The sequence below is a fragment of the Chionomys nivalis genome, chromosome 1 (genome assembly GCF_950005125.1).
Source record: "Chionomys nivalis chromosome 1, mChiNiv1.1, whole genome shotgun sequence".
NCBI lineage: Eukaryota > Metazoa > Chordata > Mammalia > Rodentia > Cricetidae > Chionomys > Chionomys nivalis.
Window position 1 is genome coordinate 125,912,092 of NC_080086.1, and position 143,532 is coordinate 126,055,623.

Here is a 143,532-nt window from a genome sequence, read left to right on the forward strand (position 1 = left end):
ACCTACTGCACCTACAATGGCGCCGTGCTCAGTGCAGCCCACACGAAGAGAAGGTTTCTTTGCTTTTGTTCCCCCTGTTCCCTTCACTGATTTTCCCATAACCACAGAACAAGCTAGAGGGCAATGTATCTTATAAGTTGTGAAGCTTCTGAATCATAGCTGAAGGACAAATTTTCTGGAGCGCTGATCTGCACAAGTAAAATACAGTTCTATCAATCCTTTGCCTTAAAGGATGTGACACTTTGCTTTGAGGTTTGGAAAGATATGAAGTATCTTTCCATCTGGACCCTCACACAGGGTATATTAGTTTCAGCACAGTGGATAAATTCATAAGATATGAATTAAAATTCCTAGGAAGTCACTTAGGTGGCAGAGGCAGGTGGGTCTCTATGAATTCGAGGCCAGCCTGGTCTAACTGAGTGAGTTCCAGTCAGGCGTACACAGAGAAACTCTGTCTCAAAAAACCAATAATAATAATAATAAATAAAATTCCTAGGAGCACAAAATTCACATGCTAAAAGTGAACATGCTTATTATTATTCTTGGGGAATGAGTTCAAGGTGCAAGCTTTTGTTCTCACAAACATTTATTTTCCTCCAGATTTACTGGTTTTCTGTAATGATGGGAAAAGTCTTTGTTTCCCTTTTCCAAGGGTTGAGAGGTTCATTAAGCCAAGTCTTAACCATAGACTAATCTTCATCTCTTCAGAATCTTGTATATTGATTTAGTTTCATATGTAAATATTTATATTAGTTTTCCTCAGGGATTTATACATTGATATATATATATATATATATATATACCTGCAGAGATATATACAAGCTTTTACCCTCCTCTTACCACTTGACAATACAACTGTAAATGTGTTTACACAGCTGTTCCTTGGTCAAGGTCATTTGCAAGAGCAAGTCGGTTTCTGAAGAAGTCTTGTTTGGTGGGTGAAGGATCCAGTGAGGGGCTCTCATTAGTTTTTTCCCTGTATTCTGATCCACTGGACCTAAAATCTCAGCACACAGATAAAGTACAGGTTGATTTGGTTTTAATTGTTTTCAAATATTTTATCTATCCAAATTGTTTTGCATTTGTAAAACAGTTGCCTCCTAGATCTGGAATCATTTTTACTTCCCCTGAATTTCAAAACTTAAGATATGTGAATCTAAATTTGCAGTGAACACACAGAATCTCTAATGCTTCATGAGGACAACTGTGACAACTGTATATGTCAGTGTACCATGTGAAAGCATTGTAACAGGAATAAAAACTCAAAAATACCTATTTTTGATTCAATAAAATAACTACTCCGCAGATTACCATGGACCTTACATTAAAATGGTTATCAAGGGCCCTGGTTTAATCTAGGCATCACATTACAAACTCTTGCTTCTGTTTGTTTTCATTTTTAAAGGAAAGATTTATTGAAACCAGCCACACATATTGCTACATTTAGTAGAATGCAGAAATCAGTACAGTGATCTCAACCACCACAAAGGAGCCCAAGACTAATCAAAAGTCAACTCAGTCCATTTGAGTCCCCAGTCCAGGGTGCATTCTTCCTTTCTCTTGGTTAAACCAGTTGGGCAATCCATTCCAGTTCTGTACCTTCTCCAGTCTGTTCATGTCAGAAGTCCCTAGAGGGAGGAGGCTCTCTAGAAATACCTCTCACACAACTAGCCCAGGGCCCTCTCACTGACTTTAACCTGGAGCTAGAATGTATAAAATTAGCCCACTAACCAAGACCCAGTGCCACAAGTCCTTGTGTGGGATGTATGAAAGCGAAGCTATAAAGCTCCTGTTCAAGTAAACAGTTTCTCCGTACGCTGCATCAGGCATGCTTTCCCTAAACACCACAGCAGGATAACTGGCCTCTACGCTCCTTCACTGACATTGGTACACTATCTTTGAGTCCTTGTTTGTTCAGGAGATTTTCTTGTTATTTTTGGGGGGAGGGTTGCTTTATTTTGTTCTGTTATGGTGGTACTAGGAACTGTCCCCAGGATCTTCATATGCAAGTGTTCTATTGCTATATATCCTCAGTCCAAGTCCTTGCTATTAATAATTATTCTTATCAGTTATGAGTCTAAATTTACTGAGCTTATTGGGAAGAATTCAAACATCCTTTTCTAGTATTCCAGTGAAAACACTAGACCTATAGGAAGACTAAAGATGTCTGGAAACATGATGAATGGACTAGATATTTTTAGTTCTCAGTTTGATATCAGAAAAGAAGCTGTAGCTACCCATCATGCTTTACTTCTGATTGGAAAGGAGTACTTTCCCACTGTCCCAGTGAATGTAGGAAAATTACTCTCCCTCAGCTCCTGTGCATCTGGATACTCAGGAGATAAGAAGGTATCTGGGTGGAAGGAACTTTTCTTCTCAGGGACCAGCCTACACTCCCTGTAAACAAACTCCCAGCCTCCCTAAAACTTCAGGCTTGCTTTCAGTTCTCAGAACTCCTGCCTCCTTCAGCTCAAATCATCCCTGGTTAGTGTAGTTGTAACTCAAATGTTAGTAAGATGCATCCTAGCTATTCATTCTCTCCCTATGTTCCATGATCTGGAAGCCCGAAAGCCCTTGTGTTTTAGGGCAGGAAGCAGGAGTTCAATGGCAGCAGCCTCTTCTCAATTGTTCTCCCCCATGCCAACTTCTCAATGAAGTTATTAATCTACACTTGAGACTTCACCTCACATTTTCCCTCTTACCTACATCTGATCTCTCCAAAACCCAACACGTCACACTTGGAGGTTCCCACATGCAACTGGAGTTTACCTGGAAATGGGAAAGCTTTGATGTCACCACCAGCCCCAAGGACCACAGAAATCTTCACCAGTTGCGTTCCCATTTCTGAAACAAATGCCAAAATCGCCCTGTCTAGTTTCCACAAACTCAGCTCAAATTTTTTTAACTGCTCTTCTTACAGACTGTACCTCCCCCTTGTTTCCAATACAAATGTCTGCATTCCTGAAAATTAACTACTAAGTAACTAGTGGCTAACTTACTAATTGTTTTAAAAATCCAGAATTCCACTATAGCAATGATTCAAAGCTCATTTTCACCTTTTTAAAGACAACTTCAGCTGACCTCTATAATGCTCAACATACTACAGGTTACCTGGACTCTCCCAAGGTGTGGGTGTAAGTAAGAAGGGGGAAATCTGCAGACTCTAGGAGAAAGAGATAATGTGTTTTCTTTTTATTCCCTCTTTTGGTAAAGCACAGAAATGGCTCTTGAACACCTTACGCCATCTTGGCAAGCTGCAGGGCATATCTGAACAGACCTTAGAGGGACAGTCAGGAGCTCTTTGTGGAAAGTGCAATGGCTGTCAATATGTTCTGACACACAGTCATCCAATCATTTGACAGAAAGGGGAAACAAAAGACTTGTTGCTAACCATCCTTCAAATGACAGAGAAAAAGAAAAATGCAAGTTGAGTAGGTCAGTAAGTACAACTTGGCTACAGATAAACCTGAAAAACTGGAGTTGAGGAAGGAGGTAAAATCCAGTGCCACAGATATCTCTGATGTCCAGAGCTGGTTCTCTGATGTGAAAGACTATCCTTGAAAGGGTGAGGGCACTCCCATGAAGAGGGTGGGGGGCGAGGGGGGGACACACCTGTCTTATCCATCAAATCAGTTAACCATGCATCCACAGGGTGGTGAATGGGCACTCGTATTATGTGCTATATACTATAACTTGTAGCTGGGTTACCCTTACTTTGAACCACAAGCTCCAAATGGGCAGGAGCTATTTCTTCTACAACCCGACACTCTGAAGACACTTAAAAGTAACTGACTTCAGATGACCTACTGAGAAGCAATCCCAGCCAGAGTTAGGTAACCTAAACTACTCATCCTTTCAAGCACACCCTCTTGAATTTGCAAATGGCATAGGAAATCAAATGAGATATGGTGGAGCTACAAAAAGGACAAGAGGGCCGGTGGGGATGGGGCAGGTTTGAAGGAGGTGGAGAAAATGAGTATAAAATGATCACTGATCCTTAGAATCCTGCCTTCTGTTACACGGACTGTCCCACAAAGGAGACATATACAAAACCTGTTGAGAAGACACCAAACAAAGAGGACTCACTGACATTCAAATATATGGGCCCTGCAGAAGTATTGCTGACCATGTGATGAAGAAAATAGATTTTGTTGCAATTGGTGGAGGGAGTAGGATGGCTGGAATAGAAATAATCATATAAATTATGAAGTACTAACAGGAAGAGGTAGGGTAAAGAAACCAGTTAAGATGGTATACTCTTTATCTTTCACTACCCACAAAGTTGATGCTAAAGGGTGGAAGCACCGTCTACAGACCTCGCCCTAAAACTGTCTTATAGGATCTCTTCCCCGCTGCTATACCCCAATCAAGAATACTCACTCACCCGAGTATAGTAAGTTGTGTACATAAAGATGGAAGAGCATCTGCCTCAGCTCTAACAACAGTCTGGGTTTAAGTCTCTGACAGTGTCCGTGTGTATCCTCCTAGAAGGGACAGCTTATCTTTCATCTTCCTCAATCAAGCATTGGCCTTTCTTAGCAGGTCTGTTCCCTAGCCTCTAAGAATCACATTTAAAATGTATAGTCATTTAACATGCTCAGATTTTAAGCTAGCAGTCATTATTCTGGCCAATTCTGCACAGCTCTCAGGGATCTACGACCTGGTATCTACCCAGGGCAAATGTGCCTGAGATGGAAACAATAAAAGGGTTACCCTTTTCCTCAAATATCGTGGGCACTTTGTCAGAATATTTTTTATGATGTCAACTTGACTCTGCCTTTTGAATCCTTCGGCCCTCCCAGCCTCAGAGGGAAGAGAACCCTTTCTCGGGTTTTCTGTTGCATCTGGTTCCATGCCTAGCTTCATCCCGAAGCAGCATTCTGGGTGTGTGGGGCCACCAGCCAAACAAGCCCCTATGGAACAAAAAGTGTGTCAGTGTAGACAGGACTGAACCTCCAGAGGGCTAGAGGGGAGGAAGGAAGGAAGCTCCAAATGGGACATGGGTGGCTTTCTTGGGCCTGCCCATTTGGACCTGGGAGACCAGGCTCTGGAGTATCCAATACCCAGGTTTAGCTACTTAAGGTCACTGGGCTTGCTGCCAACTGACTTCTTGACACACATAATGGCTTGACTTTTTTTCTACCTGTACCTCATCTTTTACAATAACCTAGGTTTAAGTCTTTAACAACCTCCATATAGATTTTTCTAGATGGAATAGTCCTGAGTCCAGAGTGCAATTCCTATACAATGGATGGGACCATATTATTCATAATCCTTTATGCATGCCTAGAATTCTGCACACATACAAGAATGGTGTATTTACATTTGAGTTAAAGGTACAGGCACTTCCATGCTACCCTGGGGCCTCCCTGCCCTTTCTCTCTGTAATACCATACAGGAGTGTGGTCCTTAATAGACTTTTCATGGTCTTTAGATGAAAAACCCGTAAGAAGTTACTTAAGTTGCTTCTTTAACCCTTGCCAAGTCCCCAAAGCACTCCCTAAGTACAAAGCTGTAATGGGAACCGCCTGCACGGTGTTGACTGTCCTAGACCAGGCTTCCAAGCCAGGAAGGCCTGCTAGAGGAAGAATGATCTAAGTGCTCCACCTTCACCTCCACTCAGATAACACTTTACATTTTAAATACAAAGGACAGTGCCATTATTGTTGACAGTAATATGGCATATGCAGGCCAATCCAGGGTAGAACTAAGAGAATTCACTGGCCTTTTCTCTAAGAAAAATGCCAAAAGTTGCAGGAGGACTGAAGGCAATTAACTCAGTGTAACTCTGGAGAGCCCACAGCAAGTTGTCTGCATTATACCACAGTCTGTGGGGGCAGGGAGCTATAAAAAGATTATATGGCCTTCTCTTTTGGGAACTTTTAAAATTACAGGCCCAAAACCATATTCATCTAGTTTGGGGTGACAAAAATACGTGATCGTTCAGACTGAGCTCCAATAACTGAGAGTACAGGTAAAGAAATACACATACTGGACCACGTGGCGACTTCTCAAGCAGCCTCCCACCAGTGTAGGCAGAGTCATCTGGCTCCTACTTCAGAGACCCCCCCTCATGAGTCCACCAGGTCTAGGCAGGTGCATTATTACAGTGTTCCTCCTCCTCGCTTCTGCTAGTTCTGCCCTCTGGGTACAAAAGGGCAGATCTGTCCCCTGTGCCTCATATAATGAATAGGTCATTTTGTTACATCTCTTTAATAGACAGAAATTTGTAAAGGAACCAAAGGTGGATCTATTGCTAATTGTTTCCCAACAGATACTGCTCAGTACTAGAAATGGTAGTGAGCAAAAATAGTCATTTCTTTTGGGACTCTTATGACTTAAAAAGTACCCAACAGACTCAAGCAATGTGTCCTGAGGAGTTTGGAGTTCTTCAAAGGATTTGGAGCCTAAATCCCAAGTTTAGACTGGCGAATTGTCTACTTCTTCCCACTCACGTCATTAGCAGTTATAGACCAAGAAAATGTAAATCCATAATCCTAGAGAGGGATAAATAGTTCTTAAGCCTCAATCCCTACATAAAGTGACTTGAGGGTCCATCAACAGTCACATATGCATTGGATTGCCTAGCAAAACTGGAAGGAGACTGTAGGGCTGTGGTTAACTGCGGGGAAGGAGACAGACTGTAGGGCTGTGGTTAACTGTAGAACCGCTGTTCTTCTTTCCTCTTCCTCCTCCTTCTAGTAACAACAGGCAAGGACCAACAATCAGATACCCACTATCTCAGCATCACCCTCCCATTGGAGAATTAGACAAACCATTTAAAAAAAGAAAGCCAACTGTAGGCTTTCCCCTCTTCCTCTATCACCAAGACCAGTTAAAACTCCATCTTCAAGGAGAAAGTGGTTTCCCAATAAGTCTCCAAAAGCAACAACAACACCTTCGTTTAATTTTTCTAAGAATTAAAATATGGACTTGAGATTGAAAACGACTTACAGTGATCTCTAATAAAAGGAAGTAAATAGCAAAGAGATGTCCCTAAGGTAGAGGAAGGAGGAGGCCTGAGGACCACAGAGGTAGAAACAACAGCCATCCAGTCAGGCAAGGACTGGACTGCTGAACCATGTGCTGGTCAAATGTTAAGGGTCATCTCGCTCTTCCTTACATTTATGCTGGAGCCTGGTCCTACCTCCCAAACTGCAACACGGGCTGGCCAAAATGCCTGGGAGGTAACGCTTCATTCAACAGTAGACTCGGAAAGACCAAGGAAGGAAACATCTTTTGTTCCCATTTAATATGGACACCCTGAAAGTTTTCCCTAGGGCCTGAGCCAAGTTCATCCATTCAGGCACCAACATGCATTTCTTAGAGCCAGGTTGCTGAGGTCCCTGAGGGCAGAAGTGCTGACACCCTCCTTCATCACTTCCCACACTGAACACCCATCTCCCACAGAGGGGTACCCCTCTCTCACTCCTCTCAGGACACAACTCTGGGGACAAGGAGGAAGAATATTAAAAAGTGGCAGGGGAGCTGAGTTTGCTTCTGTTCAGAAATTGGATACAAACACTGAACTTGAAACAGCTGTGTGAGACCCGGCTACTTAGTAATCGATACTGGTAAAACCTCAGACTGCTGCCAAAGGGAAATGAGTGACATTACACTGTTTTATCTAAGGGCTACTCACTTCTTTTTAAAGAGCTTGCGGAAGGAGCTGCGAAAGCCCCCTTTCTGGTCTTGCCTGGGATTTTGATCGCTGAAAGAAGTCTGCTCACTCTCTCTCTCTTCCTTGGGACAGAATCGGGTGGCATCCTCTAAGTGCATCTCCTGAAAACACAAAAGAGGCATGTTGTTTTATTCTTTTCCAAAATACATGTGCCCTGGCTGTGGGACAGTCCTTTGGCCTTGCCACCTGCCTCTCCTACTCCCGTGACTACCTGTGGATTTGCGGTCCCTACCAAAGTGTGCCTAGGGTGATGAGCCAAGCAGTGGGAAGAGGAGCGCTGCTCGGGAGCTCGGGTGCTCAGGTGCTCGGGTGTACGCCTTTCTACAAATGAATACAAATTAAGGCAAACAGTCCCTAGTCGAAGACAGCCATCAAGATAAGTACATAAAGGAAGCTAGCTAACAACAAAAGGTATAGAATGTACAGCCGACGAGATAGCTCAGCATGCAGAGGCCCTGAGTCCAACCCCTGGAGGTCACAAAAAGGTGGAAGGAGAAAGTAGACCCCCAAAAGTTGCCCTCTGTCCTCATTTGCTTCCTATTGCTGTGATCAGAAAGAAAGGGCTTATTTTATCTCATACTTCCAGATAACAGTCCAACACTGAGGGGAGTCACGGCAGGAACTCAGGGAGAGCAGCAGCCTAGAGCCAAGAACTGAAGCATAAACCATGCACATATATTCCTTTCTGGCTGACTCTCCATGGTTTGCTAAGACTGATTCAGAACACCTGTCTGGGGGCAGCACCTACACGCCACAGAGGACTGGGCCCTCCTCCATCACTATTTCTCCATTAGTAATCAGGAAAATGCCCCACAGACCTAGCTACAGTCATCTCACAGAAGCATTTTCCCAGCTGAGGTTTCTCTTCCTAAATGACTCGTTTCTGTATGTTACATGTATGATGGGCATTTCACCTGTTTGTATGTCTGTGTACCATGTGTATGCCACCTATGGAGGCCAAAAGGGGGCATTGGAACTCCCAGAACTGCAGTTACAAACAGTTGTGAGGCACCATGTGAGTGCTGGGAGTTGAATCTGGGTCCTCTGGAAGAGTAGCCAATGTTCTTAAGCTCTGAGCCATCTCTCCAGTTCATGTGCACATATATGTAAGTGCATATATAAACACATGGTGGGTATGTACATAAACTCACATCCTGCTTGAGTAACCCTAAGAAGCCAAAGCAGAAAACACAGCAAATAGCACCCTGGAAGTCCAGCTGAATGGCTGACTGCAGAGAACAACAGGCAAGAAGTCTCCCTAGGGAACTTCTAGATCTGTAGATCTGACTTTGAGAACTTCACTTGGGGTTGCGGTAGCTGACCTGCAGAGTCTGAGATGCTGCTAAGATTCTAACTAAACCATGGGGCCCAGCATCCTTGTGGCTTAGTGCAGTGTTCCTCAGAGTATGTTCCTGGCACCCTCGGACCATCTACACTTGCTTTTGCTTACATAGATTCTTAAGCGTGGAGTCTCTGCAGCAAAGTCCCTAGTGTATAAATAATTGTTGTGCATACTTAGATATGAAAATCAGGGGTTTCAGGCAAGCTTCTGTCCAATACACTTACTGTTTATAGCAAATACCTAACTGTGAATCCTAAGGAGTAGTTTCTGATTCAGCAGCTCTGGCTACAGATTCTGGATTGATAAAATTTATAAAATATAAAAGTAATGCCTCACTATTACCTCTAAGACCACATTTTGGGAGGTGCCTGTGGGGACTAACACAAGGCTATAGTGCTGGCCAAAACACCTGCTCTGATGATAGAATATTCAGACTTAGAATTTCAGAGACCACAGAAGGCAGGGGCTTGACTTCGCCTCCTGTCAACTGTGGACCCTCCATTAAAGTAGTCTTTAACTGGGATCCACAACAAATCCTCTGTTCAGGGAAACCATAAATTGTTTTTAAAAATCTGTCTGTGGAACCATGGTCTTACTATCATCTTTCATTGGTATAGCATTTCATACTGTACAAAGCGTACTGTCAAACTACCTTGTTTAGTCTGATCTTCACAACCCTGTGAGGTAATCTACTTCTTAGAAATTACGATCACATTTATCATTCAGGAGGGAGGATGGGTTCACATGTCAGAGCACACACGGAGGGCAGAGGACAACATGCAGGAACCAGCTCTCCTTCCACCAGAGAGAGTTCATATGGGTTCACATGTCAGAGCACACGTGGAGGGCAGAGGACAAGATGCAGGAACCAGCTCTCCTTCCACCAGTGAGGCTCTAGGCTGGAATGCAAGTCCTCAGACATGGCGACAAGTGCCTCTCCCTACTGAGCCATCTCACTAGCCGAAATTTTAGTGATTTTTGTTTGCCTGTACGTGAGTTCAGGCACAGTGGTACCAGGGAGCTTTTGTGGAAGCCAGAGGCAACTCCCGAGGAGTTGGTGCCCCCCTGCCATCTGTGGGATCTGGCCCAGAGTCAGGCCTTCAAGTTAGCAGCGCTACCTGCTGAGCCATCCTGTGTCTTAATTATACAAATTTATTTTGTGATTTATCTTGTTCTGGCATGAATGTCAGCCTGAGGTGATAAGAAGGGGGTGTTAGATCTCCTGGAACTGGAGTTAAAGACTGGTGTGAGCTGTCATGTGCGTGCTGGGAATTGAACCTGTGTCTCTTCACTGCTAAGTCATCTCTCCAGCTCCCTAAATACCTTATTTTCATAGAAAAGAAAACTGGAGCCAAAGGGAAGCCATGTGATTTGTCCAAAGCAGGCAACTATTTGATAGCAGAGCCTGGGTTAGAACCTAGAGTTAGTTCCTACTGCCCAGTCAGGTGCTCTTTGCACTAAAACACATTACCTTCTTTCTTGGCTCTCAGTAAAGACACTAAAACTGGTGTTGAGCCCTCTGGCCACAGGTGGGGTAGAGTACACTGAAGCCAAGTGGTTCTGCTCACCCTAGCAGCTGAAAACTGATCCCTTTAAGAATATAGTTCTACAGGGTTATCTTGTACAGCTATAGTCCCAGTCCATCCCCACATTAAATACACATACATACACACATACACACAAACATGCATGTGTTACATACACATGCATAAACATGTATATCCATACACAGCCCCTTTTCACTTGAACTCTGCATGATTTTTCCTTGGTGTCTCTTGACCTGATTCATGTTTTCCCATGTTAGGGGATGCTAGCATACTGTTATTGCTATGAGGTACGTCTGTAAACAGCCACAAATATATTACTTATGTTTGCTTCTAAGGTATAATATTTGTTATTTCTAATGAGTTTTTTCCTAGCAATTGTTCCAATTTTCAAATATTTCACACATGACTTAGGGCAAAAAATTCATGTTTATGAACATGTAAAATAAAAGCATTCTTTATAACAACAGACTATACTACTTAGAAGATTCTGGTGTAAGCTTCTGCCCATTCCAGTTTAAACTGGTACTATTATTTCCCTTCTAGTTCCCCTTTTAATAAACTGTCAAGACTACCTAGGATTGATCTTTCTCAGAAATTTTACCCAATAAAATTTTTTAAGGTTTCGAGTCCAAGAAATCAGAGCCATAAGAAAAAAAATCTCAGACTCCTGAAGAAAGTCAGCGGTTTTGCTAGACTACAGTATTGGGTGTTCTTCCTCTCTGGGGGGTTGATTCCCTGAACCCCAGGAGGGCAGTAAACTCCAGGGCTTGCCATGATCCATTCCCCTCCTGTTTCTGGTCCCTCCTCTTTCCCAGTATGCAAAAGAAAAAGCATACCCAGTTCTATGTCCAAGAGCTCTTCCCCCAAAAAGCTTCCACGAAGTGTTTAAAATTAATTCAGATATTCAATGTAGCTAGAATGCATTCTCTAACATCATCACCCCAAGAGGTTTTAGATATCCTCCTATATGTTCATGGTAATTCTGTGCTATGCCTGTGGGACATTCCAGACTTTATTTCCGAAGTTTCAGCAATCGAGATGCAGAGCCTGGTACATAGCAGGCACTGTGTGGGCTGGAAGCTTAATGAGTCTGTAATCATCAATTTAACCCACTCTCTTGATAACGAGTGAAAGGGTGGAGGCGCAAGTGAGTGCTATCATGTTAATAAGTTCAATCAATTGTTTCTGTCGCATTGAAAACCTGTGTGTCGCCTGCTTCTCGGTGGAAAACACTTTTAAATACCCCAAGGCCCGGAGACACCAAGGACAGACATCAACATGCCTCAACATTCGCTGAAGCTAAAGGAGCATTTGAGTCAATACAGCCCTTTTCTAAAAAAGCAAGCGAAACTGAATTCTCTTTGCAACAAACTTCGAAGTCGCCACTGAGACAGGGCAGCACACAGCGCTTGGTAATTTGCACATCTGGACCAGAAGATACACCGAGCAGGCGGTGCAGCCCGTTTAGAGGGAGGAAACTGGTTCACTCGCTAATTCATACTCTGTGTGTGCGTGTCTCCCTCCCTCTTGGCGCGTCTGTAAGCACGTTTATGCACCGAGGTCTCCTCTCGCTCTCCCTGCCTTCGTGCTCTTGGCGTGGTACCCGCCCTGCCACTCGCCTTCGAAGGCCACCACGGCCAGAGCCTGTCACCAGGCGCGTGAGGGCCACGTCTCCGCACCCTCCCTCCCCGCCGAGGGAAACGGGGCTGGCCCTAACATCTAGGCCCGGGGCGCCGGGACGGGCTTCGGCTCGGTTTTACTTTACCCTCCTTACTTCCAAATAGGTCTGTTTTTCGCTTTGGGACCTCTGTTGGGGGAAGAAGGTCCGCGGCGCCCCGCGGGAGGCAGCGGCGGCGGCGGCGGGGCCGTGCGGGGCGGCTGAGCGCTCGACCTTGAGCGGCGCGCGGCCGCCGCTGCTGCTGCGCGTGCTGTAGAGGCGCGGGGCCACGCCCTCGGCGGGCGGCGTGCGCGGGAACTCCTTGAGCGAGCGGCTCAGCGGCTTGGCCTTGCCGTGCGCCTGCGCCTGCGCGGCCTCCAGCTTGTAGGCGCTGCTGCTGCTCGCCGGCGACGTGGCGCTCTTAGGCAGCGGCTGCAGCGCGTGCTCGGGCCGCTCGGCCTCCATGGCGAAGCTGACGGGCCTCAGGAAGCAGATGTCCAGGCTGGACTCGGAGGAGGCGGGCGAGCAGTTGTCGAAGAGTGCCGGCGCCTGGAAGGGCTCCTCGTCGTAGGGCGCGGGCAGCGCGAAGATCTCGCCTCCGTACTCGAACTCCTCGTAGCCGGCGGGCACGAAGCCGCGCGCGTCGGGCAGGAGCTCGGTCGGGCCGCGCAGCGAGCGCTCCACATTGCCCAGCGGCTCGGCCGGGGACGGCTCGAAGTCCATCTCCGGGATGGACTGCAACGGCCCGGCGAGCGCCTTCACGTCCTGCTCGGCCGCGCAGAACTGCGCCGGGGCCAGCAGGCTCTCGGGCCGCTCGTGCTTTCTGCTCTCCATCTCCCAGTCCCCCGGCTTCCCAGGCTGCATGCTCTCCATGAGGCTCTGCTGCTGTTGGCCTTTCTTCGCCGAGGGCATCAAATGCCTTTAAAGGGGGAAACGGTACAAGAGAGACGATCAAACAGTGCTGAGCTCTCTCCAAGCGAGCAGCCCCAGGCCAGTTCCTCTCCTATCAAGCTCCACTGACTAACTACGGAGATCTCTCAAGAATGCCTAGACCCTCCTGGAAGAGTGGAAACAGCGGCCAAGAAAATTGTCTGTCTCAACTTCCAAGCTAAGTCACTGAGACATCACATGAGCGACAAAGGCTGGCGTTATCATTGGCCTGATGCAAACTCCGAGCCTCCCTGCCACCAGGCAACTCCCAAGACATCCCCTTTCAATTTCTCTCCCTTTGCTGTGGCAGAGTCACATACAGAATACTGGAAAGCGAACTTGATACCGCCTCTAGATAATTCACACATAAACAGTTGTGTTCCGAAATAATCTGTTGAACTCCAGATGGTGATACAGAGGATAAAGTCCTGGTTTTCTCCAGACAGGGAGTAGCCCTGGCTATCCTGGAACTCAGTCTGTAGACCAGGCTGTTCCTCTACCACCTGGCTAAATTTGGGACCTCTTCAAGAGCACTGAACACTTTGTTGCTGCTGTTTTGGTTGGTTGGTTTGTTTAGGATAAACTCATTTGTGTAAAATTTACATTTCTATAATAAATTTTTTAAAAGTTTCTTGGCTGTCGTCTCAAATGACCACCCACAGAATATTAATACAATATAAAACTGAATTTGTCCAATTTCTATAGAGTTTCGTTGTCTGGGAGCACACAGCAAATTACTTTTTAAAAAGTAGGATTTTTGTTGTTTTGCTTATTTAACCAAACAGATATGACTGAACTACTGTACACTGACTAAAATTTTTTATTCTATTTATACATATTTTAATTCTTTGTCTTAAATGTATATGGATGCATATGTGAATACTAACACTAATATCTTAAGAGATTGCAAGACATCGATCTTACAATGAAACTTAGGACTCACATTTACAGATATGAAAAAAAAGTGAGCTGACCTTCCACCAATACTCTTATTTTGGAAGACTGATACTTTTATTTTCCCTACACAGAGTGTAATAACGGCCATAGTTTGGCCTGGGTATAATGTAGGCCTTCCCCCTCTACTTTTTATACTTAAGGTAAACATTTCACACTGTTTCAAGAGTTGAAGTAATGCACAAAGTGGATCTCTACTTTGCCTGTCGGTGCTTTCCAAATCTACCTCTTAGTGTCTTTCTCTGGGATCCAAACATCAGATCAACTGCTCGGCTGTTGATATAGAAACGATGGGGCAAGGCGGAGTTCTGGAGAACTAATGTGGCCCATGCTGCTAACCTCTACAACTGCCTGCGACTCAAGGGCACCACGGCTGACGTTCCTTAGCAACAGATGCTTACGTGACAGCAGGGGCAGAAGTGGGAGCCGAAGGATAGGGCTGGAGCATCTCTTCTGAGTGGATCCCACTGTCACGAACAGCCTCCGGGCCTGCAGCAGGGGAAGCATCTTGGCCAGCATTGGCACATTGGGAAGCCAGCCCTTTGTACAGCTTTGCCATGGACGACCTAACAGAGCGGAAATACTAAATCTCAGACTGCACAGTGTGAGACTGGCTCTCTGGACTCAGAGATTATGCTAAGAAAAATAGATTGCCTCTCAGATGAAGCTTTCTGTGACGGGTTCTATATTCCCGGAGCCCTCTATAAGTCAGGTTGCTTACATAATACTTGAAAAGAACTTGGGGATGCAGGATGGTACTGAGACACACCTGTCAGGAAGGCACTGGGTTAGGAGATGCTGTCTTTCTAGTTGGAAACAGAGAAATGATAATGTTCTCAAGATATACAGGATGTTTAAGGAAATGTTTGTGGGTTGCTTCTATTCTCCGAGGCCCAGATGCTGCCTGACTTTGTTTCTGCATACTGTGAAATCTATTCAGACACATATACCCCCAACACTTTTACCCTCAGTGCTCATTAGCACCTAACTTATTCTTCATTGTCGGGCTGTGTGACAGAGGTCTATGACTGTTTCGTTCATGCGGTATATTCACTGGGCACAACAGTATCTAGCGCACAGCAGGGGTTCAATGAATGTTTATTAAATTGCAATTTTAAACCTGGAAAGTCAAGGGAAGCGACATAATGGGAACAACAGAGCCCAGGTGCTTTTCTTCTAAAGTTACTTTGACCAGGCCATAGGTGTCTCCCTCCTGTGGCCAGCCTAATTACCCCCCCCCCCCCGCCTTCACCTTTCTTGCCACCTCCCTTCATCCCATTCCAGACACTCAAGTGACTGGTCTGTACCCTCTTCTCAGAAACCTTCATCAGGTGCTGCACCGTCACAACCTTACTTTTTGAGCTTTTTCCGTTTCTGAATAAGCAATTCTTCATTGCACTGAAACAGCAGGGTGTAATGAGAGATAAAGACGCGGAGGCGCTGGACACACACAAGGAGCAGGTAATAGTCGGGGTGTTCCTGCTCTGTGAACTTCAGAACATTCTGGATGGAAGGGAAAAGGAATCGGTGTTGCAAAATCAGGCGGAAGAATTGTTCCATCTCTTCCTCGCCTTTGAGCTACTGGGCGTTCCAATCAAATCACTCAAACACATGGTCCATCTATCTAACCAGCAGACAGCTCAGGCTTGCTGCTCTGTCCATCACATCAAAAGAATATAAGTTAGTCTGTTCTGTGTGAGTTGAAGGTGACCTAATATAATTTCATTTTGAAAAGTTAGACCCAATAATTAGATAAATGAAGTACTAAAGATATTCTAACAACTACTATCCATAAGCAATACTTAAAGGAGTCAGACCAATGCTGAGAATGATAGGCATCGGGTGAGCTTGTGGGATGGGTTGGGTGGACAGTGGCCCCTCCTATTACATTGCCTGATGTTATGGTTTGGCTATGGCTTATCTCCCAAAGGTCCAGGTGCTGTAAGCTCAGTCTGCAGTGTAATGATTTTTTTGTAAAGATGATGGGACCTTTAAGAGGTGGGACCTAGTAAAATGTGACGATGCTGACCATGTTCATGAAAGGTATTAACGCTGGTTTTAAAGAGTAGGTTCTTATATTTTTGGTTGTGAGCCTAGCCTTTAACGGCTGAGCCATCCCTCCAGGCCAAAGAGTAGGTTCTTATGGAAAAAAAATAGTTACAGAAAAGTGAGCCTGGGCACCACCCCCTTACTTCCTCTGTCATTGTTACCTGTGCTACCACTGTGTTTACCGTGAGGGGGGTCACCAGACATCAGTACCACCACCATGCTTTTGGGCCTCTAGAATTGTGAGTCAAAATGAACCTCTTCCCTTTAAAAAATGCCCATCCTCAGGGATTTTGCTACAGTAGCACAGCATGGAACAAAAGCCCTTCTAACATTCAAGAGCTCTATTATGTATTTGTTGACTACTTCCTATTTCTAGGAGCTAACCAATTTTATCTTCGTTATCACAGCGCAGTTAGATAGATACTAAGTAGGGAAACTGAGACACTGAATTCCGTGATCTTCTTTAGCTCATGCATCTAATAAATGCTAGAAGAAGGATTTGAATGGAAAGTAGAGAGTAGCCCGAAGGCCTCTTTACCTAGTGTTTGCAAGACCTGGGCTTCTGTCCACGGTTTTTTGCCTACTACGTGTGTTAACTTGAACACAGTGCTGGGACTGCTTTGGTCCTCTATGTCCTTATGAAAAATGACAATAATGATAATACAATGATAATACCTGTTTCATGAAGCTGTTGAAAGAATCCATAAGATAATTATTGTGAGAAAAGCCATATCCGTGTGAAAAATCTCAATACTGAGTCTGGGCTACTTCTAGCTGAGGTTAATGACAAGCAATTCTGAGATGTTTTCACGGAATTCCTTAATATCAGCCAACCCCTAAACCAGAGCACATGGGTATCACGAGGATGGGGGGGTTACTAAAAAATGGTTCTTAAACTCAATTCCATATCCTCTACAGGGCTGCAGGCTCCACAGGAAAATTACCTCAAGAATTTGTTCATTCGCTCCTCACGGCCCTTCTGGGACATAAGGTATGAGTACTGTATGATAGACCCCTGAGCCAAGTCAAGCAGAGGCCATCAGGATAGGAGTTTAGGCAGAAATTAAGAGGCCAGAAGTGACATTTAGAGGTTGTACAACCAAAGAGGAGGGGACTGAATAGGAACTTAGATGTTATGAAGAGTGTTCACGAAAGATCTTGGACTCCCAGAAGTGGAGATTGCTGGGAAGTAAAGATAGAACTTCAAAGACAAGGAGCATAAATCAAAAATTTCAAGACTTTAGCTCATTCCGCAGACTATGGTATGGTGTGGTGTGGTGTAACCATAACAACCTAAGCCATATGATGACTGTTTAGAAACACTAATGAGTCCTTGAGCCATTATAGAATTGCTAATTTGGAAGCCAAAACTGATAGCTCATTGTAAAAGTCTGCTGGCTTGTGCAGCCGGGCTCACCTGGAGATGAATCAGATATTCCGGGATGCGCTGCACGATGTGAAAGAACAGGGTGTAGATGTCGGATTTGATCTCCTCATCACCCTGAGTGGAAAAAAGTGGGGTCACTCTTCAGGGTCCCCACACTGCACACAGAACCCCAGAGATCCCTCCCACCAGATAGGAAATGCTTATTTCCAAAGCATCTTCTAACTGGAGACGCCACGCGTTCAGGGTCATGCCCAAAGAGACAACTCTTCCCCAGCAGGGAACATAACATGTACTTCTTTTGAATTGATGCAAGTTTCCAAACTGTCCCTTCCTTCCCCAACCCTTCTAAAGTCAGTGCTAGATAGAAGTAGGCACTCAGTAAGCTGTGCTTGAATTAAATGAATGAATTATGGTTTTCCAGCAAGTCTTCTACTAATACTCAGTAAGTGTGAATGAGAGTCTCTCAAGTGTGGAAACAGGAAAGTGATTAGGAATTGGTGAGTAAGCCTAGAAGCAGAAAATACAACTGACTCCCCTTCTCCAGACATTCACTGAATGCTAGCATGAGACAGTCATTTTGGTTGGGAGGACTCGGGGAGGTGAAGCAGAAAGTAAGACATAGGCTTCCGTCTCCTGTGAGCTGCAGCTACTCTAACCTTTACGACTCTGGTGGTCTATTTTCTTGTTGACTTAAATAACAAAATGAATTTGCCTATCTTTTTTATTTTTAATTTCTTATTCATATATGGGTTTAGGGAGAAGCCTGGTGCTAGGGAAATCCCTAAGAACCCACAAGGATGACTCCAGCTAAGACTCGTAGCAGTAAAGGGGGGGGGGAGGCCTGAACTCGCCTTCCCCTGGAATTAGACATGCATATCAAACACCTAATAAATAAACCACTGAAGTGGCCATGCTTAAAGGAATATGATGGAGCCACTTGACAAAGGACAATTTGAGTCCAGAACCGAGACTCATATTTTCTGAGCCTGAAAACAACACATAGAGCACAAAAGCTGCATGCTGAAGACTTCTGGACTACCTACTTGCTTTGTCTGTAGTTCAGTGTAGTGGATCAGAGGGTCATTAAAACATTTCAAGGACCAGAGCACGGCTCTGATCCTTTATTGGACTCCTTTAACACAGAAGAGGGGCAGCAGTAACATGGCCAAGGCATTCCTCGGCCTGGAACACAAGCTCACATGGTACATGCTATACTGTTGAGTGACCAGCAACATGATACAGAGGATGGGTAAACAAAGGACAGCTGTGCATAGAGTTGACTTACCTCCTTCAGAACCACAACATGAACCAAGGAGATGCACTCGGGTAAATCCCTCAGGTAGGCAACATAATAATCCAAGAAATTATTCTTTAAAACAAACACAAAAATGCAGGGTAAGAACCTGAAAACAGGAATGACAACATTTTTATACTACCATGAACATAAAAAGGAGCAGAACTCAGAGAATATTTTTTATTTATTAAAATTTATTAACTGTGTTCTTTATTTGCTCTTAGAGGTTTTATTTAGCTTCTTTATAAAGATTTAGTTTTATTTTATGTGTGTTGAGTGTTTGTCTACATGTATATATGTACCCCATGTCAATGCCTAGTGCCCTCAGAAGCCAGAAAGTCTCAAATATCCTGGAATTGGGGTTAGAGATGGTTTGAGTGACCATCCAGGTTATCATAACCAACCTCAATCCTCCGCAAGAGCAGCCAGTGCTCTTAACCTCTGAGCCATCTCTCCAACCCCTTGTTAATCTTTTTTTTAAAAAAATTTGTTTCCTTTGATTGATGTGGGATTCTAAACCCCCAAAATTACTTTGCCCAACAAAAAGCAGGAAGCAGTTTGGAGAGAACTACACCCAAATTCCCTAAATGATTGTTTATAAATGTTTGTTTACATTTAAATAGGGATATGATAGAGAGATGAATACTTTGCATTGGTATGGATATTAGTTTATTGATACAAATTTAAGATCAATTTTGTTATATGTATATTTCTGCTCTTGATTAAGGCATTGTATTTGTGCAGCTCATTTAAAAATGTAATGTATAATTAAAATACAGGTTAATAAATTGTCATCTATAATAGTCAAACTTGTAGTCATGCTAGTTAGGTTTTCTATATGTACAGAGATATATTTCAGAATGATAGTTATTCCTCAAACCTTTCAAAGACTAACAGAATATGGCATTTAAAATGTTTAAGAACTTAGGACTTAGCAATGAAACACATCTGCTCCTGGCAGCACCAATTAGTTCAAGAGGAAGATGGGCATCTGCTGTGGGAGCTCTTTTGACCAATAGCCTTAAAAGTACCAGCCCACTTAGGCATGGTCTCTTATATTATAAATGCAGCTGTAAAGTGTGCACTTGCTGTCTTGCTTCCGGCTCTCATTTCCAGCTGCTAGATTTGGTTCCTGTTGCCTGTTCGTGCAGAGGACTGTGATCTGTGAGTCTACCCCTAAATAAATAACCCTTTATTATATGTGATTCTGAACTAGTGTGGGATTATTTTGTAGCGTCCACCATCAGGCATTGAAGAGGCTCTTTATGGAATTGGTTAGCCATTTTGGTAGGAAATTGCTCTTGCCTGAACTCCTTGATGGTATGCTGTGTGAACTGGGCATACAGGACCCACAGAAAAATGAGACAGTCCTTCAGGGTTCCTGCTTCATGAGAGAACTGCCAGGCATTTTTCAGGACACAGAAGAAAGACACTGATGAACTTTCCCAGTACAAGGCATCACAGATGTTCAAATTTCCTGCTTATTGGGAAAGCCTGCCAGATACTATGGGCTGTAGGCCTGTAGGCTGACAGTGGAACTGTGAACAGAAGAACTCTGGGTGACTAGCCAGGCAGCAAGATGTCTCTGTCAATTCTAGAGTTTTCGAAGTTGCCTACAATGCACTTCCTGTTTACTTAGGTAACATTATATTCTTCTGGAGTCTTTGATAGAGTTGAAGAATAGACAGGTTTTTTTTCTTTTTTATTGATTTTGTATTGAACTATACATTTTTTTCTGTTCCCCTTCTTTCCTCCCCCCTCCACTTCAACACTCTCCCATGGTCTTCATGCTCCCAATTTAATCAGGAGATCTTGTCTTTTTCTACTTCCCATTTTATAAGATCCATATATGTCTCACTTAGAGTTCTCATTGTTGTCTAGGTTCTCTGGGATTGTGAATTGTAGGGCTAGTTTTCTTTGCTTTATGTCTAAAAGCCACTTATGTGTAAGTACATATGATATTTGTCTTTCTTGGTCTGGGTTAATCACTCAATATGCCTAGATCCATCCATTTGCCTGCAAATTTCAAGATGTCATTTTTTTTCTGTTGTGTAGTACTCCATTGTGTAAATGTATCACATTTTCGTTATCCAAAACAATAGATAGTTATAATTATAGTTTTCCTTAGTTATGATAAAAGATAAAGTAGATACAAATATTATAACTGTAATTCTTGCTTGGTACCTGTTTCGTTATATGTAATTTTACTATGTTAAAATTAAAACTATCCTTTTATTTAGACAGAAAAGGGGAAACCTTACCTCATCGTTTGTCAACTTCAGGAATAAATCTCCAAGAACTCCTTGGCGTGGCCATTTCAGGACCCTCTCCTGCAGGGCATGAAGCAAATCCAAGTGCTGCTGGACAAGGTAGCGCAAGGAGCCAGGGAAAAGGCTTGAAATAGAACAAAGGAAGAATTACACAAAGGTCCCATTAGAAACAATACAGGAGGCCCCATTTTCAATCATCCAAAACACTCTCACAGGTCTGTATTAGGGTTTTGAATTTCTTTTCAGCAAAGTGTCTTTCCTCAGACAGTGAAAGGCCCCTTTACTGATGGCCCCTGATGCAAATGTGAATTGACTAAACAATAAAGAACATATCACAGGAAAGTGATGGAGGAAGGTCATTGGTTAATTAATAAAGAAATTGCTTGGCCTTCATAGGTTAGAACATAGGTGGGTGGAGTAAACAGAACAGAATGCTGGGAGGAAGAGGAAATAAGCTTAGACGCCATGCTTCTGCTCTCCAGGGCAGACGCGATGAAGCAGGCCGCCAGATCAGACCTGCTGAATCTTTCCCGGTAAGACTGGTGCTACACAGATTATTAGAGATGGGTTGATCGGGATATGAGAATTAGCCAGTAAGGGCTAGAGATAATGGGCCAAGCAGTGTTTAAAAGAATACAGTTTGTGTGTTGTTATTTCGGGGCATAAGCTAGCCAGGCGGCTGGGAGCTGGGTGACAAGAATGCATCCCGCAGCTCCTTCAACAGGAAAGTCTTGCTAAAAAACCAACCTGGGACAGTTTCATGTATGCCACACTCTATAGAAATCCTAAAGGAATCCTTTCCAGAGTTTTAGATTCCAGTACCCAAGCAATCTATTCTTAGCTACTGGCTAGAAGAATGCCACTTGGGTCAGGGATAAGGTTAGGTTAACATTGCAGCTAGAAGTTCGGGGTGTTGGGGCAATGAAGGAGCTTGCATATCTTTTTCTTTTTGCTCCAAAGAGGCACACTGGGCAAAGATGCCGTGTTGTCTGTGATTGAAAGCGTCACCCCAGTCCCTGGCATCCATCCTAAGGCCACCAATGGAGCCCTAATGGAGCAGAATGCTCCATCTCAAGTCACCTCCCCCTGGGAGTCGCCTTGGGCAGGACTCCACTTCTGGGCTCCAACTCCCCAGCCTGCGAAGCGCTGATCTCTCCCCAGGGAGGTTCAGGGCCGCTCCCACAGGCTATTTAGGCTCACACTGGAAAAAGAAACACAAGGTTTTGGGTTTTGCACGTGCTCTCTCTGTCCTCTGCCCATTCTCTCTGCCACCTGAGAGTGCTGCATTTATTAACCATGGGCATTTTAATTCAGCTAATCTGGTTTGATTGGAGTTCTTTGCACAGGTGGAGAGGCCCATTTTAAGATTTTTCCTAACAGATGGAGGTCCTCCACCGAAGGGGTCCATTTTTTTCCTGTGGGCCCAGGACCACATACTGAAAAACGCCCTTTTCACCAGGCATGATTGACTTCACATGGTGAGTTCCCCTTTTCGCTTATGCCAGTAGGGCTTGGTAGGGTTTCTGAGGTGACCCATTTGCTTTTCAGGCTTTCGCTGAAGTCGTGGGCCCACACCAAAAGCCTGACCCACGCGGCTGAGCCAATAGCTGAGGTGAATTTTGATTGACTATGGATGCCTGCCATTCAATTTTCACAGCCCATTTTCAGATCAAGAGTTGCCTCGGTGGACATGCTGTGACAGACTTGAGTCACACAGGCATGCGCTTCTAATGGGTTTCTTGCCATTCCAAGCCGATTCCTAAAATGGCTGTTTACAAAGATCCTTTTTTCGGTTGCTTTTTTGTTTGTTTGTTTGTTTTTTGTTTTTCAAGACAGGGTTTCTCTGTAGCTTTGGAGCCTGCCCTGGCCAGGTAGTGGTGGCGCATGCCTTTAATCCCAGCACTCGGGAAGTAGAGGCAGGTGGATCTTTGTGAGTTTGATCTACAAGAGCTAGTTACAAAGATCCTTTTAAATTGGGGCTATCTAAGGCTCAGTAACCCACCGTTTCTAGATGTGCGCTCCTGCTTCCCTTCCACCACCACCCCCCACTGATTCGAAGCCTGAGGTTTGTCCTGCCCCCCACTTCTGGCAGCCCAGAGGGCTCCAGCACTATGCCCAGAGGTGCGGCTGGCTCCCGTCCTTTCCAGATTCGGGGATCTAAACCTGACCACCTTTCCATCAGCTGAGGACAACGGAGGCCATCTCCGTTCCTTCTGAAGAGCGCCCCCCATCAGCTGTTTGCTATGCCTCCCTGGCTTCTGCCTCCTCCTATGATGGGATCACTCCGGGCCCTTCCCCCTCTAGCTGTTTGTCTGGGACTCTCTACAGTGGGCTCGTTTTCCCTCCTGTCCTTCCACTTTAAAACTGTATGGCTATTTCGTCCTGTGTTTCTGTTCCCTCTCACAGCGTCTGCTGGCCTGGCCCTTAATGGGATCGTCTCCGTGCTTTTCTGTCTTTTGTCACCTGCCTACGCCAAAATTTTGGGTTGGTCAGCTGGCAAAGTACTTTGTGTCTCTGTTAAAATAATGTGGCCACAGTATGTCTATGTAAGTTTATAGATGTTTCTGTGTGCATGTGTGCTTGTTTTAAGATTCTTTGACTTATTAAAATATTCCTTTTCACCTTCTTACATTTACTAGCATTGATAAACTGTAATTAATTGGATAAAATACATGTCTAAATTTAGCTTACATGCCCAGTTTAAATACCAGTTAATAGTACCTAGTTCTAAAGTACCTTTACAGATCTGAGGGTATGGCATTTATCAAAGAGCTCCTAACACAGCTGTGGAGCTCCGCAGCACCCTATAGCTCCTCCAAGAAGATGCATAGCTACAGAAGGACCTTCTGCCTCCAGGCTTGCCCTTGGCCTTGGCAAAGCCACTCACACAGCAAAAACCAGCCTTCAGCTTCATGGATGCTTCACTCAGGGAGTCGATCTCCTCATCCTGCCAAGACGGGTAGACTAAATCTCCCCCCCCACCCCACCCCAACACACACAGGAAAAATCTTTGGGCCTCTCATACTCAGCAGCTAACAGCAAGCACTGCTGGTGTTCTCCAAGGACTAAGGAGAGGATTTGGGATTGCCTGTGTTGCTAAAAAAGCTATCGCATTTCTGTTCATTTATCCCTCTCAGATCTGTCTAATGGCATTTGATAATTTAAGGTACTATTTACTTATTACTTCATCCATGACATTTAATAAAGTTTCCCGCTAAAATACAGACAGGTATGCCTCTTTAACAGGCTTCTTAGTCCAGGATTAACAGGTTTCAGGTGTTTCTTCAGAGGTTCAGAGTTCAGTTTCCTTTGTCTTCTAAAATGTTCATGCCTTTTAACCTAAAGCAATAGCTTTTTGCTATGACACCAAGATGTAAATCTGTTCCAGTTCTCTTACAGATACTACACAGGCCCCTGGAAAAGTTCTACTGCTGAATCAAAAATCAGGTCTAGTGAAAAACTAATAGTCTCCAGAGCCTACACTAACCCCAGCCAGCACATTTTACAGGTCACTCCTGCTGTCTGGGTCAAGACCAACCTACAAAGCACTCCCCAGACAATGCCAAACACCTGTACCAGCTCCTGCGACTTCACCATTGGTACCAACTCATCTGGATCAAGGACACCTGACAACTAAAATTTGTTTTCTCCTTGCCACCTGCCTTCTCATCTCCCTCAAAAAGCAGCTGCCTGAGGACTCCAGGATGACAGCAAACCAGATGCTGCCGCAGCCACACCTCTAGCTGAGTGTGAGCACACCAACTCCCAGCTCCCCTCTCTCCCACATCACCCCATGCCCGCAAGAAGTAGCCAGACTTGAGCTGATGCCCCTATATCCAAGGACTCTGGGATGTTTGATTGAAAGTGAGCCCCCAGCCCCCTGATACCCCATATCCATGGAGTCTGGGATGATTGGAGGTGACACTCCAGTCCCTGGCATCCATCCTAGGGCCACCAATGGAGCCCCAAAGGAGCAGAATGCTCCATCTCAAGTCCCCTACCCCTGGGAGTCGCCTTAGGCCAGACTCCACCTCCGGACTCCACCTCTCAGCCTGCCAAGTGCTGACTCCTCCCTCAGGACCACTCGCTCAGGCTATTTAGGCTTGAGTTGGCAAAAGGAACATGCCATTTTGGAATTTGCCTGTGCTCTCCCTCTGTCTTCCCTGCACCATGCTCCCTGTCTCCTGAGAGTGCTGCATTTTTAAATGCGGGCATTTTAATTCAGTGTAATCTGCTTTGATTGGAGTTCTTTTGCAGAGAGGCCCATCTTAAGATTTTTCCTAACAGTCTGTATTCTGCCAACAGTAGACTAGGGCTGATCAGCCCCTTCCTCGTGTTTTATGAAGCCTCTTTCCTACTTCAAATCTCTTTCCTCTACCTGCTGGTGCACTTTATTCCTTCATTCATTCATTTGTTTGGTTTGGTTTTTTCAGTCAGGGTTTCTCTGTGTAACAGCCCTGGCTGTCTTGGACCTTGCCCTGTAGACCAGGCTGGCCTCAAACTCACAGAGATCCTCCTGCCTCTGCCTCCCGAGTGCTGAGATAAAAGGCATGTGCCGCCATGCCTGGTTATGTGTCTCATTTTTAAGCCCAGAGGAAATGAAGAAGGGAGAAGTCGAAGAATGCTGGGGTGGAGAAAAGAGAGACAATGAGAATCATCTAAGCCTTTGATTCTAGGGGGAAGGGGAGCTGGGAATAGAGAAGGACAATATAAGCAGGGGTCGGCAGGAACAAGACAAGAAGCAGAAGGCAATGGAACTAGCTGCACAGCAGCAAGGATCTGAGCTCTAATTTGATGGCCCAGGGAAATTCCAAGTGGATGTCCTCATGCTTCCAACACAATGCATTAACAAAGATACCATGGCCTACTCGTCTCTGAAAGCTGAACTTCTTTAAACATTTCCCAATTGTGTCATGGATGTACCTGTGTGGAATACCAAGGTGATCTGGCCACAAGCAGACCTCTGTCATTAAACAGGACGTCGGATTCAGAGACAGGTTTGGTTTGGTTTTGTTTTTTAACCCATTTCTAAGCAAAGCAAAGACTTCCATGGAGCTGTCGCTCAGAGAAGTGACAGACACCAGAACAGGGTTCTGAGTTATCTCATGAAAAATACGGGGAGTCCTGGCTGAAACAACTGAGGACTCTCTTGAACACTTCAGTTTTCTAGAGAAAGCCCCAAACTATATTTTATAGGTCTGAAGGAGGTGGCGATGTCAGACTTGAATGTCGAGTAGTCACCGCTATCTTAAATCCAAGGTTGTTTCCAGTAGTGCAGCAAATACTGACGCCTTGTGGCTTGTGATGAGGGAAGTCATCAAATAAATTCTCATGGAAAAAATTGCCAATAGATGTACCTAAAGGGCATCAACGTCTCAGAAAAGCTTATTAAAAAGAATATAGTGAGGGGAAGAGGATATGAAGCCCTAACTGTAGGATAGGAGGAGGCGACACTGCACTTTAAGTAACAACACTCTGAGTTGAAGCTCTTGCTGCTTGACTGAGGAAAAGCAGAAAGAGGGTTACCATGACAACCAATATGGACAGCATTGTCATGTGTGGAATATGGATTACCTTACCTCTATTGGAAATTATATAATAGCCTATTTATTAGTTTTTTGAGACAGAGTTTATCTGTGGCTTTGGAGCCTGTCCTGGAACTAGCTCTTGTAGACCAGGCTGGTCTCGAACTCACAGAGATCCGCCTGCCTCTGCCTCCCGAGCGCTGGGATTAAAGGCGTGCGCCACCACTGCCCGGACATAGCCTTTTTGTTTTTAATTGCATAAGATTATAGGTCCACTCAGTCCTCAATGATAGAGAACACCACAAGTGAGCTGACTAAAAAGGACTTGACTATTCAGGGAGCGAGAAACGTATTTAGCATCAACAGAGATCTGAAGTAAGACTTGCTGGACTCTTCAAGAGAAAAGCCTAAATTCTGAAATAGGAAGAGATGCATTCAATGCATCTGGTTCTCCAAGAGCCCTAATGCATTTACTGTTGATAAGAATGGTATCCTAGAAGCCACGAGACCCTTAGAAAAACTGGAGGGCTTGGAAAGAGCTCAGGGGACAGGTCAAGTGGGTCTGCCTTTGACTTCTGGCACTAACAGGCCATGTGGCTGTGAGCATCTCCAGACCTTAGAGACATCACAGAGTTCTGACCATTCTTTTTCCTGTGTGAAGCTAGCGCCCGGGTTTCCTGAACGGTAGCTAAGTGCTCTGCCCCAGGGCTGGCAAAGAGTCATGAAGATCCAGATCAAGTGTAGAGCGCAGGACTCAGGACACTGTTCCAGGACACAGGCTTATTTCTCACCTTTATCCGAGACGCCCAGATTTATGGAAACTAGAAGGAGACACTGCTACTTAGGATCCTAGGTACAGAAGCAAACTCACACCAAAAGGTTTTTTTTTTTTTCCACCTGAATTACGGAAACTGAGCGTGTGTTTGGCAAAACAAAAAAGCTGGAGTCCAGAACCTTCCTGGAGCCCCAGAGGAGCAGGTGGGAGAGTTCGCCAGGCTGTTCTGGAGTCACTGGGTGGGAAATCAAGGGGCCAGATGCAATAGGAAGAAACAAAATCCAGGCCGCCGAGGAAAGGTGAAGCAAGCATCTAGAGTCACCATTGTAAGCAAGGGTTTGGCCATGTCAACCCTTCTGTTCTCTATGCTTTGTCTACCTCCATTCTGTACTAAAATAGTCCTCGGAATCAGTCGAGACCCTTGAGAGATGTCGGGGAACAGTTCCTCACCTCAGTCATTTAGATGGGAGTGGATGTTTGGATTTGGGTAGGAAGAGATATCTCATGGTGGTAAAGTCAAGTAAAATGGGAGGAACATAAGGAACAGAACAGTGTTCACCACCTTATGGAAGAAATGCTTACGGGAATAACGCCACATAATCCGACTTCCCGTTCATCAGGATTGTTCTTTTCCTTGCTTCACTCTGAATTAGCTCATTTTTATTACCTTAGTCCTTTCCTCTGAGCCTTACTTTTCTCTTTCCTGTTCTCTCCTAACAGAGGGAGTCGTGACATTAGGGCCAGCATGCTGGAAGCATTACTCCCCGCCCAACACACACACCTAGGCCCGCACTCCCACACAGTACCTGATGCTATGGGATTTCCGGTAGCATTGTCTAATGGCCCTCAGTACTCAATGCTCCCTTTACCTAGGACTTGGAGGGAGTCTATCACCCCTGAGGATACACAATGCCTCACTTTAAATTCCGGGCAGGCACATCACAGACTGAAAGCCCCACAGATTATATTCATTATCTACTTGCTGAGAACCTAAGCTCGGGCCTTGCCGTCACTGCCTATCCTCTTCTCAAAGGCTGTTTCTGGGACTCTCTAGGCCCCAGTATTCCCAAAGTGGAAAGGGTGAAGAACTTACCTTAAATTTTACTCAATCTGAAAAGCAAAGGCAATGAGCACACCGGTACCTTCTCTCCTTGGAATTCCTCTTTCCGTCTGAGCCCTGGAATGTTGCCTTTATCTTCAGGATCAGGGAGATGTTAATGACGTATTTCCGCTCAGATTCAAGCAGCTCCAGAGCCACAGTCTGCCTTTTTGCTTTAAAACAAACCCAAGGGGTTTTTTGTTGTTGTTGTTAATCAGCTCCCTCCCAAACACTAAGTCAGGCAGGAAATCGATAAAAACACATGGAAAAGCTCAGTTGGCAGTGTCCCCTAGGATCACATAAACCAGGCCTGGTGGCGCACACTTGCTATCCAGGAGTTGAAGGGAAGGCAGGAAGATGAGAAATCCAAGGTCATCTTCAGATATTTAACCAGCTCTTGAGACAAGGGGGGCGGGGGGGAGTGGCAGAGGTAGGAGGGGGAGAGAGAAAGGCATCAGCCTATTTGGGCAGTAGAGGCTGAGCCTGGAGACGCAGAAGCAAGTGAGGTAAACCTGCACCAATGGCATGAGCCTCCAGATTGCACTTCCAGGCCTGGTATACCCTGGCTTCACCCCATGAGAAATGGCAGAAGCAGCATTAGGGAAACCCTTGCCTGAGCTAAAGTTGTAGAAGGCAGAATCAGCATCCAATGAGGAAGAGAAACCCCTTGACCACATTCCCCTCAGGTCCCAGAGTGCCAGCAGCCTGATTTAAACACTCTTGGCAGCTTGCCCCTTGATGCACTGAACTTCCTAAGTAGGACAGGATAGCACACTAAGATATGGGCATACAGAGATCACTTACCAATATGCAACTTTGTTTGGTCGGAAGCGTCACCTCAGCTCCCTGGTACCCCTTTATAAAAAAGTCTGGAATATTTAGCTGGGGGCTTCACCCCAGCTCCCGGCATAAGCTCTCTCCTCTGGGAATGGCCTCAGTCCAGACTCCACCTCCGAGAAAGCCCACCAAATGGTGACCCCTCCCCAGGGAAGGTCAAGACCACTCCCGCAGGCTATTTAAACTGCCCCCCCAATGAACACGTGGTCTCCGGGTTTCACAAGGTATCCCCTTTTTTCTTTTTCCCTCTCCATGTTTTCCCGGGGCCACCCGGGAGTATTGTCATCTATTCCCATCTATTAAACCTGGGTATCTTTGAATTCAGTTTGATTTGGTCTGATTGGGATTATTTGTGTCGGAGCAGAGGTTTGTTGGCCAGAAGAAAATGCTTAACAAACTTTGTTACCTAATAGCTCACTATTGACACGCTTGGATAATACAAAATTCCAGGTTATTTGGGGGGCAGGGTGTTTGTTTCATTCTTTCTTCCTTCCTTCTTTTCATTTTGTTTCTTTCTTTTGGGGGATAATATTTCTTGACCACATAAGCAATTAAAGATACTGAGACATTTGAGTAAGATTATACCATGGGAGAGAGGAAACAAATACACATGTATGTGAAAATTAAATCTTACACTTAATATTCTCAAAGAGATATGCAAAATATTGTAGCCACTTAACAATTACTGGATGCTGTTTTAAAAGAGGAAACTTCTTAACATTTTTTAAAACATAGACAAATTTAAGGGTGGATCAAGTGAAAGACACCTCTCCCTCAGAGGAAGCCAAGCACAGAAGAGAAAGGCACACTGAAGAAAAATTTGACCTGTGGAAAAATGAAGTCGGGGAATCTAACACTAAATTAGAAGCACCAAAGAAAAAGAAAACTATGGCTCAGATGATATTACAAAATTAATGGGGAGGGGGGCACCCCAGGACATGTGCTACCAGAGAACCCCGTTGTACTCTGCATAAATAATAAAAAAGATCACACTTCATCATGAGAACCACCACATCCTTAGGAAGCTGCATCACTTCGGGGATAAAGGGAAGACCCTAAAAGTTACCAGATGGAGGGGCCAGCAAGAGGACAAAGGCACTTACTGCTACACCTAAGGACCTGAGTTCCACGCTCAGGACCTAAATGGTAAAAAGACAGAACTGCCTCTCAAAAGTTGTCTTCTGGCTTGCTCAAAGTAAAGTGTGTGTGTGTGTGTGTGTGTGTGTGTGTGTGTGTGTGTGTGTGTGTGATTTAGTATTTTATATAATAAATTCAATTCCTGGCATTAAAAATAATGTTACCAGACAGCAATGCTGGATCACATTCAAAGAACTGAAGATGAGAGCAAGGCTGGGCTTCCCGATAGCAACGTTAGGAGCTGAAAGACAGGAAAAACTGCTTCACACTGAGGAGAGAAAATGGTTTTCCATTAAACCAGAGTGACAGCAATGTGATGGGCCACAGTGGCAGTGAGGTGTCTGAGGTCTCTGAGCAAAATGCTTTAAAGATAAAAAGATATAAGTGATAGAGTTTTTATTACATTAAGAAAAACAAAGTCTCAGCACTGGTTGCGAGCGTCTGTGTGGGTGTTGGAAGCAAACTCAGGTCCTTTGGAAGAGCAGCCAGTGCTCTTAACCACTGAGCCATCTCTCCAGCTCTGGATTATGAATTTTTAAAAATGTGATAATGATACCAGTGTGGTTAATAAAAAAGAACTAACTACTAAATGAATTACATGTACAATGTAGATGAATCTCAAAAACACATATTGAGAAAAAAAGACACCAGGCAAAAGAGAATACACAAAGTATAAAGTATCATCCCATTGACATGAAGTTCAAGAACAGATAAACCCATACAGCAGACACAGTGGTTCTCTACATAGATGCTGACGAAAATGAAGATGAGAGAAATTCCTAGCATAAGAGAAATATGTATGTTGATCTTGATAGTGATCACAGTCAATATTCGTATGCAAATATCAAGCTGGGGGGACAAGTGGGTTCTCCTTAAAGGTACAGCTGAGCCCCATAGTCTGGAGCTTATGAGCAGCACAAAGTGGATATTTTATAAAAACAAAACAAAATGAGGACACAAAGTTTTCAGGGGGTAGAGCAGTGGGGTGAGTCTGGGAGAAGCTAGAGGATGAGGGTAAATATGACCAAAATAAACTCTCAAAGAAGCAATAAAATATTTCTTTAAAGTCATAAGCTGAGGCCCACAAGATTGCTCGGTGGTGGGCTGGAGAGATGGCTCAGTGGTTAAGAGCATTGCCTGCTCTTCCAAAGGTCCTGAGTTCAATTCCCAGCAACCACATGGTGGCTCACATCTGGAATGAGGTCTGGTGCCCTCTTCTGGCCTTCAGGCGTATACACAGACAGAATATTGTATACATAATAAATAAATAAATTTTAAAAAAAAGATTGCTCGGTGGTTAGAGCACTTACCACACAATCTCCATACTCACACAATAGCACACATCACTGTAATGCATACCTGTACATATTCACCATATATACACATACATGCTACAAATTTTAAGTTTAAATGTGGATCCATGAATTTTGGTCTATGTAAATTATTAACTTTCAACAAAGTATTGTTTACAAAATAGCATAAAATATGAATCAAGTTGTGGTGGTTTGAATGAGAATGGCCCCCATTGGCTCGTATATTTGAATACTTGGCCTACAGTTGGTAGAACTGTTTGGGAAGAATTGGAGGTGTGGAGGAAGTGTGTTACTGGGGGCAGGCTTTGATATTTCAGAGGCCTTATGTGATTCCCAGTGATCCCTCTCTCTGACTCCCGGCTGTGGGTCAGAATGTGAGCTCTCAGCCTCGCTGTTGCTCCTCCATCATGACCTCTAACCTTCTGAAACTGGAAGTCAAACTAAATGATTTCTTTGCCTTGGTCGTGGTGTTCTACGCAGCAACAGCAACAACGAAGCATTAAGACACAAGTACCAAGAGAAACTATCAAAAAGAATTCAAAGCCGGGCGGTGGTGGCGCACGCCTTTAATCCCTGCACTCGGGAGGCAGAGGCAGGCGGATCTCTGGGAGTTCGAGGCCAGCCTGGTCTACAAGAGCTAGTTCCGGGACGGGCCAAAGCTACAGAGAAACCCTGTCTCTAAAAACCAAAAAAAAAAAAAGGAATTCAAAGTGGCTGTGTTGTTTCTTGTTAATAATAATTTAAAAGCTTTTTAACTTTCACGTATTTGATTAAAATAATATTAAGAAAAATTATTCCCCCCAAAGTGGAGAATGCTATTGCTAGTACTCATTTACTATATGAAGGAAAGGAAGGAGAGAGAAGGGGGAGGAAGGAAAACAAAAGCTTGTTGCAGTGTTCGACATTTTGGCGGCAGACTGTTAATAAATGATTGGCATATGGAAAATTCAATATCGCTGACTAAATAGATATTCTCCAAGAACCTCGGCATTTTTCTCTTTTTTCCAAAGCACTACCATGCAGAGTGTCGTAAGCCTAGAGTCAAGGTGGAGGTCCCACCAGGGTATGTGACCTCTGCTGGGTCAACTCTGTAGGCACTAGGGGCTTCGTCCTGAGAAGATACAAGTTGGTGTCACGTGTTCCCTCCATCCATAATACTACCTGGGCTCCAGCCCTCTGTTCCAAGCCCTCACGCATCTTATTCTCTTGTATTCCCCCCCACATCCCCCCTCAGAACTTACCAGCTAGAGAGGTTTCACATAAGACATTTTCCAGGGAACTGTGTCTGCCCTGGCCAGCCTCTTTGAGTTTATCGGGGTGATCTTTTGTGACATACTCCTCGCCCCATTCTTTGCCATCCTTAGGCTGTCTCCACAGGCCAGGCGTGTGATGGCCCTTGGACTGGATCTCAGCTGAGAGAGAAGGCTTAAGGTTTTCATCGGCTTCTGGATTTGTTGGGGTCACCCCTAAAAAACAATGCTTGCTATAAAGAATTTGCTTTTAAAAAACTATTTTATTTATTATGTATACAGTGTTCTTCCTGCATATATGCCTACACACCAGAAGAGGGCACCAGATCTCATTATAGATGGTTGTGAGCCTCCATGTGGTTACAGGGAATTGAACTCAGGACTTCTGGAAGAGCAGCCAATGCTCTTAACCTCTAAGTCATCTCTCCAGCCCCAAGAACTTTCTTTTTTTGAAAAAGAAAGTAGCCAGGTGGTGGGGGTCACACGTCTTTAATCCCAGCACTCAGGAAGCAGAGGCAGGCAGATCTCTGTGAGTTTGTAGCTTGTCCCCCATTCCTTCCCATTATTTCCTCTGCTTCCTGGGTGCCACGAAGGAAGCAGCATCTTAAGCCATAGCCTTCCCATCATGCTATTCTGCTCATCCAAAGTCTGCAGAGACAAGGCAAGCTGACCTTGGATTGAAACCTTTGGAATCAGGAGCTCAAGAAAACGTCTCCTCCCTGAAGTGTTTTTTCTCAGGTATTTGTCACAGTCAAGAAACTGATTAACATGTCTGAGTCCTTTCCTGCAAGGCTCAGGATGGGCCAGTAGAGCAGGAAAGGTGCCTGGACCAGCTCTTGACTCTGCAGGGAAAGGACTTGCCTTGTAAGCCCAACAGCCTGAGTTCTATTCCTAGAAACCATAAAGGTGGAGGGAGAGAACGGGCTCCACAGAGTTGTCCTCTGACCTCCACGTCTGTGCAGGAGCATGCGTATATACACTTTACACATGCATATAGTAATACAAACTTAAACCAACAAGATGCACTTACCAGGGCCCATCATTCCCTTCACATTGCCATCCCCTACATGAACAGACCTGGACTCTTGGGCTGCAGAGAAAAGGAAAACTTTATTCAGCGTCCTTTCTACCAACATGGATTAAACAGGAAAAAGACTCATAGATTTTATAGTTTCATGAGTGACGCCAGCAAGGGAGCAGGGGGAGATGCAGTAGAGTGGAGCCATACTAGTTACTCAGCTCTTAAAGATGCCAACAAGTGATGCCTACTTCAAGCAACTACCGTAAGAATCCAATAGGCTAAACACTAAGTTCTTCAAGTAGTACCCAGCATACTTTAAGAGCAACTTACTGTTTAACTGTGATATGGATGGCAGTGGTGCTGATGATGGTGGTGAGAAGAGCAGAAAGATGCCCGATGCTCTTTTCTCTGCCTACCTTTCCAACAGCTTCCATTTCGGTGTAAAAGCCCAAATTGCTCTATGAGCACACAGTCCCAGGGCATTTCTCTGTACCTTCACTTGCTACTTGCTTTTGAATTGCTTCCCCTACCCCAACCCCATCCACACTGCCTGAGACCACTGGTCTTGTTATTCTTTTGAGTTTGCTAGCCATGCTCCCATAAGGATGGCAACAGGGTCACAGAGGCTGCCTCTGCTAAGAGGGCTGACTCTCCACTCGGATCCACCGGTGTCTAATGGGTGAACGGGAAGAGTGGCAGCCTGGCTTCTCTGCCTTCACGCTGCATCTGCCTGCTGTTGCCTTAAACCCAAGTCAGATTCTCATCCAGCTTTGCACACGGACATGAGATCATCTACAGAATTCATGTTTGAAATTCACTATACACGGTTGTTTAGTCCAAAATTTACCTACCTGGCTCTGCTTGTCTGCCTTTAAGGTATAGGGCACCAAGATAGAGTCGGACATTTTCTATACTTATAGGTACATCAACATCAACAGAAAATCAACCGCCAGCTTTAACAACATCCCATTCAGGACCACTGGAGTGGCCCCTAAAAGTCCCCATCACTGCTGTAAACCTGACGGGGTGTCTAGTGAGTACCCCAACTAACTCTGTTTTCTTCTCTAGCCTTTCTTTCTCTGGGTCACTTCACTTCTCAGCTTATTGAAAGTTCCAGAAACAAGAAGCCATGCAAACCATCATCTCTTTAGTTCCAGCAAGACCCTCAGAGCCAGACTACAATTTGACCAAGACTGCTTGACTACACATGATCCCCCAACCCATCCTCTTGTCTTCTTTCTCCATATTGTTCTAGAGCTATTTGCTGGTTCTAAGAAAGCAAGGCTTCGGATGATAACCCACCTTCAGGGCCACACTGAAATGAGACCCTTCCCTGCTTCATCAATATTTGCATCTGATTGGACCACTGAGGCAAGAAGTAGCTTGATGTGGATGAACTAGCAAAGAAGAGACAGAAGAACACAAGGAGAGGGATGATCTAATGTGAAGGCCCAGAGGCCACAGAGCAAGTTGGGAGCAAGGCCTAAAGACTATAGGAGTAAAGAAATTGCTTTTAGCCAGGTGATGGGACACACAACTTTAATCCCAGAACTTGGGAGGCAAAAGCAGGTGGATCTCTGTGAGTTTGAGGCCAGCCTAGTCTATAAGAGCTAGTTCCAGAACAGGCTCCAAAGCTACAAAGAAATGTTGTCTAGAAGAAAAAAAAGACTACAGGGGTAGAAATAGGGACAACCAAAGAGAAGAGAATAGAAAAGCAGAGAGAGAGAGAGAGTTAATACATGCATGGCCTTGGAAACTGTGAAGAAGTGGCGGTGCACTCTTTAATCCCAGAACTCAGGAGGCTGAGGCAGGTGGATTTTTATGAGTTCAAGGCCAGCCTGGTCTACAGAGCAAGTTCCAGACAGTCAGGGAGGGTTACACAGAGAAACTCTGTCTCAAGAACCAAAGGAAAAAAAGAAAAAAATTTAGACTTTGAATCTGATAACAGTAAGAAACCAAAAAGGTAAATTTACAAGTAGGCAGAAAATAGAAGGAAAGTCAAAGAAGCATGGTGTCAACCAAGAGAAGAAAACATTTTGAGAAAGCAGGCATCAAAGGGATCGGACGCTGATGGGGAAGGGAAGGAGGGCTGGAGGATGGTTCAGTGGGAAAAGAGCCTGATAGCCTGAGTTCTAGCCCCAGAAAAGAGGGAACTGATCCTCACACAGTTGCCATCTGACTTCCACATACTCACCTCAATAAATAGATAAATGGGATCTTTATACCTTTATCTTAAAAAGTCTGTGTGGCAAGAACAGGTAAGGAAAGAGCTTTAGTGGAGTTGCAAGGGTAGGTGCCAATACTGGGAAGGTTGAATACGTAGGACATAAGAAAGAAGAAATGGATGGTGGAACCACATCATTCAAAAAAGTCAACTTCTAGGCCTGGGGATATAACTGGGTGTACCTAATTATATTAGGACCATACCTAATATGCACAGCCTGAGACCTAGGTTAGGTCTCAGAGATTCTGAAGAAGTAGGGATGGGGCAGAAATAATTGCATTTTAAAAATCTTCTTGAAGCCTTCTCGGGCTAGAAGATTCCAAGGGGCTTACTTAGTTCCATAAAATGATATTTTCAGGGTCTGGAGAGATGGCTCAGGAGTTAGGAGCCCTGTTGCTTTTGCAGAAGAAAGGGTTCAATTCTCAGCACCCATACGGTGGTGCACAATCCCCCATAACTCCAGTTCCAGGGTAGCCATCTCCTGCTTCATACGCCCAGGTGCACCAGGCACACATGGTGCACGTACATATATGTCGGCAAAACCTCCATTCACCCACATAAAATAAATAAACCTGACAAAAGAGCATCATCTCATTTTAGAGGACATCTCAGACTTTTGAATTCTAAGGTACATGAATGAAGCGTCCCATCAGAATACACACAGAAAGAAGGGATCTTTTCAAAGGAAGGGAAGGGCTGGAGAGATGGCTCTGGGGTTAAGACCACCTACTACTCTTGCAGAGGACCTCAGTTTGTTTCCCAGCGCCCACACTGGGTGTTTTATAACAGCCTCTAACTCCAGACCCAGGGAGATCTGATGTCTCTGCTGCTCTTACACACAGAGAGAGAGAGAGGGAGAGAGGAGAGAGAGAGAGAGAGAGAGAGAGAGAGAGAGAGAGAGAGAGAGAATTTAAAATAACTAAAAATAAATATTCTTTTAAAAAGGAAAGAAAAGAAGAAGGGTCCATTTGTGGCAAATAGTGTCTAAGATGGCTCCCTGGTTGTCCTTACCCCTAGACATCCCCTTCCTGGGATTCCTGCCTGTGAGTGGTGCTGGATTTAATGATTATCTTCTGATGAATAGACTATGGCAGGAAGGCTGAGCTGCGTCCTCTAAAACTAGGTTATAAAAAGCTATAGTTTTGTCTTGAACATCCTGTTAGACCAACACCCTGGGGTGAGCCAGGTGTCATGTGGCAGATACCCATGTCACAGGGACTATGCCACCATGTGGGTACATCTAGAAGAAGATGTTTTCTAGAAATACAACCCTCAAATGACAACAGCTGTGGCCAGCACTTTGATGGCAACCTATGTCATGGCAGACCCCAAGTGAGTGGTACCCAGATCAACTGTGACCAGATTCCTGGCTCAGAGAAACTGAGGCAATGAATGGTTGCTCCTTGAAGCTACAAAATTTGGGAATAACAGACAGCAGTCACACCATTGTATCATTTAAAAGAAAAAAAAGGATAAACCAACATTTTCTGAGAGTTTGATCCTTTAGTCATCAATGGGGGAGAACAAGCTATGAGATGTCCCTATCAGGAGGCCGGAAGGAGAGGCTGCCAGTGTGCAGATCACTTCAATCCAGCCTGTGAGAAAGTTCTTATCATACCAGCCCGATGACTTGAATTTGATCTGAAATTCATGGTGGGAAGAGAGCCAAAAGTTGTCCACTAACTTCCAAACCCATGCTGAGACCCACATTCACCTGCAGTCATACAAACTAATAATAACAAATAAAAATTTTTAAATAAATAAATGCACTGGGTAATGCAGTCACCTGGATTACCTGTTTTCGGTGGAAAACCTGAGGAAAAAATCCCAAGAGGGCAGTCACACACCGTACAGAGATGCAGAAATTTGCTTTGCAAATCTACTTTTTAAGATTCTCTCTTGGGAATGCACACAGCTGCCCCAGACCTCGAACGGGTCTGACCTCTCCTCTGAGTCCATCTTTGGCTCTCCACCTGCAAGGTCTTGCTTGCTCTTCTCACCACAGAGCCAAGAACACAGGACCACCTGTGGAAGTTTCTCCCAAAGGGATGGAGCAGCCATTCCCCAGGCTGCACTCACTGACGACTAAAAGAAGCACTCATATGTACCAGCAAAAGGCCAGTAACCAAGCAACCCTGTACTCGGTTCACCAAGTGAAAGACACTTGTCTTCGGGTGTCAGGTTCAGTTATTCATAACACGCTTACTGTCTATGAATCGGTAAAACAGGTTCTTCTTGGGCTGCAAGGATGAAAAATCATCAACCCTACTGTTGAGGCGTTTACACTTGATTGAAAAAATCACTAAGCCTACCTTTGGAGGACTTTTTACGTAAGACCAAAACAAGAAGCAGAGGACTCGGACCATGGTAATGTGTGGAATTGTCATTTTTCTAGATGTAGGTGCTTTGTTGGACACTTTTGAGAATATAATGATGATGTAGTAAATTTTGTCTTGTTTTGTTTACCTTTCCTGATTTGAGCACAGGCCCAGGATCACAGAGCCCCTGAAAAGCCAACTCCTTTGGTACCGTCAGCATGCCATCTTGTGACGAATTTCTCACATAGGTTCGGTCAGGAAGTGGCTGGTGACTGCTTTAGTCTGTACACAGCACCAGCCTGGCTTCCCAGAGAAACATGGGTACCGAGTTATACCACCAGCAAGTGACTTTTTAGAGTGACTTTTAAAAAATATCTAGTTCTTTCATGGTTGGTATTGTATTGATGGCACTAAATTATTTTTAAGCTAAACACTTAGAAGAAGTCAACTTAGTATTTTCCACGAAACATTTAAAAATGGGCAGTCTCTCAGGAACCAGTGGTCATCTTCCAGTTCTAGATACCAGGAAAGTTCTGAGCAGTATGGAAGCATTTTATTATCTCCTAGTGGAGATGCAAGGCACGACTCCTAGGAATCAAGGAGAAAGAAGGATGGTTAATTCCCCATGGTTTGTGAGCTGTACCTTTTTCATAGGTCTGAGAAGGCAAAATGTTGCTGAAGTCTTCACTGGGATGACCCGACTCGGGGACATTGATGGAGCGGAAGGGGCTCCCTTGCGCTTGCGCAGGCGCAGATGCAGGTCCGGCCTGTGCGCCATGCTCTTCCTTTTGAGTTTTCCTAGCAAAAGAGAAAACAGAAAGGTTGCTTTGGTTCTTAATACCCGGTAGATTAATACCCGGGAGGCTCAATTCAGAATAAAGCCAGAGAATGAAGTTTTTTAATGTGTTGCCAAGACACACACAGGTTGAACCATATAAATATTTTTTATAAATTATAAATGGTTGAAGTCAGTTCATATGGTTCAACTTAATTCATCAACTTCAGTATGTATAAATTACTTCTAACTGAAATGTTTTAATTCTTATTTTTCTATTACTGACTTCCCTATCACCAGGATCTTTGATTTTGTTTTGATGTTCATTTTTGACACTTGGGTCTCACTGTTACCCTGGTTAGCCTGGGGCTTGCTGTGTGGCCCTTGCTATGTAGATTCTCCCACATCTGCTGACTGCTAGGGTTAAAGGCATGGTCACCATCCATGCCTTGCTCTCAGCACGGTCTGGAAACTCGGCAGTGTTGGGTATTTGCTTGGGATGACTCACTCACTTAATAACTCAACTCCAAGTACCAGAAAACAGTAACATTTTTTCCTTTTGTGCACAAGGGCACACAGATGTGTGTGTATGTATGTGTGTGTGCATGCATGTGAGCACATTATATGTAGGTGTGCGTTCATGCATGTGGAGTTGTGAATTGTCCTCCATCACCCTCCACCTTGTTTCATGGAGGCAGGGTCTTTCCATCAAACTCAAACCTCACCCATATGACTAGTCTCACTAGCTAGTCTGCACCTCCGCATAACGTTATGTGGGTTCTGGAGAGTCAAGCTCTGGTGTTCAAAATGTCTTCTGGATGCACCACAAGTGTGCATATTCTGTGTGTGCATGCATATGTGCGTGCATGTGTGTGTGTGTGTGTGTGTGTGTACATACCCATTTGCCTGCAGAGATCAGAAAAAGAATTAGAGTTACAGACGTTTGGGAGATACCTGATGTGGTGCTTGGAACTTAAAACTCTGGTCCTCTGCGAGAGCAGCCAGACCACTGGACTGTCGCTCCAGCCTCAGTATTAGCCAGCTTGTATGGCTGCATCTCTTCCGGCATGAGCTGCTCTACACTGTGCAGGAGCCTAGTCCTCACATACTAACAACTGGAAGCTTTCTCAGGGCCTCTGTGCAAGAGCCATTGCTATTGGATTTGCCTGGAGTAAATATTCCCTAGCTACTCACTTGGCTTTAACCTTTCGCGATTCTCTTCGTTTTTCCTGTTGAAGCTGTTCAATTTTCTGCTGCATTTCTTCTTGTTTGGAAGTGATGGCCTGAATCATTGACATTGCGTTGCTCAGCTCTTCCTACGATGTAAGAAACAGTCATTTGAGTGGAATTGGCCCCCAGAAGCTCATAGGGAGTGAGTGGTACTATCAGGAGATGTGACTTTGTTGCAGGAAGTGTGTCACTGTGGGGGGGGGGCAGCTTTGAGGCCTCAGATGTGCTCAGTCCCTGCCTTCTCCACTCTCAGCTCCTCCTCCAGCACCTTGTCTGCTTGCATGCACTAAACCTCTGAAACTGGAAGCAAGCCCTAATTAAATATTTTTCCTTTATAAGAGTTACCATGGTCATGGTGTCTCTGCACAGCTAAAGAAACCCTAAGACAACAGGGTAAGAAAGCATACATCAGTATCCCATAAGCCTTTGCCTAGCGCATACTTTGGAGTGAATGGGGAATAAGGGATGACGTTTGCTTTCATTGTGGCCTCTAATTTTAACACAGAGCTCAGAAACCGGAAACCGTGAGATAGATATCGTTCCATGATGACTGACAATTGGCTCAGAGGGCAAGGTCTTACCCTGGGCTGCTGCTATTAGAAAGGGCAAATTTTCAGCATGTGGTACTAGGCCCGACATGCTTTTAGCTGGGAAATAAAGAGGCTCCCACCTTGAAGTAGTTTAATGAATTCTTCATCTCGGTGACTTTCTCTTCCATGGAACATCGGCAGCTCTTGACCTTCTCTTCCAAAGCATATTCTCCATGCTGGATGCGCGTCAGTTCCTGCATCGCTTCTGTGAAGCCAGTTTTCAGTTCCGAGGCCAGGGCCTGCAACTGAAGAGTTGCGGAAGAGTGACCTTGGCTTGCTGTGAATTATTACAAATGGCACCGTTTACCCCTTGGCCTTTTCCTTTCCTTGAGGAAATAAGCTCTTGAGAAACTCACATGCTTCCTTTACCCAGCTCTGGAATCTTTCATGTGACTCCACCCCTGTTTGTCCAGGGAGAAGGTGACAGCAAAGCGAGCAGTTGGCCCACGGGTTCTCATGAACACGGCCACTACTTAAGAGCCCGGTGTGTAAGAATGAGGCTCGCTTAAACTGGGTGGTGGGGCACGCACCATTAATCCCAGAGAGGCAGAGGCAGGTGGATCTCCGAATTTGAGGCCAACTTGGTCTACAGAATGAGTTCCAGGAGAGCCAGGGCTACACAGCGAAAGCCTGTCTCGAAAAGAAAAAAAGAGAAGCAATGAGACCTACTTGGAAAAAACATATGATTCAGCACCTAGATTCTATGAGAGAAATGGCATGCCATGGCCTCTCTGATTATCCCCGGAGCATAAGACTCTGAAGAGAAATCACATGCCACGGTCCCTCTGATTATCCCCACAACATAAAGAAATTCAGTTATTTTTCCCAAAAGATGTGAAAAAGTGAGCCAGGGGTCAAATGGCTGGCTCAGTGCTTAGGAGCACTAGAGGACCCGACTCCAGTTCCCAGCACCCGTGTCAGGCAGCTCACAACCATCTGTAAGTCCAACTCCAGGGGATCCGACATCCTTCTGATTCAACGGCAGTTACACACATGTGTATACATACAATCACACAGATACACATACACACAAACAACAAAAATAACAAAAAATAAAGTCTTTTTAAAAATAAGAATAATAAGCCAGACAGTGGTGGTGCATACCTTTAATCCCAGCACTCAGGAGGCAGAGACAGGAGGATCTCTATGAGTTAGAGGTCAGCCTGGTCTACAAGAGCTAGTTCCCAGGACAGACTCCAAAGCTACACAGAGAAACCCTGTCTCAAAAACAAGAGAGGGAGAGAGAGAGAGAGAGAGAGAGAGAGAGAGAGAGAGAGAGAGAATGTAATAAATAATAGTAAGAATTTCTTTGAAAAGACAAAGTTTTTTTTTTCTGGAGTTGTGACATTTTTAACAGTTGGTTCTGATCATGTGTTTGTTGGCTCTGATATGAGTTGTCTTCAGTAGTCAGATCAGAGCATGGGGGAGCGCATGCTACACACCTGCTGGTTAAATGCCAGGAGAGAGATCAATCAATTCTGCAGTCAGGTAGGGTGCAAGTCCTAGCTTTCTCCCACAAGATGAAGAACATAGGCAGACGGGCTAGCCTCTGGGTAGTAGTTTACTCGTCGGTAATTGTACCGATGACAGCTACTACACGGGGCTGTCATGAGTATGAAGTGAGCAAGTGTAGTTAAGCGGCCTCCCCCACACACGCTTAGTACAGAGGTGCTCCGCATTTCTGATTCATTTGGTTGGAAATCAAAAAGTCAAACTCAAACAGAACTGTGGAGAAATGGAGCGCTTCTAAAGATGTTTTATTTACTGAGCGGAGGTAAAAGGCATTTCAACAGACCCTGAATCAAGATAGTAGTAAGGTAACACTGCTGTCTTGATTTTTATGATCCGATTGGGCATCGAACTCTTAGACCCACACCTCTCTTCAAAACAGAAATACTCAGAAGGCTTATTCTACCCTTCAAAATATCATGTCTGGAGAGACGGCTCAGCGGTAAAGTGCACTGCTGCCCTGGCTGAGCACAGTGAGGCTGCCCTCTTCTGGACTGCCCTGGCACTGTGCTCGTGCACACAAACCCACACACAGGCATGAACATATACACGTAATTTAAAAATAGGAGTATTTTAAAATATCTACCAAGTAAGGTGTAGCGCAGGTGCCGTGGCAATTCACACGTATGTCTCCACATGTGTATACTTCTAGACGTTTCCAAAACCAGTTCATCCTAATGGTTCCAACCTGCTCGGCTACCCTCCGCTATGGCTTAGTGTCCTATACCTCATCCCTTAAATACAGATGTTTGGGTTCTGTTGTTTTCACAGTGGCTTCTTCTAGGACTGGGAATAACGAGAAATAGGAGGAACCAAGAGCGATTGTTCTGAGGAGAATCAGTAGAGCCTGTGAAGCAGCTGGACTTGGAGACCGGGGGATACCCCATTGATCTACTTTCCATTCCAGTTGTTTTCATTAGTTATGATTACTGTGTGTGCACACGTGATGTGTGGAGAGTACATGCTTACATGTGGAAATCAGACAGCCATGCTGAAGAGCCGGTTCTCCCGTCTACCTTTACATGGGTTAGAGATATCAAATTCAAATCTGCAGGCTTGGGCAGCAAGCACCTTTACCCATTGAGCCACTTCACTAAAAATTCTAAGCAATTTTTAGTTAGAATAATCTTTGTGACATCAAAGCAAAAACTGTGCAGGTTTTAAAATTGGAAGACGGCCATCTGGTGTTCACTAGAGTGCCCTGAGATGGCCCTAGTCCTGCCTTGGGTGGGGAAAGAAGGGTACTGAAAGGAAGGACCGTCCGGTGGAGATGGGTGTCATTGTCACTGCTGCCCAGGTAGACAGACAGTTTTTCCCACCAGCCAAATGACAAGAGCAGAGTCAACAGACAAATCGAAAGGACCTTTCCTCAGCTGCAGAACTTCAGCTCTGGTTAAAAGTTAAAAATCAAACCCATTCTCTGATGACCGTTTGGGATTCTGGGAATTCCATAACTGTTCTGGACTCTGAGCACATTTTCTCCCCACAGGCTGGACTGAAGTAGCCTTACTGAGTATAAGCATGTTCTCAACCCAGACTATCCAGAGAGGGGAAGCCGTGTGAGCACAGCCACGGCCTGAGATGAACAGTCACAAGCGAGATGCCTGGGCTCTTCAAGTCATCCTCAGCTCAGGCAGACTGCCCTTGCGTACCAGCTGGGTCTTGTGAATAAGACACTTGAATGACGCCATCTTAACATGGCGCTCTCTTTAGCTCTCTGATCTGACAGCCCATGGTCCACCCCAAAGATTAAAACCGAGACTACCTTGTTCTCCAGTGAACTGAATATGCCCTTCATCTTGTTGATTATTTTCATGAGGCTGATCTAGGGAAGTTGCGATCCCTCCATCCTGCTGCTGGAGGCAAGCTCGCACTGGAGGCGGGTTCAGGGGAGACATGAACTTCAAAGCCTTGGGTTCCACAGAGAACATCTCAGGCTTAGATATGGGGGAAAAAATCCGAATCCTTCCTACTTCATGCTCTTAAGTTCCATTTCTCATTTTCCTTCCTTCCTTTTTTCCTTCCTTCCTTTCTCGGTTCCTTAATTCTTCATAAGATGGTTCTAGTAGATGTCTTCCTTTTTTCCATCAAACATCTCTTGGGCCTCAAACTAAATTTTCAGGAATTCTAACGTGTGTTTTACACAGCCTTCCCATTTCTCCCCAACATATTACCAAGGTCGGGAGCTACTGTGAGGCAGACTCAAGGGCTTTGCTGTGTCTTGGGTACTTTGTGAACCATAAATGTCAAGATTTGGGAAGCTTCCGCCAGTCTTGCGAAATTCCTAAAATCCCTGATGATTATGAGCAAGACCCCAAATGTTTTGGGGTCCGACATGATGTCAAAGATGCCAAAGTAATTGTTTTGGCTTTGCCTTTAACCAGTTGCCAAAGAAGCCTGTTTGTTTTGTTTTGTTTTTCTGTCAACCTCCATCTTCCCGTTTTAGGTCTCTTTACTGATCTTCAAAGATGCTGTTCTTAGCCAGCCGTTGTGGCTCACATCTTTAATCCCAATATGCAGAGGCAGGCAGATCTCTGAGTTCAAGGCCAGCCTGTCTATAAAGTGAGTTCCAGGACAACTAGGGCTACACAGAGAAACTCTGTCTTGAAAAAGAAAAGAAAAAGATGCTGTGTTTAAAACACAAACTAAGCCGGGCAGTAGTGGCACACACCTTTAATCCCAGCACTCAGGAGGCAGAAGATCTCTGTGAGTTCAAGGGCAGTCTGGACTACAAAAGCTAGTTCCAGGACAGGCTCCAAAGCTACAGAGAAACCCTGTCTCTAAAAACCAAAAATAAAAAAATAAAAAAATAAAAGAATGTAGCCCACAATCTTCAACTGGTATGTTCATTTCCTTGTATCATGTTAATGCAGCTTTTTATCTTACTCCTACCTTTTGGGGTCAGGGGCATTTTAAGCAATTGGAAATAAACAAGGGTGATTTCAGTACCCACTGGACAGCCTCCCGGCACTATTCTCTGTTTTCTGTTTTATTATTTTCACGTCTCCACACTCTTCACTTACATTTCTGACCCCACAGCCCCGCCCTGGCAAGCGGCGTCTCCATGCAGGCTGGTGCCCCACAGCCGTGCTTTCTTCCCGAGCACCTCTCCCTTAGCCTTGACCTCGAAATCTGTATTCTGGTCTCTTTCACTGGACTCCAGCTCCGCTCCACACTGCCTTTTCCTGGAATTCTTTTCCAACGTGTGGCCCAGGATCCAGTTTTGCCTGAAGAAGTCCCTGAAAAGAACTTTTCAGGTGTCTGAGGGAGATGGTCAAAGCTGTGTGTCTCTGTCCCTCTGCCACTGACATATCCGTTCCAGAGGAAAATGGGCAATTTTTAAAAATGAGAATGAGGGGCTGGAGAGATGGCTCAGAGATTAAGAGCACTGACTGTTCTTCTAGAAGTCCTGAGTTCAATTCCCAGCAACCACATGGTGGCTCACAACCATCTGTAATGAGATCTGGTGCCCTCTTCTGGTGTGCAGGGATATATGCAGACAGAACGCTGTATACATAATTAATAAATAAAACTTTTTTAAAAAAATGAGAATGAACCTAGCTCTCATTTCTTCAACATGCCCTTAACATCCATATTTCCGTCTGTGTTATAGTATATTAATGAAGATAATTGTAGGCCAAGATCATATTACAGAGGTTTTCTTTTCTGCTCCTCATCTTTTGCTTCTTCTGTGTGTTTTGGTTTTGAGACAGAACCTCAGGTCTGCGGCCTGCACTCCTTCCTAGATTGTCAGTTCTTTTGAGACAAGGTCTCACGTGACCCAGGCTGACCTTGAAATTGGTCCTCCAGCCTTTGCCTTCCCCGGCTTTCTAAGTGCTTTTCTAAGGCATTTAAAAGTCGGTGCCACTATCTGCAGTATCCAGCTTGATTTTTTTCATACTTAGCATTTTTAGAAACACTTTGGAGTCTCTTTTGATTAGAACAGTGAAGACCTCTCTTTTCCCAACACTGTCTCCCACCAGACTGAATGACTGCACCGGACCCTTCATCTTAAAGCAGCATGAACAGACCCTTCATCTTAAAGCAGCATGAACAGACCCTTCATCTTAAAGCAGCATGAGCATCTTCCAGGCCACCACTCCCCTGTCCAGTTACTATTTACCGACTGTGTATCACATGCCGAGCACTGTGGTTTGTGCTGAGAGTACCGAGAGCAATGCACACAAAGTCCTTGCTTTACACTTCACACTCTGGGTTAGGAGACAGGAATGAAGACTTTGAGACAGGGTCTCACCACACAACCCTGGCTAGCCTGTAACTCACTCGGCTTAACAAGCTGGTCTTGAACTTACAGCAGTATGCCTGCCTCTGTCTTGGAAGCTTAAAGACTTGTGCCACCATATCCTGTCCTGGAAATTTTTTTCTTTTTCCTTTTTCTTTTCCTTTCTTCTTTCTTTCTTTCTTTCTTTCTTTCTTTCTTTCTTTCTTTCTTTCTTTCTTTCTTCTGAGACAGTGTTTCTCTGTGTCATCCTGGCTGTCCTGGAACACAGTAGATCAGGCTAGCCTTAAACTCAGAGATCTGCCTGCACCACAACTGTCCGGCTTAAAATCTTTTAAAAAAAAAATCAAGTTAATATAATGACATCTGCAAGGGATGGAATCTACAAAAAGTGGAGAAAATTATTGAAACTTCACATTTTCCTTCAGTTGTATTGTCCCCTCTAAATGCAGCTCATATTATGTTATAGTTACCCAGCCTCCCTGCCCGCTGTCCTCTTTCTTGGCCCCTCCTTCTTTTGGTTAAAAGTTGCTTGGAATTAACAGACTTGGGAAGTGTTCTTTTAAAACAAAGATGAGGTCACCAAGGCCCAGCAGAGACCGTGCAGAACAAACGCTCTTTCCAGGCTCTAAGCACTCCAGTGTGAACAGATGCACTTGGACTTGTGACACTGAGCTAATGAGGCCATTCCCTCTGCAGCTAAATTTAGCCCACATTAAGGGAGTGACCCACATATCTAGAATAGATCATACCTAACTCTAAAGAGGCATGTATACTCGTGCAAAGGCCATAGGCAGGCCAGAGGAGCACAGGTGAGGATGGAAAGCATCTAGAGGCCCTGGACCACTGAGCATCACCTCAGCATCCTGGAGACCTACCCCCACCCAGACTCCGTTCAGGCTGGCCACCCTGTCGGAAGTAGTCTTTCTTAATAGTCCATCATTCCGCGGTGGTTTGTCCTTGGGTACTTTGTGCAAGTCTTTTAGTTAACAATCCTGCTGAGCCTTTTCAAAAAGCCTGCCTCATAGGAGCCAATCGTCAATGTATTTTCAAGGTTGTGAACATTTAAAACAAACAAACAAGGAAGTCTGTTTCATCTGTTTAATTTCCCATCAGGCTAATCAGCAGATTTTGCACAGAACTATTCGCCAAATAAGAAATTGAAAGGAGGCTGTTTCTTCCACGCCCTCCCACTGCTGATCCAAGAGGAAGACAGCGAACAACGCTTTACTCTCCTGCTGTTGGCTCGCTCTAGTCCACTCCACAGCAATGAACTCTTGCAGGATGCTCCTGGGAGCTAGCTATTGCATTGACCTCACCAGCATTTAAACTCACTAATCTAAGTAATACTTCCCCTGAACTATCTGCTCCCCTGGACTCCTGTCTTCCTGCTTAAAAGGGCCTAAAAATCCAACTTAAGGAACTGGTGTGATGGCTCAGTAGATGGAGGCATTTGCTTCTGAAACCCAACTTGAATTCTATCCCAGAGACCCACATGGTAGAAGGAAAACTGACTGCCACACATATGCTACACACATAGACACACACTAGCCACACACATGCACACATAGACATACACTAATAAGTAAATAAACAAATGTTTAAAAAAAAAGAGCCTATTTCCCCCCCAAGGCTTGCTAAACTCTGTTAGTTCTTTCTCGTGTATCCCAGATTACAGTGTTAAGTCTAGTTAAGCACAAAGCTCAACTGCCTTTACAAGACAAACTACGGCAGTGTAAACATCCATGATTGCTAAGGACAGAATTTAATTCAATTTCTGGTTGGAAGATAGAAGCCAAATAAACTCTTTGCAGAATTGGGGCAACCTGCTAGAATGCTTGTTGTGATTGTCTTTGTAAAGAATCTAATTATTGCCATAGCTGAAAATGAACTTAATTTTTTCCCCTGTCATCATACTTGAACAAATGTCATGCTCTTAACTCTTAATTCTCGGTTCTCCCGAACATCACACAAGGTCTCATCATGTAATCTAGGCTACCTTTGAGTTAAACTCATGTCTTACAGCTCCCAGTGTTAGGGCTTATGGTGTGTGCCACCACACCTGGCTAAAAAAAAGGTTGCTCTTCCTGTGTTCTCTCTGATGACAATGCCATTGCCTGGTTTGATGACCACAGTGACAGTGGCATAGGCGAGAAGCAGAGCTGAGGTGGGGTATGGGTGCTGTGGTTTTTGTTGGTGTAAGATTTATTATTTATTGATTGATTTATTGATTTATTTATTATGTATACAGTGTTCTGCCTGTGTGTATGTCTGGCCAGAAGAGGGCACCAGACCTCATCATGAATGTTTGTGAGCCACTATGTGGTTGCTGGGAATTGAACTCAGGACCTCTGGAAGAGCAGCCAGTGCTCTTAACCACTGAGCCATCTCTCCAGCCCCCAGCTGCTGTATTTTACAAACAGAATAACTTTTCCCCTGTCAACCAGTTCTCTCAAAGGTACAATGTGAGTGGCCTCTGCCCTACCTGTCCCTTGGCCTTGTTAAGAGAACAAGTGTCAGGATACATGTGGACACACCTAAGTGTTAAGACTCGCTGTGTGTGATGGGCAGTCACCACTATTGGAATGACAGCATTCACAGGGAGGCGTTTGTCGTTACCTGGTAAATCTGGGTGGAAGGGTTATTCACCGGCATGTGTTCATTCTCTCCTGCAGGAAGAAAGAGCTTTGTTCAACGACACAACTCGCGCTGTGCCTTCCTTCCTACCGTCTCTGGACACAGGGAGGGAACACACACATTTGAGGATCCTCTAACTGTACCTGGATGACAAGAACCAGAAGATTCTGGATCAAAAAATAAACTAGTGATGCCAGTGATACTCATATTTATACCGTGATGGCCAAACTATACCTACCTGACAAAATTATCATAGTAGAAAAAAAAACCTTTCTTGACACAAAAGGGAACTCAGAGATTGGCAGTCATTAACTGGTTAGAAGGGGATGCCTTGGGGGTGTCTCCCTGATATCTTTAGGGCTGACTGAAGTTTATCTGAGCTGACATCTGCTCTTTGTCAGGGTTACACTTGATAGTAATTGTCAACTCTTCACCGAGGAGGCAAACACTTGTGAGGGACTGTCTAGATTAGGGTTGGCCTCCGAAAATGTCCTTGAGGGATTGTCTTGGTTAAGTTAATTCACATGAAAAGGCAGGACCATTCCCTGAGCAGAGTGGAAATCCTGGACTGTATACAGAGGAGAGTGCAAGAGGCTGGAGGGATGGCTTGGGCATTAAAAGCCCTTGCAGACCTTACAGAGAACACAGGTTTGGTTCCCAGTACCCACATGATAGCTCACAGCCATGTGTCCTGGGGGATATGACGTTCTCTCCTGACCTCTGCAGGCACCAAGTATACATACATATGGTGTGCATACATACATGGAGGCAAAGCATCATACACATTTTTAAAAACTTTTTTTTTAAAGAAAGGACAGGTTTTGAGGGCAAGCACTGTGTTGTTCTCTGCTCTTCTGTGTGGCTGTGACGTGACTGGTTCTCTCAGGCACCTCCTGCTGTGACTTCCCTGCCACGATCTATTGGGAAATGAAATTATGGGCACTTGCTCAACCATTTTGCTGCTACATGTAGGGTCACATCACACAAAGGTCACATTGCAGGAAGCAAACAACTCTCATGAAACTCCTGCCTGCAAGCCTTTGGTGCATGCATGTGTGTTGTTTCCCTTAGACACACTGGTAAGAAAGCCCTTCTTAGAGGAGCCAGCTTCCATATGGTAAAGTCCTAACTAAGGTATCACTCAGCCTAGAGTTTGCACTTGGTAGAAACTATCCCTATAAAATTCCAATGGTTTGGGGTTACCAAACCTCCTTACACAAACTTGAATAGGGACAATTTAGCCCATTTAATACTACATCCAAACAAAGGGCCAGAGCCAAGACTGAGACACGTGGACCAGGACCTCACTTCGTAGCTGTCGCTTGACTGCTCTGTATGGCTGTTTTCTCCATTGGGAACGATAACAGAGTAACTTCTGGATGTTGCTTCTGCTCATAAACAGGAAAGGGGAATTCATTTGTTCTCCTAGGAGAGCCTAGCAGGTGCTGGATGTCTATTAGAGACATGCACCTTATTTAGTCAACACGTCTGAGACAGTACTAAAGTCAACACTGAGGGGGAAAGAGAAGGACTCAAGCCACGCGTTACATCCTTGGCATTTTCTGCATTCCAGCAAGTCTGTGTTTTTCAAGGTCTCCAAGGTGAGGATGGGAAAAAGATATTTGGAAACAGTAGCCAGATAGGTCAACTCCTCCATTTCCTGACTCCCGAGCTCCAAAGCAAGATGGAGATCTGACCTTGCTTTGTTTTGGTTTTTTCCATGGTGTCCGCTGCTTCTCTCCTCCAGCGCACCCTTCAGCACTGCACCGTCATCGTCCTGGATCAGGCCACCGCCCCTTCCCTGCACCTGCCAATCAAAGATAAAGGATATCCGATAGTACTGATGAAGATACTAGACCAGCTTCATGGGTTAGCTTTTAATACCACACACAGCTTAAAGCGAAACAATTTCAGGAGAACAAATTATTAAATCAAGTACATCTCTAACTTAAAGTTAGGGGCTGGAGAGATGACTCAGCAGTTAAGAGCACTGGCTGCTCTTCCAGAGGACCCAGGTTCAATTCCCAGCACCCACATGACACCTCATAACTGTCCAACTCCAGTTTCAGGGAATCTGACATCCTCACACAGACATACAGGCAGGCAAAAACACCAATGCACATAAAATAAAAATAAATTATTTTTAAAAAATATAAACTTAACTGGGTGTGGTGTGGTGGTACATGCTTTTAATCCCAGTACTCTGTGTAGCCCTGACTGTCCTGGAACTTGCTATGTAGACCAGGTTGGCTTTGAACTTAGAGATCTGTCTGCCCCTGCCTCCCGAGTGCTGGGATTAAAGGTGTGTGCCACTACCACCTGACAATACAGTAGTTTTTAATCTGCTACATTCTCCTTCAGATCCAACTAATTAATTAAGACCTACTGACTTTATTGGAAAGTTACTGCTTAGGAAAATGACATTAAGAAGGAGAAACTAAGCAAGAAAGCTTGTTTCTAGTCACATTTTCAGCATCTGAGCTGCCGGTTGTAACACTGGGCACGAAGCTGCAAGTTCAGAATGCAACCTAATCCAAATGAGTGGAGAACGTACCCCTTGGGCCTCAGTCATTCTGTGGTTCCCCTTCAATGTTTTAACCCTTTTTTGTCTTTGATGAATCCCTCCACCTCCTGAGCTTTTCATGACAAAGACTGAAGGTGCCAGGTTCGCCTCGTCTCCAACATCTCAGGCTAGATGGGACATATGACACAGAGCGTAACAAGGCTTTCTTTCTTTTTTCATAAGAGCTTCAGACCGGCCTCAAACACTGTGGAGCCAAGCTGACCTTGAAGTTCTGGTCCTCTCTCTAGCCTCTACCTCCTAGATGCTGAATTCCAGGAATGTGCCAGCCTAGCTAGGTTTGTCTGGGGTTTTTTTGTTTTTTGTTTTTTGTTTTTTTGTTTGTTTGTTTGGTTGGTTGGTTTTTGGTGCTGGGGATTGAATTCAGGGCTTTATATGTGCTAGGCAAGCATTCTACTGACCGAGCTTCAACTTTACCCCCTCCACAAAGTTTTTTAAATTATTGTTAGGTGTAACTCTGCTGCTCTTTGGGGGAGGGTTACTCTTGAAATATGTAAAGCCAAATTATTATGGAATCTACTCCTGAGGATTTAGTTTTCTGACCTGTAACTAATTGGAAACAGGCAAACAAAACTCCACGTCCTAAGTGGAAGGAAAATGTGTGTATTTCAGAGCTTTGGAGTCAGAAAGCTCACAGATGCCCATCTGTGAGCCCACTGATCTCAAGACATTTAAAAAAAGGTGTCTAATCAATAGAAGTTAGAAATCTCGTTTTCACTAGTTAATTATAAAAGCAAAAGTAAGTATACACATACACAAAACCCAACAAACAAAAACAGCTTGAAGGCGACACGGGTGAAGTTAGCCGTGGCTGGGGTTGCAGCTTTGAGAATCTGGTGACTGCACAGGGCAACCTGTGGCCTGGTGCAACTGAGGACACGGACAATCTTTTACTTGACCAAAGGCAGGCTGCCCTGCCAGAGTGGTATCCTAGGACCCCAAAAGAACAGGTCCAGCTGCCAAGAAGTATAATATGCGTGTGGAAGACTACAAGCCGTACCTGGATGATGGCATGGGGCGTGATGTCTACCCTAAGCTCCTTGACTGCTCATAGCAAGAGAGGGATCCATGGTACAAACTGAACCACTTAGACCTGAGGTCAAACGGGTGGGGGAGCGGAGGGGGGGGACAAAGGCACTGGGACCTAGCCATGTTTATTAGGAATCGTGTGGACACATCCCCTACACCTGTTTCATGGGATGCCATATGATTCAAACAGCTCTTCAGCTTTGTGGCCTTCAGGATTTCCATGTTCTGGGTAGGGGAGATTTTCCCCTCTTACCAGCCTATGGGGCCAAAGCAGTATCTTCATAAGAATCTGTACCTGGAGTGAGTGGCAATCCTCCCAACACCTGACCCAATGGTTCTCTATGGCATCAGAGGAGGCTTCGTGAGGCTTTGTGCCCTCTAACTCCGACTCCTCATTCCCAGAGGTTTAACCTTAATAAAACCGCTAATAAAAACTCAGTGCTTTGGTTAGAAACACACTTGGAAAGCACAGTGGGAACACGTACAAGGCTTCTGCTTGAACAGCCGTCATCATTTTTGCTTACATTGTCCGACAACCTTTTATGTCAATAACTAGGATTTTTTAGCTACTGTTTCCTCTTACCTTGTAGCATGGCATTCTATCTAATTTCAGTATTGGATTGCTATTATTTATGCCCTGTTTTTATTCTGCTCATTTCCTCCCTAGCCCCTACTAACACTCATCTCTGCTATTCTTCCGTGCCTTTCACTGTTCTCACGAGGTCATGTCCAGACGTGTGTGTGTGTGTGTGTGTGTGTGTGTGTGTGTGTGAGAGAGAGAGAGAGAGAGAGAGAGAGAGAGAGAGAGAGAGAGAGAGACAAGGCGGCCACTGAGGACTCACTTCCCACACTCCCCCGACCCCGTACTTACCTTTCTCACTCAGTGGGTCACAGAGATTATCTCTAGACTTACTAGTTCATGTCTAAGAAAGTATCCTTATTGGCTGCTTGCTAGTCCATGATTTGCATGAATCACCTTGACCACTCCTACATTGTTAGGCATTCCCTTGTTTTCCTTTGTTTTCCACTTCACACAGCACCCCAAGAAAAGCCTCAAGATACAAAGATTACATGCTGGTGGATTTAAGATTTAAGATTGTCTGTCTGTGTGAATGTGAGACACACATGTGTCTGTGGAGGCCAAAGGAGGGTGTCAGAGCCCCTGGGGTTGAAGCTGTAGGCAGTTGTGAGCTGTCGGGAATGAGTCGTCTCTTCAGCTCCACTTATTGTCTTTATTTTGACTTCATGATCACTTTTGCTATTGAAACAATTTTTAAAATTAGAGACCACGGCTTTTTTTTTCTTAATTGCCGCTCGTTTCTTAAATTCATTTTAAAGCTCTCTGAAGAACCCAAGATTATATTTTCCCCTCAGAATTTTTCTGTTTTTGAAACTGATTGAACCACCTGGAGTTTGGCTTTATGTGAAGGACAGGCGACCGTCCCACTCCCTTGTCTTCCAGATGTCAGCTTAGACCTAACACAGGATAAGGGAGCCATGTTGTCCCTTCATGGAGCTGGAATTTCAATCTTTGTAACATATTAAATTTCCATATACACTGAAAGAAATGAAATTGTGGTCTCTTTCTTCTATGTATGTATGTGTATGTGTATGTATTGTGAGGACCTGACTTTCCAAACTCTATTTTAAGGAAGGGGCTTCATCTTAAGCCATATAATGAGCGGGGGCCAATCTCAGCTCCAGAAATGTGCTGTGGTAGCAGAATTTGAACAGATACCCTGAAAATAGCCAATCAAGGAGCTAGGGAGCAGGGCCATGAAATTTAACGAGGTCCAGATGTTCCTAGGAGGCATCCTGTCCTTCAAGATACCTTGTCGGTTATTAATGGCTCTTTGTTAGGGTCTTCACACCCAAAAACTGACCAGAAACTGCCTTACCCTATGCCCTCCTTACCCAATCCCAAGACGACAGGACATGAACTCCCCTGATTAGGGTGTTTCTTCTTTAAGAGTTCTCCCCTCCCAGGGATCATCCCCACACTTTTCTCACCCACTGTGCTGGGGTGCTGAAAGGGGTGGCCCAAACTTAAGTCTGTGTACAGACCCTCGTGTAATTTGCATTAGAAACGGGGCTTCGTGAATTCTTTTGGAGACTAGTAACTTGCGCATAACAGTATCTGTCTGTCTGTCTGTCTATCTATCTATCTATCCACCCCTGTTACCAAATGACAGGTTATAGATCGTCTTTAGTGTGTTAAAAATATTTGGTGAGAGGCTGGAGAAATGGCTCAGAGGTTAAGAGCACTGGTTGCCCTTCCAGAAGGCCTGTCAGTGCCCAGCACCCACATCAGGTGACTCACAGTCATATGTAATTCCAGTTCCAGGAATTTGGTGCCTCTGGCCTCTGCTGGCACCAGCATCCACCCGTACATGTACACCTCCCCCCTCACATACCTATAACAGCTATGCATGACTAAAATAATAAAAAGAAATCTTTAAAAATTACTTGGTGAGATAAACTAGCTATTATTCCTTTTTATGACTTGCTTCTCTTGGTCTTTCTTTTTACCATATAAAGTGAAGTCCAAAAACATTTTACTCATGACATAAAAAAGAAGAGGAGGAGGAGGAGTAAGAAAAGAAGAAGAAAAAGGAGAAGAAGAAGGAGGAGGAGGAGGAGAAGAAGAAGAAGAAGAAGAAGAAGAAGAAGAAGAAGAAGAAGAAGAAGAAGAGGAAGAGGAAGAGGAAGAGGAAGAGGAAGAGGAAGAGGAAGAGGAAGAGGAGGAAGAAGAAGAAGAAGAAGAAGAAGAAGAAGAAGAAGAAGAAGAAGAAGAAGAAGAAGAAGAAGAAGAAGAAGAAGAAGAAGAAGAAGAAGAAGTTTTCATTGGATTATATCAGATTTTTAAGTTAATTGAGAAGATTGGAATGTTCTTTTACCAACTCTTATCCAAGTTGGATGTGGTGACACATTCTTTAATCCCAGCACTCAGGAGGCAGAGACAAGCAGATCTCTATGAGTTCAGGGCCAGCCTGGTCTATACAGGAAGTTACAGATCTTTCTTGTAGTAAGCTGCCCATTGTGTACTGAGAATCCCTTACTCTCTGAGCCCAGGAATTAATTAATTAATTAATGTGATGTTAGGGATTGAAGTCAATGTAGGTTCAGGCTGAGGCAAGTGCCCTAGCTCTGAGCTATGTCCCCAGTCTGTAGTAATAAGAGTGGCGGGACTACGTTCCTGGCACCCGGCTGCCCGCACGGCTAGCTTTATACCCGAAATAATTACACGGAAACTGTATTCTCTTGAACACTGCTTGGTCCATTAGTTCTAACCTCTTATTGGCTAGCTCTTACATATTGATCTAACCCATTTCTAATATTTTGTGTAGCACCACGGGCTGGCTTACCAGGAAAGATCTTAACCTGCGACTGTCTGGAGTGGGAGAATCATGGCGACTCCCGACTCGGCTTCTTTCTCCCAGCATTCTGTTCTGTCTACTCCACCTACCTAATTTTCTGTCCTATCAGGCCAAGCAGTTTTCTTTATTAGTTAACCAATGAAAGCAACAGATAAGATACAAGACCCACCTCCATCAGCCTTTAAAACACACATCTAGGTCTCCCCAGACCTGTGAGAAAATACTGTTCAGGCTTTAGAAAGGAAGCATCTGTTGGTCCCTTGACCATGCTGGTCTATAAAGCAATGATTTCCACCTTGCAATCTTTTAAATCTCCAGGATTGGTCTCTGTCCGAGTCTCTCTATCTCTGTCCCTACCTGTCCCTATCTGTTCCTATCTGTGTCTCTCTCTGTATGTCTGTGTGTCTGTGTATTACAAACATGTCTGTGTATGGATGCACGTGTCTATGTGTGAGTGTATGAATGTCAAAACAGAATCAGGAGGAAAGCATTAGATGTCATCGTTGTCCTCCTCCTCTGCCACTGTCCTTGAACCTGGAGCTCCCGTTTTCACACTAGGCTGGCAGCCACCAAGCCCCAGAGATCTGTCTCCACCCCACACAATACTGGGTTACAGGATTGGGAGACTGCATCCAGCTATTACATGAGTGCTAGGCTCTGAACTCGGGCCCTTGTGGCTGTGCAACAAGCATCCCTAATAACTGACCTGTCTCTCTAGGATGACCTCAAACTCGTGTGTAGCTGGAGTGCCCTTGAACTTCTGATCCCCCAGCCTCTAACTCTTAAGTGCTGGGGTTATGGTCGTGCTCCACCATGTCCGGCTTACGTAGTGCAGAACACCGAAGTCAGGTCTTTTCTGCAAGCATGGCACTCTGCCAGCTGAGCTCCAGATCTGCCAGACTTTCCTGAGTTCTGTGAGGGCTGAGCAGAAGCTGTGGGGTTCTGGGTCCCCACCCCATATCTCCCACCCCTATCTCTGTGTTTGTTTGATTCAGATATGGTAACTTTGGGAAAGGATTTTCTTTTCAATCTTTTTCTGCTGTTCCAAAGCAAAGGTTCTGAGATTGTAAATATAGAGCAACAGAAACACGTGAACTAATTAACTGAAATTAACTGAAAAATTGCATAGTAAAACTAACAGGGGGCTGGAGACCAGAGACTCTCCTGGCCCTCCCCCAGAGTGACCTAGAATGCACACCCTTCTCCCCCACATACACAGAAGGTTTCAAAAACCCAGGCTTGCTTATTACTTTCCAATTACTGCCGGGACCAAAATGGAAATGTGGGCAGTTCAGGGAATTGAAATTAATTGAAAGCAGACTTCATTTAATTTCCATTTCAGCGTCCTTTATTGAATGGGTCTTCGGTGCATATTTCTAATTTAATAGAATGAGAATTTTTGTGTTGGGGGAAGGGTGCCAAGGAAATACTTCCCCTGAAACTAAAGAAACTCATCAGGACACAGCCTGCCAACATGCTCAGAAGGGAAAGTCCATGTAACCTTTGTGATGTCCGACAACTGCCTGAAAAATTGTGGAAAGCGCTGTGATTAGGGTTTTCTTTCCTGTATCATCTAAAAGCAGCATCGCTTGATGACAATAACCGCCCTGTGTGTGCATCGCAGGCTTTCAAAGTGGAGTCAGGGACATTGCACTTGATCACCGGTGGGCACAGTGTGTACCCACTCATTTTACACAGACTGAGATACACCTAGGAGCGTTGAATGCTTGCCCTAACTGCACAGGAAGTAGCGCCAACCACACATGGTGGTTAGCTTTCTAGTCTTCTATGTGTTTAAGTGCTCCATGTCACAGCACTTTGAAGCACAGGAATACAGGGACTACGCAGGCTACCATTAAAATATATACATATATATATATATATCCCTATGTATATGTATATATATCCCTATGTATATGTATGTATATATATAACCCTAGCACTGCACAATAAAATATATATAACCCTAGTAGTATACAATAAATAAATAAATATATATAAAACCTTAGCACTGCACAATAAAATATATACAACCCTAGTACTATACAATAAATATATATATATAAAACCTTAGCACTGCACAATAAAATATATATAACCCTAGTACTATACAATAAATATATATGTATATATAAAACCTTAGCACTGCACAATAAAATGTATATATAACCTTAGCACTGCACAACAAATAAACTTAACAAAAAGCATTGATTCCTTTGTGGACTCTGTAGCTACTGATTTTTGCTCATGAGAGCACACCACTACACCTGATACTGCTAACGCATTGTTAAAAGCTGAGCAAAGTGGGCTGTTTGCTGAACATTTATGAACTGGTTTTTTTAAAAGCTGAAGAAAAGTCAATCAGAACAACTGTCTGTGGGAGGGATCGAAAAAGAAGGTCAAGCCACATTTAAGATCAGCTGCCTGCAATCTCAACTCTCTGGAGGCTGAGACAGAGGATTTTTGAGTTCAAGGTCAGTTCAGGCAACAAGTAAGACCCCGAGAAGAGAGGAGGGGAGGGACAGTCAGTTATCTATTCTCTCAGATAAGATATGAGTCCAAACTATACCTCAGGAAAATTTTAGAAATAACAATGACTGTGTTATTTAATCTATTGCAAATAATATATAAATCATTAAAACACATTTTAGGATTCTGATATTAAATTTACTCTAAAAATACACAAATTCTCACATATTCTAAATAAAATACCATAAACAAAAATATAATACTGCAATAGATATAATTTGCTCTATAATACATCTATAAATCTGCTCACATAATTCAGTAGTCAACATAATAAAACAAAGGTGTGTAGTGTGACCCCTGGAAGTCATATAAGGAGACACATATGTAGGTGCACAGTGTTTAAAACAGTGGTATCGCGAGGGCTGGAGAGATGGGTTTGTGCTGGCTGCTCTTTCAGAGGACTGGGGTTCAATTCCCAGCTCCCACGTGGTCGCTCACAAACATCTGTAACTCCAATTCTGGGAGATAGGACACCCTTTTCTGGTTTCTGTGGGCATCAGGTACAAACATGTTACACAGTCATACATGCAGACAAAACACTCATACATATGAAAATTTTAAAAATTAAATAAGTTTTTAAATGAGGGTATCTCAAAGAGAATGTAGCCCTTTTTTGTTTTAGTTTTGGTTTTTTATGACAGGGTTTCTCTTTGTATAGCCTTGGCTGTCCTGGAACTCACTCTGCAGACCAGGCTGGCCTCGAACTCACAGAGATCTGCCTGACTCTACCTCCCAAGTACTGGGACTAAGGGCATGTGCCTCCACTACCTAGCATAATAATGTAGATTTTTTTATGCCTACTTCCAAAAATGAATTATCACCAATTATGCAATGATTTCAAGCTGCAAAAAGAATCAATTAAAGGAATTCAAGCCGGGTGTGGTAGGCCATGCTTACAATCCTAGCCTCTGGAAAGTGGAGGCAGGAGGATCAGGAGTTCAAAGTCAGCTTTGGATAGTGAGTTCCAGGCCAGCTTGGGCTGCAATGTGAGACTAAGTAAAATATTAATTCAAATAGGGTCCTGCCACCATGAAGGCAAAATAGCGCCCTCATCTTGAAAACGCCTGTGTCTTCAAGCCAGCTTCCGATTTGATCTTAACTATGGGTGTTATAAAAAAAAAAAAAATTAAGTTGGCCCTGCTGCAGAGTCCGGAGAGTGAACGCTGGCTGCCTCCTTGGGCTGTAAGAAACTGAAGAATCAGGCGAGTGCCCATTCTCCATGCCCAGCTCCGGCATCACACTCCCTAACTAAGGTCTGGAAACGTGATCTGAATTCTTACCCAGTAGACCATGAGAAAGAAACACAGCATTTGTTCATTTGAACTCGATTCAAATGAAAAATCAGAAGTCGGGAGTCACTCAATAGTCAAGTATAGATCCTGGGTTTGTTTTCCAATAAAAAAAAAAGGGGGGGTGGAAATTAGTGGATAATTGGTGAGAAAAACGAAACGATTTTATTCTGTCCAGCAGAGGGAAGTTCCCCTAACAGAAAGCCTGTGCCCAGCAGCAGGCTTGAAGAAACCAGAGGCGGCAGGACTCCTAAACACACCCACGTTCAAACCATCTATGATGCCGCCATTGCCCGCAGCCCGGGGGCGTCCGGAATCAGTGAGAGCCGGGACCAAGTGAATGGAGCGGACGACTCTTTAACTCCAAAACACGTGGAACATTCTTTACAACAGGAGGTGGGAATATCATTGATCCTCCAGTCCTCCATCGATGTGTTAATATTTTGTTTAGTTGGAATTGAGTGCTTTGGTTGAACTGATGTGTGTCAAAAGCAAGCAGCAAGAAAAGCATGGCGCCTGCTCTCCCCCACAGCCAATGCGTGCCTTGAAGTGACTGAGTTAAAGGACGCGTCTGAGCCTCGTGGTTGATACCATAACTTATCGGACATTCTACCTCCAGGTTCCTCTGCTTCTTGTTATTTATTGCTAGACTTGAATGTGTCAACATGACTTTTTATTTTTTCAAGACAAGGTTTCTCTGTGTAGCCCTGGCAGTCCTGGACGTCAGCAGGAGACCAGGCTGGCCTTGAACTTACAGAAATCCAGCGACTGACTCTGCCCCACCCCTGAGTGCTGGAACTAAAGGCCTACACCACAAACATCAACGTAGACAGAAGAGAAAATGGCATTCACTGCACGTCGGTAAGGCTGCCTGTGGGTAAAGAGGGCAGCTGAGGTCCCCTGGAGATAGCACAGGAAGAGCCCTGGCCTCCAGTGAATATTCCCCCAGAAGGTGGGGATGAATCAGAAGAAAGGCGCCATCTGCTGAAACAGAGAAGCTGCAGGACTCACAGGTCCCAGAGGTGGCCGAGCCAGTGCACTTCATAAAATAGATCATCGGTCACCAAGGCCTATTTTAGGTGAGAAGGAAAACCAGGTTACTGCCACCTCTCCCCGGAGAATGTTTGTCATCATTCAGATAAAATGACATCCAATTCAGATCTGCCTCTGGCCCTTTTAAGACTGCTAGGAAGAAGAGAGTAAAATCCGGTCTTCAGTATGATCGTATTTTCCCACCGCTGCCCAGTGAGCAGCCTCTAGAAGGTGGAAATCATAGACAGAGTCTTGAAAATCTACGACTTTGAAAACAAGGGTCGCAGTCAGTGTACCCCAAGGGGACAGTGATACTCTCTAGTCACTAATACTACGACCTCCTCCTTCAAGATCATCAGCTTCGAGCCCCATGCAGGCCAACCTGAGGATCTCAGTCCTGAAACCCCTAGCCTCTGCCGACGCAAGTCCTATTACCTTCCAAGGGCAGTTATGCCTCATGGCCTCTAGGAAGTGTGTCTTGCAGATTTTCATGCAAGTAGCCCAAGCTCTCCCATGCAGTTGAGGACAACCTTGAACTCCCAGTCCTTCTGCCTCCAGATTTCTAAATTTTGGGATTACAGGCATAATCCACCTCTCTTTTTATGTAGTGCTGGGCATCAAACACAGGATTTAATGCCTCCAACTCCACCCTAACCCAGCCTTGGCAGTTAACTGTTATCTCTCCTCACTAAGTCAATGATCCATCCTCTAACTCATTTTAGAACCCAGCAGCACAAACTTAAATATGAAAAATGTCCTATTTAATGCTTAGGCCCGTGGTTCTCAACCTGTGGGTCGAGCGAGACCTCTTTGGGAGTCTAATAACCTTTCCACAGGGGTCACCTAAGACCATCAGAAAACACAGATATTGGCCAGGCAGTGGTGGTACAATGCCTTTAATCCCAGCACTTGGGAGGCAGAGACAGGCAGGTCTCTGTGAGTTCAAGGCCAGCCTGGTCTACAGAGCAAGTTCCAGGACAGTCAGGGCTACACAGAGAAACCCTGTCTCAAAAAGCAAAAAAAGAAAACACAGATATTCTAACATTACAACATTATGATTCATAACTAGCAAAATTACAGATATGAAGTAGCAACGAAAATAATTTTATGGTTGGGGTCATCACAACATGAGGAACTGAAGCATTAGAAAGGTTCCTTATTTGGAATACAGATAAATTAATAAAACAGTAAGATAGCTAGGCACAGTGGCACACACCTGTTGGATTACCTAAATCCAGGAATTCAACCAGTCTGGACTACACAGCGAGACCTTGATTCTAAAGGTAAAGTGCTCCGCCCTCCTCCCCACACTGGATTACACATTTCTTGTCTCTCAGATAGCTGGGTAGAAATCCTATTCTTCATAACTTTTCAAAGAGTGCTGAAAATTTCAGAACACCCTCACTTGGATTGTGTTCTTAGGGCTGCCCACACAGGCTTCAGGGAAATCACTCCCTCCATAGATTTTACTCATTCGTCCTGTTCTTAACATCACTGGAAGAGATTCCTTTGTCTGAAAGCACGTAATCCATCAGGGCTGCCCACGTCACTTCCTGCCTTTCATGCTTTCTGTATTCTGCTTTTGAGAAGTCTACCTTATCTCACAAAGTAGAATGACAGAAGGTTGTATGGGTGCCCCACTCCCAATGGCAAGGATGGGGAGAGCCCTAGATTGAAGTAGCACCTTGACTTCCGACTCCCGGAGGCACAGTGAGAGGCCACGTGCCTTTTCTGGTCCTTCTGCCCACATCTGTAGCGTGAGGTAGCATGGGGAGATGCTAACAGCCCCTGGGACTCTAAAACCCTGAGGTGAGCCTGCTTTGGCAGGCCATCTCAAGCATTGCTCGGTGGCATGGTGGTCTATGATATCGCCACCGACTCCCTTCCCAGCCCGTACCTCCAACCACTCTTCTGCCTCTCACTGGCACTGTACCAAGCTGGCTATGCTAAGCAGCTCTCAGTTCTTTTCTTGCTCTTCTTGTTTTGATTTGGTTTTAGTTGTTGTTGTTTTGTTTTATTTTGTTTTTAGCACTCAGGTAAAAGTAGGAAGAGAAACTTCTTTTTTTTTCTGGTAACTGAATAGCCTAGGTATATTTAGATTTCTTTGCGATGAATGTTTTTACTGTTCTGTGATCACCTCACATTCTACCTCTTGGCACTAGACTGATCATCTTTAGCCTATTCACCTTTGGAGTTTCCATCTCTGACACCAACACTGCCACTGAACCCAGGCTGGGTGCCTTGAGACGATCTTCCTCTCAGCTTATAATCCACCAGTTATGAAATCTTTGTAAGTCTTCCTTTGTGATCTCTTTAATTCTAGATTCCCATTTATTGATCCCTCTTGGATTCAGCCCTGACTGCCATGGCCCCAAGTACCTATTGGAGCATCCTAATGAATCTATCTATCCAGCATCTATTGGAGCATCCTAACAGATCTGTCCAGCTTCTATTGGAGCACCCTAATGGATCTGTCCAGCTTCTATTGGAGCATCCTAATGGATCTGTCCAGCTTCTATTGGAGCATCCTAATATATCTGTCCAGCTTCTTTTGGAGCATCCTAATGAATCTATCTATCCAGCATCTATTGGAGCATCCTAACAGATCTGTCCAGCTTCTACTGGAACATCCTAATGGATCTATCCAGCTTCTACTGGAGCATCCTAATGGATCTATCCAGCATCTATTGGAGCATCCTAATATATCTGTCCAGCTTCTTTTGGAGCATCCTAATGGCTCTGTCACTCACTTTACTGCTATTGGCATTGTGTAAATACCTTTTGATCATCCCTTACTCTTGCTTTAAAATTTCACTATTGTCTCTTCTTTCTTATAAAACAAAAGCTTCAAGGTCCCACACAATGCCCCTGTGGTGGTTTGAACGAGAATGTCCCCCATAGGCTCATTTTGAATGTTTGGTCCCCAGCTATTGGAACTATTTGGGAAGGTTTAGGAGACATGGCCCTGTTTGAGCAAGTGGACTTTGAGTTTTCCAAAGCCCACACCATTCCAGTTGGCTCTCCCTCTTCCTCAAGACTGTAGTCTCAACATGCAAGCTCTCACCACACTTGCCTGCCTGCTTCCATGTTCCCTGCCATGATGGTCCTATCCTCCGGAACCATGAGCCTCAAATTAAGTGCTTCCTTCATAAGCTGCTTCAGTCATGGTGTCCTTCACAGCAATAGAACAGTAACTGAGACAGCCCTGACCTAGAATCTCAGTTCTAGTGAGGACGAGACCCGTGGCCTCCTCTGTCTGTTCACTGCCTGCATTCTGACTTTTTCTCCCTTTTTCTCTATTACTCATCTCTCCTCTTCACCCTTCTCCAGTTCTAATGTCTGTATTGTCTCCCCAAAGCCACATTCCGAACTCTAGAACTTTCTCCTACAGTCCAAGGGGATCCAATCCTTCCTTTTTTTGAAGCAGTGTAGGACTCAACTGTAATAAAGAGCATGATTTTCTGCCATTGTCTGATGTAATGATTTCATTTTCTAAGTTGCTCATAAACTTCTTGAATAAAGAGGCTGTTTTCGCTCCCCCTACTTCCCACAGCACCCATTCTAAGCTCTCACACAGACTAGCAGCTCAATAAAAGTGCATTGGCAATGAATCTGCCCAAACACTGTCAACAGTATTTATCACTCAATCTCTCCAATTTAATTAATTGCTAGCAATTAATTCAGTGACCCATTGTCTAAAAATCTGGTAATCAACAATCATGGGTGTGGAAACTAAAGGAAAAAGAATTGGCTAGATTAGAACAGTAGAACAAAGGATTTAATATTCTGTCTGGCCTCAAAGATTTCAGAGTCACAAAGCAGGGTGACGTGCAATGGCTCAGCTCTTGAGTCTATGCAGAAACTTCCAGTGCTTTGATTCAGTCTTTATTTTCCTTCAGCCTCTTTGGAATGCATTCTAGAAACCTCACAGAGCTTGCTCACATCTTTCTTCTTAACAGCTGGATAACTTGTCTCTGATACCCTAGCATCTACTGGTTATCTGCTTGGGGATCCATGCTTCTGGGCCACTCTTGCTCTCCAAAATAAAGTGTATTCTAAGCAGTGAATGAGACAAAAATTGCATGGTAAACCAAACACACAAAACCAAATTGCTCTGCCATTTGAAAGCTAGCCCTTTATCCTTCAATCCTTCCTGCCTGGCTTTAGGGTTTTCCCCAGTCTGCTATGTAGAGATGGAATTATTTGTTAACTTGGATGTGTCATTCACATGAAAAAGATTCCTACTTGCTAAGATCTTGTGAATTCGGTTATCCTAGTTTTCCGTGCTATTTTTTCAGGCATGGTCTCCTGGAGATCAGGCTAGCCTTGAACTCTCCGGGTAACCTTGACTCTTGCCCTTCCTTTCCACACCAACCTGTCCTGGGATTACAGGTATGGGCGACCACACCTGCTTCTTCTAAACCTATTAAGTGTGGGGTGATTCCTACTCATAAACATGCTCTTAGCAATGGGCAGACCTCCAAGATCTGCCCTGTGGGGGACAGCAGACAGCACGGACCTCTGCAACCTTTCCCTTAGCCTCTGAATTAAAAAGAAAAAGAAAAAGTAAACAAAACACATAGGTGCGACACATTTGGAAAATCATTGCTGTGGTAAAGAGTATTTGGATTTAGCTGAGCAGTGGTAGTGGCTGCCTTTAATCCCGGCACTCCGGAGGCAGAGGCAGACAGACAGATCTCTATGGGTATGAGGGCAGCCTGGTCTGCAAAGAGAGTTCAACAGTCAGTGCAGCACAGAGAAATCCTGTCTTGAAATATCAAAAAAAAAAAAAAAAAGTATTTGGATTTGTAGGAACATAGAGGAGCTTTTTCTTTGCTAATTCAGGAGCACAAAGAATGAGGAAAGATGAAGAGTTCAAACCCCACTTCACCTGTTTCCTCTGTCTCGACGATGTTAGAGTGTTCCCAAACTATTCCGTATTAAAGATTAAAAAAAGACCTATGGTTTCTGCTTAAAAGTCACTTGATTTCCTACCCAAGCTTCAGAAAAAAAGTCACTTGATTTGAAGTAGTTTCTGCTGATTACTAATCGTCCCCTATGGCCTTTACTATCAAAGGTGGATGTTAAGTACCAGTTTCTCGCTGATCACCCTGGCCCCACCCCAGCTCTACCTCAGGAGGGCTTCAACACGTGGTTAACTCTACATTCTGTACCACCTCAGTCAGGATCTAGTGCAGACTGTGAATAAATTGGTAATGAATGAATGAATTCATCTCAGAGAGATAAATCCAAATTTAAAAAAAAAAAATAGGTTCAAATGACTTCACCAAACCCTAAGGTCCTGTTTTGATAGAGAAAAAAAAAAAGATTACAGAGTGCCAATTTCTTCTAAAAATATATCAGTTACAGGATCTAATGTCCTTGCTTCAGTCTCCGTGAAGGAGGGGAAGCTGAGGTTTCAAGTATAGAAGATGTGGATTAAAATCCCAGGTCCTCCATCATTTCTTGGGTCCGTGATATAAAAGCTGGCTGACCTTGGGGAAACTGTTTAAGCTCTCTAAGGCCAGGTTGACTCAGGCTTTGGTGTAAGTCTCCAGCAGCCCGGATCACTGTGCTTTGCGATTCTGCCTAGAGCAGAGCTGGAAGGTCGAGCCTCAGGCTGAGCTCAACAGAGAGAGATGAAGGAGACAGTGAAGGCCTTCAAGGGTAAAGACCACACATTATACTTCTATGGTCCAAAGCACCTAGCTCAGAAACGAGCCTTGCTCAAGTACTGGTTACTACTGCAAGAGCAAGAATAGGGAGGTTCCGGGTCAGTCCAGTTGACCCTGCAAAGGAAGCCACCAGCATGCAGGCACTCGGCATCCACTGGCCTACACAAGAGATCAGGGCTGGCTTGGGGCTGCCTGGGTACCAACCTATCAGAGGTACCAAAACATCCCTTGAAGGAGGCTGGGGGATGGAGGAGACAGATGACTGAGAGAGTTTAGTAATGATTTGGGGGTTATACTAGATATAGACTTAAAAAGAAACAGGTAGACACCAAAAGGCTTTTAAGACCGAGTCTGGTTCCCTTAGGGGCTTTTGCTGTGGGCCAGGCAGTGGGAGGCCAGAGCTGAGTGACAGCTGTACCAATGGCAGAGTGGTGGGGGATCCTTGCTTACCCTCAAGTAATGTGATCCAGCTGTCTCTGGAGCCCTGTTGACCCTTCTACCAGCCCATCAGCTCCTATGATGACATCAGCTCCTATGACCTATATTAGCTTACTATGCCCTATGGGGCCACCCCCCTCTTCTAGTTGGAGTCTCGGAAAGACTGCTGGGTAGGTAGTTTCACATGTCGCTACTGCCCGCCATACATTAGCTGGCACAATTTTACTGCTTCTAGTAGTTAATAATGGAACTAGCTGAATGTCTTCACGTCTCTGGTTCACAGAAACTCAAGCTAAACTTTATAGTAGTTGGCATATGTGATATAGGAGTGTGAATAATCATAGCCCATGCATGTCACCACACACATTCATGTCACATCTTCTTCCTCTCCAACGTATATTCAAAATAAATTTTGAAATTTTATTATTTTTATTTTATGTGTATGAGTTGATTTCCCCACACACATGTGTGCACTATGTGCATACCGTTACCTGTGGAGGCCAGAAGAGGGTACACAGTGCTTAGAACTGGAATTACAGAGGGTTGGGAGCTACCTTGTAAGTGCTGAGAACTGAACCTGGGCCCTCTGCAACCACAGCAAGTGCTCTGAGCTGCCATCTCCTCTCTCTAGCCTAAAGATATTTTCTTACAAAGGAAAATATTTTGTTGCTGTTGTTTTTTTCAAGACAGGGTTTCTGTGTGTAGCCTTGACTGTCCTGGAGCTCACTCAGTAGACCAGGCTGTCCTTGAACTCTCAGAGATCTGCCTGGTGAATGCTGGGATTAAAGGTGTGTGTCCCCACTGCCCAGCTCCAGAAGGATGCTTCTTATCTTTGTAGTCTCAACTCACACACCCCTTTCTTTCTCAGGGAAGCCTCCTGATTCTCCAAGGCATAATTAGCTAGGCTGTCTCCTGTTGTGTTCTCACGCCACAGCGTTATTGCCTTCTTGATGGAACCATCACAATGCTGTAAGTCAGCATTTCTCAACTGGCACCCAATGTAGACTCAACCTGTGAGCCCGTTCCCATTTAGGGGATCAAAGAACCCTGTCACAGGGGTCACGTATCAGATGTACACATACCATTCATCACAGCAGCAACATTACAGTTACAAAGTAACCAGGAGACAGTTCTATGGCTGGGGGGTCACCACAACATGACCAACTGTATTAAACAAAGGAAGGCTGAGAACCACTGCTGTAAGCCTTGCTGGCAGCACCAGTCTTTCTGCACCTGTTGTACCTATCAGGTGCTGGGTTTTTGGTTTGGGTATTGAAACTAGGTCTGACTGTGAGCAGTAGTGGCCATGAACTCACGATGCTCCTTCCCCAGCCTCTTAGTTAGAGGTACCTGCTACCATAGAGCTTAAACTTCTAATTTTTTCCTTTTTATTTACTTTTTAAATATTTTTATTTATTCTTTGACAATTTCATACATGTTTATAATATTTTTGATTATATTCACCTCATTACCTACTCTCTTACCCTCTTAAAAACTTTAATTGACCAATTACAAGAGTATTATAGTGGCATATGCTTTTAGATTCAGTGTAATGTTATATTTGCATACAATGTGGATTTATTAAATCAATCTAGTTAACATGCTCATCATCTCATATATTTATCATCATGTATGGTAGGAACGTTTGAAGTTAATCTTTAACAATTTTGGCATGCACAGTATATTATTTACTATGGCCAATTTTTTGTTCAACAGATCTCTCTTTTACAAAATAAAATAAAAAAACAAAAAAATAGACAAAAAATACGACGAATGAGGCATCTGGTCTTCCTGCCAGAAACCGCACACTTGGACCAGACCAGTGTCTCCCCATCCTCCCTCTGCAGGCTCCGTCCCCAGACTCTAGGAACCCCCATTGTCCTCTCTGGGACTTTAACTTTTTAGACCCCACTTCTAAGAGAGGCCATGCAGTGATGCCCTCTGAATCATGTGCATTTCACAAAGCTCCACCTCTTCCTACCCTAGTGTGCTAGATTTGAAGCCTGAGGATAAATCATCTCCTCCTAGACAATTTACTCAATTTTAAGAAAAACTTTAGATTATCATATACTTTGGATGCTTTGGTATTTGGGGTGTGTGCACATATTTATACATTTATACATGTGTGCATGGATGTGTGTACATGTATATGTATGTGCCTGTGGAGACCAAAAGTTGACATCGGGTGTCTTCTTTAGTTGCTTCCCACCTTATCTTTTGAAACAGGCTCTCTCACTGACCCGGGAGCTCAGACTGCTGCGAGTGTCTGGCCAATGAGCCCCAGGGATCCTCCTGCCTCCGCTCTCCAGCTCTGGGATTACAGGTGAACACCGCTGTGCCTGGCTTTTTACATGGCTTCTGGGGATCCAAATTCATGTCCTCATCCTTGTCCCTTCCCCACTGAGCCATCTCTCTACCTGAATGCTCAGACATTTTATAGGATACAAAATTTGCTTGGGTTTTGAAGATAAATGTGTTCCTGGCACTTATCCACAGTCCTCTGTCACTGGCTGTGCCTCTCAATGCGTGCTCACCCTTATGACTGATAATTTCTTTTCCTAAAGAAAACCTCATGGAGTTTTATTTGTTCATATTAATAGCAAGAAAACCTGTTTGTTTTATTTCATAATGAATTGAAAAAGAAAAGACTTGCCGGGGGGGGGGATCAATAACATTTACCTAAATCGTAAATTTTGTTTTTTTTTTTAAAGTTCACTATCCAAATATATAGACAAGAAGTCTTGCATAGGATTATGGTTTGCTAGAGAGCAAATGCTTCTTTGTACTAAAAAGTTACAAATACATTATGTAGAGCCAGGTGTGGCAGCACACATCTGTGATCCTAGTGCTCAGGAAGCTGAAGCAAGAGGATCAGGAGTTAAAGGTCGGCCCAGGCAAACCCAACAAAAAGTGGGAGGATATATGATATAGACATATATTAATATGTACAGTATATGCAAGCTTACTCTTTGAAGCCTTTATGATACCTAAGAAAATTTAAATTAATAATAATATTTTAATTTATCCAGTGAAGTGTCCTTGGGACTTTATGAAGCCACCAGAAAGAAGTAGAGGGTTAGACCAATATTGGGACTTTAGTTAGGTATGTAAGGTTAATTAAGCACAGCCAAACGGAAACGAACCAGGTGGGCCATTCTATGCAAACCTTGCTTTGCAGAGCCAGTTTACAAAAAGAATTACACAAGGACCACAGCTCAGGCTGAGATGCTGAGGGCCTGGCCCACTGCACCCTCTTTCCTGCTGGCTGCAAAGGGCGCACTGGAGCTACAGGATGCAGAAGGAGAAAAGGAGCAGACCTGGGAGGGAGCCATGCACCAAAAGTGCTGGCTCCAACCTGATTGCCTGCAGCCTACAGAAAACATATTGTCTGAAATTTAAGTCCTCTTAGAGGTAGTTTCTGAACTTACCTCGGTTTCCCTTGTAAGGCAGCAGCCTTCCAACTAGTCCCATGTGATTTGGATGATGTGACTTTTACAGAGCAGGTTATTTAGCCAGTAATCCCAGGGTGAGTCAGGGGAATTTCTCTTATTTTAACTTTTATTATTTTCATCTTCTACAGTGCTGGAGATTGAAGCCGGGGCCTTGTGCACACTAGATAAGCATTCTACCACTGAGTTACAGCCTCACAGTCTCATGCTGGGATCCTACAGCAAAGACGGTCAGAGCCAGGCATGGTGATTCACATCTGTGGTCTCAGCCTTTTGGAGATGGAGACAGGAGGATTGGGAAACCAAGGTCATCCCTGGCTACAGAAATTTGAGGTTGGTTTGGAATATCTAAGTCCCTGTCTCAAAAGCCCAAAGCCAGGGCCAGTGAGGTGGCTCAGCAGATAAAGGTGCTTGCTGTCAAATCTGATGAGGGATTCATACGGCAGAAGGAAAGAACTGGCTTCCACCAAGTCGTCCGACTTCACATACACCTTGGTGCATACACCAAAATGTAATTCTTAAAGAGCCAAGATGACATGGTTCCCTGTTCTTTCTGGTCTCTGGGTTTTGTTGATGCTAGACCCCCAAACACTGGATAGTCCCCCCTCCCCGAAACTGGGCTAGCTCTCCAGCTTCTGGAGTCCCTCGAGGTTCTGAGTGTCTCTTTCTGATGGTGTTGTTTTGTTGAGACAGGGTCTCACGAGGCTCGGGCTGGCCTTGAACTCCTGGGCCTTCTGCCTCAATTTCCCAGATGCTGGGATGATAGGTGGGCACCACACCTGGAAGTCCTGCTTTTCTGGGTTGCCATAGCATCTCTCCACATTCTTTTTTTTTAAATTTATTTATTTTATACGTATTGGTGTTTTTTGCCTTCATATACGTCTGTGTGAGGGTGTTGGATCCCTTGGAACTGGATTCACAGACAGTTGTGAGCTGCCATGTGGGTACTGGAAATCGAACCCTGGTCCTCTGGAAGAGTAGTCTGTGCTCTTAACCACTGAGCAACCTCTCCAGCTCCTCTCTCCACATTCTTATGATGGTGCTTATATCAAATAATTAATTGATTTAAATACCTCACTTATAGATTAGGACTTCATATAAATCATGGTGCCCACAAATCTTCTGGATTATAGGAAAAATTTTAAGCAGATTTATTTCTTCTGGGAAAGGATTTAGAGCTCATACCTGTCTCTCAAAGGAGTCCATAATTACTCCCTCAAAAATAATTGAGGTGCCACTGCACTGGATTGTGGGTTCCTGGAAAACTGAGTTCTTTTCTCAGAGTTTCTGTCTGAAGATGTCCCTGCTTGCTGAGTGAGAAGTGTTTAAGGTTTGTTGTTTATTCTAGTAAAGATACGTGGTGAATCCACTTCCTCTGCTCATGGTTTCTTTTTCCTCTTATGGTAATCCCCCTACCTTCGATTCCCATCGCTGCAATTACAGCATGTGTTTCCACTAGGTGGATGAAAGCAAAGACTGGCAAGGATTTCTGGCAAAATACTGACAGTGTGAGAAGGGTGGGGTGAGAGATGGGGGGCTCTCGAGCTTTAGTTACCCGTCTTCATTGCATCTGTTTATTTGCTTCTCAAATGATTTCATTTCTACGTGTTTTACTTTATGGGTGGCGCGAGCATCCCACTGCACACCTGTGGATATCAAAGGACAACCGTGAGAGTTGTCCTCTCCGTCTACCACATAGGCAGCTTGGTCTCGGGTCGCCAGACTTGGTGGCAAGTGCCTCCACCCACCAGGCATCTCACAGACACGAGTCTGTTTGTCTTATAATAAGCATTGCGTAGTTTGAATTTTAAAATGAGCTATTAAACTGGGGTTTTTTTCAACTATTTATTTTAGATTATTATTTTATGTGTGTTTTATCTGTGAATATGTTGTCCACCGTGTGTGTGCAGTGCCCACAGAGGTCAGAAACACGTGTCAGATCTCCTGGAACCAGAGTTACAGATGGTTGTGAGTTGGCATGTGGATTCTGAGAAATCAAACCTGGATCCATCCATCCCTCTAGCCCCATTTACTTTTTAAGACAAATTCTCACTCTATAGCTCAGGCTGACCTAGAATTCATTATGTGGTCCAGTCTGACCTTGAACTATTAGCAATCCTCCTGCCTCATTCTCTTAGTGCTGCTGGGCTTATACCTGGGCAGGACTATTTTTCTAACCATGTCAACATTTGGCTTCAAATCTATTGATTTAGTTTTGTCATCCTGGGAAAAGTAAGAAATCTTTGGGTTAGGCAGATAGGCCAGCACTTGCTATGCAAGCATGAGAACCTGGGTTCAAATGCCCAGCACTGCCCCCCAAAGCCATCTATGGCTCCAGTGCTAGTAAGAGATGGGGACAAGTGGATCCTGGGAGCTCATTGACCAGTCAACCTAACTGAACCTGAGTGCCAGGTTCAGTGAGAGTCTCTGTCTCAAAGAACAAGATGGAGAGCTATAGGGAAGACGTCCAAGGCTGACTTCCGGCCTCCATGGAGACACTGGTAAATGTACCTGCATGTGCTTGTGCTCACACACGTGTACCCACACACCCATATACAAAATACAAATCTAAAATGCAAGTTCACTAATGTTGGTAAGTCCATTTCCTCAACTATAAGTGGACATTATATGAGCTGTATAGTCCATAGAGCCATTGTTACGTGACAACGCCAGAATAAAGTAGGGGCTCAGAACATACTGGCTCAACGTCATCTTTCCAGAGGGTTTTTGCAATCCCCAAAGACATTCCAAATAGAACTCAAATTAAAACAGTTGTTCCTTGTCAATATTACAGGTAAGTATTCAAACATACCATAAGATAAAACAGTTTAAAAGGATAAAAAAAGATAAAGTAGTTCATTCCTTGCCAATATTATAGGTAAGCATTCATGCATTCAGTAAGTCGGACGTAGCATATGGTTTATAGGGTGGCTATTATTTCTGACTGCCACCTAAGGGAATTCTTGTTTAGTTGGCAGTTCTCAATCAGAGGCCTACAAAGTTCTCCCACTCCATTTTTATAGCATGCTTCTGTTCCCGGAAGGATCAGTGCTCGTCCACTTATCTGCGCTCCCACTAGAAACAAGGTCTTGGCCGTTTTCACTCACCTTGCGCCTCGTCTCCAGGAGGAGACATCACATCAGGTTTTGGAAGTCTTCTTCCTGATTACTTTAGAGCGTCTATAAAAGACAAAATGCCATTGACAATGACAACTGCCTTATGTTCTCTACCATCCTTCCCCCATATAATTGTGTGACGAAATCTTATTATATTTGTATTTCATTGTTAAAATTCTCTAATGGTTCAAACTCATGTCAAGTTAAAAAAAAAAAAAAGCAAGTCCTTGAGTCCCTTCCCTTCAGAGCTCAATCCCTTCGGAGTAGTAAGTTAGACTCTACTCTAAAGGCTTACACATTATAAGATAGAATGCATTTAAAACTATAGCTGGACACTACAGAATGAATTGGGGACTTTGCTCCATCAGGAGTTCAGAGCAAGTTCAGAGCAGTTGATCTGACCCTAAAATACCGCAAGCCACAATCTAAGGTTGCTTTCTCAGTATCCCATTCTAAAGTCTCAAAAAGCTACTTCAAGTGACAGGTGAAATGGGTTTGTCAGGAGTTTTTCCACTGAGGGCTAATCGAGATGATCTGTCACAAAATTAAGTTCGAACTGCCTTGGGGAACGCTCTGTGGTTTGTATGTTTCTGTCAGCAGCGTGGCCGGTCCCAAGGCAGCTGATGTTTAGAGTTCATTCTCTGAAGCTCTGGGGCGATTCAGCTGCACACTCCACCCACACGAGAACAGTTAGGACAGCAGTCACAGTGGCTAAGGGACAGAGAGGCTGGAGGGAGGGAGAGGAACGGGGACAGGGACCCGTGGATGAGTCTCCATCATCTGCTCAAGAGTGAATCTGTGTTTCATGCCAGCTCGGCTTGCTCTTTTATTTTTTATTTTTTTAATTTTTCCTTCAATTTTGAAGTTCCTTAAAATTCTGCCTTTGTACATGGTTCTGTGCTCTGTTCTAAAGGCTTGGAAGCGGCAGTGCCAAGCCTGATGCTGATCTGTCACACACAGCCAGTGTGACCTAGAACGGATACTTCTTCCTCCAACCCGTAGTTCCTGCTCAGTATCTCCGGTAAATGACTATATGACCTTTCTCCCTTGTGGTTAGCTCAACCTCAAGTCCAGGTTTTTATCCATGGGACAAAGAAATAATGAGGCTCCCTCTTAAAAAGAGAAAACACCTTTTCTTCCCATTCCTCCTTCCTGCTGGTTGAATACCAGCGAGCTGAGCGGAGCCCTGGTAACCTTTCGGTGCTGGTTGAATACCAGCAAGCTGAGCGGAGCCCTGGTAACCTTTCGGTGCTGGCTGAATACCAGCGAGCTGAGCGGAGCCCTGGTAACCTTTCGGTGCTGGTTGAATACCAGCGAGCTGAGCGGAGCCCTGGTAACCTTTCGGTGCTGGTTGAATACCAGCGAGCTAACTGAGCGGAGCCCTGGTAACCTTTTGGACTAAGAAGCAGCGTGCCAAGCATGAGTCACACAAGGAACCTTGGTCCCTCATCAGAGTTATGGATTCAACGCCTCTGGACTGTATAAGTCTCCATTTTGCTTATTTATTTTTTTAGTAATACGAGAAAGAAATGCCTTGTTATAAGCTCTATTATCTTGGCTTTCCCCATCATATACAAATGAACCCAATCCTTACCGATATGCTAGCCTCCCTCCCCTAGAAACTATCTAGAAATAAGAGCAGCTATTTTAATTCTGGAACATTTTCTCACACTTCCTCTGAGCCGTGCTTTCTAGTTACTAGTGCTAGGCCGTCTACTCTTTAGTAGTCTAGTGTGTCCCTCCAGCTCTCGGTTTTATCCCCCCGCCCCCACCGCCGCCCATCGCTCATGTTTCACCACTTGTTCACTGGAGCTCTTTAGATAAAAACTTTGGCCACTCTTGAGGAAAAGAAAGAAAGCTTGGCCAAAATTAAGATTTCTATTTCTGCCAGGCATTGGTGGTTCACGCCTTTAATCCCAGCACTCGGAGAGCAGAGGCAGATAGATCTCTGTGAGTTTGAGGCCAGCCTGGTCTACAAAGCAAATTCCAGAACACCAAGGGCAACACAGAGAAACCCTGTCTCAAGAACCCACTAGATGATTGATAGATAGATAGATAGATAGATAGATAGATAGATAGATAGATAGATAGATACCTGTTTCTTTGTGGATTATAGAAAGACAGAGTTCCTTAAACTCAACAGTATTTATTAAGCACATGTAGTGTAAAAGGTGTGTGCATGGTGGTGAGAGAGTTTTAAAATGATGCCCCTGCTGTAATGGACCCACAAGGCAGTGTGGAAAACAGAATAAGTTCAGAGGACAAAGGATGAGTTCCAGCTTCGGGAAGATAGGCTTTGAACTCAGCTTTGCAGGAAATGGTAAAACAAACAAACAAACCAGGATCACAACAGAACAGGTGAGGCACAGGTGGATGTGGGGATGCTGGGGAGCAGGTAACGGAGTAGAGGGTCCGTCTGGGCAGGTGGACTGGGGCCATGGATATGCAGTTGGGGGTTGGTATGCAGAAAGAGAGCAGAGTCGCTGAGCAACAGGTCAGGCTTTGGGTAAATGGATGGCTTGAGTACTAAGTGGAGAGGCCAGCAGGAAAGAGGCCAGTGAGGAGGCCCCTTTAATAACCCAGGGAAAAGATAATGATGGCCTAAATTTTGAAAACTATTAAAAAGGAGGGCACAGATTGAAGTGGCTGTCACTGGTTCCTATGTGAGCTAAATTACTGCTTTGCTTAAGAAACCAGTTAGACTCTAGCACAGACTCAGAAGTAGAAAATACAACAGTAACAGATTTTACAAAATAAAACTGATGGGAACTGAGGAACTAAAGCTGGTTGAACACACTGTAATAATGAACTTCTTATCTGTATAATATTAATAGAGACAGCTTTATTTTTGCCAAATGTCATTGGGAAATGCACTATGCCCAAAGACAGTTTAGGCAGCCACAAACAACCTTCATAAAGACAAACATGGTTGGGTGTGGTGGTGCACACCTATAATCCAGGCACTCAAGAGGCTGAGGCAGGAGGATCTACACAATTTATAGGCCAGCCTATGCTACACAGTGGGTTCAAAGCCAGCCTGGGCTTCATAGGAAAAGCCTTTCTCATCTTCGCCTTCCCCAAGTAAAAGAAATACAGCTAGGGCTAGAGGCATAGCTCAGTGATAAAATGTTGACCTAGTAAGTGCCGTGCATAGCTTGGTGGTAAAATGTTGACTCAATATGTGCAGTGCATAGCTCAGTGGTAAAAAGTTGACCTAGTATGTCCCGTGCCCTGGGCTTATTCTTGAGCACTAGAAAAGGGGTTAGGGGGATTCCAAAGAAATATGGTCATCAGCTAAATAGTGGAAGAGCAGTTTACACAGCAGGATCCCCCCCCCCATCACACACACACACAGAAGCCACTTCTCAGCCTAGGCTGGCCTTAAACATAAGCTAATCCTGCCCCAGTTCCCCCAGTGCTGGGATTCCATCCATGCATCACCATGCCAGCTCAGTTCCTTCCACATCTCACAAGTGACCCCTACATCCATCTTTATGGACTCTCTCTAACCACCCTATATTATATAAACAATCCAAAGGAAGTGGACTTTTTAAAGAGCATAAAAATCTTGTGATATTTGCTTCTTTGTTGCTCACCCAAACCATGCCACCAGAACCTGGGCAACAAGAAAAGGAATTAGCATGGACCCTTAAATAGCTTTGAATCCAAGATAGGCACTCCTGGTCTGAAGGGAAATCCTATAGATGTCTCCAGATGGACAGATTCGAGCCCTGACCAGTGCCACGTTCTCCTCTATTGTCTGATGATTCCAAGATCACCTCTTTATCAACATGGCAGGAACCAACAAGACCAAACTCTCCAAGGTACTAGACAGAAGAAAACCCTCTCTGCTCCTGAGCAGTGTGTGCTGTGTGCCCCGTTTAGCTTATCTTATTTGGGGCACTGTACATGCCTTAAAAACAAAATGAAGATTTTCTTTTTCTTCAGTGACAGTCAAGTAGTTTCTGGAGCTTTCTCTAGAGGCACAAGTGATTAATCAAGTCCTAGGTGCCTGACCACAGCAATGCCTTTCGGTCTTAAGCAAACTGGGTGCCTGGGGGAGGGGCTAAAAGAGGACAGAAGCAACAATTTGACCCTGTCCCTGAGAGAAAACTAGAAAGAGTCATTATCTTAATGATTTTTATATTTTATAGGAATTCAGAAACTAAAAAACAAAAAAAAAACCATTAGAAAAATCATATGCCTGTCCTAAAATCAAAGTCAAATGTTCTTTTTAAAAACCAAGGTGTCCTCCCCCTGCAACCCCAGCACGGGGAGGTGGCAGGAGGAGCAGAAGTTCAAGGTCACCCTGCCGACCTCTACGGCTTGAGGTTAGCCTGGAATACGTGAGACCCTGTCTCAAAAACAAACAAAATATCAATGTCTTCATCTTGCTGTCTGTGTACGTCTCTGTGTGTCTGTATGGCAGGGGGTTTATGAATTGGATTTTCAAACTACCTACAAATCTGAAATTGCATGCAAAAATATTTCATTTTACTTTTTCTTGTTTTTTTTTTTTTAAGGTAGGAAGACTACTTTCCAGAGATCCTTGAAACCCCCTTTGCGCCCTAAAAAATAAGAGTTACTGTTATTAAGGGAAGTATTAGAGGTGATTAGAAGAAGCAGCAGAGGGCTCTGACTTTGCCTAGGATTTTCGGGTGTCTGGCCACACAGAGGCATAGGACTCTGGAGAAGGGAGGGGAGGGAGGGATAGAGAATACGGGAGTCTTATCACTTCTGCTCCAAAGAAATCAAGTAAATGCACATTAAGTCTTTCCTTGGAACTTCTCTGCTAATGCTTAGCTTGAAAACATTTCATTTCTGTTTGTATTAAAAAGTTAATAGCAGGGTTGGAGGGTTAAGAGCTCAGTGGTTAAGAGCACTGGCAGCTCTTCCAGGGGACCGGGGTTCAATTCCCAGCACCCACAGGGCAGCTCACAACTGTCTCTAACTCCAGGATCCAACCTCCTCATACAGATACACATGTAGGCAGAACACCAATGCACATAAAATAAAAATAAGTAATTTCAATGACAGGAGCTGGGAATATAGTTCAGAGGTAGAGTGTTTGAGTAGGTAACACCCTAAATTTAATCCCCAGCACTGAAACAAAATTAATAACGGTATGATCTTCCTTTCAAAATCCTGAGTTTTCAAACAGGCTTAGCATTATCTCTTTCAGAGTGATGGATCAACAAAACTATGAATCCTAATTAGAGTTAGTGGAAACAGTTTGGGGATAAAGGTGTGAAAATCCTTTCTCTCTAATGCAAATTTCTGATCATTTATGTTGAATCTTTCCAAAGTCACCTTCACTGAAATATCAATATTCTGCGTGATGTGACTTTGTACTAAAAGGAGCTACTTGGGGAAGATAGGAGCACAAAGGCGAGTCTGGACATCCATACGGTACTGCCTCAGCGTCACAAAGTGTGTAACGGCAGCGCCAACTGTTAGGGCATCAAAGGAAAATGCATGTCACTGCAACACCAACTGTTAGGGAATCAAAGGAAAATGCACATAATGGCAGTACTAACTGTATGGACTTAGAAACTTTCCAAACTTGTAAGCTTCCGAGTGAAATTAGTTTTTGTCATCCCGCCCGAGACCCTATGAACTGTTTAGAAATGTTTTGCAGATACCTGTCTCTGTGTAATGAGCTCATGTACATGTATGCTCAGTCTGTTATATGCCTGCCTCTGTGTAATGAACTCATGTACATATATGCTCAGTCTGTTATATGCCTGCCTCTGTGTAATGAACTCATGTACATATATGCTCAGTCTGTTACCGTGCATAGGACACTGAGCTCTGACCAAAAACTCCTCTCCCTTTCTCTTTGTCAGAGAGGCATAAACTAACCATCCACCATCGCTGATTTTTTTCATGCTTTAATTATTCTTAATCCCAAAGAGGCATGCGCATGTTGACTTAATGCTGCTGTGTGAATCTAGAATTCAAGCATCCTTTCTTTAAAACTGTTGTTAAAATTTAACCCAGCTTCCACTAAATATGAAAATGCACAGAAGCACTTCAGTCCCCAGGCATCTCGTGAGCTGACAGCCTGCAAAGGCAGCTTAGACATAATACAAACATTAACCAAGGAATGAATGGCTGCCTTACAAACTCTAGCTCCTGAAGTAAAAGTTACTTATTTGAATGTCTGCTCTAAATAATTTTTTGAAAATAAATGTTACTATATTTTGAATTTGAATTAGTACACCACAGATAAAGACAGGTGGCTTTTGTCCTCTTATAAAAATATCTTCCCTTCCCACGACTCTTGAGGCATGCACTTACCTCATGGTGCCTGCTGTGGTTAGCTCATCCTCAGACCACGGCTTAGCTGGAGTCTGAAAGAACTTGAAGATTACAGGAAGAAGCGGTGGGGAGGATCGCCTTACCTCGAAAGGAGACTGTCATGAGCTAACAGGCTTTTAAATGAGGGAAACTAGTGTCTCTTCTAATTACATAAGCTCCAGGTCAACTAATCAAATAACTGAGCGTGAGTCTGGTTTCCAGGGGTGCGAGGAGGAACACTCCTCAGTGGGACGGCGTCGGCACCTGAAAGAGATTGAAGACTCACACCGCAGAGTCCATATCTGAAAAGGGAGACCCACAGCCTGGTACCTTAGACACACGGAAGAAAAGTCTAGGGAGAAATGTAGCCCACTGCCGAGCACAAGCTTTCAGAGTATCCCCAGATGTTAGGAACCGGCCTTGTATGCTGGCCCCAACACCACCCTCTCCACGCTCTCAAATCGCAGCACGATAGTAAGAACTATTCATTTAAAGCAACACTGGCTAATCCTAAGCAACACATTCAAAAATGTCTAATTTTTACTGTATGCTGAGCACTATAGTCTTCTGAAATTAATAACAAAGCTATTATGAGAAAATATTATTATTATTATTATTATTACTGAAGTGTTAAACTTCAAAAGCTCTTTCTTTTTCTTTTTTGTAATTTTACTGTTCTTTTTATTATTATTTTATTAGTTAAAAATTTCAAAAGCTATTTCAACCCAAATTTATATTAGTACACCAAACAAATTTTATGTCCGTAACATTGAGAAACACATTTCCAATATTTTAAGTAAAATATGGCACATTTAATTAAGTGAAATATTACTCATTTCAACACTTTTTTCTTTTTGGCCAGTTTTGGAATAGTTTCACAAAAAAATATCAGATTTTTAATGTAATTTTTAAACTATATAATGACTTAAACTATTTTGATAATTTTACCATTCAAATTATTTCATTTTTCAATAGGTACAGTGAAATAATTCAGTAATGTAGTTCTCATGCTTTTAAACATTATTTCATTTGGAAAAGTAGCTTTCTGGGGCCTTGGGGTGTAGCTTAGTTAAGATTGCTGGACACAGGTTATATTACTACAGACTTATATTTTAGAAACTGAGGTATAATTCATATACTGTACATAAAATTGTCCCTTGGAAGAGAATAATTCAGTATATCTTAGTATATTTTTGTTTCAAAACTTCATGCATGCGCATGTGTTCTGCTCGAATCCACCCCCCATTCCTCCCCTCCGGCTCCTCTCCTGTTGCCCCCCCCCATTCCTCCCCTCCGGCTCCTCTCCTGTTGCCCCCCCCCATTCCTCCCCTCCGGCTCCTCTCCTGTTGCCCCCCATTCCTCCCCTCCGGCTCCTCTCCTGTTGCCCCCCATTCCTCCCCTCCGGCTCCTCTCCTGTTGCCCCCCATTCCTCCCCTCCGGCTCCTCTCCTGTTGCCCCCCATTCCTCCCCTCCGGCTCCTCTCCTGTTGCCCCCCATTCCTCCCCTCCGGCTCCTCTCCTGTTGCCCCCCATTCCTCTCCTCCAGCTCCTCTCCTGTTGCCCCCACCGTAGCTTTTCCCTCCTGTGCTCTTCCTCCCGGCCTACTGAATCCATGGATGTGCCTGAGCATAGGGCCATCTACTGGAGAGTGAGGCTCTCTCAGGACTGCAGCCCCGCGGAAAAGCGACTGTGCTCCTGCAGCAGCCATCTTTCGCTAATAGCTCCGCAGTTAGGGGTCTCGGGCTTCATAAGCCCCTCCTCAACCCTTGCTGGGATTTTCAGCTTTTTTTGGGGGGGGGGGATCAGGTATTTATGTAGCCTGGGCTAGCCAAAAAAATTTACTTTGAACTTGTAATTCTCCTACCTCCACCTCCAAAATGTTGGGATTAAAGACATGAGACACCGTTTCAGACTTCTTACAATACTATGTAAGTGTAATCAGCACCTAGCGCTGGAGTACTCCCGCCATGATTGGCTTTTTTTATTTGTATTACTTTAAAATTTATTGCTTATGAATTCCATATGTGGGCTGCAGAGATGGCTCAGAGGTTAAGCTCACTGACTGGTCTTCCAGAGGTCCTGCATCCGATTTCCAGCAACCACATAGTGGTTCACAACCATCTGTAATGAGTCTGGTGCCCTCTACAGATGTTCAACCATACATGCAGGCAGAACACTGTATACATAGTAAATAAATAAATCTTTTTAAAAAAAGAATTCCATATGCATATAAAGGGTATTTTGAGCATATCCAACCCCAGCTGCCCATTTCCCTCCTCCAACTTCCCCCACTCCCCCACCAAAACCCCTCTCAGCTTTATGTCTTTTTTATTTTTGATATGGTTTTATAGAATTTTTTATTTAAATATATTTATTGAGCTCTACATTTTTCTCTGCTCCCCTCCCTGCCTCTTCCCTCCCATCCATTTTCCTGCAAAATTCAAACTGTTATTTGTTTCTGTTGTGTAGTAAGTACTCCATTGTGTAAATGTACCACATTTTTCTTATCCATTCTTTGGTCAAGGGGCATTTAGGTTATTTCCAGGTTCTGGCTATGCCAAACAAAGCTGCTATGAATATAGTTGAGCACATGTCCTTGTGGCACGATTGAGCATCCTTTGGATATATACCCAAAAGTCATATTACTGGGTCTTGAGAAAGGTTGTTTCCTAATTTTCTGAGAAATTGCCACACTGACATCCAAAGGGGTTGGACCAGCTTGCATTCCCACCAGCAATGCAGAAGTGTTCCCTTTACCCTATAACCTCTCCAGCATAAGTTGTCATCAGTGTTTTTGATCTTGGTCATTCTTACAGGTATAAGATGGAATCTCAAAGTTGTTTTGATTTGCATTTCATTGATTACTAAGGATGTTGAGTATTTCCTTAAGTGTCTTTCAGCCATTTTAGATTCCTCTGTTGAGAGTTCTCTGTTTAGGTCTGTATTCCATTTTTTAATTGGATTATGTGATCTTTTGGTGTTCAATTTCTTGAGTTCTTTATATATTTTGGAGCTCAGACCTCTGTCTGATATGGGGTTAGTGAAGATCTTTTGCCATTCTGTAGGCTGTCATTTTGTCTTGTTGACCATGTCCTTTGCTTTACAGAAGCTTTTCAGTTTCAGGAGATTCCATTTATTAATTGTTTCTCTCAATGTCTGTGCTGCTGGGGTTCTATTTAGGAAGTGGTTCCCTGTGCCAATGCGTTCAAGTATACTTCCCACTTTCTCTTCTATAAGGTTCAGTGTGGCTGGCTTTATGTTGAGGTCTTTGATCCATTTGGACTTGAGTTTTGTGCATGGTGATAGATACGGGTCTATTTCCATTTTTCTACATGTTGCTATCCAGTTATGCCAGCACCACTTGTTAAATATGCTTTCTTTTTTCCATTTGATATTTTTTGCTTCTTTATCAAAGATCAGGTGTTCGAAGATGTGTGGATTGATATCTGGATCTTCTATTCAGTTCCATTGGTCCTCCTGTCTGTTCTTATGTCAATACCCAGCTTTATGTCTTAAAAAAAAAATCTTGCTGAGTCTAGTCAGTGCTACATGGGCTTTTTTTGTTTGTTATTTTGTTTTTCGAGACAGGGTTTCTTTGCATCTTTGGAGCCTGTCCTGAAACTCGCTATCTCCCCAGCCCTGGATTGCCTGGAACTTTCTATGTAGATCAAGCTGGCCTCAAACTCAGAGATCCACCTGCCCGCTATCTCCCAAGTGCTGGGATTAGAGGTGTATGACACCACACATGGCCAATTATGTGATTTTAAAATATATCCATTTAATTTCATGGGGGTGTGTTGGAGAGACCCATGGAGACCAGAAGAAGACATTAGATTGCTTTGGAGCTGGAGTTACAGGCAGTTTTGCCCAGTGTGGGTGCTGGGAACCAAGACGGGGTCTTCTGCAAGAACAGCAGTCACTCTTGAAGGCTGAGCCATCTCTCCAGCCCTGAGCGTATGGTCCTTCAATCCTTGATTCTATCCATATGTTCTGTCACACTGTCTGACTTTCATATGTTGAAACATCTTTGCACCTTAGGGGTATATCCCATGCTGTGTATGGGATGAACTCGGTCTTGGTGATGATGCATGACACCAAAGTCACAGGCGACCAGTATGAAAATAGACAAGAAGCATATACTAAACCAGAATCTCTGAATAGCAAAGCAAACAACAGACTGAAGAGGAAACCTATGGACCGGTCATATTTCAAAAGGTTAATCTGAAACTGGAGAGATAGCTGGCTTATCTATAAAGAACACTTGCCACCCAGCCACAAGGACCAGAGCTCAGACCACAGCACCCACATCAGGGGCTCACAAAAGCCTGTAACAGTCCATGGCATCTGACTCCTCTTCTGGCCTCTACGGGAACCTGGCCACACATACATGCACACACACACTAAATAAACAAACAAACAAATAAATACATCTTTGCTTAAAAATAAGTCATTTGAAGTCAGTCGGTGATGGTGCACACCTTTAATCCCAGCACTCTGGAGGCAAAGGCAGGCAGATCTCTGTGAATTCAAGGCCAGCCTGAGAAACCTTGTCTCGAAAAACCAAAAAAAAAAAAAAAAAAAAAAAAAAAAAAGAGTTCATCTGAAAAAATATATAGGGAACTCTTAATTATTTGAGAATTAAAAAAGAAAACCAAGCTGCTGGATGAGACACCAAAACAATGTCGTTCAGGGTGTGGAAAAATTGAGCCTCACATACTGTGAGTGAGGAGACAAAGCGGTGTGACCACTGTGGAAAACAGCACGGAGGAGCCTCAAGGACAAAGCAAAGCTACTGTGTCACCCAGCACTCCTGCTGGACACTCGCCCACAGATGCTGACGTCAGCATCTCAGAGGAGCAACCAGTCCTGCGTCGCTGCAGCTCTATTCACAGTAGCCAAGCCGAGAAGCAACTTGAATGTCCTGTAAGAGATAAACTGTACGCAGCGTTTCATGAGGAAGGAATTTTGCAACAGGTGATAGCACAGTTGGCTCCTCGGGGGTAGTGGAAGGGCCAGTCAAATGCTGCGTGATTCCGTTTATATAAGGTATGCAAGACAGTCACGTTCCTAGAACCAGAGAAGAGAACAGTGGCTGCTGGGGTTGGAGAGGAGGGAACGGGAGAGACTAGACTATGGAAATAAGGTGTCGGCCAGGCATGAGCTCCAGGATACGCTGACAACAAGGCAGCTACAGTCAGCAACAGTGCTCTGCACCCAAGTTCTTCTCTAAAAGACAGATCTCGGGTTAAGCTTCACCGCGACAGTAAATCATTTTGATGGGGAGCAACTGACTGCATAATCTGTAAGATAACTCATGAAAAATGTTTTTCTTCTGAAATAACCTTGAAAGCACAAACTGAGGGGAGGGGCTGACAAAATTTGAGGTACAGAGTTAGAAATTGTCTTAAGCAGTCTGAAAAGCACTTCTCCATTTTTAAAAAAAATGCATAAACTTGGGCTGGAGAGATGGCTCGGCGGTTTACGAGCATTGGCTGTTCTTCCAGAGGACCTGGGTTCAATTCCCAACACCCACATGGCAGCTCACAACTGTCTGTAATTCTAGTTCTAGGGGATCCGACTCCCTCACACAGAGTATATACAGGTAAAACACCAGTGTACGATCAATCAATAAATAAATCTTTAAAAAATGTATAAACTTTGATTTGATTCACACAACTTATTTTAAAAATATTTGTTAATAAAAACAAAATTGAAGAGTTGGGTTGATGGTTCAGTGGGCAAAGGGCTTGCCTTGCAAACCTGAGGACCTCAGATTCACTGCCCAGACATGGTGGCACGTACCTATTACCAGTGCTAGTTGGGGACGCTGTGTATAGAGTCGGGAGGATCATGGGGGCTCATTGGCCAGCCAATCTAACAGAAACTGCAGGTTCCAGGTTCAGCGAGAGATACTGTCTCAAAATGAGGTGAAAAAAAGTTAGGTGTAGTGGCAAATGCCTTTAATCCCTTAACTCATGGGGAATGGGGCGGGGGGCGGGGGGAGAAGCAAGTGGATCTCTGTGAGTTTGAGGCCAGCCTCGATCAGTCAGGGTTGTATAATGAGAGCCTGTCTCAAAAAAAATTTTTTTTAGGTGAGAAGTGGTTGAAAGTACATTTTGACATCACCTTCTGACTTCCACATACAACTGCATGGACAAATATGCATGTGCACACACACATACACATATATTCACACACATTCACAGGAACACACACATGAGCACACACACATACACATACAAATTCAAAGAAAAGCATAAGTGAGTAACGGTTTATTGGTAAACTTACAGCGGGGTGCAGGTAACTGCAGGTGAAGAGCTAGCTGCTTTGCCTACAAGGGAGCTGCGGTGGCCGTGTCTCAGCACTAGCCCAGTCAGCATGTCTACATGTAGAGCTTCAGCCTCAGGCCAGGAGCAGCTGTGAAGTGGAAGTTGCCACTCCACTGAAGGCCTTGGATGTCCGTGTACTCGCCCTCACCTTCTACCCTGCAGAAGTGACACGTGAGCTTGCTCGTTAATAGGACTGGTCACTTACACTGCAGACACTGTCTGGCCTATATACTACACAGCTTGTCTAAGGCATTTTACCTTTCTGCTTCCGATTTCTATTGAGAACCAGTACCCTGCATCCATACACTAGGAAAACACACAACTTCAAACCAACACTGTCTCTATGTACGTTTTGGTGCTCATGGTTTCAGAGTCAGATAAACTAACTTTAAAAAAGCAAACAATCACCTCAAACTTGAAAATACACACTACAAATTTGCTATCTGGCTCAACCCAAATATTCATTTATTTAACATTTATTTATTTCTGCATTATCAGCTCTGTTCGAAGTGCTGTGCTTGGGTGGTGTTCTTTGGGCCCCACTGGAGGGGTGAAAACACACTCATGTACTCCACACATTGCCGTTTCTCCCCTTATCAATATCAGTGGAAGCAGTTTCTGTGTCCTTGTTAGAAACCTGGAGTCCTAAGAGGAGAATATCATTCTGTCCCTTTAGAAACGTATCCACACTGACTTCATAATGATTAGGTAGCATTTTCATTTCTAGACATATGAAAGAGATACTTAATAAACAAACTTTATTTTCTTTTTGAGATAGGGTCTCGTGTAGCCCAGGTTGGCCTCAAACTCTCCATAGAGCCATGGCTGACACTGAACTTCTGAGTCTCAACTCTCAGGTTTCAGGATTACAGGCATGTGCTACCATGCCTGATTTTATATGGTGCTGGGGTCTGAACCTAAAGCTTCATGCATGCTACACAAGCCTCCATCACTAAGCTGTGCCCCCACCCAGTAAGGAACTTTCCAGTGGCATGGTATTAAGATTAAGTTTATAGATCTATACCTACGTCTCATTTCGTTTTTTTTCTGCAGTCATATGCTCAGAAATGACAGCAATTTAACATTGTCTAATTTTGCTTATACTTTAAAATTAGCATAATAAAAATGCTCACACACATCAGGTCAGGATGAAATAAATCATTATGAAATTAGCCACAGGCCTGCTTTTTTTACAAATACAAATTGAGATACTTTAAGTAAAAATTATTCACTTAAATAATTTTGGGTTAAATTTGTTCAAGAATCATACATTGTTCACATGGTCTATATGTGACAGAGACCACAGAGACTGTGTTAAAAGTTTAATAATCAAAGCCAGGCAGTAGTGGTGCATACCTTTAATCCTAGCATTTGGGAGGCAGAGGTAGTTAGATCTCAGTGAGTTTGAGGCCAACCTAGTCTACAGAGTGAGTTCTGGTACAGACAGGGCTACACAGATAAATCCTGTCTAGAAGGGGTAAGGGTGGGAGGTGACTAATAAACTTTACAAAAACAATATTCCATTTTCATAATTTTCACAGCTTCCCCTCTTACATTTCCCAACCACCAAGATAATTCAACCTTTTGTAGAGATCAAATATGTCACAAAGATTATTCAGCATTAATTAATAAATACACTACTTAACAAGCACAACTAAAGAGAATCTTTTAGAATTATATTGTTCTTAAATTTTAAGGTTACCTGTTTTCATTGAAATTTCCAGTGTACTTTGCCCCAGTTGGGAATGTGTAAGTCCCCAGTCCGTGAAACATATTGTTCTTAAATTGTCCTTCATACACGGCTCCTGAAAAATGCTCAAGTCTCCCAAAGCCATTCATCTGTTTGTAAGAAAGGAGACACTCAGACACCAGCCTTCACTACACACACCAGTCTACCAGTAACACTGTTCCCAGACACCAGCCTTCACTACACACACCAGCCTACCAGTAACACTGTTCCCAGACACCAGCCTTCACTACACACACCAGCCTACCAGTAACACTGTTCCCAGACACCAGCCTTCACTACACACACCAGCCTACCAGTAACACTGTTCCCAGACACCAGCCTTCACTACACACACCAGCCTACCAGTAACACTGTTCCCAGACACCAGCCTTCACTACACACACCAGCCTACCAGTAACACTGTTCCCAGACACCAGCCTTCACTACACACACCAGTCTACCAGTAACACTGTTCCCATCATTTTCGTGTCACTCCTGTAGATGCTTTACCATGATTCTTCCCCTGTTCTTTCTGAGAAGCCTACTGACTCAAATGTTCTGGATCTGGGGGTATCTGGATATATGGGGAACCAAGGTGATGATAACCAGGATCCTCAAGATACCTAAGTACATCAGAACTCTTAAAGAGCAACTGGTGTTGTCATCACTTCAGAACAGTTCACAGTAGTTGTTAAGAATGAGTTTGATTGGGCGGTGGTGGCACACACCTTTAATCCCAGCACAGAGGCAGGTGGATCTCTGTGAGTTCAAGGTCCACCTGGTCTACAGAGTGAGTTCCAAGACAGCCAGGGCAACATGAAGAGAAACCCCGTATTGAAAAGAAAAATAATGATGATGATAATTATGTGAACTTGGTGCAGAGTGATGGTGCAGTGGAAAAAGAGCCTACCACATTAAAAATAAACCCGAGTTTAGAGTGAAAACTGAAGCTAAAGCATGAAGCTCAGGGAGGAAGTGTGCTTGCTCAAGTCTGACAAGTTTGATCCCAGGCTCTCATATGGTGGACAGAGAGACCATCTCACATATGCTGTGGCACTCACACATAGATAAATACATATAATACATATAATAATTTTAATATTATAAAATTTAATATTTAATAATATATAATACATATAATAATTTTAAAGGTGAATTTATATTCAAGTAGAGTTGGGTACACATTCCTACTTTATCACTTACCATCTGTGCAAAAAAACCTGAGTCTGATTTGTCTCATCTATTTAAAAAAAAAGTATTGGGGCTGGAGAGATGGCTCTGCAGTGAAGAGCACTGGCTGGCTGCTTGCTCTTCCAGAGGTCCTGAGTTCAATTCCCAGCAACCACATGGTGGCTCACAACTACCTGTAATGAGATGTGGTGCCCTCTTCTGGTCTGCAGGGACACATGCAAGCAGAACACTGTATACATAATAAATAGATAGATAGATAGATAGATAGATAGATAGATAGATAGATAGATAGATAGATAGATAGTATTAATAGGACCCATTTTATAAAGTCGTTAAAGTTAAATGGAAAAAAATAATGAATTTGGCTTTACTCAATGAATGGGAGCTGAGAAAGATAATATTAGATCTCTTCATGAGCTTAATATTATGTATAAAGTAGCAGATGTTAAGTAAAACCATTTATCCTCATTATAGAGTCTAGTGTACACACAGGTCTCACTACATAGCCCAGGAACCTGAGATTCTCATCCTCGGCCCCCTACGTAATGCCATTACAGCTGTGAGATGCTAAACTAGCTTTAACAATGCATCTTTGACCAAGAATGAACCGCTTAGAATCACTTCACCCACAGGGTGGTTTCTCCACTAGCAGAGTGAAAGGTGATCACAGTACCTTGTCATCTTTCCAGCTTCCCGTGTAGACAATCCCGTCAGGAGTGGTGTGGACGCCTGTCCCGTTTCTCTCGTAGACCCCGGAAGATGTTCTTGTACAGTCACCATCTAAGGAAGAAAGGAGCCTGCGGCTTTGAAGTGGGGGCGTGGACTAGGTCCATGTAAGAGCCACATAGAAGCCTAGCCACCACTGCCCCCAACGCATGTGCAGGCTTCGTTTGGTCTTTGGTTTTCAGGCTTCGTAGGACTAAAACTAAGGAGTCAGAACAGAGGACAGATTCCATGTGGTTCTAAGGTATCCTGTCTAGATGTAAGAGTTTTGATTTAAATGTCTATACATCAATTAGGATGTATGTTATTCCATTTAAGTGAGATAATATGCCAATAATAGTTTTATAAAATGAGTGAGTCTTGTTTTCAAAATCCTAAACTATGGAATTTTCTGTATGAAAAAGTAATTAAAATGCATGCTCACCATACTTGTCGCCATTTGGGAATATAAACTTGATCTTATATACTTCTGAAGACGCTTTAAGAGATTGAAGAAAACAAAGGTAAATTTAAGTATTTTAATGTCACAAAACCTATAATAAATTTGTGCTTTCAGCATTATTCAGGTAAATTCTCTTCACGTGGGTGCAAGCACCTCCTGACTGGCATTTTCATTGTCTGGTGTGGGGTCATGAGAAAATAAATAATTTTGCCTAGATGATCTATTTTTATTTACTTCTTAAAACTTTATTAGTATAAAGTTCATTTTTTGGTGAGGACAGGATCTCACCAATGTAGCCAGTTAGTGGCTTGGAACTCACTAAGTAGACCCTGTCTTGAAAAAAATTTTTTTTGTTTTATGTGTATGGGTGTTTTGCCTGAATGTATGTGTGAGCATCGCATCTCTGCCTGGTGCCCTCAGAAGTCAGAAGAGAGCAAAAGATCCCCTGGAAGCAGAGTTACAGATGGTTGTGAGCCACCACGTAGGTCCTGGGAACTGAGCCCAGGTCCTCTGCAAGAGCAACAAGTGCTCTTAACCACTGAACCATCTCTCCCACCCCAAATACTATTGATTTTGTATTGTTCAGAATATGGCCTTGGGATTGATAACCATAGCCCCTTAGGATAGAAAGAGTTGGGATCTTGCTCCAAAGCCACAGCTCCCCCAAGGCCCTGATCCCTGGTCATTACCATCTCTGCCAAGTATATTCTCAGTTTTGGAGAAGGAGCTATGTTTTTTCTTTATACACAGAGCCTGGGGGCGGGGGAGTTCCCAGGGTCCTGGCCCTAGACTATTACTGGCTCTGCCAAGCATACCCCTGGTTTTGACAAAGAGCTGTGTTCTTTCTCCATACGTCAGGGCCTTAGGAGAAAGCCTTGGGTCAGCCCAGCTCTCGAATGAAAACAGAAATACAATCAAAGTATGAAGTTGTGAAAGGACAGAGACACAGAACTGCTCTGAGTGCTTAGCAATGCTTATCAGAGTTCCAGATCTGTTTGCGGTGCCCACAGGAGCCGTGCTGTGCTCCCTGAAGCAGGCATGGCCTCTTTGGCTGACAAACTACCACTCATTCTGCAGCTGAACACAGAATACAGTGGTCCATGCTCTGGCATTAGACTTCCTAGATTCCTAGATTTCTCTGGCCTACGGCAAATGGCTCACAGCTCAATCTCCTCATCCTTACACTAAGTGGATGAGCCTATATAAGCCATGAAGGCTAGTGTCTAACTGTAGACACTACCTATTGGTATTCTGTCGCCCTCGCTCAGATGCGGCCTCTCTCCCAGTCTTTATTCTTCTCACCCCTAAGCTCCTCTAGTCTCAGAACTCAGGGTCCTCTTGAAACCTTTGTGTCTGGTCTCTGATGACCGCAACTAAAACAGCAACCATGGAGCAGTTACATCTCTCTCCCATTTCACCACCCTGCTCAGTATTGAGTACTAACAGAAAATGCCTAGTTAGGGGATGAATGGCTCTTGAGGCACAACCAGTAAGCACCTGCTAAGCAGGATGCTACTAAACACCACCTATCATACAAGAAACTGAGTCCTCAACCGCTCTTCAAATGTCCATGTCTTGTGCAGTTTTATGAGTTAGGTCTTGTACAATCTTATTTGGGGGGGGGGGAGTTTTCCTTTTTTGTTTGTTTATTTGCTTTTAATAGTGGTTTTTGGCTGATATTCATGAGAGAGCAGTGGCTTGTTCAGGGCCACCACTGAAAGGACATCCAGCACTAGAGCACATGGTTTTACAGAGCTCTCTCACGCCCTCTGCTGGAAGTCTGCGGGAATCCATCTCAGACGCCTTTTGTGTCCTCTAGTGTTACCGATGTGGGGCAGCGATGCAGCATACTTCTGTGAATGTAAAAATATCTTAGTCCTGCTTTATGATATGCAATAGTAGCTTTGCAAAGATGGTTGTAATGATATTACTCAGGATGTTTTCTTTCCAGATGATTGAGAGGCTAATAAAAAATAAAAATATGGTACCGGCACCGCAGCAGTCACAAACCTGTGCGGTTTTTCTGGTTGTTCGGTGGGTTTTGTTTGTTCTGTTTTTAAGGTGATGCTGGACGTCTACAATTTTGTTCAGATGACTGCGGGTTCTGGAAAAATCGTTGTTATTATCGATGCATAACATACTGCTATTATTGCTCTCTCTATATGTGTGTGTGTTTACATAAGGATATATACACATGTAATTTGAATTTTTCAAACTTTAGCAGTGCTTCCAACTGGTGGGGGGGGGGGTACCCATTTTACCGGTGTTGAGTTGGCATTGTGGAGAAATTAGCAGCCATATTAGTCTAGAAACATTAAGCTTAATTTCTTTTCCATCTGTACAGGGGTCACTTCAGTGTATTAAATATGTAAGGTTTAATCTATCTATGTGCGTTTGATTGCAGAAACTAATAAAATATCTGTAAATAAAGAGGTGACGTTTCCACATTCAAGGCTCTGGATTACGTGAGCTAGCAAGGAACCGCTGTGATTGCTACGGTCTGGCACCGTAAAGGAAACATAGACACAGAGAACCAACGACAGACTCGGAGGCCCACGCCACGCCTCCGGATTCCCAGAGGCCGGGCTGTCGGAGGCGCTGCACCACAGTGTGGACGCGGCGGCTGGCTCCGGGTCCATCGCTCCAGGTAAAGGCGCCCTTCCCCAGCGGCCTCGGAGGAAGTGCACTCACTTGACGGAGACGTTTCGGACAGACTGTCGCGACTCTGCGATTCCCCCTGGCTCGCCAGCTCTGCAGCCTCCGAGGGAGCTGGGCGCTAGGACAGAGCGGGGCTCGGTTGCTGGGGCGACCGGGCAAACTCTCACCCGGAAGCAGACACGCAAGGAGCCAATCAGAAGGCGCTTGGGCGGGGCGGCTGCTGCGGGTGAGGTCCGAGAAGGGAGGCCGAGCCCAACTCGGACCCCGACCCAGGGTGCCGCCTCCTGAGAGCCGCGGCCGGCGACGCTACGAGCCAGGTACGGCCTGACGTGGCGTGTGCGGGTCATGCGGGGTCTGGGTTGCCAGGCCCACCTGCCGCCTCCACTCCAGTGATCACATCCGAGGACCATCCTGCCGCGATGTGTCCCTGCCCGTCAACCCCGGGCCAGTGAAGCAGAACCGGCAGGATCCCAGAGACCCCGGGACCTGCAGCCCAGGTTGTGACGTCCGAGGCTCCGAACAGGGTTGGATTGGAGGGGCTCCAGCCCCATTTCCTGTCTGTGGCTCCGTGGCGACCCGAGGGACTATTTGGGGAAAGGGTTGGAGATGTGTGTTGAAGAAAGGAACCTTGCATGACTAGGTATCTGAATGGAGCTGGGTGATGCATAGTAGTCGGAGATTTGCCTGGGTTCAGTTTTCATCACCCCAGCTCGGTGATGCTGACTGTACGTGGGAGCCAAACTTGGGTGTGAAACAAAGGATCCTTTTAAGAGCCAAACTTAGGTCCAGTGTCTATGGTAAAGAAAGATGAAATCTTCCCAGACTAGATAGATAGTGGATTACACAACCTCATTGGTATTCTATAGAAAACGTCCGGTAATGTGGTATCGGATGCCACTGTAATTAGTAAATCTTGGCTCAGATTTTTGTGAGAAAAATCACAGCTCAAGTTGGAAATGGAACCTTTTGTGTGTTGGTGTGAGGCAACTTGTTTTACGTGAGTAAGGAACCTTTTTGCCGTTTTTTCTCACCATTCCTTAGTGTATGAATTGAACCAGACTGCGTAGTTTGGATGATGAGATGTTTGATGTGTATATGTTTTCCTTTCTTCCTCAATTAAAAAAAGATATGCAATTATCCATATGTACAGCATTACAAAACTCAATTCGTGTCGTTCTTTTAGTGACCTGTTAAGCGTTTAATGCCCTTATGTTTTCGTGAGCATATGTGAATATACCGCTGTCTGTAGAGAGCTTGTAGTTGGACTTAAGACATTCTTACCTGGGAGAAATCTGGAGTTAGAGAGAAATTAAAATAATTGAGTTTTAATATCCTCCTCCCCCGACTCTTTGTAGTCCTGGCTGTCCTAGAACTCACTCTGTAAACGAGGCTGGCCTGGAACTCAAAGATTCATCTGCCTCTGCTTCCAGAGTACTGGGAATAAAGGCGTGTGTCACCACTGCCCAGCGAGTTTTAAATTTTAAATTTCAAGGGCAGTATTTGTTTTGTTTCTGTATTTATGTGTTTGGGCATGTGGGGTCCTACCCGCCATGGAGAAACTCTTTTCAGAGCTAGCTGATGAACGACTCACCATGAAGTTGCCATTCATAGGAAAACTAATCAATCTTGGGTTCAAATCCCAAACCACTACCTTTATCTAACTTTCACACTCCAGCTGATACTGTTGCTAACCTAAATCAGGCTGGAATCAGGTACCAAGCTAAGGCGAGAGGATGTAGTAGAGGAGATAAGCTGCCAGTTATCGAAAAGACTGTGTTGAAAGTGTGACTCAAATGCTTGCACAGCATTCCACCGAGGCCAGATTACCCTCTTACCTATACATTTTCTGCACCGTTAACCCAAACCAGAAACAACGCTTATTTCTTAGCATCCTATCCTGGCACAAAGTCTCCCTGCCACAGACGCTTTTGAATCGCCCTGCCCCTCGTATCTACAGCCAATGGAGTTCCAGTGTAAACAGCTTATGCTTCCTCCCCCAGTTTTTAAATCATTGCATGTTTCCCCCTGCTCATCTGGATAACTATACTCATTTCCTAACTGAGGCCGTGGTCTTTCTTCATATATACCCTGCCTTACCCTGACATCCAGCCCCAGGGCCTCTGATTGATGTTCTAGATTTGAAACCTTCTCCTCTGTCATTGCTGATACTCGGAACATTCTTTTCCCAGACATTTCATGGCTCGCTCTCCCCATTTGTTCATGTACCCGCTCATAGGTTAGGTGGAGAGGCATCCATCAATACTCTGTAATAGCCTCCGTTGGTTTTCTCTAATTTTATACTTTTTGAAATTGTAATTTCATCACCCTTTCATCCTTTTCCTCCCTCCAACCCCTCTTTGTACATCCCTTGCTGTCTCTTAAATTCATGACTTTTTATTTTATTGTTGTTAGATGCGTACATAAGCTTGTATGTATATGTATGTATACACACACGCACACACACACACACATATATATATATATTCCTAAATGAGTAAATCAACCTTCTCAGTCTATATAATATTACTTGCATGTATATGACCTCAAAGCTGACCACTTGGTTTTGAATAACCAGTTGGGGGGCTCTTCCCTGAGGAAAATCATTTCCCCCACTCTCAGTTTTCCCAGTTGCATGTAGTTCCTTATACAGGGTAGAGGCCTGTGAGCTTTCGTCTTTCTGTGTTAGCATGTCTGTCCTCCTGTGTTAGCATGTCCGTTGGTGTTGATATTGTTAGGTCTTATCTAGGCAGCCATATTGATGAAACTTCATGGGTGTAGCCTCTGGCTTTTCTAGGAGACACAATCTCATGGCAAAGTTCCTGTTCCTCTTGTTCTTTCAGTCTTTCTGGCCTTGCACAATGAGCCCTGAATCTAAGGAGCAGGAATTGTGTTACAGGTGTACTGGCTGGGACTGTGCAATGCACAATCTCTTGTTCTTTGTATTTCAAATCAATTGTAATTTTCTGTAATGGTTTTGTCTGTTGCAAAAAGAGGTCTCTTTGATAAGGGGGTGAGAACTGTTAGATTTCAGAGCTCATAGTAAAAAGAAAGAAGGCAGAAAGGGACCAGAGGCTGACCTCAACAGATGAAACTGTTCATTTCAAACAACAAAGGACAGACATTCTCCTACAGGAAAGAGGTATCTGTGAGAAGGAAAGGGACTGCTTGGAATTTAAATAGAGACTTGGGGGTGAGGAAGTTAATGCAGCTTCAGGGGGGCTATATGTGAGTTCGCATCCTTCTGGTATTATCTGCCCAATGGTGACAACCTATCTTGGGAGACTGGCTGTCTCAGCAAAACATTTCCTTCCCGTAGCTCATCAATAATGGTTTGAGCAAGGCCAGCTGTAACCTCATAGTAAATCTGTGTTTACAACCAAGGCAGTCTGTCAAGAGCTACACTTACCTATGAGTATAGATATTTTAAATGTAGTTAGAAAGTATGTTAATTTAGTTAAGGGGTAGTTGTAGATTCCTGTCTAAGATTCATGACTTCACTGACCCTGGGTAGTTGGCTAAGTTTCCAGTATCAGACATGATTTCCCCTTTGTTGATCAGACTTTAACTCCAGTCAGAGAGCTGTTGGTTACCACGAAGGTATGCATGCCACTATTGCCTCATAGCGTTATTGTGCCTTGCTGGTTGTTGTGTTTCATAGATGTTGAAGCTGGGTAAGACTATTTGCTTCTCATGGAAGCTTGCATGGTTCTTTCTGGAACCATGAAAGCTAGTCCTCAGGGAGGAAGCTTTCAGTCAGATCCAGCTCAGCTCCTTTGGGCACTGTGTCTGAAGTGCATGGTATCTTCAGCAGCAGGGCACCTTCCACCTCCGGAGAGCAACCATTTCTTTGTTGCTGTAGTTTGGATATTATTTGTCCCCTCAAAAACTTGTGTTGAGCTGGCAGTGGCACATGTCTTTAATCCCAGCACTCAGGAGGCAGAGGCAGGCAAATCTCTGTGAGTTCAGGGCCAACTTGGTCTACAGAGAGAGATCCAGGACATCCAGGGAGGGTTACATAGAGAAACTCTGTCTCAAAACAAACAAACAAACAAAATACTCATGTTGAAATTGATTACCAGTATTAGGTAATTGAAAGAGATTGATACCTCAGGGCAAAGAAATCATTCTCATGAAATAGTTAATTATAAAGCAAAGCAGTCCCTCTTATTTTGCCTCTTCCTTAAGCCTTCTTGCCTCTCTTCTCTTCTGCCCTGCCAAGACCTATTACAAGGCTCTTGACTGTCATCTGCTGAGATGCATTGTGTTTTGGACTTCCTAACCCTCAGAACTGTGAGCCCAAATTAAACCTTTATTCTTTGTAAACTACTCAATCTTAGGGATTCTGTTATAGCAGAGGAAAACAGACTTAGTTGATTATCCGTTTATTATCTACCATACCCTCCAGAAAGTAATCTTCACAAGGCATGAATTTTGTTTTAGCTGTTAAATCCCCAAGATCTGGCACATAAATGTTAAATAAGTATTTGTAGGGTAGATAGATTAATGAGTGAATCCTCATTCTCACAGAAATTATGCATTAACCTTCAGTCATTCACACCCCAGTATATGTCTAATTCCTGCTTTCTGTGAGATAATACATATCCTCGAGGTACAGTGGCAGTCAAAGTTGACAGAGTTGCTGCCTCCAAAGAGCTTTCTAGTTGTAGGAGAGGAAGGCAAACACTCTATACATACATAAAATATGAATTAAAAATGCCAAGAGATCTGGTTTTAATTTCCAAATATTTGTGAGTTGACCAGTTTGTGCCTGTTTTAGTTATTAATTTCATTTTATTTTAGTGGCAGAGCATGTTTTGTATTATTTCTATCTTCTAAAAATGTATTAAGATAGGCTGGGTGGTGGTGGCGCACGCCTTTAATCCTAGCATTTGGGAGGCAGAGGCAGGCAGATCTCTGTGTGTTTGAGGACAGCCTGGTCTACAGAGTTAGTTCTAGGACAGCCAATGCTACACAAAGAAACCCTGTCTTTAAAAAAAAAAAATAATGTATTGCGGTAGCTGCCTTTAATTCCAGCACTCAGGGAGCAGAAGCAGGCGGATTGAGTTTGAGTTTGAGGCCAGTCTCATCTGCAGAATGACTTCCAGGACAGCTAGAGCTACTCAGAGAGAGGGAGAGGGAAAGGGTTCTCTCCTTGTTGCTCCTCAACTGTTCTTCCATCATGGGAAGTGGGTGCTGCTATTACTAAATATCTGTTTCTCCATTTCTTATAGTTGTTGCCTTGTGAATTTGGGTGCTTCATTGTTAGGTACAAATATGCTTATAATTGTTATATCTTCCTTATGAGTTGACCCTTTTATCATTATGTTGTATCCTTTTTTATTTCAAGTAACATTTTTTTTTGTTCTAAAGTCTATTTCATCTGATATTCACATAGTTCTTCCTTTCCTGTAATTTTTTATTGGTACATAATATATCTGGAACATAAATTCTCATATATTTAACTCATCTTTTTCATCCTTTTGTTTGTATCTTTGACTTTATGGTTCCTTCCTTTAAAAAAAAAAAAAAGAATGAGCCTGACGATCTTTTGACTGGATTATTTATTCCATTCACATTTATTGTTATAATTGAGATAATGGGAGTTATGTCTATCATAACATTCTCGTTGTTGTTAACTATGTCTTGTATCTGTACCTTTGTTTCTACTTTACTCTGTCCTGCTTTCTTTTTTAATTAGTCATTAAATATGTCCTACTGTATTTTTGATGATTTCTCTATAGTCTATTGTATACATCTTTTTATTTTGTATTGTTTCTGAGACAGGGTTTCTCTGTGTAGACCTGGCTGTCTTGGAACTCACTAGGTAGACCAGACCAGCCTCAAACTCAGAGATCCACCCGCCTCTGCTCCCCAAATGCTGGGATTAAAGGCGTGTCTGTGTGTTTAACTTCCTCCATGTGTCTCTGATATACATTCTTGGTCAGAGAAATTTGCTAAATATTAGTTCTAAGGTACATGTATTTGTTTAAAAAAAAATTATGTGAAGCAATTTAACCATTCTGCCCCTAATCTCACCCATGTAAAATGTTTATTTTTATTTCTTTAGAGCAGGTTTTATCCACTACTATATTTATGTGGTTTATGGTTTTTATATTCATTTTTTGTCTTTCAGGTGAAAATGAGTTCTTCCATAAGAAGAAAAGGCAAGCCAGGCAAAGGGGATGGAAAGGGATCTTCTAGAGGAGGAAGAGGAGGCAGGGGTCATGCGAATAAATCTCACGGGGGCGGCTGTGGCGGCGGTGGTGGTGGCGGCGGCTGTGGCGGTAGAAAGGCTTCAAGTAGGATTTGGGATGATGGCGATGACTTCTGTGTCTTCACTGAATCAAAGCACCCGCCCAGGTCATTTCGCATTTCCTACATCCTATTTGTGTGGTGTTTGCATGTGTGTTGTGGTGTGCATGTGGAGATCAAAGGACATCTCTTGGGAGCTGGGTCTTTCCTTCTACCATGTGGGTCCTAGGTGTTAGGAATATTACACTAGGGATCAAACTCTGCTCATCAGACTTGGTCACAGGCCAAGTCCTTTACCCAGTGGACTGTTTTGCCAGCCTTTTGTTGTACTTTTGGAATGTTTGGATACAGAAACAGTTTCGATCCCTAATATGTAGTACAGCCAAGAACGGGGTTGGAATGAGTAATTCTGGTCCAGTTAATTGCTCTCTTCTGGATTTCTGTAGCCCCTCTTTTTATAAGTTTTTGTTTTTTGTTTTGTTTTGGGCTGGGTTTTTTTTTTTTTTGAGACAGGGTTTCTCTTTGTAGCCCTGACTGTCCTGGAACTACTGGAACTAGGTCTGTAGACCAGGCTGGTCTTGAACTCACAGAGATTCACCTTCCTCTGCCTTCTGAGTTCTGGGATTAAATGTATGCACCACTGCCGCCTGGCTTTCTTTATAACCTTTTTAAAGCATGGTGGTAAATCACAACTTTTTTTTTTAAGTAGGTTGAATTCTGACCGACCTTAACTAAGTTATAACACTGGACTGAATATAATGTTACCATTCATTGAATTAAATGTTTATAGGACAGTAAACACTAGAAGAGATAAAAGTACAGCAAAGTTTAAAATCTTAAGCATTCTGTAGACTGCCAGGTGGTGGTAGTGTACGCCTTTAATCCCAGCACTTGGGAGGCAGAGGCAGGTGGATCTCTGTGAGTTCGAGGCCAGCCTGGTCTACAAGAGCTAGTTTCAGGACAGACTCCAAAGCTACAGAGAAACCCTGTCTCGAAAAACAAAACAAAACAAACAACAACAAAAAAAAGCATTCTGTAGACTTCATAGGTTGATGTTAAAATCAAACAGCCCAAAATGCAATCTGACTTTGTCTTTCTAGTTGACGGGTTCCATACTGTCCAGCTAGATCAGACATCATCTGATGGCATTTCACGTGGTGCATAGGCAACTTCCCCTTGTATCCAGCTTTTAATTAATGAACAGACAGAATTCTAGTAAGTCTAAAAAGCATTTGAGAAGTAAATTTAGCCAGGTAATGGTGGCGCACACCTTTAATCCCAGCTCTTGGGAGGCAGAGGCAGGTGGGTCTCTTGAGTTTGAGGCCAACCTGGTGGTCTACAGAACAAGTTCCAGGACAGCCAGAGCTACACAGAGAAACCTTGTCTAAGAAAACAAACGAATAAACAAAAAGTAAATGTGCCTAATATAAGTATAAAATTCCCATTGACTCCTTTTAAACTGTACTAAGTTGTATATGGGATTCTTAGAGGTGGACAGACTCCATTAGAACCACCACACACATAAACATATTCACAGGAATTGCTCATCTGAATATTAGTAAGAAAGGAGTATAAGTGAATGTAAGATTTGATGATATCATAAGCCATGCATACTTTTAACCTAAGTGAATTCAGAAAAAAAGAAAAAGAGAAACAAATTGAAGTTAAGTTGCTTAAACCAGCTACCAGATCAATTGCTGCAATGAGTCTGTGATTGTAGGATTTTAAACATATGTTCTTCATACATGTTCACTAAAATAGCCCAATTGTCACTTGTCTCACCAGAGAATCTACATGTTTTTCCATGAGAGGAAGGAAGGAAGGAAGAAAGGGAGGGAGGGAGGGAGGGAGGGAGGGAGGGAGGGAGGGAGGGAGGAAGGAAGGAAGGAAGGAAGGAAGGAAGGAAGGAAGGAAGGAAGGAAAAGAAAAAACAGAGCTGGGCAGTAGTAGTGCATGTCTTTAATCCTAGCACTCCGGAGGCAGAGACAAGTGAGTTTGAGGTCAGCCTGGTCTACAGACCCTGTCTCAAAAACAAAACAAAATAAAAGTTATTTGAGACATTATAAACATATTAAGAACAATATATCTCTCAAATAATGGCATATGAAGGAGTAATTGTAATTTCTTTGTCTGGAATGGTGGTAGACAAGGTTGCACTGTAGCCCAGGCTAGCCTGGAGCTCACAGCGGTTCTTCATTCCCTCAGCTTCTATTGGGATGAGCCATAAGTCACTGGCTTTTTCAGAGTAATTTCAAAGTCTGTTATCACCTTACCTGCTAGCTCAAGACCTAACGTCTGAGTGCAATGCAGATCTTTTTTTTTCAAAGTTCATACACGATAGGTCTTAGAGTGTTAAATGTTCAGATATTCACAGCCATTTACCAAGTGCCTTCTTTGTTCTGGGTAATGTTTTACAGACTAGAATTGTAGCAATAAGTAAAACATTGTCGTTCTCTCCATAAAAGAGAGAAGGGCCGTGAGCGTGGCAGAGGCAGTAAGTGCTGTGAGGAACAGTGAAGGAAGCAATGTGTGCGGTGTCATAGTTGTTTCCTCTGCAGAGACCACCCGTTCCCAAACAAACGCTCAAGGACTTATTCTTACAAACGCCCTGCTTAGCCTTCTAGCCAGTTTTTCTAACTGAAGTTATCCCTATTCTCTTTAACTACAGTTTCCTCTGGGATTTTTACCTTTCTTTAGTCTGTGTATCTTTTTCCCCTTCTCTTTTCTTCTCTCTCAAGCCTAGATTTCTCCTCCTATTTATTCTCTCTGCCGGCCAGCCCCACCTATCCCTCTCTCCTGCCTAGCTATTGGCTGTTCAGCTGTTCAGGTGTTTTAGACAGGCAAAGTAACACAGCTTTACAGAGTCACACAACTGCAACATAAAAGAATGCAGCACATCTTTGTATGATTAAACAAGTATTGCACAGCATAAACAGATGTAACACATCTTCAACTAATATTCCACAGCAGGGTAATGTGTAGACAAAACACCAGAATTGAGTTGCTGTCGTGTTGAAGCTCTCTGAAAGGTGTCATTTGAACAAAGACAAGAAGAGAGGTAAAGGGCAAGCAATGAGCCTGTCTGAGAGAAACATTCAAGGCAGAGGAGCTGGAGCAACTTGGAAGGCCCTGGGCCAGGGCTGCACTTGGAAGGCTGGGGAATGCAGAGAAGCCATGGGAAAGAGTGATGGGCCAGGGCAGTCAGTAGAGAAGCTCTGCTGCAGTGGCCCGGGGTCGTTAGTGGCGTTTGGGCTTTTGCTTTGGGTAACATAGAAAACCACAGAGAGGTTGAAAAAAGGGTGTGTAACATTTCAGTCACTCTGGCCACACTTTAGTATATGGCTTTCTGACACCAGGGAGATTGGATCTTTTCCTTGGGGCCATTTGAGCCCCGTGCAAGGTAAGGTAAGATAAATAAGAATTAAGTGGGGATAACTGCTGGGTGGATCACTGCAGGACATGGGGGTTTGGGGCATGGTGTCCAAATGGAAGGATGGACTCTAACATCAAAGATGGAGACAGCACAGTGGGCCACACCGCTGTCCCAGCACGAGGGAGGCAGAGGCAGGCCAGAGGATCAGCCCAGGTGTCCATGGCTACATAGCTAGTTGACCCCAGCCTATGCCACCAGACCTGTCTGAAAAGCAAACAAACAGGAAGAGGGTAAAGTATAGGGATGTGTGGATAAGTGTCTGTGAGGTAAGAGCATGTAACACCCCCCCCCCAAAAAAAACCCACAAATTGTGAAGAAATGATGAGACAAATACGGGTGATGAGGATTTCTGTAAGGTAGTAGATTGCAATCTTAAAAATGTCAGTCAGAGAACAGGCTGAGAACTTTGCAGATTGAAGGAGTTTGGGGAAAATCCAGTAGATACTGTAGAAAATGCATTATCCACGTTTGACGCCATCTGCTGTCCGTATGTGCGTGAGTATGTAGGAACTCTAATGAGTGTATCAAAGTTTTGCTCATGAACGTGTGATTTTAATTCAGGCCCAATGACAATAACAAAAGCAAAGCAGAGCCTCGACCTAAGTGGAAGCCCAGAGCCAAAGTGCCCCTCCAGACGCTGCACATGACGTCAGAGAATCAGGAGAAGGTGAAAGCCCTCCTGAGAGACCTGCAGGAACAGGATGTGGACGCGGGATCTGAGTAAAGTATCTTATTTGAATACATTTTATACTGAGAACACATTGACAGTGCAGATGCCTGTTCAGCTTTGGGTGCTAGATCAGTATGGAGTGGTTCTTCCTAATGCTATGACCCTTTAAAACAGTTCCTCATGTTGTAGCAACCCCCAACCATAAAATTATTCCATTGCAGCTTCATAACTGTAACTTTGCTGCTGTTATGATGTGCAGAATGTCTGGTATGCTGACATGCACCAGTTTGTGACCCCGCAGAACTCTGGTGTAAGCCTTTGCAACTGTACACTCTCAGCCATGCTTTAGCTGAAAATGAGGCCAAAGAAATATCAGAGCAGTTTACCCAGCGGAGGTTTTAGAGCGAGTGTGTCTCGCCCCACCCTGAGCAGTAACGCGGATTGCCTCGGTTTTTTCGCCAGGCCCTTGCTAATATGGGTTGTCGGTGCTTTGTTGAAAACATTCCAACTAAAAACCTGTGTGAGCAAGTAGGAGACTTGTTCTAAGAGCGAATATTGAGGCAGGTTCTTGCTAACGCAGCCCAGGCTGGCTTCAGACTCATTGCAGTCCTCCTGCCTCAGCTTTCCCACCCACCAACCCCCAGCAAGAGAAGTTGTTGTTGTTGTTCTTTTCTTATGGATATGGCTGGTGTGCCTGCTGCTGTCTAGCACCACTGCAGGACTGGTACCAGAAAAGGCCAGAAGAAGGGTCAGAGTCCTTGGAACTAGAGTCACAGACAATCATGAGCTGCCTTGTGGGTGCTGGAAGAGCAGCAGCCAGTGTTCTTAACCACTGAGCCATCGCTCCAGTTCCTAGATCAACCTTTAATATTGTACCTTCTGCCCAAGCGAAAGAGCTTTCACTATACTGAAATCTTTTTGTTGTTGTTGTTGTTGTTGTTGTTTTGTTTTGTTTTCTGAGGACAGTTTTTCTGTGTAGCTTTGGAGCCTGTCCTGGAACTCACTCTGTAGACCAAGCTGGGCTTGAACTCACAGAGATAACCTGCCTCCGCTTCCTCCTCCACCACTACCCAGCTCATTCTGAGATCTTAGTTGCCTCCTCTCTAACTCTGAATTTTAACTGCTCTGTGTCTTACATCATCAGTTGAAGAGGTTTGCTCATTTTTTTTATGCTTGCGAGAAATCATGAGTAGTTTTTCTAGGCTCTTTCCTGAGCAGTTCAATAAATAAATAAATCCTTTGATAGAACTAGTGAGGACCAATCAGGAGTAGAAATGTTTTGTCAGCCAGGCGGTGGTGTTATTCCCAGCACTCGGGAAGCAGAGGCAGACAGATCTCTGTGAGTTCGAGGCCAGCCTAGACTACAAGAGCTAGTTCTAGAATAGGCTCCAAAGCTACAGAGAAACCCTGGAGAGAGAGAGAGAGAGAGAGAGAGAGAGAGAGAGACAGACAGACAGACAGACAGACAGACAGACAGACAGACAGACAGACAGACCTAGGAAAAAGATAGGGATAGTATCTCCGAATAGTAGAGCAAGAGATGGCTTCTGTGGATAAGAGTGCAGGCTCTGTGTTGGCGTGTGGTCAATAGAATTAACCAGACTAGCTTTATTATAAAATATTAAGCTTTAATAAAGGTAAGAAAAAGGGGGACTTACAAAGTCAGAGTTCCTGTGAAGCACAGGAAAAACAAAGAGGAGGCAGGAAGCACACCCGTAAGATTTTATAAGTAAATATTAGCCTAAGGGGATCACACCCTACAAACAAGGTGATTGGCTGGGCTTCCCCTTCAGCTCTGGGCTTAGAAGTCTAGGGTAAAAATCTTGTTGATCCTTTCTGGGTAACCTTAGTTACTAATCCTCTCTGAGGTTCAATTGATCATTGGAAAAATGGGTAATATATAGCAGGGTTATTGAGACTCTCCGTAGAATTTGTTTCTATAGACAGCTTTACCTAGGCCTGATGGCATGTGTATACCTAGGAACTACTCTTCCCCTGATGGCATGTGTATACCTAGAAACTACTAACCCCACGACAGAAAGTAATGGCTTGCTACCAGACTAAGTTAGCAGCTGGAGAGCAATCGGGTCCCCTGTCCTTGGCTCCTTGAATTCAATTCTTAGACCCTTGCAGAACTTTTCTCTGATCTAAGTAGACATTAACGTCTAACTTGTGAAAATGCTCTGTTCTCTAGAAAAGAGATCTCTGGGGAGGAGGAGGAGGAGGAGGAGGAAGAGGAGGAGCCAGAGTGTGATGACGAGCAGTGTTGGCCGGCTGGGCAAGGGCCTGCCTTTATTCCTGACCCCATTGCTTGGGAATATATTGGCCCAGAAGAAGTAGAGTCTCCTGTTCCAGAACTTACAGTCTCACCATTTGCAGTGCAAAAACTTTCCAGGTAACCGCTTTTATCCTTTACGGACGCTGGGAGAAGTCAAACCAGCTGCGTCATGTTATAAACCCGAGTACCTTTCTGTGATATCCTGTCGTGGTGCCAGCAGAGCCCAATATGACTAAAATTGTCTTTTAGGATGGAAGGATTAGTGTCATCAAAGATGCTTTTTCAAAGTACAGACTGTAGCTGTCCACAGTTATGACTTCATATGTGTGTATTTAAGTGAATTCCACTTTAGTGTTGTAAGACTTTCTACATGACATTTTTGTCATGTTTTGCCCTCACCAGGTATGGTTTCAACACTGAACACTGTCATTTGGCCCTGAGGATTTGTGATGGAGATCTGGGGGCAGCGCTAGAGCATCTGCTGGACCAGTGTTTTTCGGAGAAATTCGGAGAGAGGATGAGACTGTCCGAGGCAGCTACTCATATAAGCTTGCATGAGTGTGTGGAGCAAAGACAGGAGGAGGCGCTTGCTCTCAGGTCAATCTGTGGAGAAAAGTTTATAGAAAGAATTCAGAACAGAGTCTGGACCATTGGACTGGAACTAGAGTACTTGACAAATAAATTCTGCGAGTCCAAGCAGAAGGGAGGTGCCAACAGTGTGCGGGACACTTCACCTGAGACCTGTAGATTTTACCTCAAAGGAAACTGTAAATTTGGATCAAAATGCAAATTCAAACATGAAGTGCCCCCAAATCAAATCATTGGGAGAGCAGAGAGAATCGTAGATGATTCTCATCTTAATGCTGACAACGATACAGCTTTTCTCTATGAGCTTGAGATTCGCTTTTCTGAAGACCACAAGTATCCCTCCCAAGCTCCCCTTGTGGCATTCTATTCCACCAATGAGAACCTACCTCTGGCTTGTCGTTTACATATTTCTGAGTTCCTTTATGGCAAGGCCTTGGAGTTCGCAAAGACCTCAGAACCCGCTGTGTATTCTCTGATGACCCTCTTAGAGGAAGAATCTGAGATTGTCAAGTTACTGACAAACACTCGTCACAAGTACAGCGATCCTCCTGTGAACTCCCCTCTGGACCCTTCCGAGACCAGGCCAGTTAAGCCTGCCTACCGCAGACCAGTGGTTCCAAGTCCTTCTTTTCTTTCAAATCAAGTTCCAGAAGGTATGTAAATGTTGATGAGGACAGGATGAGTTCAGCATTCAGAATGACAAGTTTAAAAGTAAAACATGAGGCTGGATGAGGGTCATTGACTGGTCGCCACGCCCACCCTTCACTGTGAATCCCAGCTGTGTCACTTTGTTGAGTCCTAGATAGAAAGGCTGGGCTGATGTATAAGTTTATTGCCACTGTGTAGAGAATGATGTCCTGGGTGATGAACAGAGCTGGAGAAAGGTCTGCCTTGTTCCTGACTCTGTAGACTGAGCTCAGACAGTCTCATTTAACTGGGTTTCATATGTTTACTTTTTATAGACGGTATCCATTCCTTCCTATTTTTTATTATTCTAGGCTAGTAAAAAAAATTGATCAAAATGCTGTTTTTATGAATCTTTAAGTATAAATGTATATGTAGGCCACTGGCTCTGTCCACTCTGTCACCAAGATTCTTACACCGTGAGCTCCTCTTTGGCGTTCATCAAAGAATTTACTTTCATTTATTATTGTCCGGGAAAATGCAACTTCCCATGGTTCATAAGAGTTTCCTGGCTCTGGGTAGAGATGCAGCTCAGCAGCAGGGAGTCTACCTGGCTTACCTGAAGTCCTAGGTTTGAACAGCAGCACTGCAAGAAGGAAAACAGAATTTCCTGGTAAATGTCTAAGTAGAGAGCATGCTGGGTAGTTAGCTAGGTGGACTTCTCAGCCCCTGCCTCGCTCCTGAACAGCAGCTTCTATATATGGTATTCACATGTGTCCCTGGGGAATGGCAAATTTTATGTCATGGGAGGTTTTTTGATTTGTTTGTTTTTGGTAGCCCTGGGGTCTGAACCTCTGGTTTTCTCGTAGCGGGCAAGTACCCATTCCTAATCCAATTTTTCAGTACCATTACTGAGATGTAATTTATATACCATAAAACTCACGTACTTAAAGGGTATCATTCGGTATTTTTTTTATGTTTTAGAGTTGCACAATTATAACCACTACCTGTTACCCTGAAATAAACCTGTTTTCATTAGTCCCATATCAGTTTAAGTTTGCCTATGTATGCATTTCATAGAAATGGAATCGCATGATAGGAAGCTTTTGGAAGATGGGTTCTTTCACTTAGCCTAATGTTTTCAAAGCTCATGCATGCCGTAGTATGTATTCATTCCATTTTGTTGTTGAGGGAGATTTCATTACATGGCTATACCACATTTTGTGGATCAGTGGATCATTTAATAGACATGTGGGTCATTTTATACCATTGAATTTGGGGGACACTTGCAAGTAGCTAAGACAGTCTATGTTAATTCCTTGAATTGAAAGCTTTGTTTTTGGTACACGCCTTTATCCCAGCACTTGGGAGGCAGAGGCATATGGATATCTGACTTTGAAGCTAGCCTGGTCTACAGAGTGAGTTCCAGGGCTACCTGAAGAAACCCTGTCTCAAACCTCCTCCGCCAAACAAAGCTTTGTTGTTGCTTTGGTTTATTAGCACCGTTTGTTCTAGGAGAGTAGAAATATCTAATGAATAGACTTGTTTCATTCAAGCTTCAGGCTTGCTTTGGCTCATGATTCTGTAGTTGTTACTTTGTTAGCGAGTTTCTTCCTCTCCTAAAGGAAGGACTAACTCAAAATGTCTTTTTCTTCTCCATTCAAGCTGAAAGATTATCAGAACTGGAGGAGGATGCAGATGAGGGTGAAAGTCCTACACCAATAGTGGAGAATGAAAGCTATGTGAACCTTAAGAAAAAGAGTTACAAAAAATATGAGTGGCCTGCAAAGTCAGTATATGCTGAAAACAGTAGGATCTGCAAGCAGTTCCGGCTGAAACAGGTACTGTACAAGGGCCAGCGCCACCTCCCTGAGGTCTGGATGCAGCAATTCGGAATGGGACTTTGGCGGCCCTTCCTCCCAGCTTCTGGTTCTCTCTGGTGGTTATAAAACTCCTCTCACCCCTTCCAGCCTCTAGCCAGCCAGCCAGCCAGCCAGCCAGCCAGCCATTTTTTCCTTTTCTCTGCCGTGCCCCCCACACTCCCCTAACCCCTCCATCCCTGATGAGACTGGGTTTCTATGTAAAGCCCTGGCTGTCCTGGAACTCACTCTGTAGACCAGGCTGCCTTGAACTCACAGAGATCCGCCTGCCTCTGCCTCCTGAGTGCTGGGATTAAAGGTGAGCACCACCACCACTCGGCTGGGTTTGTTTGTTTTGGCCTTTTAGAACAAAATCTTGCTATATATCACAGGAATGAGCCACCTCCCCCCCTCCCCCCAGTGGACAGACTTTACTACATGCTACTGCAATTTACTATATGCTACTACAACTTTACTACATGCTGCTGCAACTTTTTTACATGCTACTGCAGATTTAGGTACATGTGCTAGGTGCATTGAGAACACTCCTCAGCTAGCGAATATCAAATGCTGTGTGTATACCAAATGGTCTCAGAATCTTTGGTGCAATAGCTAATTTAACATTTGAAGGGAATATTAATACTGTGATTTACATTAGAAAATCCATGTTTAAGAGAAGGGGAAAAGACTCATATGCCATTTTGTAGACTCAGGATAAATAACGTCCCTGAGGTCACATAGATAGTAAGTGGTAACAGAGATTCAAGCCCGCTGTCTCGAAAGGCTGTGCTGTTTTCACATTGACATGAAGATTGTTTTAAAAGAAACTGTAAGTAAGTTTGGGGGACCCAGTTGGATGTAAGGCAACAGTTAGTTATTGAATTTGTGGATTAGATTAACTGATGATGTCTGAGGACCCTTCTGTGATTTTTATATTTTTATATATTATCAAATATTTACTATAATGCCAATAGATCATAAAAATGTATATAATAATACCGTAAAGAAAACAATAGGAAACCAGACAGTGGTGATGCTTGCCTTTAACCAGCACTCAGGAGGCAGAAGCAGATGGATTTCTGTGAGTTCAACCAGGACAGACTCCAAAGCCACAGAGAAACCCTGTCAAGAAAAACCAAAAAAGAAAGAAAGAAAGAAAGAAAGAAAGAAAGAAAGAAAGAAAGAAAGAAAGAAAGAAAGAAAGAAAGAGGAACAAGAAAAGTATGCCTCGCTGGGCGGTGGTGGCGCACACCTTTAATCCCAGCACTCAGGAGGCAGAGGCAGGTGGATCTCTGGAGTTCGAGGCCAGCCTGGTCTACAAGAGCTAGTTCTGGGACAGGCACCAAAGCTACAGAGAAACCCTGTCTCGAAAAACCAAAAAAAAATAAAGAAAGAAAGAAAGAAAAGAAAAGTATGCCTTTGCATGATGCAGGAAATGATAATAGTATAATTCTATATTGTTCCAGAATATAGTAAATTATTTTTTCATTTAAAATTTATTTTAGTTTTAAAGAATATTATTATTATTCATTTGTGTTTTATCTATGTGAGTTTATGTGTACCACATGTGTCCAGGTCAGGTACCTTCATAGATCAGAAGAGGGCATTGGATCTCTGGAGCTAGGCTTAACTGATGGTTATGAGCCACCTGATGTGGGTGCTGGGACTTGAACGCTGACCCTCTGAAAGAGCAATACAGGCTCCTAACCACTCAACTGTCTCTCTAACTCTATTTTATTTTTAGTTGACACAGACATACTTGTATGACATTTTAGTACATGTAGTAATAAGAGCAGCGGGGCTACGTCCCCAGCACCCGGCCGCCCGCATGGCTTGCTTATGCCCCGAAATAATTACACGGAAACTGTATTCTTTTGAACACTGCCTGGCCCATTAGTTCCAGCCTCTTATTGGCTAGCTCTTACATATTGATCTAACCCATTTCTAATATTCTGTGTAACACCATGAGCTGGCTTACCGGGAAAGATCGTAACCTGCATCTGTCTGGAGTGGGAGAATCATGGCGACTGCCTGACTCGGCTTCTTTCTCCCAGCATTCTGTTCTGTCTACTCCACCTACCTAATTTTCTGTCCTATTAAAGGGGCCAAGGCAGTTTCTTTATTAACCAATGACCTTCCTCCATCAAGTACATGTATATGTATGATTAGTGCTTGTCATATCTGTCACCTTAGACATTTATCAATTCTTTGGGAACATTCAAAAAATCCTTACATAGCCATTTTGATATATGCAAAAAACAAAAAGCATTATTTTTAAAGACAGGGTCTCTAGCCCAGGCTGGCCAGAACTTACTGTGTAGCACAGAATGGCTTTGTTTTCCCACTTCAGCCTGAGCTGTGCTAGAGAACATTAGAAGTTTCCCTCCTAGCCAACCCTGTACTTACTAACTGTCCACCCTCCATCTTCTCTTCCCCCATAGGATTAGCATACAATGCCGTGTTCGGAGTACTGACTTATAGTGTGAAACTGATTTCCGTAGTTATGGTGAACGGCCAAACAGAAAGCTTTGGCAATTGCTCCTATTGTTGATATGGTGTAGAGCTACGCTATCTACTGCAGCAGCTCCTAACCAGCTTTGACCATTTACACTTACTCATTAAGATAAGTTCGGTGCCCCAGAAGAGCTTCCTGCATGTCAAGGGCTCAGTAGCTCCATGTGGCCAGAGTTACTGTATTGGACAGTGCATGTGTGGACACACAGGTTTTATTGCAGTGTTGACGGAAATATTCCCATTGGGAAGCGCTAAGCAAGAGAAGCTTATACCTTTCAGTTTATTTAGATAGGAAGATCATTGTGATTTCGCTGCTGGCTCAGCAGCCGGCCTGCTCCCCTGCATTCAGGCTGCCGTGTCTGAGCCATGAGAGCGAACTGCTAAAGAGGAAGCAGGAGGGGTGCAGCTCGTTGTGGGGCGCTGAGTGGAGTTCTGTGAAAGGCGACCACACGTAACTCAACCGCTGCCTTCTCCTTGACTTTTATTAGATGTCCAGACAGTTCTACTCAATTCTGCAAGAGAGACGAACACTGCCTGCTTGGGAAGAAAGAGAAACAATTCTTAAACTGTTGAGCAAGCACCAAGTGGTTGTCATAAGTGGTATGACTGGGTAAGAAAGTGCTTTACTTCCAACGCGGCTTTAGTGCACACGTTGCACGGGGACACTGGCACCGTAACCAGATCAACGTAGAAACAGCTGTGCTGATGCTGTCCGCACGTTTGTTCTCGCTGTCAGGTATTAAATGACACGCGTGTAGGCGGTTGTCGTGCCGCTTCTGTAGTCTCAGGGCCACGCTCCAGAGCAGCTCTGAAGTTCATCTTGTAGATTGCGCCTCTGCCTCGGGAGCCCTTTACTGACACGGGGCCCGTTGTGAAGGCAGAGCTCTGGCTCTTTTCTAAGGACTTGAAAGCAGCGTGCCTTCTGCATTATCCAACTTTCCCTAAAGCACGTTGTTTTGTTTTGTTTCATTTTTTCTTTTTAGCAACAACTTAAGTAACATGTTTTGTTTTGTTTTTTTTTTCCTGTTCCATACTCTCACTGGAAAGAAGCCTGCTTGTCCCGGGCAACTCTCAGGCTTAATTAGTTTTATTCAGGGTTGTACAAAGAACTCTATTTGTGCTGAGACTCAACTAAGATCGTAGTAATTTTATATCTTCTGGTTTCTCATAGTTTTTTATTTTAGTTCATTTATAACCAAATCAATCTACATCAAAGAGAAGACTATGAAACGTTGTTGGGTGGGGGGAGACAGGAATTGTGTGTACAGGTGTCCAAGCTCATGAGTAGAAAGGCCATCGGAGGATGTCAGGTGGGCTGCTCTAGCACTGTCTGCCTTAATCCCTTAACAAGGTCTCATTGAACCTGGAACTGGACTGAAGGCTAGCAAGCCCCATTGTCCACTGATCCTCTGTCCCCCCTTACAACACTGGGTTACAGAAGCATGCACAATCATGTCCAGCTTTTCCCCTGAGTACTGAGGATTCGAACTCAGGTCCTCATGTTGCACAGTAAGCACTCTTACCCCCTGAGCCATCTCTCGAAGCCCCCTAGAATACTTAGATCATAAGCTAATTCTGTTTTTCTTTGGAATCTATATCTAGAGTTCACATCCCTAGAGGCATTTTTAGCTCTTACTTGTGTCTTTTCCATGGCCCTCATTTTATAAGTGATATTAGACTATCATTTGAGGCCCCTTTCCTAGGATTTACTATGTCTGGGTTCTAAGTTGGTGGTAGCACTAGGCACTAGCTGATCAGCCTGGCTCTCTCTCGTCAGCTTTAGATCCTTGTTGCCGCGATTGCTTTGTTAACTAGCCCTTGAAAACTTCATTTTAGGACTCCTTTGTTTTGACATGCAGATGTGGAAAAACCACACAGATTCCACAGTTTATTCTGGATAATTCTCTGCACGGGCCACCCGAGAGGGTGGCAAACATCATCTGTACCCAGCCCCGACGAATCTCTGCGATCTCTGTTGCTGAGCGTGTCGCTAAGGAAAGAGCAGAAAGGGTGGGTCTGACTGTGGGATACCAGATCCGGCTGGAAAGTGTCAAGGTGTGTGTGCGCTGCTTACTTGCTGGTCATAGGAAATCAGTTTTCAGACATAAAGAATTTGGGGGATCTGGATACTGACAGGCAATTAGGGATATGGACCTAGAGTTTATTAACTTAACAATCACCTTCAGTGAGGTTGGAATCCCTTGAGGAACATTCTGATGTAGGAACTCTTAGCTGGTTGCACCGAATATGCTCTATATAGGCTTTTTATTTTTTTAAACCTTTTTTAGATTTATTTTATTATATATGTGTGTGTTATATACATACATAAATGTTTTGCCTGCTTGTATGTCTATGCACCGTGTGCTTGCCTGGTGTTTGCGGAGGCCAGATGAGGGCATGGAATCCCTGGAACTGAAGCTATGGATGATTGTGAGCTGCTATGTAGGCGCTGGGACTCAAACCTGGGTCCTCTAAAGCACAACAGTGCTCCTAACTGCCAAGCCCTCTCTTTAGCCCTGGCTTTTTATTCTTAATTAGCAGAAGTGATTAAACCTGTATTAAACCTGAAGCAAATGTAGATTTAACTTAAACTTTAAAGAAATGTTTCATAACCAAACCTGGTGGTGCACACCTTTACTCCTAGCAGTTGAGAGCAGAAGCAGAAGGATCTCTGTGTTCTAGCTATCCTGGTCTACATAGTGGGCTCCCGGACACCTAAGGCTATATATATCCACCCTATCTCAAAAAAACAAGCAAAACAGTTTTAGGTGTTGGGTTGCATTTTTTTTTTTGAGAGTCTTAAAGTTTTAATATGAGGCAGAAGAAGGTGTATGTTGACCTTAGCCAGAAGCTATAGTTACTATCTCATATTAAATAAAATTGCTGGTGGTTCTAAAGTTCATTCATACTTATTCAGTTTGGCTTGCCAATAGTTACTTTTTCAAAACCTCACTAACTGTAACATTGTTCTCTTCTGTGTCAGTCCTCGGCCACCAGGCTGCTGTACTGCACCACTGGCGTGCTGCTGAGGAGGCTGGAAGGAGACGCCACCTTGCAAGGAGTCACCCACATCATTGTCGACGAAGTGCATGAGAGGACAGAAGAAAGGTAAAAGGAAGGTTTCCATGGACACCCTCTCCTGTAAAGCGAAGACATGGCTGAAGAACTGTCCCCTGCTTCCAGCTGAGTTTCATAGACTAGTGGTGAGAGAGCCTGAGGATGCTAAGTCGGAGGGAGGAGTGCTGTCTTGATCGCCAAGGTCTGTGGTGCAGTGGTTGCAGAGTGCATGCCCATCACTAGGACAGCCTCCTAGGCGCCGTGCCGTGTCCCCAGGGTTGGTCCATATGTGCTTCCTCTGTCCTTTGGATCATCCGTAAGTTTATAATGCCAACTTCTGGTGCCTAGTGGTGTGGTAGTTGCTGGGGATACAAACATAAGAAGTTCCTCCTCTATCTTCATAGTTTGAGATGAAAAAGAAATGAGAAACCACAAAAAATGACAAAATAAGATGGTCAGAGACCACATTTCTGAAGAGATGACATTTAAATCGTAAGCTGCAGGATGAAAGGGCATCCCTCTAACACTTGGGACAAAGACAGCACAGATGAGAATTCTGCTGTGGGAATGGACATGATGAGGCCAGAACTGAGGAAAGCCAATATAGTTGAGCAGTAACAAATGAAAGAGAAGATGACAGGGGAAAGAGAAACAGGAGCCAAATCTTCAGAGGCCTTAAAAATCATAATAAGGCATTTGGAATTTATTTTATTTATTTATTTTTCCAAGACAGGGTTTCTCTGTAGCTTTGGAGCCTGTCCTGGAACTAGCTCTTCTAGTCCAGGCTGGTCTCAAACTCACAGAGATCCGCCTGCCTCTGCCTCCCAAGTGTTGGGATTAAGGGCGTGCGCCACCACCGCCCGGCTAGAATTTATTTTAAAGAATTAGAAATCATTAAGAAACATTTTTAGGATGGGCAATAATGGTACACACCTTTAATCCCAGCACTCAAGAGGCAGAAGCAGGCAGATCTCTGTGAGTTCGAGACCAGCCTGGTCTACAGAACGAGTTTCAGGACAGGCTCCAAAGCCACAGAGAAACCCTGTCTCAGAAAAAAAAAAAAAAAAAAAGCTGTGCGAGAAGAACAACAAAGTAGTAGAGAAGAAAGGTTGGAGGAGCGAGGCGCCTTCCAGAAAATGCTGTTACGGATATCCTAAGACCTAAAGGAAACTTGTCAGACTAAGGAAACTGAAAATGCCAAATTCTGAAACTGATAAAAAAAATTAAAGCAAACAAGCTTGAAGATTTAGCCAGCAAAAGAGCTAAACAGAAGGGGAGCCTGGTAGCATCCTTTAATCCAAGCTCTCGGAGGCAGAGGCAGGTGGGGCTCAGCCTGCCTGGTCTACAGAGTGAGTTCAGGACAGCCAGGGCTACAAAGAGGAAACACTGTCTTGAAAAACCAAACAGAAAACATATGAATGAAAGACTACCTGCTACTTTATTAGAAATCTTTTGTTTTCAGATGGTGTCTTATAGAAAGATGTATTTATTCTGTAAGTTAATAAATATTCATTGAGCACTCGGTGTGCCATGAGCATGGGAGTAGTGAGTGACAACACACCCCCAAGTCCTTGTCCTTGAGAGTTTGCATTCTGATTGTTAGGGGAGCTTAATAATGAAGTAAATAAGTAAAATACAAAGTATTAAGTTCTAAGAAGGAACGAAATACATGGTGGGATGTAGGTTCATTTGAAATGTTAATAGATTAGCCAGGAAAGGCCTTGCTGAACATGTGTTTTGAGTAAAGACTTGAAGGAAGTAAGGGACCATCTGTGAGAATGGTTAGCAGAAACTCATTCTGGCAAGTTACTGACGTGCAAAGACCCTGAGCTGTGTTCCTCAAGGACAAGAAGAATGGAGTCCTGACTCTTAGTAAGAGCAGCAGGAAATGAGGGTGGATGCGGCCGGCCATGTCACCGAGAGCCATGTTAGTGAGCGCTCACTGAGAGCTCCCTGGAGGACTTGGAGAAGAACGGCACACTGGGGTTGCCATTTGAACAGAAACAGGCTCTACCCTGTTGATGAGAGTGCAGGCAGCTTCGGGCTCTCGTAGACCTGTGCAGATGACTTGGAGTCCTGCTCTCCTGCAGCATGCATCACTCCATAAGTACAGAAGGGTTTGTGCTTTGGTTTCCACTAACCGTAGGCTTGGGAGTGTTCGTTCCTCATCTAGACCTCTAGCTTAGACTTTTAGCAGCTGCGTGCCATTCCGTAGACCGGATACTGCTACCGTTTGCCATTTCCGTCACTTTGCTCTTACAAACAATGCTATATGAAAATCTTTATATGTGTACTTTGTATACCTGTAGATATAAAGAATCAGAACGATCAACTTCAGCAATAAATCCCATCTGTATTTTGATCGGCCTTGCACTGAATTTAGTTGAAGAGAACTGGTGTTTTGTATTTTTAAATTCAAACTGTTCACAACCAGGACTGAGACACAACTAAGTTTTACATTTCCCTCCTAAGTCTTAAATGCTCCAAATACACAAAAGTCGTTAGTTCTCACATGTTGCATGTGTCTGACCCACGGGTGTCTTTTCTTGTCTCTAGTGACTTCCTACTGCTAGTTTTGAAGGACATTGTGTCGCAGAGACCAACCCTCCAGGTCATTCTCATGAGTGCAACTCTGGATGCTGGGCTCTTCTCAAAGTATTTCAGCTATTGCCCAGTTATCACTATTCCAGGTAACCAAAGCACACTGTTCACCAGTCTCGTTCTGTTGCTGTGCATCCCTCTAAGTAAGCAAGGGTCGCTACTTCAGAGTCCATTGTAAACAGGAGGTATTTCTTCCTGTCTCTAGAGAAGAGGTTCGTTCACAACAAAAGGTCCATTGTAAACAGGAGGTATTTCTTCCTGTCTCTAGAGAAGAGGTTCGTTTACAACAAAAGGTCTCAATGGAAAGCAGCCAAGGAGGAGGTCACTTGTCCACTTGCCAGATTTTAATTTTGTGTGTGGCCTTTTAAAGTCCTAGTTCTTAGGGTTTCTAGCATTCTGTGTGTTTAACATCAAAACGTATGTTTTCAGGAATAATCTGTTGTTATTAGGGGAAATATGCCTATTTATACCATACTTGTTCACTCATGGATTGTGCTAAATCTCAGATACTGGTCCCTCTGGAGACAGGAAGATGGACAGTCTGTTTGCTTGTGGTGCTTTCTGAGCCCGGGCTTGTCCTTCTACCATTGATTGACCCACAGGGACAGTTTGGAAACGCCGACTGAAGTAATGCCATTATTGGAGCTTGTTTTGCAAGTGGCGACAATCAAAGAGAAAGCACACGCTGGGTCTGCGATACAGTGCTGGATGTTTCGAGTCTCTGCGTGGGGAGGGAAGAAACAGTGTGATGGGTTTTTTAAGTCCCGTTAGGAATTATCATTCCCTTACTGCCCACTTATGTTCTCTCTGCTAGTTAGAACTTACACCTACAAATTTCTGTCATCAAAATCTTTTTAAGAATATTTTTAAGTTGGGTGTAGTGGTGTATACTTTTAACTCCAGCACTCAGGAGACAGAGGCAAGGGGATCACTTTGAGTTCAAGACCAGCCTAGTCTAAATAGTGGGTTCCAGGACAGCCAGGGCTACGTAGAGAGACCATGTTTCAAAAGACAAATAACAAAAGACTTCCAAGAACACAGAACTAACAGTACTTTGTTATTCTAAGTATTGTTTTAATATATAGATAGTGTGTACAAACACACAGTCGCCCGAGCGTGCACACGTACACACACATTTCCAGCTACCTTCCTGGGTAATCTGGTGCCTTTCTAGTTTATTTTCTTTTTTCTAGGTCGTGCATTTCCTGTTGATCAGTTTTTTCTGGAGGATGCAATTGCCATGACAAGGTAAGGAAGATATTAATTGAAGTTCATCAAAAATCTTCGAAAACACACTTCTTGTTAATCTTTAGTGTGCAAGATACTAACCTTCCTTTCCAATTGCCTTTAGTCTTTCATTTAATGTTTCCATTGAGTTCTTGTTTTCCTCCTTCTGTTAGCAAACAAACTTTTGGTATTTAAGTTCTGGTTCTTAGTAACTAACTCTGACAGGTAAGTTAGTGTCTCTGCAGCTCAGTTTCATTGTGTGTCAAACGGATCTGTTAATACTAGCACTTCCCTGGGTCACAAGGGCTGTGTGAGGAACTAATAACATAATAGATTAACTAGAGTAGCAAAAGAGAACACTTGCTGCTTTTCTAGAGGACCTGAGTTCAGTTCCTAGTTGGGGGACTGGTTAAGTTGGGTAGCTCACAGTTGCCTGTAACTCCAGCTCCAAAGATATGATATGATTCTCTCTTCTGGCCTTTATAAGTACCTACTTGGCTAAAGATTAAAACTGAGCCTAGCCGCGGTGGTGCACGCCTTTAATCCCAGCACTCAGGGAAGCAGAGATGGGTGCACCTCAGTGAGTTCAAGGCCAGCCTGGTCTATAGAGTGAGTTCCAGGACTGTTATGCAGAGAAACCCAGTCTCAAAAAAACTTAAAAAAAAAATTAAAACTGGAAGGGAAGAAAGTGGGTGTTTAGAATTGTATGTGACACATAATGCATGCTCTGTAAATGTTAGCTATTATCATCATGCTCTCGGGAAGCCTGTGATACAGGCTGAATGTTAGGATGTCTATGCAGGAGACTGGAAAGATGGCTCAGCAGTTAGGAATACTGACTGCTTTTCTAAAGAACATAGATTCAATTTCCAGCCACTATGTGCATAGTGGCTCACAACAGTCTGTAACTCCAGTCTCAGGGGTTTTGACACTTCTGGCCTTCACAGGCACCACACATCCACATCCACATGCCCATATGCAGACACACATACTTAAAACTAATTAAAAATCAATCTTAAAAAATAATATTTAGCCGGGCAGTGGTGGCACATGCCTTTAATCCCAGTACTCGGGAAGCAGAGGCAGGTGGATCTCTGTGAGTTCGAAGCCAACCTGGTCTACAGTTCCAGGACAGCTAGGGCTGTTACACAGGGAAACCCTGTCTCAAAAAAAAAAAAAAAAAAAAAAACAAGAAACAAAAACAAAAAATTTTTAAAAAGGATGTATGTGAAGGAGGAAGCCAAATTGTTTAGAGGGTAAAATACTTCCACTGAGTTTGAGAAAGCTGACTTACACACGTTGTCTCTGACTCTATTCAGGCAGGCTCGAGCGCATACACATACACACACACACACACACACACACACACACACGTACACGTGTACACAAAACCACAATAAAAGGGATCAACCTATATAGATTCAGAATTGGGTAGGAATGGTAGTTTCTGTTGTATACAAAGGGATTTCTCTATGACTTTTTAGCCATGAATCCTCTAAGCTTTGATCCTTGCTGCTTCTTGCTGTTAAACCCAGCCTTGTTGGCTATCAGATTCAAAACATTTTAGTGATTAAAAGGACTTCTGTGATTAAAAACTTCCAGATCAGGATCTTATTACTAACTACTAAACTCTAGGGTGAAAACAGCCCCGATGTCTACGAGCTCGCGGTATGAACCTTACATCAGATTGCTGTTTCTCAGACAGCAGGCTGTCACGTCTTTACTGTCTGTTCCTTCCTCCCCCTTTTTCCCAGGTCATTCTTTAACCCTCAGCTCGAGTGCCACGTTGGTGAATTTCCATCTACTTGTTTCTTACAAGCCTTGAGTACTTTTATTATACCGGTCTGTCTTGCAGAGTTGTGACTGTTTCAGTGCTTCCTCGTTGGTTTCCAAGTCTCTTGAAAGGCTCTTTACTTCACACACCACACCACACCACATTGCCATGGCCCTATGTAAAACTGGCATTTGGTAAATGCTAACCAAATGAAATTTGAATGTAAAAGGAGAATATGACATTTGATGGTAGGGAGGAACTGGAACAAGTCAAAGATTATAGAATAATGACATTTTAGACTTCTTTGCTTGGTTTTTGTTTCTTTGGTTGGTTGGTTGGTTGGTTGGTGTTGTTTGTTTCTTTGAGACAGTGCTTCTCTGTATAACTGACTGGCTGTCATGGAACTCACTCCAACATTTTAGACTTCTTAAAAAGCCATAGGACCCTTTCTGCAAATAAACTCTTGTAGAGAATCATGAAGAAATAAGAACTAAAATGGGAATTATCTGAATGAACAAGGTAGGAGGAAAGAACAGAGCCCACTTGGTCACTGTCCCCAGCCCTTACCTTTCACAGGGTCTCTAAGAAACCTTTCAACCTCTAGGGAAAGAGTTCCCAGATAGTTATGTCCATCAGTTCTCCCAAATGATGAGAAAATAAGGCTTTTGAAATTGACTCTCAGAAGTCCTGTGGCGCGGTGATTTAGTGGCAGACCTAGAGATTTTAGTGTGTATACCTTTGCATGGCACTGTAATAGTGTTTTCTCTAACAAACTCCAGCTGTCTAATAAGAGTCTTGCAGTGTGTTTGAAGATGGTCTTGTAGCAGTGTTCAGAAAAGAACTGGTAAGTCAGGACTACATTTGGTTGCACAGGCTGGAATTGACTGCTTTAGAATTATAGTTGGGGGCTTTGGGGCATGGGTAAGATTCTCAAAGAAGGAATTAAAGTTAGGGGCACTGCAACTGAGAACGTAGCTCACATGCCCTCTGCATGTCCATCATTCCTCCTGGATGCTTTTCTCCATAGTCTTCTCTGGTTGTCTAGACAAAACCAATGGCATTCATCCCCATCAGAAACAAGGCACAGCCGGGCAGTGGTGGCGCACGCCTTTAATCCCAGCACTTGGGAGGCAGAGGCAGGCGGATCTCTGTGAGCTCGAGTCCAGCCTGGTCTACAAGAGCTAGTTCCAGGACAGGAACCAAAAGCTACGGAGAAACCCTGTCTCGAAAAATCCAAAAAAAAAAAAAGAAAAAAAAAAGAAACAAGGCACAGCCAGCAGAGTCCCGGGCTGCTGGGAGGGAACACACGAACTGGGCAGAAGCAGGACAGCTATCTGTTGGAGAGAAACAAAGTGAGAGGCTGGTTTACACCCCCAAGACATTCTCCTGTGTTTTCTCCCTCAGATATGTGTTACAGGATGGGAGCCCATATATGCGCTCCATGAAACAGATCGCAAAGGAAAAGCTTAAAGCCAGGCACAACAGAACTGCGCTTGAAGAAGTGGAGGAAGACCTGAGGCTGTCGCTTCACCTTCAGGATGAGGACTCCGTCAAAGACACAATACCAGATCAACAGTTAGATTTTAAGCAGCTCTTGATCCGCTATAAAGGTAATGTGCGCACTCAGGGAATGGTATTAAAAAGTTTCTTGTCGTTTCTATCCCACCATGATCCAGAAAAATAGGACTTTTATTTTATGGTAACATTGCCTTAAATTTGTCAAAACAACTTTAAACTTCCCAAGTCAGCATTTCTACTGCATAGATTATAGCTACCATACCTGCCAGGGGAGTTTTCTTTATTATTATTATTATCATTATCATTATTATTATTATTAATTTTTAAAAGTCTTTGCTAGGAGAAAAAAGAAAAACCAGCTGACCCTGCAGAAGGAATAACAAAGGTTAGAGGCTCTTAGGCAGAAAAGACAAGTGAGGGATAGAAGAAACTAGAGGAAAGAGCAGGGAGGGTGGCTGGGACTTGGCGCTAGTCTCAGCCTTAAGGACAAAGACAAAGTGTGTGTCCTGTGTGTTCACCTCTGGTTATAGGTATAGCAGACCACACAGGAAGGAACAATAACAGGTGCAGTATGTCACAGGGGAGGGCTTCCCTGACAACACAATTAAAACGCATTTAAAGGAGGAATCTTTACAGCTGTCATTTAATTTAATTTTTTTTTTTTTTTTGAGACAGAAGTTTTACTATGTTGTACAGGCTAGCCTTGAACTCCTGCTTCATCCTCCTACGTAGCTGGGTCCATAGGCATATACTATTATACCCAATTAAAATATGTTATTCTAAAAGTCCATGTATAGCTGGGAGGTGATGGTGCACGCCTTTAATCCCAGCACTCAGGAGGCAGAGGCAGGTGAATCTCTGAGTTCGAAGCCAGCCTAGTCTACAGAGCAAGTTCCAGGGCAACCAGAGCAACACAGAGAAACCCTGTCTCAAAAAAACCAAAAGTAATATAAATAAGTAAATAAAAGTCAATGTATAATGCTAACACTGGCTGGTAAAATTTCCCCAATATTTAAATAGTCTCAAATACCTCTCCATGAATGACTTAACTACAAAGGGAATGAATAACAATTAGACAGGGAAGAATCTTATTTTTTATTTTTATTTTTTTTTTGGTTTTTCAAGACAGGGTTTCTCTGTGGTTTTGGAGCCTGTCCTGGAACTAGCTCTTGTAGACCAGGCTGGTCTCGAACTCACAGAGATCCGCCTGCCTCTGCCTCCCGAGTGCTGGGATTAAAGGCATGCGCCACCACCGCCCGGCAACAGGGAAGAATCTTAACTAAATGATCAAGTTAACACAATAATGGGGCAAACAAAGATTGCAGACCTCAATCATGCGCTGAAAATTCAACATTGTTTTGTGGTATGCATGATTTAATTTGATTGTGGTAAAATATCAGATAACCAAATAGAAGAACACTACAAAATAATCTTTAAAATGTCAAGATTGGACTGGGGAGGATGCATGGATAAAATACTTGCTATACAACCTGAGGAACTGCATTCGGATCCCCAGAGCTCACGTACAAACCAGGTGTGTCCTTGAGTGCCTGCAATTTCAGCACAAGGAGAGGATGGATGGACAGATGAATGGATTGATGGATGGATGGACAGATGGATGGACGGGATGGATGGGACACATACAACACAAGATCCTGAGGCTCACTGACAAGTCAGTCTAGCTGAAACTGGGCTTCATATTCAGTGAGAGACCCAAAGAGCTGAGAGGAGAGCTGAAGAAGCCTTTACTAAGACTCCAGTGGGGAGGAAGAGATTTATGATCCTTTAAAAAAAAAAAAGATTTATTTATTACGTATACAGTGTCCTGCCTGCAGGCCAGAAGAGGGCACCAGATCTGATTACAGATGGTTATGAACCACCATGTGAGCGAATTGAACCCAGGACCTCTGGAAGAGCAGTCAGTGCTCTTTACCACTAAGCCATCTCTCCAGCCCCCAAGATTAAAGATCCTTACTAGAACATGTGGGGATAGACATCATGGGTATGGTGTGAAGGAAGTCTTTTTGTTTTGGTTTGGTTTTTTCGGGTTTTTTGTTTTGTTTTGGTTTGGTTTTTAAGACAGGGTTTCTCTGTGTAGCCCTGGCTGTCCTAGAACTCACAGAGATCCACCTGCCTCTGCTCCCAGACAGCTGGGATTAAAGGCATGCGTCACCATGCCCTGCACGGAGGAATTTTTTAAACTTGCATGCATTCTTCAAGGAAGAAGCATCATTTTTGTCTCAAAGCGCCGTAACGGTCTAGCACTGTTGTAAAGATGCTCATGAAACAGCTGTGCTCCATTCGTGTCTTCCTATGGTAACCGCTAACTGGACTTCCTGATGATCTGATTCAAGGTTTGATTGAATCTGGACGGGGTTTCTAAAATATGTCTGACTGAATTTTGTTCTAGATCTGAAACATTCAATAAGTACATGATGGTGGAAAAGAAGGAAGGAAGGAGGGAGTTCAAAGTTCTAATGGGGAACGAAGTATTTCTGGGCTGGAATGTAACTGATACAGTGTTTATATACCTGGCGTGGAGCCCTGGGTTTGATCTCTAGCAGCACAGAAACCAGATGTGGCGGTGTGTGCCTACAATCCCAGCACTTGAGAGGAAGGCAGAAGAATCAAAAGTTCAAAGTCATCCTTATCTTGAGTTTAAGGCTAGCCTTAAAAAAAAAATGATGCGCCGGGCGGTGGTGGCGCACGCCTTTAATCCCAGCACTTGGGAGGCAGAGGCAGGCGGATCTCTGTGAGTTCGAGACCAGCCTGGTCTACAAGAGCTAGTCCCAGGACAGGCTCCAAAAACCACAGAGAAACCCTGTCTCGAAAAACCAAAAAAAAAAAAAAAAAAAAAAAAGATGCTGATGAGATGGGTCACAGGTTAAGAGCACTGGTTGCTCTTTTACAGAGGTTCTAAGTTCAATTTCCAGCAACCACATCACAGCCATCTTCTGGCCTGAAGGCATATTGCAGGCATAATACTATATACATAATAAATAAATCTTTTTAAAAAATATTTATTTTCATTTTATTTTTATCAGTGTTTTGCCTGCATATATATCTTGTGTGAAGGTGTCAGACCCTAGAGTTATAGACAATTGTGAGCTGGGTGTGTGGGTGCTGGGGCATGTGGAAGAGCAATCAGTGCTCTTAACCACTGAGCCATCTCTCCAGCCCATAAATAAATAAATCTTAAAAGAAAAAAGAGAAGGAAGTATTTCTGTTTAGCAGTGTTGTCTGAGGGCCTGAAAGAAAGCATTCACCACGTAAGTTACATTTGAACTCCTGTACTGTTAAACCAAGCCAAGATTCACCCACCTCACAGGTGGAAGGTGTAAGTATTCTGAGTTTTACCTTTCTTTCAGGGGTGAGCAAGTCAGTCATCAAGACGATGTCTGTCATGGACTTTGAAAGGGTCAACTTCGACTTAATAGAGGCCTTGCTAGAGTGGATTGTGGACGGCAAGCACTCCTACCCTCCAGGTGACCATTTCTTCTCTGTAGGCCCCAGTGATCCACATAGTAAACACTTAGGCCTTGGAAAACTGCACACAAGACCATAGGGCACGGGGTAAGACCCCAAGCTTGGAGTCTGGTAGATTTCCTAGCTTTGCTATTAGGAACCATATACATTTGACTAAGTCCTTATCTTTTCTCGATTTTAATTGCTTTGTTTGTAAAATAAAGACAGTAGTTAATCTTCTATAAAGCTGTCTCAAAAAAAAAAAAAGCCTGGCGATGGTGGCACACGCCTTTAATCCCAGCACTCAGGAGGCAGAGGCAGGCGGATCTCTGTGAGTTCGAGACCAGCCTGGTCTATAAGAGCTAGTTCCAGGACAGGCTCCAAAGCCACAGAGAAACCCTGTCTCGAAAAACCAAAAAAAAAAATAAAAAAAAAATTTAAAAAAAAAGCTGTCTCAACTCCTGAAAGAAACTAAGTAGGGCTGGGGTGCGGCTCAGTGGTGGAGCATCTGGTCAGTGTGTTCAGAGCAAGGGCTTGATCCCTAGCACCATGACATACAAGAAAATTAGGATTAAAAACAAGCCAGACAGGGGTGGCGCATGCCTTTAGTCCCAGCACTTGGGAGGCAGAGTCCGGCAGACTCTGAGTTTGAGGACAGCCTGGTCTACAGAGCAAGTTCCAGGACAGCCAGGGCTACACAGAGGAAGTCTCCAAAAAACAAAACAAACAAACAAACAAAATAGAGGGTGAGAGATGGCACGGTAGTTAATAGCACTTGTTGCTTATTTAGAGGACCTGAGTTCAATTCCCAGCTCCCACGCTGGGCAGCTCACAGCCTCTAACTCCAGCTCCAAGGAGGCCCAATGCCTCTGACCTCCAAGGGTGCCTATACTCACATGTACATACCCACACACATACACATAATTTATGTGTGTGTGTGAATAAAAATAAATCTTTTAAAACAAATGAATAAAAATCAGGCCCTGTGTGTGGCTGAGCTGGCAGCGTGCTTGCCTAGCATGTAGAAAGGCTCCAGTGTCTCACAAACCAGAATGGTGGTATGTGGAATCCCATCCCTTGGGACGTAGAGACAGGAGAATCCCAAGCAGTAGGTCACCCTTGGTGTCATAGTTTCCGTCCCTTACCATCCTCATCGTGCTAGCCATCTTCACTGCAGTCTCTTGTGCTCAGGGGAGTTGAGATCTCTTGACTGAATCCTCCACATTGGGGTTCTGCATACATGATGTCCCCATCGCAGGCCGTCCTACCTGCGACCTTGTCCTCACTCTTGCTGTCATAACATTCAAAGCGACTAGTACCCGACACTGTCTAGAATTGTTTTGCTTACTGATCCATCTCCTTCAGTGGAATGTAAATTCAAGAGCAGAGAGTTTGACAGGCGTGGTTGTGCACACCTTTAGTTCCAGCACTAGGGAGGCAGAGGCAGGTGGATCGCTGAGTTTGAGACCAACTTGTTCTACAGAGCAAGTTCCAGAACAGCCAGGACTGCACTGCCAGGCTAACCCTGTCCTGAGAGTGGTGAGGAAGACAGGGGTTTCTTGTTCATCCTGGACTTCTCAGCTCCTAGGAAAGTGCTTAGAACATTTAAATACAGAATATATTTTTTTAAGACAGGGTCTCACTATGTAGCCCTAACTGACCTGGAACTTGTTATGTAGACCAGACTGTCCTTGAACTCACAGAGAGCCACCTGTCCCTGCAAATGCTGGGATTAAAGGTGTACATCACCATGCCTAGCTAAAACTAATTTTTGTTGAAGATTGGGTGCTGATTGAGTGAAATTGTAAAATTCAATAAAGATCAATGAAAGACTTTATATGCTTGTTCCATATTACTTAAGAGAAATGGTGATGTTGCTCTCTCAGTTCAGACTTTACTATCATGTGATGTGTCCTAAGGAGACTTGAAAGCCATGTAAATTATTAAGTTTCTTATTTGTTGTCTCTTAGCAAGTAAGTGATCAGGTGTTGCTAATGTATTACTACTAATGGACTAGGCCTGGTTTCATTCCAAAGAAAAAGATTTACTGAAAATAAACATGCCAGCCAAAAAGAAATTTTAGAAAATTACCAAAATTCACCAGGCACGTTGAATACTCCCAGTTCTTGGGAAGTGGAGGCAGCCAGATCTGCGAGTCCAAGGCCAGCCTGGTCTACAGAGCAACATAGCAGTTCCAGGCCAGCTGGGTTGTATGACCATGTCTCAAAAAATAACAACAAAGAATCAGTGATCTATCTGTGAATATCAGAGCTATCCCCGACAGGTAGTCAAGCCATGAGGGAGGAACAGATCATAATAAAGTAGATAAAAAATATAGACAAATTCCCCATCTCTATCTAGATTATTTTACTACTCTAAATCTGTGTCATTTTAGTATAAAGGAGCATGGGACGTGTAATAGAAAGAGCGTGGATCTGGGGCCAGAAACTGAGCGTTTGTAATGAATGAGGCACTCAGCCTATCAGCTCTGGCCTGGCCAAAGGACTGAGTAGTGTGCTTCGCACTGATGCCCTTCTTTCCTCAGGGTGGCTGAGCGTGAGAAAACACCTCTGCTTGGCCTGCCTCTGTTTTTGTGATGATTTAGATTCCTTCTTTGTTCCATGGGGAGAGTAAGCATGGCTGTAGGTAATGAGCTCTGGGGGCCCTGTTTTATGTCCGTGCTACACAGCTGACCTTGGCATCCTGCTTACATACATGAGATGGAGGGAGACGTTAGTGAGGAGGTTATCATCTTCTTCTGTGAATGAAGCACAAGAGAAAGCCAGGTGTGGAAGCTCATGCCTGTAACCCCAGCACCTGGGAGACTGAGGCAGGAGAGCCAACATGGGTTTAGGGCCAAACTGAACTACAGAGTGGGTTCCAAGACCACCCGAACTACCAAGGGATACCCTGTCTCAAAAAACTACAAAATAAAGTAACTGTTGGGACAGAAATACAGTATAATCTGTTACTGTTGCTTATTTTCTTTAATGGACAAGTTTAAAGGCCATCAATGATTAGTAAGACATGACTAATTAATATGCTGTCTTCTTCAGTGTGTCTGAACTTAGATAACCAGATCAGAGTTTCTTTTTATCATAGCCACTAAAATATCTGGATTTCATTAACAAAAGAGTCTTCATAACCATAGAAACAGAATGCAAGTGGCCAGGGTACTGAGGAAATAGTTGAAGAACTGGGCCTGATGTGTGCAAGGTCTTGGTTTTGGTCCTCAGATGGTACACACGCACACTTGCACACATGCACGAACTTAAGGCATGCTCTTCTACACTTCCGTTTTCTACTGGAAAAGAGTAATACCACTCTACTTCGTCCTGGGGCTGGAGAGATGGCTCAGAGGTTAAGAGCACTGACTGTTCTTCCAGAGGACCTAAATTCAATTCCAGCAACCATATAGTGGCTCACAACCATCTATAATGAGATCTGGTGCCCTCTTCTGGCCTGCAGGCATACATGCCAGAACATTGTATACATAATAAATAAATAAATCTTTAAAAAAAGTAAATCAGGGTATATACAGAAATGTGATTTCATATTCATTTAAATACTGAGGCTTTACAAAGAAAAACTGATAGTGAAAAATTACCAGATTATTGGTTTACAAACAATTTATAACCTATTCTATATTCCTTGTTCATTTATCTGAGTCTCTCTTTTGTATCCCAGGTGCTATACTTGTGTTTTTACCGGGGCTGGCAGAAATCAAGATGCTTTATGAGCAGCTGCAGTCTAACGCGCTCTTCAACAACAGACGCAGTCACCGGTGAGCCGCCGGCTGTCCAGCCATAGTCACTCACTGCAGCCACCTACAGAGACAGGAGCAGAAGGGCCCTGTGCTTCTCACCTTCCTTAGACTGTCTTGTTTGTGCCAGCTGGATGTGGGCAGACCTCTGCGCTCCAGGAAATGTCACTCCTTTCCATCAAGGACAGGCATTTCTCTTCACTTATCGCAGTGACTCAGCAAATTTGCATGCAATTTCAGTTGCTAGATTCCTGAAGAGGAGGGGAAGATGCTGTCATTTTGAGGGAAAGTAATTTTCCACCAGTCCCTGGACGTGCCTTCATGTACCGGGCAAAGCTAGCTATCAAAGACTCCCTAGGGGTTTAGCAGGGACTACCCTGACTTGCGTCACGCTCTGCCTCCCTCTCTCTGGACCTAGGCTTGTTCCTCTTGGTGGGTCACTACTGCATTAACCCCCAGCTTCTCCAGAGCTGGCGCAGTGTTTTGTAAGATCAGAAGGAACCTCACATTGAGAAGAGCTGGGCCTGGAGGAGTACAGGGAAGCTGCCAAGCTGGAGTCACTTCATTAATTTCAGTAGAAAGGCACCCGCCCCAGAACCCTCACTGTGGTTTTCCGTCCGTCTTCTTAGGTGTGTTATCCATCCGCTGCACTCATCGTTATCCAGTGAAGAGCAACAGGCAGTGTTTGTGAAGCCTCCCGCAGGCATAACTAAGATTATAATTTCCACCAATATTGCTGAGACGTCCATAACCATTGACGATGTTGTTTATGTCATCGATTCTGGGAAGATGAAGGAAAAGAGGTATTCTCTTTTGGTGAGGTAACAGAGGCACTACAGATACCTCATTTAGGATGACAGGGCTGTGGAGGGTTAATGCTAAGGTCCCCTTTAAAGAAATACTGTCTGTGTGGGATTCAGTGGCCAGCGTCATGAATGTTAAAGTCAAACAAGAATACACAATTTAAAGTTTTACCTCAGAAGCAATGGATTCATTTTCCCATGTGATTTTTTTTCCTTATGTGCTTGGATGAAAAGGAAATGATTTAAAAAGAATGTGTGTGGTGGTATTGGTAGCATTTAAATCAGCACTAGTTATACCACAGTCCTGGAATACACAGAACAGAACACTGTAGGAATAAGGTGGATGTCTTTTTTTTTTTTTTTCGAGACAGGGTTTCTCCGTAGCTTTTGGTTCCTGTCCTGGAACTAGCTCTTGTAAACCAGGCTGGCCTCGAACTCACAGAGATCCGCCTGCCTCTGCCTCCTAAGTGCTGGGATTAAAGGTGTGCGCCACCACCGCCCGGCTAAGGTGGATGTCTTAAGTAATAAGCAGGACTATTTGTCCATGCCAGGTAGTCTTAACCACAAATTTAAAAGTGGCACAGTAAAGTACTTGCAGAAACTATGTTCAATCCCCAGAACCCACACTTGGGAAAGAAGGGGGAGGGGTGGGGAGAGGGAGGGAAAGAAAGAAAAGCAAAAAGAGGCTAGATGTGGTGGCCGCTGTTGGGAAGGGAAACCGGCAGATCACTGGAACTCACTGGCCAGCCAGCCTGCCCTGCTTGGCAAGAGAGAAGATGGTGCCGAGGCTGTCCTCTGGCGTACATGCTCACACATGTGTGTGTACTTATACATACAGAATCACTCAGTCTTGTATTTCCTTTTCCTTTCCAGATACGATGCTGGCAAAGGGATGGAAAGTCTAGAGGACACATTTGTGTCCCAGGCCAATGCTCTGCAGAGAAAAGGTCGAGCTGGCCGTGTTGCATCTGGAGTCTGCTTCCATTTGTTCACAAGCCACCACTACAGCCATCAGCTTTTAAAGCAGCAGCTACCAGAAATACAGAGAGTGCCATTGGAACAGCTGTGCCTAAGGTGACATCTTGACGTGTATGCTCTGCTCCCAGCAGTCTGATGGTTCTCGTGCTATTTAAGCTTCATGTTCTCCTTTCCTAGTGGAAGACATTTTGCTAAGAATAGAGTGGATGAGCTCATTCATTTGCAAAGAAAGCACGTCACGTGTGGCCCTTTCCTTTCCTTTTACCTTTCTACACACAGTCTCGCATTTGCAGAGCACGGCCCCACCATAAAGCTCAAAAATACATTCATAAATTAGGAAGTAACTTGACCTGCCAGGGAATTGCTGCCCGGTTATACATTAATATCACATTATTCCAGGGGAAAATCTACAGCCTCGTTATCAGAGAAAAGTAAACAAAATTTACAACACCATTATTAGCCAATGAACAAATGTCATAAAATAGGATTTGAACAGATTCAATGTGCACACCTTCACTCCCAGCACTTGGGAGGCAGAGACAAACGAATCTCTGTGAGTTCAAGACCAGCCTGATCCAGAGCAGTTCCAGAGCAGCCAGGGCTATACAAAGAAACCTTGTCTGAAAACAAAAAAGTTTCGATTCAATGTTTATGAAAAATTGCTTGGTGATAGATAAGAAATGAAATTTATCCACGCTCTTTTATCCACTTGTTAACTTGAAAAGCGAAAAAAAAGCCCCAAAGGATACAGATTACTTGCACAAAGCTCTTTTTATTTTTTCCAAGTGCTGGGTTGAGCCCAGGATGTTGTGCATACTAGTCAAGTGCTCTGCCACTGGGCTACTATCCCAGCCCTGTAACCTTCGTCACATAGGATGTATGCTATAGGATGTAGAAACGCTGTGTCCATAGTCTGGAAGTTACAAATCGAGGAAGAAGCCACGCAGAATGGCACATACCTATAATCCCAGTACTTGAGAGAGTAAGGCAGGAGGATCCTGGCTTTGAAGCCAGATCCATCGGGTATACAGTGAGTGCCCATCTCCAAACAAACAAAGGAGAAGCAGCAGGGGAGGGGCTGATCCTCTGCACTGAGGTCATGGTGGTGTGGATGGAAGGGAGTGAAGGGATTTGAGAGAACTTTGGAAGTTGATAACTTGATGGATGAGGGAAGGGAAGTGTAGCACATGTAGCATAAAAGGGTTATTGAAATACTTAGTAGTAGAAAGATAGGGAAATCCTGTACGCCAGCATAGGCCATCCTTTCCTTTTCCTGCTCGAAACTTCAGTGCATTCCTCACTGCCAGCGCATCACGTTAGTGAACTAGCTCAGGTGAGAAGACACTAAGTACCAAATACGTGCACTAAAGAAGAGCATCTGCAGAGTTCTAGGCCAGCCTGGTCTACAGAGCTAGTTCCAGGACAGGCTCCAAAGCTACAGAGAAACCCTGTCTCGAAAAACCAAAAGAAAAGGTTCAATCTGTGAGCCATCTGGTAGCTCTAATTGCAGTTTCTCTGAGGCGCCTCCTCCAGCTGTATCATTTTCCCTGGCCTCGGCAGTATGCAAGCTTCCACATCCTCCAACACTGCCTCCCCATGTGAATCCTTCGTAATTTGAACCCCCAGTTACGAGAAAACAGCAGTTTTGAAAGTTTATAAAAAAGAACTTTTGAATATGGGTAAGTTCAGAACTCGAGTGTCTCTGTAGTTCACTGCTAGGAAAACTGGAGAACCAGAGACTTCCAGTGTCTCTGTAGTTCACTGCTAGGAAAACTGGAGAACCAGAGACTTCCAGTGTCTCTGTAGTTCACTGCTAAGAAAACTGGAGAACCAGAGACTTCCAGTGTCTTCTTTAGCGCAGCAGTGCTGCTGAGGTGGTGGCCCCGCCCGCAGTCGTAGGACTGGGGTGGCAGCTTCTACTTGTCTCAAAACCCAAAGCGCTGTGTGGTCTAAAAGGTATTTCTCAGGGACTGGAGAGACGACTTAGTAACTAAGAGCACTTGCTGCTCTTCCAGAAAACCCTCGTTCAGTTCCAGTGCCCACGCCAGGCAGCTCCCCACAGTTTGTAACCTACACCCTGGGTTCTGATGGCTCCTGCACTCAGGTGCACATGCCCACGTGCAGAGACACCTACACAGAATTGAAATGATCAAAGCCAGTCTTTTTTTAAAGAAGCATTTATCTTTCTCAAGAAACAAAAGTTGCTCTCTGCTTCATTCTATCATATATCAAATTTACAAATTATGATTTTCTTTTCTTTTTCAGAATTAAAATTTTGGAAATGTTCAGCTCTCATAATCTGCAGTCTGTGTTCGCGCGGCTCATTGAACCTCCTCATATTGACTCCCTTCGTGCCTCAAAAGTGCGGTTACGGGACTTGGGGGCCTTAACTCCAGATGAGAAGCTGACCCCGCTGGGCTATCACTTGGCCTCTCTGCCAGTGGACGTGAGGATCGGCAAACTGATGCTCTTTGGGTCTATCTTCCGCTGTCTGGACCCGGCTCTCACCATTGCTGCAAGCTTGGCCTTTAAGTCCCCTTTTGTAAGTGAGCATTTGTCTAAATTGGAGTTTATGTCAAGGTCTAGAAGGAATCTTTAGGCTTCAGAGGTATGTGAATTTGCTTGTATATGGGATGTGAAATTTTTCCTTAGAAAGATCTCTATTCCCCCCCACCACCAAAAAAAAAAAACAACCCTTGGGTATTAGAGGTATAGCTATTAAAATAATGTGGTTTTAGTTTGCTATTGCTTATTTTAGAAAAATCAAAAAACAGTAAGGCAGCAAGAGACCCCTATATAATTTCAAAAAGTAATGAACACATTTACTAACTTTTAAAACTAACTTTTGAAATATAATTTGTATATACAATTCATCCATTTACAAGAATTTAAGTCAGTGGCCTTTAAGGATTAAAGTGTAACACTTGCCAGCATGTGTGAGGCCCTGGGCTCCATCTCCAACTAAGGCAGGGAAATGTATCACCATCCCACTGTACAACCTTCCCACTAGGACCAGTTTTCTTTTTCTTTTTTTTAATTTTTTTTAAAAAAATAGTTATTATGTATACAATAGTCTGTCTGCATGTATGCCTGCAGTCCAGAAGAGGGCATCAGACCTCATTACAGATGGTTGTAAGCCACCATGTGGTTGCTAGGAATTGAACTCAGGACCTTTGAAAGAGCAGGCAATGCTCTTAACCGCCGAGTCATCTCTCCAGCCCTAGGACCAGTTTTCAAGGCTAGTCTGAGCAATATGGCTCAGCAGTTAAGAGCACTGGCTGCTCTTCCAAAGGAGCCAGGTTCAATTCCCAGCACCCACATGGCGGCTCATAGCTATTGTAACTCTAGTTCCAGAGAATCTGACATCCTCACACAGATATATGCAGGCAAAACACCAATGCACTTAAAATAAAAATAAATCATTACCAAAAGAAAGAAACAGGCAAACAAATCCAAAAAATAAAATAAGTAGGTCTTTGATGACTATCTTTTGCCATTTGGTACTAAAAAACCGTAATTGCTTATCTTGGGCTCACTTTGAACTCACAGAACTTTTGGCCATTCATTAGCTTCAGTATCGCGCTTGCCTTGAATCAGCCTACCCATGGACTAGCACACTTTGTACCGTGCAAGACTTTCCCCAGGCACTGGGTTTCAGCAGTAGGGAAGTGCCATTTGAAACCTCAGATAAACTGTGTCCTGCAAATCCATCTCCCTCACTTAGGTGTCTCCCTGGGATAAGAAAGAAGAAGCTAACCAGAAAAAGCTGGAATTTGCATTTGCAAACAGTGACTATCTGGCCCTTCTCTGTGCATATAAGGTAAGGTAATCTCAGAACTTAGGTTTGTAACCACATTTGGCACCAACATTAAAGTAAGTTCAGCTTGATTTTCTCCACAATTTAGGGTTGGCAGCTGAGTACAAAAGAAAGCGCGAGAGCGGGCTATAATTACTGCAGACAGAACTTCCTGTCGGGAAGAACTCTGCAGGTGAGTGGCTTCTCTGCTTCATCCATTTCCACTATAGGGCTCACAGTTACACAGAGGGCCTGCAGCTCTACCCAGTTGTCCTGTCTGGACGGTGGGAAGGCTATTTCTGAGCATGCATGGTTTTCTTGACTGTGCAGAATGGCAGACACAAGACTTTGACTGATGAAACTCTCACCTGACTTGGTTGTCCACATTGCTGTATGCTTCTTTAATGTGGGGGACAGAGCAGACTATCAGCATGGTGAGGGTGGCCATCTCCCCAGTGGTACATACACACATCATGTGACTTCTTCTCAAGAGACAACTGTAGCTCTCAGCACACTATCAGTGGGGTCCGTGACCATCCCTAACGCCATAGCTCTTTGGGGGGAACCAAAGAACTAATATTGAATCAGATTCTCTTGGTTAATTTTGTCCTTTGTGCACCAGAGCATACAGTTTGTCAGTGGTCAGCACAGAAGAGATAGAAAAGTTTGTTGTCTTTTTCATAGTCACAGATAGGGTTTATGTCCTGGCCTGTGACAATATTTAGGCCTCATTCCACAGTGTCTAGGAAGCCAAAGAAGTGATGGATTCGAGCACTACCAGCTTTGTTTTATTAAAGATCTGGAGGATGGAGAAGGGGAGGACAATGGGTCATAAAATCAGTGTTCTTGATCCTCTACATCTGTTTCTTCCCCTCTGTCAGATAAGTTGTGCCAGAGTAGAGACCTTACCTGTTTTGTTCAGACTGTGCTGTGGGTCAAATTCCGGTTTCCAGCATGGTAGGCAAACCCTCTACCACCTATGTATGCCTTCTCCCACCTTTTTGTTTTGTTCTTTTTTTTTTTTTTTTTTTTTTTTTTTGAGACAGGAACTCTCTGTTTAACAGTTCTGGATGTCTGGAACTCCCTTTGTAGACCAGGCTGGCCTCAAAGTCACAGAGATCCGCCTGCCTCTGCCTCCCGCGTACTGGGATTAGAGGCGTGCGCCACCACCGCCTGGCTGCCCCCCACTTTTAAAATGGTGGACTCTTCCTTTGTTGCTGAGGCAGTCCCCAAACACCTGGGTCCAACAGCCTCTTGCCTCTCTCTGCCTTCCAAGTTATGAAATGGCAAACATGAGCCACTGCATTTGGTTCTTGCAGCCTGGATTTGAGCAAAAGGCACAAGACAAAGACATTTATACTTTTTTGTGTCTAAATCTAAAACACTTAATAACATCCTCATCCCCAGCATCACCTGTGATCCAGTAACACCACAGAGTAGGAAAAGAGGGAAAGTTCTGCACATGAGTTCCACAGAGGGAAACATTATCCCCTCGAGGCTCAGGTAAGGAACTGACAGGACTTGGATAGAAACGCAGACAGGAAGATTAGAAGCTAAAGCAACAAGCAGTACCACAAGCAAAATAAATTACATTCGCTTTGACCATCCCAAGAATTTGCAAAAAATGGCCGGGCGGTGGTGGCGCACGCCTTTAATCCAAGCACTCGGGAGGCAGAGGCAGGCGGATCTCTGTGAGTTCGAGACCAGCCTGGTCTACAAGAGCTAGTTCCAGGACAGGCTCCAAAACCACAGAGAAACCCTGTCTCGAAAAACCAAAAAAAATTAAAAAAAAAGAATTTGCAAGAAAATCAGATCTACCACACCCCAGTTAAAATGTGTAGAATGTAATATGATATTCAAGAAATGGCCTCTCAGGAGAGGCAACTCAGTGGTTAACAGCACTGGCTGCTCTTCCAGAGGACCTGGGTTCAATTCCCAGCACCACGTGACAGCTAACAACTCTCTGGAACTCTTGTTCCAGGGGATCCGACTCCCTCACACAGACACACATGCAAGCAAAACATCAATGTACATAAAGTACAAATAAGTAAATTATTTAAAAACAAAAACCAAAAAATTTAGCTGGGTGGTGGTGGCAGCGCAGGCCTTTAATTCCACCCAGCATTCAGGAAGCAGGGGCAGGCAGATCTCTGGAAGTTCAAGGCCAGTCTGGTCTACAGAGCAAGTTCCAGGACATCCAGGGCTACACAGAGAAACCCTTTCTCAAAGAACAAAAAGGAAAAAAAAGAAAAGAAAAGAAAGAAGTTATCATCAGGAATTTCAAAGACTTTGGATTTGTTTGTAACTGTCTGCCAGTTTGTGGTAAGTGAAAGCCACCTTTTAAAGATGGCAGACAAGCTAGCCCTCTATCTTGTTAGAGCCGTCTGCACTCATTCGAGTCACTGCTGCTGCACATTTGTGAGCTGCTCACCTTTGATGTGTTCATAGCTCCTTCGTTTAAAAGTTTGTTCCTTCTTTCAGGAAATGGCCAGCCTCAAACGGCAGTTCACAGAGCTCTTGTCCGACATTGGCTTTGTGAAAGAGGGACTCAGAGCAAGGGAAATTGAGAAAAGGGCCCAAGGAGGAGATGGCGTCCTGGACGCCACAGGAGAAGAGGTAAAGCACATGTGCTTGTCTGGTTCACTTCAGTTCCATCGCATGCAACTAAAATATGGCCTGTGGCATCACAGCCACTCTTCACTTCAGCCCAGTGAGCAGGGGTTAGCGGCGCTCTTGATTTCTTCTGCCCACAAATGTGTCCGTTCTGTGTAATTACAGAAGTAGTACTTCTTCCAGATGAACTTATATTCCTTTATTCTGAAAGCAATTAGTATTTGTGGAGCGTCTCAATGTCTCACAAACCAGGCTTTCTCTCCTGGGTGCTTATCAGCACTGCCTGTGTTTGTTTGTTTGTTTGTTTAAACCTGTGCAAAAAGAGTCCACTTAGATCTTGCTGGAGCTGCGGGCTTGCCCTCAGTTCCACCTTGGCTCTAGCGAGGGCTCCCTCAATCACACTGTCAAGAACACTGACTTTATAACTGCTTTGCATGCATCTAGAATTATTGTGGGCTCTTTAAAATATGTCCTGTGTGATTATGGTCTGGGAGATTTATTTTTCTGCTTAGAAAGAAATTTTATAATTGATAAAAAAAAGTAGATACTTTTTTTGCTTTAAGATAGACATCAAACAAAATACGATAGCTAGATGTGGTGGTGCACACCTCTAATCCTAGCACTTGGAAGGCAGAAGCCAATGGATTTCTGTGAGTCCGTGGCCAACAACGGCTACATAGTGAAACCCTGGTTCACAAAGAAGAAAGAAAGAAATATAATGTCAAACACATTACCTAAAAAAACATCTCCTATGGACAATGCTGTGTTTCTCTCGCAGGCCAACACGAATGCTGAGAACCCCAAGCTGATATCTGCGGTGCTGTGTGCTGCTCTCTATCCAAATGTAGTACAGGTAACAGCACTCTTTTCCTGAACCTTCCTTTGTCTTGTTTTATGAGCAACCAAAGGATAAACGTAAAATATGCTCCTTAGTCATCTTAAAGAGATACACACAGCCCACAAGGTTTCCCAGTTCATTCCTTCTCCCAATCTATGAGGACACATATTTTGTATAAAATGAGGATGTAAGTGAACCTACAATGCACACACAAAGAATGCCCATTTAGTAGTACAATTAAATGCAAGTTTACACAAAGAAATAGACTTCTTTACTTTTAAAGATGGCACACAAAAATTTAATGATTAATGCTGTTGCCAAGTGAGTCCTTAAATTACCACTCTTGATGAGAATAAAATTTATCTATCATCTTAACTGTGCTTTATTTCTAGGACTATTAGAGAAATTTTGCAAATGTGCATAAAGATAGAGCCAGGAGAACATTGACTCAGCAGACCATCTAAGTTTACAATAGCATGTAAATCACGGCACATGAGAGATGGAGGCAAGGATTGGAAGTTCAAAGGCAGCCTCAGCTACACAGTTCAAGGCCACATAGACTACATGGGACCCTTTCCTTTTTTTTATTGATATTTATTGAGCTCAGCATTTTTCTCTGTTCCCGTCCCTGTCTCTACCCTCCCCCCTTTAATCCTCCCCCAAGGTCCCCTGCTCCCAGTTTACTCAGGAGATTTTGTCTTTTTATACTTTCTACTTCCCATGGAGATTAGATCAATGTAAGTCTCTCTTAGTGTCCGCATTGTTGTCTAAGTTCTCTGGGATTGTGGTTTGTAGGCTGGCTTTCTTTGCTTTATGTTTTAGAACCACCTATGAGTGAGTACATCAGATAATTATCTTTCTGGGTCTGGGTTACCTCACTCAAAATAATGTTTTCTGGCTCCATCCCTTTTCCTGCAAAATTCAAGCTGTCATTATTTTTTTCTGCTGTATAGTACTCCATTGTGTAAATGTACCACATTTTTCTTTTCTTTTTTTTTTTAAATTTATTTATTATGTATACAATATTCTGTCTGTGTGTATGACTGCAGGCCAGAAGAGGGCACCAGACCTCATTACAGATGTTGTGAGCCACCATGTTGTTGCTGGGAATTAAACTCAGGACCTTTGGAAGAGCAGGCAATGCTTTTAACCTCTGAGCCATCTCTCCAGCCCCACATTTTTCTTATGCATTCTTCAATCGAGGGACATTTAGATTGTTTCCAGGTTCTGGCTATGACAAACAAAACTGCTATGACCATGGTCAACCTTGTCCTTGTGGCACGATTGAGCATCCTTTGGATATATACCCAAAAGTGGTATTACTGGGTCTTGAGGAAGGTTGTTTCCTAATTTTCTGAGAAATCGCCACACTGATATCCAAAGGGGTTGGACCAGCTTGCATTCCCACCAGCAATGCAGAAATGTTCCCTTTTCCCCACAACCTCTCCAGCATAAGTTGTCATCAGAGTTTTTGATCTTGGCCATTCTTACAGGTGTAAGATGGAATCTCAGAGTTGTTTTGATTTTCATTTCTCTGATGACTAAGGATGTTAAACATTTCCTTAAGTGTCTTTCAGCCATTTTAGATTCCTCTGTTTGAGTTCCTCTGTTTAGGTCTGTACTCCATTTTTTTAATTGGATTATGTGATCTTTTGGTGTCCAATTTCTTGAGTTCTTTGTATATTTTGGAGATCAAACCTCTGTCTGATGTGGGGTTAGTGAAGATCTTTTCCCATTCTGTAGGCTGTCGTTTTGTCTTGTTAACCGTGTCCTTTGCTTTACAGAAGCTTTTCAGTTTCAGGAGGTCCCATTTATTAATTGTTTCTCTTAGTGTCTGTACTGCTGGGGTTCTGTTTAGGAAGTGGTTCCCTGTGTCAATGTGTTCAAGTGTATTTCCCACTTTCTCTTCTATAAGGTTCAGTGTGGCTGGCTTTATGTTGAGGTCTTTGATCCATTTGGACTTGAGTTTTGTGCATGGTGATAGATATGGGTCTATTTTCATTTTTATACATGTTGATATCCAGTTATGCCAGCACCACTTGTTAAATATGCTTTCTTTTTTCCATTTGATATTTTTTGGTCAGGTGTTCAAAGATGTGTGGATTGATATCCAGGTCTTCTAATCGGTTCCATTGGTCCTCCTGTCTGTTCTTATGCCAGTACCAGGCTGTTTTCAGTACTGTAGCTCTGTAGTAGAGTTTGAAGTCAGGGATTGTGGTGCCTCCAGAAGTTCTTTTATTGCCCAGGATTGTTTTGGCTATCCTGGGATTTTTGCTTTTCCAAATGAAGTTGAGTACCATTCTTTCAAGGTTCTTAAAGAATTTTGCTGGGCAGAGACCCTTTCTTAAAAAGAAAAAAAATTGCTGGGCAGTGGTGACATGTGCCTTTAATCCCAGCACTTGGGAGGCAAAGGCAGGTAGATACAGTTTAATGGTGAAATTACAGATACTTACAATGAGGTATTATATAACTCTTGATAACATTTTTTTTTTTTTTTTTGAGACAGGGTTTCTCTGTGGCTTTGGAGCCTGTCCTGGAACTAGCTCTTTAGACCAGGCTGGTCTCGAACTCACAGAGATCCGCCTGTTGATAACAATTCTTTAGGAAAATCTTGAACAAATATAAAAATGTGTTCAGTATACAAAGTTAAAAAGCAAGCTCTATGGCTAGACGATGTTGACGCACACCTTAACCCCAGCACTGAGGAGGCAGAGGCAGCTGGGTCTCTGTGATTTCAAGGCCTGGCCTACAAAGTGAATTCCAGGACACCCACGGAAACCCTATCTCAGGAAAAAGAAAAAAAGCAAGCTATACAGCAGTCCTGGGCCAGAGATGGGTCAGTGGGTCAATGGGTAAAGGTGCTTGCCTTGAAGCCTACATTCTGAGTTTGATCCCTGGGACCTACATGGTGGGAGTAGTGAACCAACTCATACAAGCTGTCCTCTGACCTCCACATGACGTGCATGCCTGCATACATGCACACCAGTACTGGAGAGATGAGACAGGAGGAGGACCGTGGGTCTGAGGCCAACCAATCTATATAGTAAGTTCCAGGATAACCTGGGTTGTACAGTGAGACCCTGCCTTGAAAAAACGACAACAACAACAAAAAAGAAATAAAAACTATTCAAACAAGACATGTTTGTGCCAAAGAATGAGTCCTACAAAGAAAATGTGTGTCTGTCTTTATAAATACTGTTGTATAGGTCAAGACCCCAGAAGGAAAGTTCCAGAAGACCAGTACTGGAGTTGTCAGACTGCAGCCGAAGTCAGCTGAGTTGAAGTTTGTCACAAAGAACGACGGATACGTGCACATTCACCCTTCCTCGGTGAACTATCAGGTCAGAACAGTGCTGTTTAGAGCGTTAGCTCCGGCACGCTGTCGGATGAGAGATGCAGTCCCTACGGCAGATGAGCCCTGCTCTGTGACTGCGGTGTCCCCAGCAGCACGGGCGTCAGAGAGGACTGAATCTGTGTCAGCTGACAACCTGTTTCTGGAAAGGAGCGTCACGTTGAGAGAATTGTACTGTGTACAAAAGTGCCCATTTCGGCTCTTAAGTGAAAATTGTCTCTTTTAATTAGTTTAAGAAGTCATGGGCCAGGCATGGTAGTTTACGCCTTTAATCCCAGTACTCAGGAGGCAGAGGCAGGAGGATCTCTGTGAACTGTAGGCCAGCTTGGTCTTCAGAGCGAGTTCCAGGACAGCTAGGGCGCTCTCTCTCACTCTCTCTCTCTCTCTCTCCCTCCCCCCCATATGTGTGTGTGTGTGTGTGTGTGTGTGTGTGTATATATATATATATATATATATATATAATTTTTAAAAGGCATGAGCTAATTACATCATCAGCATGTTTTTGCCAACCCTTTAGCTCTGTTCTTCCTTCAGCTATTGCTATTGAGACTGTGGCCTCTTCCCTAGAGACTAAACCCGTCCATGGTCACTGTAGCCTCCTAGATGTCAACTCTAAAGGGCTTTACCTAGTCCTCAGCACACTTGCTTCTCGTGTGGTTTTGACATTTCTAACTTCCCTCCTCTTGAAACAACAATGTTCCATTTGCTCCTGAAGTATCCCCTCCTGTCCCTGGTCCCTGTCTCCATTACCAGGTTGCCCTCTCCCATCCCCCTAATCTTCTGGAACTCTCCCCACTCTCCCCAGCCTTCTGCCTTACGCTTACGAATATCCCAATCCTTTTTTTTTTTTTTTTTTTTTTTTTTGAGGCAGGGTTTCTCTGTAGCTTTAGAGCCTGTCCTGGAACTAGTTCTTGTAGACCAGACTTGCCTCGAACTCACAGAGAGCTTCCTGCCTCTACCTCCCAAATTCTGGGTTGAAAGATGTGCGCCACCACCGCCCAGCTTCGATCCTTTTCTTAAATCTTCATATATGGAGTCTACTGTAGACTCCCACTTGACCCTTCACATGTGGCTCCTGGCCCTCAAAACCCACCTCCTCTATCATTCTGGATGCTGCAGCAATGCATAGAACGGAACAGTGTTCCCCTGCACCAGCAGGCTGCTGTCATGGTGAGAAGACACACTGCTTCTGTCCCCAGAGTGATAGTCTCGTTCCCCAGGAAACGCATGCTTACCCTGACATTGCCTGGCTGTGGGTGTAGAGTACCTGCCTGCTGTGGCAAGCCCTACGTTCAATCTAAAAATGAACAGAATTTCCTTAGTGTCTCTTTCCCTCTAAATCCCTCTACCTCCTCTGTTCCATTGCCAGCGAGTATGAATTTGTTCACTGTTCGTACCATGTTATTCTGTGCTGGAATTGTAAAGTCCATGAAGACAGGAGTTTGATGCCTTTTTGCATTTCCAGAGTCTGGCATGATGCATGGCTGAAAGGAGATGCTCAGTGAAGTTTCCAGGAGAGATGGAGGAGGAAGGAGCCAGGCGGAGTGCTGCATGCCTTAATCCCAGCACTCAGGAGGCAGAAGCAGGCCTGGTCTCCATAGTGAGTTTCAGGACAGCCAGAGAGCATAGTGAGACCTTGTCTCCACACGAAACAAAACAAAGAGTAGAGGTGGATGCCAGTTGATGGTGGCGCACACCTTTAATCCTGGCACTAGGGAGGCAGAGGCAGGTGGAGCTCTGTGAATTCAAGGCCAGCCTGGTCTACAGAGCAATTTCAAGACAGGCTCCAAAGTTGCAGCGAAACCCTGTCTTGAAAAAAACAAAGCAACAAACAAACAAAAAACCCAAAGAGCAGAGGTGAAATGAGGTCTGCCCATGGAGCTATTGAGAAGATGGTGATGAGCCACAGAAGGGCCTCCTTGAGCTCAGAGAAGCCTGAGGACCAGGGGCTCATCCACTCGTCTTGACTGCATCTGACTTCAGGCAGCAGAGGCCTGGCTTAATGTCATTCCTCTTTTCCGTTAGCCACGTGGAAGACAAAATTATTCACAC

At 43.9% G+C, this 143,532-nt stretch overlaps 3 protein-coding genes across 10 annotated transcripts in view; 1 reads left to right on the forward strand and 2 right to left on the reverse strand.

Moving 5' to 3' along the window:
* Positions 1-584: 584 nt before the first annotated feature.
* On the reverse strand, positions 585-80,521 carry Arhgef33 (Rho guanine nucleotide exchange factor 33). 7 transcript variants are annotated; one of them, XM_057792549.1, is made up of 19 exons: positions 80,407-80,521; positions 74,098-74,169; positions 51,289-51,398; positions 49,574-49,623; positions 41,286-41,450; positions 40,580-40,701; positions 39,254-39,408; positions 34,078-34,137; positions 33,039-33,263; positions 28,554-28,683; positions 21,103-21,235; positions 18,833-18,916; positions 17,578-17,661; positions 15,466-15,614; positions 14,513-14,677; positions 12,336-13,146; positions 7,643-7,782; positions 2,770-2,844; positions 886-997 (listed from the first exon to the last, which is right to left on the reverse strand). In XM_057792549.1, the coding sequence occupies exons 3-18, from the start codon at positions 51,311-51,313 to the stop codon at positions 2,793-2,795; spliced, it is 2,550 nt and encodes an 849-aa protein (XP_057648532.1). In that variant the 5' UTR covers positions 51,314-51,398; positions 74,098-74,169; positions 80,407-80,521; the 3' UTR covers positions 886-997; positions 2,770-2,792. The 7 variants fall into 7 exon arrangements, 6 of the variants coding, with proteins under 6 accessions (XP_057648496.1, XP_057648505.1, XP_057648532.1 ...); XR_009058486.1 differs by lacking the exon at positions 886-997 and adding an exon at positions 1,431-1,628 and having other exon boundaries at positions 2,703-2,844; XM_057792536.1 differs by lacking the exon at positions 886-997 and adding an exon at positions 1,431-1,628.
* A 6,266-nt stretch (positions 80,522-86,787) lies between these two features.
* Morn2 (MORN repeat containing 2) lies at positions 86,788-93,824 on the reverse strand. Its single transcript, XM_057784203.1, has 6 exons — positions 93,645-93,824; positions 93,511-93,595; positions 90,802-90,855; positions 90,328-90,434; positions 88,437-88,573; positions 86,788-86,890 (listed from the first exon to the last, which is right to left on the reverse strand). Exons 1-6 carry the CDS (start codon positions 93,822-93,824, stop codon positions 86,788-86,790), a joined length of 666 nt encoding a protein of 221 aa, XP_057640186.1.
* Dhx57 (DExH-box helicase 57) overlaps positions 93,508-143,532 on the forward strand; it is a 55,766-nt gene continuing 5,741 nt past the window's right edge. The window contains exons 1-22 of one of the 2 annotated variants that reach the window (XM_057765145.1): positions 93,508-93,794; positions 99,611-99,837; positions 103,724-103,882; positions 106,027-106,227; positions 106,513-107,351; positions 108,988-109,163; positions 112,184-112,305; positions 113,555-113,750; positions 114,679-114,803; positions 117,309-117,442; positions 118,547-118,601; positions 121,759-121,964; positions 125,241-125,357; positions 129,025-129,121; positions 129,730-129,903; positions 130,777-130,977; positions 133,147-133,423; positions 134,606-134,701; positions 134,787-134,870; positions 137,159-137,293; positions 138,069-138,143; positions 141,335-141,469. In XM_057765145.1, the coding sequence (XP_057621128.1) occupies positions 99,617-99,837; positions 103,724-103,882; positions 106,027-106,227; positions 106,513-107,351; positions 108,988-109,163; positions 112,184-112,305; positions 113,555-113,750; positions 114,679-114,803; positions 117,309-117,442; positions 118,547-118,601; positions 121,759-121,964; positions 125,241-125,357; positions 129,025-129,121; positions 129,730-129,903; positions 130,777-130,977; positions 133,147-133,423; positions 134,606-134,701; positions 134,787-134,870; positions 137,159-137,293; positions 138,069-138,143; positions 141,335-141,469 (3,825 nt within the window). In that variant the 5' untranslated portion in view covers positions 93,508-93,794; positions 99,611-99,616. Of the gene's footprint in view, positions 93,795-93,835; positions 94,118-99,610; positions 99,838-103,723; positions 103,883-106,026; positions 106,228-106,512; positions 107,352-108,987; positions 109,164-112,183; positions 112,306-113,554; positions 113,751-114,678; positions 114,804-117,308; positions 117,443-118,546; positions 118,602-121,758; positions 121,965-125,240; positions 125,358-129,024; positions 129,122-129,729; positions 129,904-130,776; positions 130,978-133,146; positions 133,424-134,605; positions 134,702-134,786; positions 134,871-137,158; positions 137,294-138,068; positions 138,144-141,334; positions 141,470-143,532 lie in introns of those variants that run through there. The other variant, XM_057765153.1, reaches the window with a different exon arrangement.

Excerpts from the sequence above, each read along its gene's own strand:
- Arhgef33 (XM_057792522.1), bottom strand. The coding sequence starts at position 51,313 with ATGGAAAAAACCAAAACAAAGCAAG. Across the intron at positions 41,451-49,573 it reads CTTCCACCCAGATTTACCAG|TTGCAGGCCCTGGCCTCGGA; the intron begins GTAACGACAAAC and ends GCAACTCTTCAG. Across the intron at positions 998-7,642 it reads CGCAAGCTCTTTAAAAAGAA|GTCCAGTGGATCAGAATACA; the intron begins GTGAGTAGCCCT and ends CTGAGATTTTAG.
- Morn2 (XM_057784203.1), bottom strand. The coding sequence starts at position 93,824 with ATGACCCGCACACGCCACGTCAGGCCGTACCTGGCTCGTAGCGTCGCC. Across the intron at positions 90,435-90,801 it reads CCCAAATGGCGACAAGTATG|ATGGTGACTGTACAAGAACA; the intron begins GTGAGCATGCAT and ends TTTCTTCCTTAG. Across the intron at positions 88,574-90,327 it reads GAAGCTGGAAAGATGACAAG|ATGAATGGCTTTGGGAGACT; the intron begins GTACTGTGATCA and ends TCTTACAAACAG.